Consider the following 112397-nt stretch of genomic DNA (forward strand, 5'->3'; position numbering starts at 1 on the left):
TTTGAATTGTAAACAGAAAATATAAGGGAAGCTTAATAAGGTCACATAGGGCACCTTGACCTTTAAACCATATCATGCATGGAAGTACCGAAGAGTTAAGAGGTGTAGCACCTTCTCATCCCACTGTTAGCCTCAGCTTCTATGGCACAGGTGCTCTAGCTCACGTATTGGAATAGCAGCCAAGTATTTTCCACGGCTGGATTCAGTTAAACATAGTTTAAATAGTGGTGGACATCTCCTCTGCTGTGATCCCGTGAAATATTATAGAGAGCAGATGTGTAAGTGAGCTAGAGACAGGGCAGAGGACTTAAAGGGAAACTGAAATCTGGAATGGATGGAAAACCCCCGACTCTTCCCATCACCTCCCTGGTTCTTCAGCCGGCGACTCCTCTGGCTGAGGCAGGCTCCCAAAGGACAGGCTCTTTGGACCAACCAGATGAGGAAGAGCATCAGGCTCACAAGAATGTCTGAAGGCTTGTTAGAAATTGCAAGTGTCATAAATATGAATTATAGTTGGAAGAAAGGAAATCGTAAGAATGTCCATGTGAAAATTAACTGGGACACTCATCTTCTAAAACCTGCAATCAGAAGGAGTTTTATTAACTCTGTTGTTTTTTTTTTAACCTGTGAAATGCATTTCTGATCAAATACTATGCTCAAAGTTGGATGCTGTCCGGACCTGTCCCAAGCTGACACCTTTTGTATTTTGAACTGCAGCACACCGTCGCTTTTCAGGGTCATGGCTGCGCTCAGACTGGATGTAGGGATTCAGGGACTCTTCTATTGGGGAAAACCTTGCTTCTCGATACCACACGGGATCCAGGCTTAGACTCTCCTTTGCTCTCACAGCTCAGGGAGAGCAGGAGAAGCAGCGGCTCCCAAGGAGAAGATGCTGCCTCGCTCAGGAGCAGTGGCTGGCAGCTCGGGAGAAGCCAGGAGACTGTTTCTAGCAGGAGCAAAGCACCGCTGCTCAGCTGGTTGGTGGTACCATGCCCTTTTCTCTGCGCTTGGCACCACAGCTCCTCACTTCCAAGCAACGTATCTCTGTATCTGTGTCTAAAAGAGGATCAACAGAATGCTTTCTGGAAATACCACGTACTTTCTATTTGCTTGTGTATCTCACAAAGGCAATCCCACAGGTAACAGGCACATGAGTGCTTTAATTAACCCCTCTTTGCTCTCCTTGCTCTTGCAGGCTGCACTTCTACAGCTTTGGAAAACACCTTTTGATTGCTCACAGTTTGCATCATTGGCCTTTGCTGAGTCAGGATTCATTCCTCAGACATGTTATTTGGAAAGGGAAAGAAAGTTAGTTGTTCTGTGAGGAAGCAGAGGAAGGGCTGTTCGTACCAAGGGGGCTCAGGGCCAAAGGAATAACTCATTTCAAAGTCCACCACAGACCGTATTTCAGATGCGTGTCCTACACACAGCCACAGCAGCACTGATCAAGGAGATAGAGCAAACGTGGCAAGGAACCGGGAGAATGAATCCGCCTGACCCAGCACCAGCTTCCTGGGAAGAGTGCAGCTGGCCAAAGGCTGCTGTACCTGAGGCTAAGAAAAACTAGTCTTCATTCAGGAGCCAGTGTAACTCCTGTCTAAGTCAATGTGTAGGTTCCTTCTGATATCAGTGGGGCTCTCCTTGAGCCTAACAGGAAGAAATTGTGTAGAAAAACATGGGTCTTACGTATGCGTAGGCATGTCTATGCATATATACTATATATATGTGTGTGTACATATGGATGTCCACTGTACTTAGTGGATATTAGACGGCAGGAATTTTGCCTCCGTTTTGCAGGACTTCAGTTGCCAGGTTTGTATTCTTCCCAACTGGAAAATGCAAGGAGCAGAACAAAGCCTGTATTTTTACTGCTGCCACATTTGCTTGTGGCCTTCAGATATCGGTTTGTCAGGCTTTGCCAGAGAGCTAATCATTTCTGTGAAATGGAGTTGGAGCCTAGTGATGAGCACATTTCAGACTGAAATGTCTGGTGCACAAGTAATTCTCATGGACGTGTGCTCGAGAGATCAGAGTTTGGGGACTCCGTGGGGCCAAGAAGAGGCGGCTTTGTCACCTTCACTGTTTGTCACTACCTGTTCGATGCAGCCCGGTCCTACGAGTTTCAAGGAATGGCTTGTCTTTGCGTTTTCTATTCGCTGTCTCTTGTTGCAGAACCGGAATTGGTTGCCCTGTGACTAATCTCGCTTGCTCTAGTCCAGTCTGCATTAAGCAATTGCAGAGTCCAGCTGCCAGCTCCTGTTCCAAGCAAGTCAAAAGTCCTAAACCACCTACTGAGTTCAGAAAAGGTTGTTAGGCTCATTAGCTTGAGTGCTGGGCACAGCAGGCCGCTAACAGAAATGGTGTTATCTGTAATGGGTTTTTTTAACAGCAGTCCTTAACGCAGAGACTAAACTGTGATTTGCAGCACATCTTGAGTGACTCGAAGCTGCATTTATTCCAGAGGACCAAAGCCACAAAGTTTGATTCAGAGATGACTTTGCATTTTTCTCAAAGCCAAGAGGTGTGGAAAAACATTTCCAGCCGAGACTGTGATTTCACCCCAGCAGACAATTTAGCTTCAAACTTAAACCTAGACTTCCCTGAAGTGCCAGATTCCTGGCCTGTTTAGGCCTTTTCCACATTAACTACTTTTGCAGTTTAAAAAATAATTTATCCATCATTCATTTCACCTCCTGAGGAATGCAGTGAATGCACAAAAATGGGTCATAAACCCCACGGAATCATAACGGACATAAAAGACTAAAGGCAGAATTACAGGGAACAAGTCGGGAAGGGCTTTGAGGGGCCGTGTAGCCCTCCCAAGGCAGGACCAACCCTGTACCTTTCCTAGCAGGTGTATTCCACCTTTTCTTAGCCATCCTCCCATAAGAAGGATTCTCAATTTTCTACAGCTTTGGAGTAAGTGAGAACTGAGCTCAAGCGTGGCAATGTGCTATTTTGCAGCTCAGTGTGGGCAAGGAGTGCCTGTTACCCAACACAGAACCAGAAGTCAGGTTCACTCAGATGAAGCCTGTATTAATACGACAGCCTGCGCTCCGGGGGGGTCTCACAGCAAGTTTGGGCTTACTTGGAGCAGGCACAATGATCTCTGCTGCTGCAGAAACCCTTCCAGACATGCCTGACATTGCCGGTAGGACTGGCAGGAGCTCACATGAAGCTGAGCTAACAAAATATGCTCAGAAGATGGAGTTCTTCCCCTCCAAGCCACTAAAAGCACCCGTTGATGTTGCTGCATCCTCACAGCACCCCCAAGGCTCCAGCCTTTGTTCAGGTCTTCAGTTGGAAAGGGAACATTTCTGTAAAGATCTGATGAGGATGCTCGGAACAAAAGCAACATTCTTGTACAAGGATGGACTGTGCATGAGCACAGCTAACCGTTCCCCAGGTAACCTCTGTTTCGATAAGTCACTTATTCTTCATGGTCCTTATTCTAACCATCTCACCAATCTCCAGCAGTTATGAGCAGACTGTCCTACAGGATCACTCCTGTGGTTTTTGCTACTTGCTTTGTCTCTAACTCCGACATGGCTCGTCAATATTTTAAAGTTACCGGGGAAGACTAGCTCATGATCTTGAGCAACGCTATTTACCCCAGTCTTCTGATGCCGGAGGCTCTTCCAGTATTGCTGTTGCACTACGTGAGCAGTGCTGTGCCCAGTGCACCTCCCCATGGCTCAGCCTGGGTCTCCTTTTCTTCCCTGTCACTGCTCTCTCTGGGTACGGCTCCCTTCACCCTGTAACCTCAGTTGCGCACTCACCAGTTGCATATATGCCAGCCTTGCTCTGCGTGGTGTGAGCTGCTTCTTGCCGGAGGCACCCTGCGTTCTGGGGAGGCAGCAGGGAGGTGCCCTGGCCCAAATCCTGCTTGGGCGCTCCTGCCCCTGCAGCCTTGCTCAGCCCCGGCCGGAGGATGGGTGACTGCCAGGCATGGCCTTCGGGAGCGTCGCAGCTGGGAAGGGGAGCACCAGCCCTGTGGATGTGAGCCAAGGGATGAATTAGCTCCGTCCTCTTCACTCCGAACTCTGCCCTGGCAAAATACAGGGGAGAAAAAAAATGCACAGCTAATACCATCATGTCAAAGAGCTTCCCCACTGCCCAAACTGCCCCGTCAGCCTCCCCCTCTGCATCTCCTTGCAGGGGGCGAGTCTGGGAAGTGGCTCAGGACGAGTGGTGGGAAACAGCAGAAGGTTCCCAAATGGTTTGGGGGGGGTGGGGGGGGTGGGGTGTCACTCTTGGGCAGAAGGGAAAGAGCCCCATCACCGACCCAGTCATGTACCACCAGCCTTTTTCTTATGCTCAGGGATGGACGCTCTGAGAATCAGAGCAAAGGGTTCTGTCTTTGATGTGCCAGTAACACATTTATTGTCTAATTTAGTGATTTTCCTTATTTAGCAGAAAGGCAAGGCTGTCATGAATACCATGTCGCTGGTATGGCATTGCCAGTGGTGGTGACGGCTTTTTCTGTAGAGACCAGAGGACATGCAAGGACAAAGAGCCGGGAAATCTCTGGGACATGCTGTTCGCAGGCTCTTTTACCAGCAGAACTTAGTTATTTGATTGGGAATCCCATTAGCCGCAAAGACATTTCTATCTCAGTAACCAAATTTGTGTTGATTTTTCTAGTCAATAAGAAATATCAGACTCTATAGTTAAAAAGATTTAAAGGCTTACATTAGATTTTTCCTTTTGATTGATATCTAGGATAAATTGCAGTAGTGAAAACAGAAAGGGTTCCCATCCCCTTCCATCTCTGCCTCGGTAAGGAGCAGCAAGTTCTTATGGAGTCGCATAAAACAGAAATCTTTGCTCTCAGGTGCTACATTTTCAGACCTCTGTAGCCACTTAGGGACTATTGTCACATCAGTTATTGATCCGTGCAAATTTATAAGCAAAGTCATATAAGGTAATTTGGACAGATTGTACACACCTTTTAGAGTCTAAGCCTGTGAATTCAATAACATACTATCCATGAATGAAACATAGCCTAAAATTAGCTACGGAATAACGTAACGTAACCTGCAGACTCAAATTTGAAAGGATATGTTTTAGGCTTCTTTTACTAACCCAACCTAGTGTTTCAGTAATGAAGGTATCGGCAGATTATTTTTTTTTTCTGTTCTCCTAATGGATAGCTGTTCTTGGTAATGAGCAGTACCCTGCTTCAGGACAGCCCTCCCTTCCCGGGAAGCTCTTAAGCATACGCGTAATTTCAGGCGTGCACAGAATCCCTGCTGAAGCTGAGTGCGTGCTTACAGCTGAGGATGTGCTTAAGAGCCTCCCTAAATGAGGGCCTTGATGTACAATTTAGAGGAAAGAATATGTGCTGCTCAGTAGTCAAAGCAATCCAATTTACATAAATATTTATTTGTTTTCCATTATATATCATTTTTATGCAGGTGCTTGTGGGATGGATAGACGTCAGAACACATACATAATGGAAAAAAGCTTCAAAGGTATGGTATCCAGTGCCTGCAGTCACCCTGGCAAAGAGTTTGAGGAGGGTGTCGTAGAAGAGGTGAGATAGGAGACCCGAGCACCCGGGAGAGTGGCCATGCAGAGACAGAAAGGGACAGAGCAATTACCTACCAAATACGCCTGCGTGGCTCAGCTGGCAGCACTCTTGACTCCGAGCCAGGTGTCTGGGGCCCATGAATTATGGATGCAAGTCTTCACAAGGCCGTAGGCTCCTGCCTCAGCAAAGCAGCATAAGACGAAAAGGGAGGGCTTTGCTGCAGGGACAGGAGGTGCAGGTGAAGCTGGCTGGCCAGGGGAAGCTCTTTTAGGAGCTATCAGCCATCCTACGAGGGCCTTCTGGTGGCAGTTGCTGATGATAGACTGCTGCGTTTCCCTGCCAAGTCACAGCTCCATAAGGCTTTTAGCTATCCTGAGCTTAAACAAAGCCACTAGAAAACAAGCTGCCCCTGCTATGTGGCCTTCGGTGAAAGATTTATAGCAGAGCTTGAGAAAAGACCTCACTCGGTACATTAACCAGTCACGCTGGCACGAAGCAATTAATGGGCATAGACTCCAGGGCACTTCTAAAAAGGGATTATAGATGAGTCATGAGCACGAGGCCCAGTGATTTTAGATTTCAGTTGTCCTCTAGGTTTACATTCAAAATATTCCAGTTATGCATGGACTACAAGACCGCTTGGCACAGTGGTCCCCACAAGCTCCCGACTGACTGGTCTGGGGTTTGGCACGCTGAACTTGTGGTCCAGAAGATGGAGCAAGGAGTCTGTCTCATTGCAAATAGGCAGATCTCAGGCGGAGGTCCTTGGTGGGAATTCAAGGCTGTTGTGTCTGTATACGCCAGCTGGGAATGTCCCTCCATCAGCCGAGGAGGACAGTACTGCACAGCCTCTTTCCGTAATGCCCTTGTGCTGGTATCGGCTGAGCAATGGGAAAAATGGTATCATTACGCAGAGTTGGTTTCAAGACACCCACTGGTCTGCTGTGGCCAAGGTGTTACAGAGCAAGACCTTTAGCTGAACTAACGTGGAATATTGAAAGCTAGTCCAGCTGATGGCCAGGCCTAGAGAATGCTAATCACTTCATAGCTGCTGTTTACAAAATAAAGTGGTATAATATTTGCTAAAACATCACATTACCACATAGAATCACCAAAGGAAACCAACAGTCCATGACCAAGTCTTTCTTGATAAAGCTAAATTTAAAATATTAAAAGGGTCGTGTTGTATACTTGACTCAATCCACTGGTTTTAGCTACTTCAATGATTCTCTTTTTCAGAAAAGAAATCTTATTATAGTATAGCTAATTGTTCTCTTTACGTGGAACCATTAATTTCAAGATTAGTTTAAACTAAATTACTGTGTTTACAAAGTTAAAAAGCTGCTTTGAACACACGCAGTAGGAATTCCCATCCATAGACAGAGTCCCACAGAGAGTGGGGTACCAGCGTGAACGAGAGAAAAAGAATTACAATAACAGCAAACTGTGAAATGTGTTTTCTGCTGCTACGTATTTTTTTTATTGTTTAGGATCTGAGTCATTTTCTTTACATGTTTATCTCCTTATGAATTGAAAAGATTAGGCCTAGAAGCCATGTCAGGAAAGTGGGTATGTTCTATGTGCCTGCTCAGCTGCCACAGACACGCGTGGCAGGCGCTGGCAAGGGCAAGGTGCCGGGGCCACAGAACAGCTCTGACTTCCCAGGGGGTTTCGGTAGCTAACCTGCAGGTAGTTAGCAGCTGAGGTTTCTCAGGAGCATCTGCCTTGGGATGGCTAAAGGTTTCTGACAGTCCAGTCTGAAGGTCAGTGTCTGGGTGCAGGCAGCCCCGGGACTCTGCCAGCAGCGTGGGCACTCTCGGTGCCAGCCGAGCCCTCTGCCAGAAGGAGCTGGGTGACCTGCCCGATGCTCAGTGCGCAGCTCTCCTCACCCTGCCAGGTCTTGTGTTGGCACTAACGAGCCACTTTCATTTCAAAGGTGGAGAGGAAGCATCTACTAAGCCGGGTCTTTCAGATAAAAGAAACTCCCAGTCCCAAACTATTGAATTCTGTCAGCAAAAAGACTTGGCAGGCGGGTGCTTTGTGTTTATATAATTTTACGCACTTTCGAGGTGATGTCTTTTCCCATCAGTATCTGTTAGGTCTGACTGGACAAAGCCTGCCCTGCAGCTGAAAATCGTGTTTGGTGCTCCTGACCCCAGCCCAGAGCGTTGCACGGGACGTGCTGGAAGTGGGCACGGGGATCCCATGGCTTGAGGTTGAGTTCAGGCTCTGGTGGACCTGGTCCACCACTCGCTTCCCCCAGTTCTCCTCTGAGGAGACCAGAGCCCGCAGCTCCGCCAACCCTGCTCCATGCTGGCCTGGCCAGAGGCTGTCCCCAGAGCAGGACAGCCGGGAGAGGGATGTCCCTTTTGCAACCTGCTGCTGGAAATGAGATGCCCGTGCTGCTAGTGGAGGCCCAGAGGGCTAGGCATGGCCAGTTTGTGTTTGCCAGGGTTCCCCACGGACAATCCCAGCTCACACCAGGGTGTCTGGCAGCTCCTTGCACTGGCAAAGCAGCAGGAACCCTGGTGGCAGCGAGGGGCTGGACGCCACAGTGCCAGCTCTGAGCCCCGTGGCATGTGGGGACAGTGGTTGAACAGTCACAAGGTGTTCAGAGGAGTTTCTTTCCTGTGCGTGGAGCTCAGTGATACCATTTCCAAGGTTTTCCTGGCAGACGAGTCCTTTTCTATTTTTTTAGGGTTTTTTTCTAATGGATGCTGATGCACTGGTGGAATAATATGACCTCAGGCGCTAATATTTTAAGGAAAAAATCACTATGCTTTGCACGATAGCCAGCAAAATCCCAGCAGTTAGAGACACTAATGCACTTACCACAGGGACCTGGGGCTTGGCGTAGTGCAGTTCGTTTATTTGTTGTACAGGAATGTGTCCCCACAACTGCGTGACACTCTGAAAAGCTGCAATAAGCTGTCGCTGTATTGCTGTCCCAGCAGCGGCGAAGGTTAGCCAGGTTAATGAAAGCAGGCAGAAAGGCACGCTGCACTGAACGTCATCCATAAATATGATTAAATAGTAGGAGAGCATGTTTTACCTGTGTACATCATATTTCCTTAGCACTTCAAACGTGGCAGTAGGCACTGAGGCTTGTCATTAGTATGCCAGAGGATATTTAGGGCAAAAGAGAGGAACCTGGTCTGTGGGAGGGACAAGTACATTCCCAGTCCCTGGGAGCAAAAATAAAACCTCCTTCAAAGGTCTGGTGATTGGTATCCAGGCAACACAGAAGACAGAGACTTCGAAATTAGAGCATATTCCCCATATTTCTCTAGCCTGTCCAGCTGCTCAAGTGCTTACAGCAGCAGTGCCACGGCCGGGCCGAGCTTTGCACCTCCAAGGAGAGCCCGACCCTGTGGGCACGCGGGAGGACGAGGAGGCGGCATCGCCAGAGCTCGCACATGGCCTGCAGGGCGAGTGGGCTGAGAATGTCTAAACACATTTGTTCTGGGTTAAATTAATTCATGAAATGAAATTTGACAATTGATGCCAGACTTTTTAATTATCCCCAAATTACCTTAATGACAAAGTAACTCAGACGATTCCACATCCTTTAGAGTTAAATTCTTTGCAATCTTGCGCATAATGTGTCTCGTGGGCTAATGACTCCCTGGTGTATAGCACGTTACCAAGCATACGCTCATGCTCCGTAAATTATATTGTATCTGGAGCGAAGGGTCTAATCCCTTGCTAGACACAGAGTTCCCGTTTACGTCAGCGGGAGTCGTGTCTTAGGCGTGCTGTTTCTCAATGTCTTCTGGGAAAAGGCAATTCCTGGGAGAGGCCAAGTGAGTTTGGATAGCCCCAGTGGTATTTCACTGGTCTTTCCTGAGATGGTCCTGGGAAGGGAAGGGCTGGTGCTGTGGCTACAGCCTAAGGGACACCTGCCTAGGGGGTAGTGTCAGCGCCAGCAGCAGTACGGGTGAATTTTAGCTTAGGAAGATAAAAGCAGCTGAGCTGGACTTAATGAAATACATGATGTGCTGGGATTTTTGCCTATGCCAGCTCCGATGGTGCCCACTTCCATAAACAAACCAGCCCTGACCCACGCAGCTGTTTACCCGTGTGCTACGCGCCGCACAGCAGGACTCCTCACTCTTCCCCCTTTTTCACAGTAGTAGCCAGCAGTCTTTTATAATCTACATTTTTATGAATCTAAACCCAGCTCTGTTTTGGTTTGTTCCCTCCCAGCCTCGCACAGGGAGTGCTTTGTGGTGGCCTCTCGGGGCACTGGCAGTCTCACGCCCGCACGTGGCGCTGCCTTTGCCCCCTTGTCCTCGCAGGGTCCGGCAGCCGCACGCACCTCTTCACGCTGCCCGCTTCCGTGAGCTCCCACCTTTCGCCCCGGCAGCATCTGCTCAGCAGCACAGCTTGAGGCAGAGGAGCAAGTTTGCGACAGTCCTCCTGTCCTCGCCCCAAAATTTAGAGCTGGTTTATTAAAGGCTTCCCAGGCTCTCCTAATGAGCACTGCGTACCCCTAGTAGCCACTAGAAGCTGTAACGGGTAGAGCTGAGCCTTTTTTTGGCTAGGAATTAAATAAAAGCCTCAGGGCTGAGTCTCTGCCCCTCACCGGGGCCATGTCCCTGGAGCGGTGGGTGCTCCTGCACCGGCGTCAGCTCAGGCAGCACCAGGAGCTTCCAGCTCCTTGCCCACATGAGACAGTTCATCCATGTGCAACCTTCCCGGTGACTGAAGAATGGGGCCCCGTCCATGTAGCACAGGTATTTTTAGCCTAAGGATTTTCATTTTATTGTAGGATTTGTTAGTCTTGGTCTGTTGTCTCCTCACCTTTAAACGCTAACAGATCCTAGACCTCAGGATCCGTTAGTGTTTAGACCTAGTGGGGACCTAGACCCCACCGCACCTTCATTTCAGTCATATACCCAGCAAAAGCTAGTAACATTGGGCTCACTCGGGTACAAAAGCCTTTGGTCCTGCGGGGTTGCAGGGACAACTTTTCACTGACTTTTCACTTTTCACTGACTCGCCTGGTCCGGGCTGGGGCTGGCAAAGCTGGAGCCGAGCCCTGCTGCCAGCAGCTGGGAATAGTCGTGTTGCTTTGGTTCCTGTCTCCTGCGATGTACCAAAACAGACGGGTTTTTGCTTTGAAGCAGAGGCATTGTTAAGCTCACCCAGGCTGAAGTCAGACGAGGAGTTTCTTAATTTTATTACTAAATAAACCTTGCACTGGTGCCAGGGCCTCTGCCAGCCCTCACGTCCCTGCCGGCCCCAGCGTGGTCCGGCTGGTTTGCTTTGCAGTAGCGCTTCCTACCAGGCCGGTGTCACCAGCCCTGAGAGCTGAGGACTCTCCAGAGTCGCTCGTATCACTGAGATCAGAGCACAGAAAGGCAATAGCTTGCTGCAGGCCGCGGGGCAGGACCCGACACCTTGCTCGGGACGCCTGCTCGGTGCTATCCCCCAGCTGAGCCGAGACGAAGGGCACCAGGCCCGGGGAGTGATGGACACACACAGAGACACGAGCCCAGAGCTGATGGAGGGAGCGTGGCACCGCAGAGTGAAGCAGACCCGACAAGTGAGTTAGCAGGAGGGGGCGGATAGGCACAGAGACGAGGTTTGTAAAGGAGAAGCGATATCTTGTTGTCTGTCTATTTCTTAACCTGAATTTCTCTTTTTGTCTCCCATACTAGATAGCGGGGGCAGCTGGGATTGCAGCTATTTTGCAAGTCCCGCTATTTCACCGGGAGTATTTCATATATACCAGGATCTGCCTTTGTACTGTAACCCAGCACAAGAAAATGCCTCATCTTTCATTGCATCGCTCTAATTCTAAATTAATGGCACTGCCCAGCAGGATGCACACAGCAGCAATGGCACGTTCTTGAATGTCAATGTTAAGACCTATTTATTCTCTCTTTTTTATTATTTTGTTTATTTTTAAAGCAAGACTGGCACTGTACCTTGCAGCAGGCTGGCGTACCCCAGCCAGGGTCACCGCCAGGGGAGACCGTGGTTACAGCTCTCACGCCAACCTTGTTCTCCCCATGTAGCGCCTCCTCCGTCACCATCTCCTGTTTTCTCCAGCCCAGAGGAGAGGAGCAGTAGATGTCTACAGCAATGGGGAAAGAATTAAAAAAGCAGAGCAAAAGCGAGGCTCAGCTGGAGGCTTGTCCCCCTGCGGAATCCCAGGCGTTCCCCACTCACAGGAGCAGCCTCCTCCCGGTCTTAATGGCAGAGGGAATATGAAGAAGTCGGTTTCTCCTGGTGCTGGGTAGCCCCAAAAACCGCAGTTCTCAGGGGACACACGCGCATACGCTGCCCTGATGCAGTTCTACGCCTGCTGGGAATTTTTTGCTTTCAAACATACGGCATTTGATGTTGACCAAAGCCCCCAGGACACTAACCCTGTAGCTGGCCCAGCAGGCCAAGTACCAGCAGAAGGTCCCGCCCGCAGAGCCACCGCTGCGTGCACGGGTCGGCAGGGCAGGATTGAAACGTAGCTCCTTAGGAATTGGGGGGGAGAAAGGGAAAGGATTGCCACCTCAAATTAAATATTGCAGTAAATGACAACTAGAACCTTTTACAGGAAAACCTTCGGTATCGAGCAGGATTTTCTTTCGTTCCTGCTAGTGAAGGTGTGGATGCAATGGCCTGGACACACCCAGCGCACAAGCATCGGGTGTCTGTGCTGGATGCTTCAAGGATCTTCCTTACCCCTGCCCCCTTGTCATTCCCCCCCCACTTCCTGCAGAGGTTCAGATGTAATTAACCTGAGCAAGCTGACCACTCTAACACACCCACTCCCCTCTTGTTTTGCAGATTATATGAAAGAATCTGTGTGCAGCTCCAGCACTTGTTCTCTGAACAGCAGTGAAAACCCATACGCCACCATTAAAGACCCCCCCATCTTAACATGCAAACACTCGGAGAGCAGCTACGTGGAAATGAAATCTCCTGGTCACAGAGATTCCCCATATTCAGAAATGCCAACTTCATCCACAGCCAATAAAAACATCTACGAAGTTGGTAAGTGGGGCGGGTGGCAGAAGGTCTGTTCCAACCCAGTTGGTGTTTTTATTGTAGATGCTGATTTTTCTTATTTAACTGACACAAGTAGCATGGACTTGGCGTGGTGCAGGAGGCGCTGGCTGGGAGAAGACCTGCGCACGAGCGTGTTGATTTGGGGAGCTACGTCCTAGGCAGGGGGAGGCTGCGCGGCGGCGGTGGGTGTGAGTGTGGTACAGCACCGAATTGCTCCTCCAGCCCCAGCGAAGGAGAGCTGCAGTTGACTATGGGTTTGTTTTAAACTGCTGCGAAGTCCAGCTGCAAGATTTTGAAAGTGTGGAAGTGTTGATCATTTGAAGACATTATCTGCAGGGCTTTGGGAACTACCTGTCCTTGGCGCGGTTTGGTGTTTTCCTCCCTGGTCTGCCCTGTGCCCCAGCCCGTGCGCTGCCAGTGAAGCTGCGTGGGGAAGAGATGGTTTGGGAAGCTGATGGTCAGCGCTTGTGACAAAATACAGGAGCAGAGTAACTAATTTTGGGAGCGCTGCTAGTTACCATAACCCAGTTTTCCTTGCTTCCCCAGAGCCCACTGTCAGCGTGGTCCAAGACGCCCGCGGTCGGAGTGCCAGTTACCTCCAAAATCCATACGACCTGCCTAGGAACAGCCACATTCCTAGTCACTACGACCTCCTCCCCGTAAGGCACAGCCCGACGCACGGGCCATCTTGGGACAAGCAGTCTTAAAGGGATGAACTTCACTGTGCTGCAAACACAAACTTTGAGGAAGCAAAAGAGAAGACAATCCTTTTCTGCGCTGCAGGATGCTGGTGGGACTTTCAGACTGTCTTACGCAAGGACCTAACGTAACACATCAGCTTGGGCCAACTGCTGCTGCATGATGTTATTTATAAAGACATTTTTATATGGGTAACAGGAACTAAGGAGAACCTCCACCATGCGTTACTGGAGTCCGTCACCCCAGGAAGGTGTCTGTATGCTCCAGGCAAAAACTCACCGTGGCGTGTATTCTAACCCTGGCTTTGCTGTAAAATAAAACACAAAAACATGCTAAGTAGAAGGACTTAGAGATGTACATTTCTACCAACTGCATCAAGAAACCTTTTACTGTTAGGAACAAGGTGACTAGGAATACACTGGACTATCTTTTACATCTTTGTCATGGAAATGGACATTTTTGTGAACGAAAGCAGGGAAACTTGTCATTTCACTGTCTGGAAACCTCATTTACTGCCATCACCATTGCAACCTGTGCGGATCATGCTTGGTAATTACCACCGAGATGTTCATCTTTATAGTCAGTCCCAGGGTATTTGAGTTGAGGAATATTAACACAGACACATTCTGTGCAGTTTTTAAAAGGTACCATCTTGGCAAATGGCCACTGATCTTTGCTTGAGTTTCAACAGAGCCTCACACTCAGCGTTACCACACTTTAACAAGCTATAAAATACTTCCATTGGCACAGATTGGCTTTCATTTTCCTTATACAGCTTCTATTTTATCAGATAAATCCACCAGCTTTGTCAGGCAGCGTAAACCAACGCACCTTCCTTTACTCCCCTGCGGCGCTGCAGATTTGCGGAGACTGACCCTGGTTTGGTTTCCTTCCCGAAAGCTGAGACACGTCGGCTTCTCTAGAGCATCTTTACAAACCATCTCATCATGATTCACTAAACAGCATGCCACTTATGACACCCTTTAATTTGATGTGCATTACCATGTAGTGCAGCTCTTTCCATTCATGATTCTACCTGAAATGTCATTAAATTGAGCTGAAACTGGGTTTTCCTTTTCAGCAGCTGTTTGCGAAGTCATTATCAAGGGGTTGTTGGCCCATGCTAAAGTTTTGGCCTAAGCCACCATGATTATTTTTATTTTGGTAATCTTTATTGACCTAGAAAGTAGAATACTTGCCGTTAAGCAGTTCCTTGTAGATTTTGAGCATGAAATAGTATTGATTCTAAGTATGTAATTTTATTAGGCAAACGTGGAAGTAGCAAGTTGATTGCCTCTTAAATATAAAAAAAAAAAAATAGTTCTGTTGCACATTCGCCAGTCTGATGGAAGTAGAAGAGACCAAAACCAGCACCAATCAGTTTGCTCAAAGCATGATCACTCGCGTAACCCGCTGGTCTAGGGGAGTGGTAAGAGGAGCCTTCCAGCTCGGTGGCAGCGGCTTGATCCCGGCGCCCAGTCAGACCAGGCGTCGGATCACCCAGAGCGCCCTGCTGGCGCCCAGCCCGTGTCCCCGCAGAGGTGCTCAGCGATCGCCTCGGGGATGGAAGCCCCTGGCACAGTGGTACCGAGCCGCTGGCAGCCCGCCGGCACCTCGGGCTCGCTGCTGCAACACGCTCGCACCAGGGTGTGGGGAGCGCCGGCGATGCGCTGCTGGAGGAGCCAGGACCCTGCCGGGGGGTCGGGTCGGTTCTGAACCCCTCCGTGCGAACCAAGCGTTTTGCGGCGAGACAGCTGAGCCCAGAGACCCCCCGGCCTCCAGAGCAGCGGAGTCTCATGGTGCAGGATGATGCCGTAGTAGCTACGTGAATGCTGCATGTGTGCATGGGGGCAATGACTGATCAGCAATAGCAATTTTATTTTCCAGGAAAGCCTTATTTGAGATGCAAGTAGGCAATTATTTTGTAGGGCCAGTAGGAATATATTTTACGTATATGAATAGAAAGACTTACCTCAAGAATATGAAGAGAAAGGCAGCTGGATAAGGAATACTCTTCTTAGAGACCTACCTTGACATCTAGCACAAGCTCGGCTGCCGGCCTGACCAACGGTTGTGTGTGTGTTGCTGTAAAGTTTGCGATGAGACTCCAGAGAGCGGAGACGTGCTCAGTTGTTTGTTTTGTTTTTTTCGAAGCTGGATTTTCAAACCAAATGCAAGGATGTGCATAGAGCTTAACAGGAAAAAAAGAAACACAAAAAGAAAACCAACAAAAAAAGTACCTTCTTGTATATTAGCATTATCTTAGGAAATAGGCACCAAAATGGCAATACTTTTTTAAGGCAAGACAGATTTGTAATATATTTGTTCACTGTGCAAAGGTATTCTACCTTGTACAAAATAAATTGAATTTCTCTCAGTGTGTACTTCTCAAACGTACTCATTTGCAGACTAAAAGTTCCAGCCCGTGTTCAGGTCCGTGTTCTCCAGGCGATGGGTCTGGTCGCGAAGGGGCTGTCCCCAGCAAGGAAAAAACCTGCCAGGCATCAGGCTCACAGGCCAGAAGTTGCAGAGTTTCTCAGAAAACACAAATCTGTACCTCAGACTGTAATTGGGAGTTCATTTCGAGCAAGGCCCAGCTTTAAAACAAAATATAACTGGCTCTGCACGGATCTTTCTCACAACTCCTCCGGTAGCTCTCGGCCCCCAGCAGTTGAACCTGAGCGGGTCTGAGCGAGAGACCCCGGCCACGCACAAAGGCAGCCGGACACGCTCCCGCACACCGACAAAGAGCAGCCTGGGGCGAGTGCCGACAGCAGGGCTCGCTCCCCTTTCCATGCGATGCATTTCAGCGCATTTCAGCATCGTGTCAGCGCTCCGTGCCACTCGCAGGCGGTTGTGCCTTGGGGCAGGCGCTGGAGGAGCTGGCCTGCACCTGGCAGCGATGAGGCAGGACACGCGGCAGCCACCTCGGCAGGTTCGACAGCGCTCCCAGGCAGCCTAATCAATAAAGCAGGAGCACAGCTTTGCAGCAGGAACACCTTCAGAATTAATGACCCCCAGGCAAGGCAGCGGACTGCTACATGTTGAAGGTTTTTTTCAATATTTGTGCTTCGTATTTCCAAAAATCTTGTTAACTAAAGCCCAGCATGTAATCTTCTTATTTGACAAGCCACACTCAATAAGCTATTTAAGGCTGGAAATTCATCAGGTTTGAACTGATAGAATAAGTAATTCTAGCTTAATAAAAATATCTTTAAATCAGAACAATTCCATGTCCTTTCTGCTTAGTCAGAACTTCAACTCCCATCAAACACAAGAACCACCGATGCTCGCTGAACAGCTTCATAATTGTTAAGGTTTTTTTCAAACGTGTAAATAATAGCAAAAGCTTTTGGCAAGTAAAGCCAGTTTTGAAGCATTATACAGAGTTCCCAGAAACTCAGAAAGCTCATTTCGGGGCCCAAAAGCAGTAGCTATTATCAGTTGTCTCCTATTAGCAGAGAAGAGACACTTCAGTCCAGAAGTAATGCCAACTACAGAAGAGAATGATTAATCGGCAGCTGAACAGGAAGAACGCCCCGCTGGGTCTGTGTTCAGACGGAATAATGTCTTGCATTGTCTCTCCCAAAGCACTTGGTGAAACACCTTCTTGTCCCAGGAGCGTCACCCAGCCCAGGGCCGGGCAGGATCGCTGCCGCAGCACCGCGGGGCTTAGGCAGGGAAAAGCAGCACAAAAGCCACAGGACACGAGGCAACGGCTTTATAGGTAAGAAGTGACATCTCTGTCCATACACCATTTGCTTTAGAAGTCGATAGCTTATGAAGGCTTCCCAAACTATTGCGTGAAAATTTTATGTTCCATGTTGCAGCAGTTCAGAAGTACAAAATCAGTTTTTGCACAGCATTTCTAAGGCCTGTTTTTTTACGATTGTTAAAGTTGGGGGGGGGGGGGGGAGGGGGAGAGGAAAAAAAAAAAAAAATCAGAGTTTTGACTTTGTCTAACAGCACACGCAGCCGCTTCGCAGCTGCCCAGGCCTCAAACACCGGTTGTTGCGAGGTGAAGGCAGAGGCACGAGCACACGCAGACTCTGCGTGGGGCAGGGGCGGCCTCAGCCCCCAGCAGCAGTTTGTGCTCTCGCAGCTCCGTCGCAGTTGTGTTCGCTGCAGAAGGAAACATCTTGCATAAAACCATGTGAAATCCAAACCTGACGTGGCAGCTGAGTCGAGCCGCCTGCTTACGTGAATCAGAAAAGGAAGTGAAGTGAAACTCATCCTGCATTGCCAGTTGACGAATTTAGAACTTGGCTGCCCCGGTAATTTGGTTAATTCCAAAATGTGCTCCAGTCCAGCTGGGAAAGCGCTGTGAGAACAGCTCCCACAGCACGCAAGGGCCCAGTCACACACCTCAGACTCTCCTGCAATGCTAAAAGGCCCTAAATTGCCTTTGTCCCCAGAGCCACCGGCGCTGCCCCACACGCTCTGGGGGTGACTGCTGCCTGCAGCAGGTGGCCAGGAGCTGCCAGGGCCACCACGCACCACACACGCTGACGTGTCTTCTTGCCAGTCTTCTGACAAGGACAGAAGACACATCTTCTGCAGGACACCAAAGTAGGATCAAAAAGTTTAAATCATTTGCTTTAGAAGGCAGTAGTTTGCTGTCCCACAGGATTTTCTTACTGGCAGCAATGTGGGAAAAAACCACCACATTTGTAAAAGCCATTCAGGGGTTTGACTCGAGACTTTTCAGAGCCTAAATCTTCCTGAAGCTGCCAAACTGTCATGGCAATGAATTGTGGCAGCCCCAAGAAGCTGCACGCCTGGGCTGAGTGAAGGCGGCAACTGTGTTACACGACCCTTTCAGTTCCTTTTCTGGGGGCACTTCCACTTCAGCGTCTTCTCACAACCTGTTCCAAGAAGCTCACTGGCTTCCAGTAAGTAAAAAACCTTCAGGTCAAATCCCAGATCTCCCAAAAAGTGCACCCAACACCACACTGAGTCGTCCCCTGTAATTCTTTATTAGAATCATGGATGAATATATTTTAAATCAATCTAAAAAAATAATGAATCAAGGTACAGTACATGCATAAAATACAAAGTAATTTACAAACAGATCAAAAAAGCATCTTCAGAACTAATACTAGGAGGAGAAATGGATTAAAAACAAGTGACCGACTACAGCAATGCCTTCCGTGTGCCTTACACATCATGAGCACCGCAAGACAGAAAGGTTGGGTACGAACGCAGCTGGTAGTGCCTACCCCGATTTGGATTTTCCAAGTGGGTCATATCAGAGTTTGAGAAACATCCCCTACAATCAGTTAATTCCCTCTAACTGTATAAATAACTGCAGGCATTTATACAACAAACGGTTCTTTTAAATACTGTAGAAACTCAGTGCCTAGAGCCTCCAAATCTCAATCCTAACGCCGTGTTGGGAATAGCACACACTGAGCGATACGCAGGGAGTGCAGCGACAGAAGGCACAGTTCATGTATCCCTGAACAAGCTGATCGAACGGGTGATTTGTACGGAGCGACAGGCCACAGAAGGAAGGCATCCCGTAAGAAAACTACTCCAGATGTTTTTGTTAAAGAACATATACCAAACCACTGGAATAACTTAAAAATACCAGATGAAACAGAACTGAAAACTAAGGCCAGGTGGTGGAAGTTGTTGATTCATCAACTCAAGCATTTGAATATATTAATATATATGGCAAGTATTAATAAATGTGATATGTAATATGTGACAACACCCTTCAAGTCTGTGTACCATGAAGGAAAGAAAGACACACTCAAATCCTGATACCACCAGCACTGTGGAGGCCAAGCCTCAGGCAGCACAAAAACATGCCGCAAGTTCCAGTGTTAGCGTGACCCTTCATTAGTTTCGCAGCTCGTGCTTTCGCTTTCTTCACTAGAGGCACCTCAAAGGGAGTCCCACCAGCGTCCCCCCGGCAGCCTCCCAGCAGCTCTGCCTCACATCACAACCTGCTCTGCAGCAGGGGCCAAACCACAAAAGCTCATTCACAGGTAGCGAGAACCCTGCCGCTTGTTCGCAAGAAATTCTCTTTTCTCCCCCATAATATTCTATTAAAAAAAAAAAATCCTTAACTTGACAATCTGAAGATGTAGCCAAAAACATTTAACTTACATTAAAATTGCACTTCAGAGCAACGGGCATTTCATCAAGCTTTAGATGCAGTATACAACACCTTAAGACAAGGAAATCCTGCCCAGAGATACTTTCCTAGTTAACCTGACGGTAATCATTTTGTCAGGAGCAGAATAACGTCTTCCAGTGCTCACTAAAGGTGTCTGTGCTCTGACTAGCGGGCATCATCTCGGAAAGAGATCAGTTCAGTTCCAAACAATTTACTGAACCAAAACCGACGAGTCGGTGTTGGGAAAATACTGCAGCCACACAGAAGCAATAGATTTATAAACACTGAAATCAAAGTGTTTAAGACATGGAGAAATTCAGAAGGAGTAAGCAGTAACTAAACACAAGAAAGTAACCACGAGAATTACAAATATATTTAAATCTTGGACCTGGGGAATATACACAGCCTTTCAGGAAAGAATGGACAATCCTATATATTCTGACAGCACTGCATCTTTGGTTTGTTTTCAGTGGTTGGAGGGACGTGAATGGGAACCACGTTGTTGCTTGGAGACATATCATTCTCACGTCTGTCGGACATTTGCTTCTGGGAAACAATACGATAGATCTCTGGAAGATGAGAAAGAGCTCGTCATTACACGTACACCGGCAATACACCATCAGAAAGTTAAGTCTGGGGGCAACCAAGCATAAAACGTACAAAGATTTCCCAACTTCCATGGAAATATATAGGTAGTGCGCAGAAGGGTTCACAAGAAGTTCAGCTGTGATGCTTTCTATATTCAGAACATAAAATATTTATATTTTTGCAAAAGAAATTAATTTTTAACAATTGTTTTAGTCCCCTTGAGATAAGGGTTAGTAAATGGACAGAATTCACCTTTTTTTTTTTTGCTAGGAATGAGAAAGTATGTGCCCCATCAGCTCCTTCTGACGGTTCCTAAGGCTCTGAGGACAGTGGTTGCATGTTTGCTGAGGTATCCACAGACAACAAAAAGACTAAGAACCACTCAAAATTTCTCTCTCTGATAGGACTGCAAGGGCAACTTCTTCTCCCTCAGCACGCACATCCCTTATGATACCTTGTCTATCGTCCAAGTGGTTTGAAATCTTCAGAAAAGGTTGAATATTGGGGCCAGAAGGGGAGACTTGGCCCCTTAAGCAGAGCACAAACCCTTTACAAAGTTTGCTGTGTCAGTGTAGCTGAACTTCCAAACTACAGAGAATATGGACTCCAGATGAAGAAATTCCAGCATAAATGAAGAGCATGGGTTAACCTCCTGTGCCTTTCCCAGCACGCTGCTGAGTGGGGGACACTGCACACCTGCACTGAAAGCCTTGCCCAGGTTCCTGGGATTTGTCAGGAGCCGATGGTGCGTGCTGTACATGAACTCAGAGTAGCTACAAGAGACCTTACTTCAGCTGCACAGAAGAAAGAGTACAGCATGTGTAGCACTTCACCCCCAGAAAGGAAATAAAGGATACCAAAAATAGAACATGGGGAACTCACTTGCAAATTCAAGTTTTAAACCTTTAAAGTTTAAAAAAAAAAAAAAAAAGCTTGCTAAACCTCAGTTTAACAAAAGTTTGAGTGTGTTTCAGCTTCAGCAAAAAGCCAACCCTGAACTGACAACACATCTTCTCCTTTGCCCAACGGAAAAGCCTGCTGGCAACAAACGCCCCAGCAGTGCCAAGCTGCAGAGCCCCTGAGAGAAGGAGCCCATCCCACACCCCATTTGCTCCCGCTCACTGCCCTGCCCCAGGGTTTCAGATAAGGGCAGGCTGCGAGGGTGTCCGCGCTCCCCGCCTCCGCGCAGCAAAGCTGGGGAGAGCACAGCTCACAAACAGCTTCTTTTGCAGGTCTGAAGTCTCTTATCAGCTGGATAATGACTGTCCAAGCACGCACCTCGCCTGACCCCAAACCAAGACACATCTTTTCCATCAGAAATTTGTCATTAGTGAGTAGCCTTTGTTAAGAATTTTAATGAGCTGCTGCTTAGGGCACATCCTGACATCATTTCAGTACTGGAAATCAAGCAACCTTGTGCAGAGAAGTCCTCTCTGCTGCCAAGGGCTGATCACACAGCGCCTGCTTTTACAACAATGGGAAGAGACGCCATTGAAGAGCTAAAAAGGGTCCCTGACAAACAAGGCTCGAAAACCTTGCCCTCAATGCAACAAGCCTGCACTGGTGTAAGCTGCCAACACAAACAGAGGCCAAGCGCTCCCCAGGACAAGTAAACGCAAGGCTGCACGCATCCATGGGACTGCTGGCAAAATAAAAACCTCTTACGTAGATACTCCACTCTATCTGTGGAATGTACAAGTAACGTTCACCTTTGCAAGTGGCACCTTGAAAGAATCTGCTTGTTGGGCCTCCAAACTGACAGCTCAAGACTCAGATAGGGACAAAGTGTTCAGAAAAAGGGATTTCACCTATGCAGTTAAAGATCATGTCACCGAGGCAACCAAAGAAGAGCTGCACACGTAAAAGGATTTTCCGATTTCTCCCTTCGAGTTCACTCTTTTTTCCAACAGTCTTACACGTAAGGAACTTCACAAGTTAAATGAATCCCCTGAAATCAGATCTTTAAAGCCACCAGCAACCCCACGTGGGAATCTGCAGCTAGAGATCAGCCTCGGCCCGCGGCAGGCCACTCAACCTTCAGCAGCACCGGAGTGCGGGTGGACGAGCAGAGCTGGAGGAGAGCTGCTCTGCGTTCTTCAGGACAAGTTTTCTGCTCCCTGCCGCAGCTCGCAGTAGACAGGCAGGTTACCTCAAGTGCAGAATGCTGCCCCTTCCTATTCAATAGGAGAAGGCTCTCGCCACCTTTGTTACTGGAAACTCTCTAGGAGTACCTTTGGCAGCAAAAATTCTCAGTTTTCCAAAGAACTTCCTGAACAAGTTCATATTAGTCCCTAACATGAGCTGTCACATACTTCCTTCACCAAGCAAGGACTGGCAACCAGGGTGTCCTCTGTGTAACACCCTCATCTTACAGCAAAGATCTCCAGCAAACAGCCCCGAAGCCTTAAAAACGATCTTAACAGTGTTGATTTCTCTGCTGATAGAGGGTCTATCTCTTCTGTCTCTGGGAATATATTTGAATGACTCCCACTCCCACGGCCTCCCCAGCAGTCCTGCAAGGACATTCAGCAGTTGTACTGCTTGAACCGACTTGCAGCAGCCAGGAATTTGTTGCTCACTGCCCCTTCTCCCTGCTCTGCAGTGCAACCCTTCACGCAGCCCCAGCATACTGCCCTAGGTGAAAGCCTCAATGGCTAAAACCTGCCTTTCCCTGGATCGGCTGCACACTTTCACCACACACAGCCGTGCTGGTGTGAAAGGGGAGGTGGGAACAGCTTAAACCTGCTCTCACTGGGGCAAAATGCCCAGCGGCAAAACCTGTGCTGAAACTGCTCTGCACCGAGGAATGCCAGGCTAATGAAGACATGCGCCTTTTAATGAAGACACTACACTTTATGCTCTGCTCAGTAACTGAATGAGACCTTATTAAGAGCACATTCAGCAGAATGCATCACTGCATAATTGCTAACTGTGCGAGACAGGCCTTGCACTGTAAGAGGGCTGGGAGAAAGTGACACTGCTGCCTCGGAGGAGCTTGTCCAGTCCTTGTCTGCTCAACCTGCACTAGTTTTCATTAATTTTCAGGTGTACAGAGCTAACAAAAGAGGAAATCCCTAGATTTTTTGACATTAGTGTTCTGTGATGTTGTTTCCTTGGAGATGGGATTCCTTAGAGATGAAACTGCAGCAGAATGCAGCATGGGAACAGAGACAGCACAGAGCCAGGCAGGGAACAGAGGCCCGCCAATTTACTTTAAGGATGCTTTATCCTGCTATGAATGCTCAGAGTGGCTCGGATTATAATACCAGTCTCTCCTATTTGCCAGATGATACAAAGCAGCTTTGTGCACACAACAATCAGCCCTTGAAGTCTAGACATCTTGCAACAGAAGAATTTGGATAGGGACCATTACTCTAAGCAAAAGAAGGAAAAGGTCCCCAAAACCTCATCTGGAATCCACAGCAGGACAGGAAGCCCGCTAGATTTAAGACGTACCCCCGCTCTAGAAGTCCTGTATAATATAGGGAAAGGAAAGAAAAGCTTCCTCCCCCTTCTTCCACCCGTAACAGCAGATCACATGCTCACTTAGGTGTGCTACCTATAATGGATTCCTATTTCCCATGCCCAAAGCCATCTATTCACAGTGGCTTAAGCTGAGAATCTAGGTGTGGTTAAGCTTAACACAGACCCTGCTACACCTCCAAGGAAACTACTCTTACACATTTCCATCACTGTCCCAACCAGACCAGCTTCAGCAGGGCTGGAGAAGAAAGGAGTTTTGCTACAGACCTTAGTTGTGACACCCTGTTCAGGAGAGATCTAAGAAGCTGTCTCAAAAGCATGGGGAGCGGCCTGGGATGTCTCTGCGGTGCAGTTCCCGGCACTGCAAATACCAGCAGAGCTGGTGCAGCAGCATGCCCTGCCCCTTCTGTCAGCCACCTCCGCTTGCAGCCTGTGGCAAAGCCTGTTGGCTTTACCAGCTTCCTTCTTCAAAGGACAGAGAGCATTCCACCCGCAGGCACTGAGCTTGGAGGCAGCCTTGCCAAATACAGACTATCCATGATTCTGCAGGGTCAGTCTGAAAACCACATTCCTCAGATGACTGCTCCCCTCTTTCCTTCAAAGCAAATCATTAACAGAAAAAGGCAGCTGGGTAGCGTTATCGAGAAGTTTATTGGCAGAACATACATCCTTAGCATGCCAGTCACAGCCGAGATGGAGCCAACCTGCTGCTAATGCATTATTTACTTCATCTTTATCTCCCTGAAACAGGAGCTCCTGTCTGGAGTGAGCCACATGCCCACTAATCAGCAGAAGTGTTTCTTCCAGCACAGTTGAACCAAGCCCTCCTGAACAAGGATCCTGTCCACAAGCCCAAGAGCTCTTTACCCAAAACACCATCAGAGCAACATGCAGGGAACACTGAAGTTCGTGGAAAAGCAACAGCTTCTGTCAGAGTCCACCAAGGGCAAGTTTTAATTGCTTGTTTTCCCATTACAGACTGCTCTCCCTTACAGAAAAATTAAACCAGTAAAAAAATTAAACCTCTGAGAATTAGAATCAAAAGTAACTTCTGGAATAACAGGTACTGTTGGAAGCATGAGAGGAGAGATAAAGAAACAACCTAGCCTGTGCCCAAGAGGTGAACTTCTTCCCCATGGCAACAGCAGTCTATTGTTTGAGCGTCACACAGCTCTGTGAAAATAAGGCAGCAGCCCAGGGCATGCAGGAAACTTTCCACCTCTTCAGCAGTCACTGTTAGAGAACAGAACGGTCCAACAGGACATGGGGGACAAATAGGTGACCAATTTATATTGGCTCTGACAGCCTGACAGCCACCTCGGGAGGGGATAAACAACGTCTGATATATTTCCAGTTCTGTTTTACTACTGGTGGTGCCGAACGAGTATGAAAGTTAATTAACTAACCTTCATCCGAGAGCCCTGATCTCCTCTGAAAAGTGAAAGCACAGGCAGCAAGGCTGTTCTACATTACACACAGCACGTTGGGCCCAAATCTGACCTCAAAGTTCAGTCTAGGTGCTCCTGAGAGGAGAGGGGCTACCAAGGACACATGCATAAAGGAAGAAGTTTCAGGTTTTAGCAGTTACAAGCATGCAATAAAAAAGTCTTTCTCCTGAAAATCCATGCCCAAATTCATGAGCATTTTTGACAGGACTGTCTTTAGATAGGTGAAGAAAACAGGAAATCCAGGAGGCATCCCAGATACCATCACATTCAGCCACTCCTTAGCCATCCACCCTCTGATGGCATTAGTAGTTAGTCACGTAGGAAGTACGTGTATAAGCTAACACAACTTCTCTCTTCTTTTTTTAATTTGTGCAAGGTTGAATTACAACCAAATGACTACACTGAAGTTAAAAGGGAACCACATGGCTCTGCTGAAGAGGAAACAAACTCATGTTCTAGTCCCAGCGCTGCATGAAGCAGCGAGAAGACAAGCATCCCCACGCACTGTTGATTCATCTAACGCTTACTTTTGTGCTAGTATATGGACAGGTGCACTACTGCTTAGGAACCCGCTGTAAAAACACACAACAGAACCAGAACCTATCAGAGGCCTCTTACAACTAAGGATAAGACAAGAAACACATGGACACAGGCAGATAATACTCCAGCAGGCTAAAAACTCTCTTCACTGCTACCATGTTCATAAAGCATTTCAAACAACTCAAGCAAATGCTACAGAATTTATACTTTTATTACAGTAAATAACTTCCTAGCTGCCTCCTCACCTGCATGTTCCAGTATGGCTAACAAGTCCGTTTTGGTGTGGTTTTAAAAGAATGACTAAATTAGCTGGCAAAGAGAAAAAAAATCCCAAACTAACTAGGTGCCAACATCACAGCAATGAGATCTGATTAGTAGACACACATAGTTTAGAAGTGGGGCCACTGCTTATGCCACGCAGATCATGTCGCCTGGCACATGCTACATTGGGAAGGAGGGAGTTTAAATTTGCAACAGGGCAAAATGTTGGACGCACGCAGTGAAAACGGAGAGACTGCCTGGCACAGCTAGAACAGAGACACGTACTGAAAGAGGAGTCTCTCAGATGTTTTGAAGACCCAGACCAGAGATTTGGAGAGGCATTTGCCACAGCTGGCAATGACAAAAGCTCAAAAATCACACATGCCACTGTTGTCCCACTATGCCCTGCCTACAGCTGATGGGATACACGGCAATACAAAAGCCCCATGAGGCAGCTAGTGATTTCCACACCAGTTTGTGAATTCCTACCCTGTCCTTCATAAGCCATGGTTACGTTATGGTTCCTCACATAGCTGTAGCTGAATATCTCAGACTCTTAACAAGTTTTTCTTATCTTAAAAAGGGTTTAAACAAAAAGGAAGTACTTTATCCACAGAGCATAAAAAAACACAGCGCTCACTGCCATCACATGTTATAGAGGCCAAAAGTTCAGCCAGGACTATTAAATGCAACAACAGTGACTACCCGGCAGCTCAGGAGTCACTACATCTCAGACTACCAGTATTGTTCAAAGGAAGGATCTTTACTCTTTCATCCCTTTTCCCCTGGCAACTGCTATGGTGACCATTTAAAGATGGAAACAAACTAGATTGACTTCTCCTCCGATAAACAACGGCTGTTTTCACTTGATGCTTGCATGAGACAATTTTCTCCCATAGACACTCCCTATACCATACACAAATGGGAACCTGAAATATAAACTAGGCTGACTAGAAACCTGGGGCAGATCAAAGTGAAGAAGGATTCATTCCTGAGTTCAAAGGCTGGCCTTTCAACTATGACACTTTGAAATTGGACTCCAAATCTTATGGCTGTGAAGAATGACTAAATAGCAAAATTTTAAACACTTTATAGGCAAAGAAATGCCTATTTGCATCATATCTGAGCAGCCTTCTGCCATTCCCCCTTGAAACACAAAGCACTAGATGACTCACCTGTCAGAATAGTCTGGAAAGCTGCTTCCACGTTTGTTGAGTCTAAAGCAGATGTCTCGATAAATGACAAACCATTCTTCTCTGTGTGGACAGGAATACTATAATTAGAGGGGTACCTCACATATCTGTCTCCCATCTGGAAGAACTACTCTACCAGATTCTATTTGTGCTGTTCCTGATGAGACACACAGGTATCAAAAAAAGTATAAAAAGCTGTGGGTTCTTCCCCCGCTTAGGTGATCTGAAAGCAAACCACCCAATACCAACATTAGAATTTACACTCATCCTGAAGCACAGGGATCAGGCCAGTGCTGTGTTACTTTGAGGCACATCTTCCTGCATCACCGAAAGTGAGAATTTGTTATACTTTCAAGAATTGTGTGAGGAAGCTTCCTGCATTTTCTTTAATGTCTTAAAGTTTCTCTACCTCCCACCTGCTGGTATGTCATGGCAGCTTATTTAACAGGGCTAGCCCTATCGGGGAATGACAGTCCTCCGCCTGCAGGCAGGGATCCTCACTGGCCATAAGTTCTGCAAATGCAGCTACACATAAGAAACCCAGCTACATTCCTGGATGAAAGAAATTTGGCCTAAAACAAGGCAAGATTTATAGAAATCAGTTATTTTTCACAGATCTTAATTATGCTACACGAGTCAGAAAGCCAGTTTAATGTAAGTCTGTTCAGCCACGGGCACCTGCGTAGTGCTCCAGATCACTTGGTACAAAGGCAGCAATAAACAGGTGCAAAGCTACCATCGTACAAGAAATGTAAACCTCAAGCCATAGGCACAGTTTCCGCAAGAAAAGCCATGCACAGGCAAGAGAATAAACCTGGTTTAAAATTTTCAAGTGCACCTGGCTCATTCTTGAAACCACATCAGCATGCGTGTTCTACAAGGCTTCCTTTTTCACTGAATTAAAAAGAGCGAAACACCAGTGTGTGACACTGAGGAACATCACCAGCAGCACTCTTTTTCCTCCTACCAGCACACTCACCTATCTAAGACCAGGTAGGCAGGTCCCCAGACAGTTAGCACTGGAAAATTATTTTGAGTTCACCAACCTGCAAAAGCTCTGGCCTCATCTGTAGGGACGGCTCTCAGGTGGCGCAAGTCACTCTTGTTTCCCACAAGCATGATTACAATATTGCTGTCAGCATGGTCTCGCAGCTCTTTCAACCATCGCTCTACATTCTCGTAAGTAAGGTGCTTAGCAATGTCATACACCAGTAATGCCCCTACAGCTCCACGATAGTACCTGTGGGTGAAGAGACATGTTAGAGAACCAGCAAGAAACACTATGATTAAAAGTGACAAGTTACTGTGCAATAATGGCAAATAGCTATTACTAAGACAGCTATACAAAAAGATATCCAGGAGCAGGCTACGTGGGACTTGAAGCAGTGAAGTCTAGTATCCAGACTAGCGTCATGCCACAGGACGACCAGAGCAGCCATGACAGCTCAGAGTGTAGGGGGTAAGCCAAGCCCCATGCTTTTTGGGAGAACGCTGCATCCCAAAAATTAAAGTTCTGGAATCTGTGGGGAGCTACTGTCACCTTCAACCTCTGATCCACTCCTAAAAAGTCTCCTCCACCCATCACTGTGGGTGCAGTACGGGCACAGCCCATAGTGATAGAGAGACTTTAGAATGACTCACTGGATCATAAAAACGTTGACCTGATCTATTCCCTATATCAAACGCCAGACCAGAGAGACCAGGTCTTTCAGACCAGAGAGGGGCACAGCAATTCACTCAAAAAGAAAGCGTCTGTGTTCTCCCACCCCACAACTTCCTCCAGCTTTACTTAAATCCAGCTTTTGCTATGCTATTTTTTTTCCATTTAAATAAACAAGCAAAGTGAGCAGTCTTTCTTTAGTGCTACAGGAGGGTTTCTGGTCTTAGGTTACCACTGATAAAACCTCCATGAACACTGATATTACTTTATCAATCGCTTGCATTGAAATGAGTCTCTTGAAGCTCTTGCGTTCCAGGCTTGAAATGCCTCCAGTTACACATCATGAAAGCACTGAGAAATAAATCAGTTTGTGCAGGGACACACTCTTATCAAGTTTCTGGACTGAATATTTAAGCTTCCTTCCCCCATAGGTTGTGGATATTACACGATAAAATATAAACACCCCCTGTTGCAGCTTCTGAGGAATCAGAAAGGCCCAAAATTATCCTCTTCAGCCACACAAGCTATCACTTACGCTGATGTTATAGCTCGGTATCGCTCCTGCCCTGCTGTGTCCCATATCTGAGCCTTTATTGTCTTCCCATCGACTTGGATGCTCCTTGTTGCAAACTCTACTCCAATGGTGCTTTTGCTTTCCAAGTTAAACTCATTGCGAGTGAATCGAGACAGAAGGTTACTCTTGCCTACTCCAGAGTCTCCAATAAGTACAACTACAAGACAAAAATGACATGAGAATCAGATTCCAGATGTAGATAATACATTGACAATCACCTGCAATAAACATTTATTTCCCAGAATGAAGCATGAAGGAAAAGAATGGCAAAACCACCACCCTCATCATGGGTCTACTGTCCAAGTGTTGATATTTCTAGAGAACCAGAGCTGCCACATTCACCAGCATTTTGAACAGACATTAGACTCAACTTTTACTTATTACGTTTCAGTCTCCTTTTCCCAGCATGGAAGAACATTCCTCCTACAGGAAGAATATACATGGCTGCCACTGCAAGTGTCGGGGACAGTTTGGATTTCACATCCTTGTAAGCTAGAACTAAAAAACACCACCACCACCAAAAAAAAAAACCAAACACACCACCCAACTGAAATCAGTTTTGCTGGAGAAGTCCAAAATGCAGGCCAGGCAGCAGACTGCCTGCATTTTGCACTCTTCATAGAAGAGAGGTTTCCCACTGGGCAGAAAAATTTGTGAATGAAAAAAAGAACCACCAACCCCCCCCAAAACCACCATCACCCTGATGGACAGTTTAAAAATGTTAACTGAGCCACAGCACTCTGCCGTTCCGCAGTCCTTCGCTGCTGCTGTGACCCCTGGACACTTTAGGCCAGAGCCTGAAACTGCTCTAAAATGCTGCCGGGGTATCGCTGGGCCTCAGAACTATAACCATCCACTCCCCCTTCCACAGCTCAGCTTGACTCATCACAGCACCAGTGCCAAGGAAGCTAACTGGAAGGATTCAGCTATGCTCGACAAGAGATTGACAGAGGGCTCAAAGTTCAGTTTCTACAGGAAGAAAAGTGTCACGAGGATTCACTGCAACATCCTGTAATGCTGAGTTGAAAGGTGCAAGTTGAACTGTAACTTAAAACTCACTACCAAGATGCAGGCCACTGGATGAAACACATTCACACCCCTGAGGCACACCAACAGGAGCCCCTCGGGATGATCTTATGCCCTTAACGAAGATAAGGTACTGAACTGGTAACAGAAGGAAATGGAGGAAAAAAGAGGACAAGTAAGATCCTTGAGAAGAATGACCCAGAACCTTAAAGTTCAGCAGTGAATCAAGGCCAGTCGAACCAAAAGAGCGTACGCTCAGGTGACAAAAAAAAAAAAAGTGTTGTTACTATGCTTATATGCTTGTTTTGAAAAAAACAAAGATACTTGCTCAGTAACATACATCATTTAACAGTTAAGACTGCAATACAGTGTTAAAAGATTCTGTGTGGTACAACAGAGGAATGAGTGCACCAAACACACTTCAATCACATGAGGAAACCCCCCACTGAGTCTTAGTCTCGCAGCGCAAATACGCCCATCTGCTGCTGCACCACACGGCAGCCCTCTGAACACCGTCTTCTATTTAAATAATGCAAAACAATTCTGACGAACAGAATTTGCTCTGACTGTAAGGGCAGAGAAACACCTTTTAAACACCCTCCATAAAATGAAAACTGCAGCAAATGCTAGCTTTAAACATGGCCTTGTAGAGAACACTTCGTCAAAATAAACATCTTTGCAGCTTCCTCTGCCAGCTGACTCAGCGCGCAGCCAGCCAAGCTACAGAAGTTGCATAAAGCACAGAGTGTCTGTTAACCACTTCTGTTTATGAAGACCACAAGTGCAGGTAAGGTGGCAAGCACATACGCTGACTGCAAACAGGGTTCTGCTTTCCTACGTGCCAGGTCAGCCCTGTTGGGTGTCAGCTGCCCTGACACAGCCGAACAGCTTTGCTGGCAGGGAAGGTGATGAAGTGTAATACATTTTGTGTGGGGGGACAGGGCATGTAATTGCATCATCACCACCTGGCAAACTGCCATGGCTTTCCTCCTTCATTGGCAAATAAGTTCTCCAATACTATTTTGGCAGGTTTAGGCCACAGTTTTAGATGACATCATATTTGTATACGCTGGGACGTGTTACAAAAAGTCCCTAGGAGGCAAAAGTTGTCTTCGCACCCCTCAGTCCTGCTATCACCCAGCATTAGCTTTGGCAGCGGCCAAAAACTTCTCTAAACAAGAAAAGCAATCTACACACATAATTTCCTTTTCGCAACAGGATGCACCATATACCTGTTAAGTATTCCCCTCAAACAGATTTTTGTTGTTCGGTGCATATTTCAAAGCACAGCTTAAAGTCATTTAACAATAGACTCATGATTTTAATTCCTCTGCCTCTTTTTTTCCTTACCTTGTCTGAATCCCATGCTGCTTATGTTCTGAATGGTTTCCAGCACCAGATTAATATGTCCCAATTAAAAGGGGAAAATATTAGACTTTCCTCCTTGAAGTCAGATATTTCCTCAACTTAACCGGGCTACTGCAGCTCCTCCTGAACACAGACACAAGAACCACTTGCAATGTCAGCAAGCGCCTGAGATTCCTCACACTTTCTGCATTTCTGTCCATCTGAGCAAGTATCACTCTTTGAATACAATTACAAACTGAAACAACTTTAGCAGCCTTATCAAACCACTTTGTTTTGATATTTTATACTACACAATGTTCCCATGTATTATATTCTTAGCATAGAAATAAAGTAGGAATGACTCTGGATGCCTGAGTCCCATTCTAACTATCCCAGGCAAACAGTTTCTGGGAGGGAAATGACACTATCTACTTCCATGTTAAAGCTAATTGTTCCTGCACACACGCTTTTATTGGGCTTTTCTTCCAGCAACTCACTCCTAATGGTTAGAAATTGCCTTCTAATTTCCAGAAGAAATTAGTGGTCAGCTGATGGTGGTGTTCATGTGCCAGCATTGTCCATTAGCTTATTAGTTTCTTCTCCCAGTGGTGTTTATGCTGGGGTATTTACAGAAAGCAACCGCATCTTCTCTCAGCTTTGTTCTGCTAGCTAAATAAGCCAACCTCTCAAATATTTCCTTACAAACAGACTGTCCATTTCCCCAAACATCTTCCCTGTGAGTTTTTAAATTTCTTTTCCATGCAGTGAGAAGAACCACGCACATCATTCTAGGTGAGATCTCCCTGTGATGTATACAGGGACTTTAATATTTCCATCTCTACTAGGCACACCTTGAGCTGGAATTATCTTTTCCTGACCTTGATGGCTCAGTCTGCCTGTGGTCAGACCTAATTGTTCTAGCTTTTAGTTGGCAAGCTCTTACTTTACCAAATTCCTATGAATCCCAGATGCAAAACCTTACATTCGGAAGAACACTCAGTTTGGAGGACTGCAGTCTTCATCAGCACACAGCCCTTCCAGTGCTGCGCTCCACCTTTCTCCTGTTCCACCCAACTTCACGTCAACAGCAAATTCCTTTACTACATCAGCACTGGAAGGAGGAATGACTGGAGGAAACGTTTACGCAAGTTCAGCCACAAGACCTATTCTTGAAAACCTCCATCAATATCCTCCTTCGGACCAGCAATTCCCTTACAAAAGCAGCACCTTAGAAAGCTTCGCAGTCATGGGAGATTTGTATTGGCACATCCTGAAAGTCATGAAAATGATCTCCCTGCCCCAGGTGACTACAACTAGGCAGGTCATTCTTACTGGTTTAGTGATGTGCCAGTTCAATACTTGCAGCCACATGCTTTAAATCAATGCATTTGAGCATCTACAGCACTACCACCCCAAAGATTTAAGACAAGCATCTGGGGGGAGGGAAGGGAAAAAGAAAAAAAAAAAAAAAGAAAGAAAAATGAGTTTGAAGTCCACACTACTGTATAAATTTCATTCTGTAATTCCAGTTTTATTTCTGTAGAAGACCAAAATAAGAATTCCATTTCCTAAGTTGTATGAAAAGCAATTTAGAGAACTACATCAAGAAAGGATTATTAATTTTTCACCAACATTACAGCTCACTCACCCAATTTTTATTCCTGTTAAACCTCTAACTTAGTTGAAATTTTCAGAAAATACTTTTAATTATCTCATGAAATCTGTTATTGACAACCTAATCAGGTTGAAAATAGGAAGTCCAGCACCCCTAGCTCGTATTGTCTATGGTAAAAATTACTACACAAGTTGCATGTTCCACAATCTAAAACAAGTAGACCAGCACTAAGGGATTACAGTGTCTGAAAACACTCGTCTCTGCATTGAGCTCTGCTATTAACAGACATATAACTAAAGAGCCTGGACACATCTTCATGAGTCCCAGAAGAACCTGCTGATCAACACCTCTGCCTGCCCACTTCAGTTGGAATTTAAAGAAAACATGAACAAGATGACCTGATTCTACACCTTGTAGGTAGCTGGTGATAAACTTAACACGATCATGTCTTATATGAATCTCCCTCCTCACCTGTGCCTGTTTTATTCACCCATTCCCCGTCACAAAGAGAGTGGGCATCTCAAAGGCACTTTGGGGTAGGGGTCATTCATTACCTGTACATATAACACGTAACGCAGAGCTGGGACTACAGACACCTCTGTAGTAAAATGGCTAAGCCAGCAGGTTTACTATAGCACCAAAGTGCCTCCACACCTAACGCAGGGAAGGCACAGGGCTTGCTGCTGTTATAAAAACCAAGAGGTGTCATGCGACCACTTTTCCTTACAAATTTCCCTACACAAAACACACAAGGAAAAAACGTGTTTTCTAAAACCCAAACCAACAAGTTTGTTCAGTTTCAGAGCATTTCACCAATGTCAAAGGGAGAAGTTGGAGAAATGAACATAATGCAAAGTAGGAAGCAGATAAATCAAACTGGAGTTTTTACTAACAATAAGCTGAATGTCACTACAAGACAGGTCCATGTTCAGAAATAAGAAGTCTGACCCCAAATCCAGAGTTCCAGATGGTCAAGGTGCAGACAATCCTCTTGAGCTTTGTCCATAGAAAACACAGAAAACATCTTCTGCAAGTGAGGGTTACTTTGATAACTACTTATCTATTGCAAGTACATTACTTCAATAAAAAAAGTTAAAAGTTCCTTCCTTTAAGCCAGGCTTAATTTATTAAGTAATAAAGTAATATCCTTATATCACCATTATTTCTTCCTCACATTAAAATCAGAGCAAGATTTCTACAAACTGGAATTCATAGGTCTTGCATATCCTCAAGTGCAGCACTGGGAACAGTAGGCACTGCTCTCAGCTAAACCCAAAAAGTACAAAAGAATACAAAGACACGGGTAGCTGGACAAGAAGAATTTACCAGAAAGCGTCTTTTTACAAGCTAGGCTTAGGCTCTAGCATATGCTGAAGTGTTGCAACAGAGTCAGGAGCCGGGTATTTTGTAACAGGTACTGTGATTTTATGGTAGGGCAGCATAGGTGGGCTCAGCTTACACCCACCAGCAGCCAGCCAGATTTTGATGTACAGCTGCCGTCAGTGGCTGACAGGACAAAACCAGAGGTCTCACGTGAACAGATGCGTGGCACTTCAACTCAAGAGCAGTAAAAGACAGCTAGACTACAGGACACCACCCAATTATTTTAAACCAAGTCAAACACTGAACTCAGTCCCACCAACCTAACATGTCCCTTCAAGTTCATAAACCCAGAACTGTCCTACTGGATTAAGTGTCTTCTAGACCAACACCCAGCCCGACTGTCAAAACTTGATGTCTGAGAAACACTATGTGCAACAGAACAAACAGGCTAATCTTTGTCCTAGCAAGCCCTTACCATCTTCAAACAAGCAATACCTTCAGACTTGCCATCGTAACCATCTCACTGAAACACCCCAACAGACATTCTTCTTCCTCTATAAATGCGTGCAGTTTTTCAAATGCATTTACAGTATGTATAGCAATGCACCACTGCAAAATTTGCATATACATCTGCAAGACTTTATGTCCTTTTGTTTTCGCCTACTGCTCAATAAAAGAAGCATTACAGATATCCAAAAAAATTATGAAACAGTAGATACTTTCCCTATTGGCCATTGTCACTCACTGTTTTAATTTTGATAAAGTTGTACATCACTTCAGTATAAGGGATATGAATCCATTAGGTGTCTCTTCCAATTATTTTGATGCCCTTCTCCATCTTTTTAATTCTACAATATCCCTTTCAAAATGGGTATGCCCGCCCTGCCTACATTTGCCCTCAAACCCTAAGATGCTCATGTCTCAGATTCAAACATCAGCTTAATGTTCCCTCTGAGTTCTCACTTGATTTTCCAAGAGTTTTTACCTACCTCTTGTCCTTTTGACCAGTGCCTGGTAAGGAGATATTAATTTCAGAGACCTACTCACAGTAATTTCAAGAGCATTCCGGAGCGGTGACAGCTTGTTTAGAAGCACCATCACCTTTGGGAAGTTACAAAAGTTTCCACAATTTGCATTACTCTGTATTTGTTATGTTATTTCAGCTGCCACATTAATCCCAGTTATGTGACATTGCATCAACTTCCTGCAGTCTACTTTAGCTTTGGAAAACCTGAATCACTCATCTTCACAATACCATTTCCATAGCATTCCCTGTGCTCCCAACAGCTTCTATAAACTAAACGGAAAAAGCTTTAGGAGGAACAATCAATTAAACTAGCTTTGAACTTTTCTATATAACTGGATCCTAACTGAATTATTTCCCAGTTATATAAGGAAGCAGGTCTAATAAAAGACAGGACCTCTCCCAACAAACTCTGCGTCACTGATATTCCCAGGCTTTCGCAGCTAAAACATTAATTATAAGCGCACTGACAGAATTGTATGAACACGTAAAAGTAGTGCAATGGTTTTGATAACTTGTACACATAAGTACCTACAGTAAGATTGCTTGATGCAATTAAACCAGTGGTCAGCAAGGCCCTTGCCAATGCCGCAAGCTGAGAAAAGAGGCCCTTCTTGGGACTTCCTGATTTGATTTTAACAGCAGTAGAGATGACTGATTTACAGTTAGAAATAATACCACTTTCCACATGGCAATTGGCTAAAACAGGCAACAAAAAAAATGCAATTCCTCAAAGTTATTACAGGAGCTTAAAGGTACAGGAAAAAAAAAAATCACTGATGTTTTCCTTTACCTAAATTTCATGATGACAAGCACTGGGTCTCTCATCATTACAATGTAACAAGCAATACTCTAAATCCCAAATTCAAATTTACAATACCATATTGCAATAAACAATACTTTTTACAATACTTTGCTTGCTTTCACTGTAGGATTTAAAAAAAACCCAGATAGTCAATTTCAAAACGTCAGCATTTCCGCAGATGTTTTACAGCATGCTTTATGAACCTTTACAACAGGCTGGTATTTTACTCTGCAGGGAGTGAAAACTCAGTAGTTAACTCCAACTGCAGCATTTTAACCCAACTTGCTGCTGTATGGCAGAGCAGAGGGGCACGGGTCCTGGAAAACAAGGTATTCCTGCCCTTCTCTGCCGGGTGCCGCAGGAGGTGCCAGGCCAGGGCCCGAGACAGCAGGTGTGAAACAGCAGTTACAGTCAGCCCTCTTGAAGGGCTCAGAATACAGAAGGCGGCAAATAAACCTACTTTATTAAATTAGCTGCATCGTCTACCAACACTAAGCATATAAGTCATTCACTTTACAGTCCTATTTAATAGCTGGAAAAGGAAGCCGTCCTTACCAACCCTGGGCATCCTGGCTGGTGATCTCTGCCCGCCGCCCAGCCTGGCATCGCCTCAGCCCCGTGGCGGAGCAGAAACCTCGGACAAGCCGCAGCCACGCCGGATCCCCGCGGAAACCAGCCCGAACCCGACGTTTCGGGGTGCGCGCTCCGGGGCAGGCAGCGAGGCCCGGCACACCCTCGGCCATCGAGCTCCAGAACCACCCGAGCAGGGCTCGGCCGGGCCCGCCGGAGCACTGACAAGGCCGGAGCACTGACAAGGCCCCCACCGCCTTAAGGGAGCGGCAACGGGAGCGGCAACGGGACCCGCCTGCGGGCCCAGGCACCTCTCGCCCTTCCCCGGCGCTGCGAGGGAAGCGGCGGCGAGGCGGGGGCCGGCTGAGGCGGCGGGGAGCGGCCCCCGCCCCGCCGTGGGGAGGCCGCTCCCCGCCCCGCCGTGGCCAGGACCCCCTCCAGAAGGTGACCCCTCCGGTTGCCATGGGGAGGAGCCGGCGCGGCCCTTACCTTTGAAGAGATAGTCGTACTCGTCGTCGCGGGTGCCCATGGCGGGGTGGGCCGAAGCGCGGCGCAGGCCGAGGACTGGGAGCGGGAGCGGCAGCCGGACCCTCCCTGCAGCCGCCGCGGCGCTTCCGCCCTCCGCGCTCTGCCCGCCCACCGACAGGTGCTTCCGGGGCAGCGCCGCCGCAGCACAAACTGATTCCGGGGTAAAGCCGCCCGCTCCCGCCCACACTGGCCGTAAAGGGACGGTGCCGGCAGAGCGGGTGGTCCCGCAGACCCGCCCGCAGACCCGCCCGGACAACACCGGTCGCCCACCCACCCGGCGGCTACGGCCCGGAAACGGCTGCGGCGGGAGCGCGGGGGACGGCGGCAAAGGGACTAGTGGCGGCTGAGAGAAAAAGTAAGTGAGTGGTTCCATGGTGTAATGGTTAGCACTCTGGACTCTGAATCCAGCGATCCGAGTTCAAATCTCGGTGGAACCTGATGCTTTTTGCCAGCCTTCTCCTTTTTTTTTTCTTTTGATCTCCTTTGACCAAATTACGGCCGGACACGCTCCTCGCATCCCCCCGGGTTCCTTCACATACAGAGCTGTCCCCGCCGCACCTCACCTCTTGGCTGGCGCCCACCAGCCCTATCTATCCCCAGCAAGGGTGTGGATGCCCTCCTAGCTATGCAGGCAGGCGATGGCTCCCACCCCGGGGCTGCCCGGGACCCCACTGCGGTTTGGGTTGGGTTAGTGGGAAGCCCCCCCAGGTGTCACAGATCCGTCCTGCATAGTGGGCCGTGAGCAGCGTGTGAAGCCCACAGAGCTCATGGTGGAGCTGAGAAGCTCACGAGGTGCAAAGAGGCTGCGAGCGTGAGCCCCTTCCCCACCGTCACACTGCTGCACACCCCGCTTCTCCCTTCCCAAAAGCCAGTCACTCGCCTGCCCCTGTGCTGGGGGAGACACCAGCTTTGTCATCAGCTTCCCTTGGCACAGGCCTGAGTCTTAAACAGAAAAGGATAAAAACTGTGTTTGTGTCAAGATGATTAAACCAAAGCTCTTGAAACTGCTCTTTTTCCACCAGCTTGCCCTTAGCAGCAGCAGTACGTCGCCATCTCTGCAGTCAGGGGCCGTGTTATCATTCCTGTGCATGGCGAGGAACCCCCAGGCATCGGCGTCAGCGCTGCGCATCAGTTACCGTCTGCTGGAACGATAATGAGCCATAACGTGATCCTCTGTGCTTAAGCATAAATAGTTCACGCTGCCTCAGAGCTTCTAAGCGGAGAAAACAGAGCACTAACAACACAGGCACGCGACGTGTGACCAGGATGTGTGACCAGGATGTGTGACCACGCTGCCGGCGGAGGCTCCCCGGGAGCACACGGGTGAGGTCAGAGATAGGGGTCTGGGCTCACTGCATGTCCTGCCACCAGCCTACGGCGTGTCCTGGCAGAACGTGTGCCTCCAGCCTCTCGCAGGTGCACAAACCCCCCTGAGCATTCGAGGCATCACGTCCTCGGGACACCATTCCCATGTCCCATGGGAATAATTGCGTGTGCCTGTTCCATAAGGGCATTGCAAGGCCAGACCCCACAGGAGCAGAGAGCACTCTGGTAGTGTAGCGGTGAGGTCTGTAGGAGTCTGCTTCGTCTCTGAATTCATCCTTTTTATCTCCAGACGAACCAAGAACACCCAAAATCTTGAGACTGAAAATGCTCGTCATGCTCCTGCCACCCTTCTCAGAAGTTATCCTACTGCATCGAGTAGCGCATTAAAATTGGTAATGGATACTTGTATGTGTAGAGGCTGGGGCGTATTTATAACTCTGTAGCTAAGGTTTCCTTCTTACATCCTATTTGCCATTCTCCATTGAACTTTGTTGTCAAAACACTATTCATATAATCATAGAATGGTTTGGGCTAAAAGGGACCTTAAAGATCATCTAGTTCCAGCTCCCCTGCCACGGGCAGGGACACCTCCCACTAGACCAGGTTGCTATTAATTTTCACTTGACGTTTCTCAGGCCTGGTTTCATCCTCCAGAAATGCTATTAGTTCTAAAAAAATCAAAATAACACAGATGAAGTATTTTTAGTCATCCTCTGGTAAGAGCTGTTCTCCTTTTTGTGTTTTGGATTTTGTTTGTGAGCCTGGAAACACCCTTTATTTACATTTTTCATATGCGTAAGCGTTACTTCCGCTTGCATCAAATTGCAGATGTTCCTCATCTGGAACTGGCTCGCCCTACGCAAGACTTTAGGGAACAAAGTGAGGACAATGCCTTTTCTGGCTGAGCTAAAAATCACAGCCCCTACACTGCTGTACCGCTGTCACGTGTTGAACTTACGAAGCAGAGGCATTTTTACCAATCACACATTGTAACATGAAAATTGCAGCAGATTGCCATGTATATGAGCAGCAGCAGGGGTTATTTCTAGCCAAGCCCGTTTAAATGCATTTGATGGTTTATAATCAGGTTCTTCATGGTGCAGAGAGGCAAAACTGAACCAGCAGAAAGAACTTTGCATCTTAACAGGAGTCAACTTACAGCAGGGCACGAGGATAGCGCTGGACTAGCCAGGAGCTCCAGAAATTGAAGTCTTACATTCTGTTCAGTCCTGGGTTAATTTTGTTGCTGATCAGGTAAGCCCCACATGAGAATATACAAGCCCTCAGGAAGTGTCGCTCTCAGCACAGGCTGTTTTTGGCTGCTCTGCTCTTTCTCTGTGCCCCCTCCTGGAGTGTGCTGCAATAGTTAGGGGGTGCCCTGGGACACCTCCCGTGCATATGAAACATGGCCAAAAAGCAGAGGTCGGGCCTGAAATAACAGAGGACTGTGAGCTCTTCGACTGACAGTTTTTAATGTGAGAACAGCCATTCAGCACTGGCATTTCTGCTGCGTTAATTGCCATTAGTGTCATCCTTGCGGGAACACTAAATTCATTGCAAACCCTGAATTAGCGCGCTCTCGTAATTCTTCAGTTTGTACTTAGGCACAACCATTTGCGGAGGCAGCACGTTCCAAGCAACTGGAGCAGAGACAAGGAATGATCCTCAGCTGGCCCTTGGATGTTCAATTTAGCGAAGAAAAGAAGCAGAGGTCACACTCATAACTGCGTATTTATGGTTCTGTTCTGGAAATTCGTACAGCAGCTGCCAAAAAGGCCCCAGCTTTTGTCTCAGCAGCACCATTAACGTGCAGATGTGCGTCAGGGCTATCAGCTCCGAGCTGCTCAGCCCCAGGCGCTGGGCATCAGGCTCTCCCCACGCCTGATTCTCCCTTCATTCTCCCACTTCCCTCCTGCCACTGGCTCCCGAGACCCTGAGAGAAATCCTGGCCTAATTAAGGGGAAAATTTACCACCATCTTTCATGGTTGTAGCGATCCCACAACAAGGTCAAGGTCTCTTTGCAGAACACACCAGTGGTATTTGACATGGAAATAGAAGAATGTGAAACAGGGGTGGCCAGTATTTGCTGCTGGTCCTGGTTTTTCTGGCTCTGAAATCCCTGCTCGCACTTTGCAAAGCCCATCGCTTTGTGAAGCTCAAGGAAAGATTTGGCACTGGAAGCCGCAATAATTCAAAATTGTCCTCGAATGGCTGTTGACCCAAATTCCCGTTTCCCAGATGAAAGGAGCCACTGGCTTCCCCAGGGCAGAAGGCAGGAAGGACAAAAGCGAAGGCCCAGAACTTACTCTGTTTTATCAGAGGAGAAATATTTCCTAAGGGGGAAACCCAATCAATACTTTGCAATTTTCTAACAATCCATGAATCATTGCAATTATGCAGAGATAATTCAAGCTTTCCAATCCAGCTGCTAAATTAGAGAAAAGCATACTCTTAGCACTCACTACCCCCAGCTTGACATGTCAGTCAGAAAAAAATCCTTCAAATATAAAATCTGTCCACTGAAATTATAAAACCCCTCTCCTTTTAAAACCCTGGACCAAACTAAAGGGTCTACGATGTAGGAGTAATTCCATGACAGAGATAGCAGTAATGAAAATGCATGGAGTTGACAGGAATTCTTCTGTTAATAACTTGAATTCCAGCATGCTCTGTATTCTTTTTCTAGCTCTAAGAAAAGAATATATAAGAAGACATGGACCCAATCAAAATTACTTTCGACATCAGCCTTTTCTTTCCTACCCCTGGCGCTGGAATAAAAAAGGACCTGGATCTGAATGGGGACCTGTTCAAAATCAAACCTCACCCTGGTTTTGCCGTTCTCTAGGGATCTCTGCGGCACTGAAGAAAAAGTGGGAAGGGAGCAGCGCTATTAAAATTAACCATCTTCTGGAGATGCTCTTTCGCTAGGACAATATTACAGTAAGCAGAAAGGAAGGGAAGTTTGCAGAATGCTTTGGGAACAGGAATCGAATGCAACAGAGTCGATGACTTGGTGTTTCTTGTGATGACTGTCAAAATGAAGTCATCAGTTTCCTGCATCCATTTTGGACTCAACACGCATCTCCTTGTCTGTGTCTGCTGCCTCCAGAGACACATTAGCAAGATAATACTGGCAGCTCCAGGATAGTTGCTGGCCAAGATATAATTTCTGAGACATGGCTCAAAATCTTCTTCCTCTTACTACACCCTGCCACAGGGTTTTATTTCCTATCTGGGGTCAAATTCTGCTTGATGTTGGTGTCGCTACCAGACAAATACAATGTCAATGACAGCAGTGCAAGCATTATCACGCATCCCATCATCTTCTAATTTGGATTCAAGAGATCAGCCCAGGGGAATTAAGAAGGCAGTTTTATTTCTGTGGCCAATTCGTTCGCTGCTGAAACAACCAACAGAGCTGGCTGGCTGTGCTCAGCATGGCCGTGCTTGTTGTGAAGCTGTACAATTATCCGGGAAGCCAGGCTGAGACTATACAACTTTGCTCATTAAGATCATTAGAGAGCTGTCAGATGGAACAACTGGGATGGCTTTGATCTGGCAGAATACCCTTCCTCCTGCTCCCAGGCCTTGGGAACCATCCAGTTCCCCATAATTATTTTTTTTTCAAGTCATTCAAACAATACTCATTGGTTTTTTATAGGGTGCAATAACTTCTTCAGGCAAACTAGAGGCTGTAACAGCTATAACGAGATTAATTTATTAAATAGAAACCCTGATATTTCAATGATTCCTCTATAAATATGTTCATAGTTGGATTTGCCAAGAAAATGACAAAATGTTGCTCATAATCCCAAAGGTATTCCCTATAAATCCACTAGGTGTCCTACTGTTTTCAAGCAATTAGGCTCAAGGTTTGTTTGGGTTTTTTCCCTAGTTTTGCCAGAGAGGAATTAGTTTGAGCCTTTAGTGGAATTAGGTCTGGATTTGCAGGTTGAAGGTACACGTACATATGGTTTGTGCGACACAGCAGGACATCTGGCTCACAGTAGCAGCTCTTTTGGCAAATGCCACTAATGTTTCCCACAGAGACCGACCCAAGGTTAGAGGCTTGGAAGAGAAAAAGGGAAAAAAATCTGCCTTCCTCTCTTGGGAATGCTAAACGAGATCCATCAAAGCCAAATCCTCTTCTCGGTCAACCTTGAGCATCTATTTATAGGGCTGCTAAAGTGAGCCCGATGCTGACCTCAAAGGTGGTGGCAACACGCGTTAACCTTCATCAGCGCCGCTCTACACAGGCTGCAGTTTTGACATTCCTGGTCACTGCTCCAGTCCCTGGCGGGCGTCCCGCTGCCTGCCAGCGCTCCCGCCCCTCCGCAAAGGCCAGCGCGGCACCCGCTGACGAGGTGCCCTGTCACTCCAAACACAGAGGGCATATCAAATGCATACTAAGAAAAGCAGGCTGAAAAATAGCCAAAGGATAATTTTCTCATCCCAGAAAATACTTGGGGTGGAGCGTGGCCATCGGAAAGTGGCCGGCTGTTCCTTCCCGGTGCAACCCAGGGCACACACGCGGTATCAAGCTGTGCTATTTGGGACAGATCCCGCCTTGGGATCTGTTACTTGCATTAAGTCCCAGCATGGCAGTCTGGACTTCTCTGAAACAGTCATTTCCCAGGTATCTAAAAACCATCTTTCATTATTTCAGTGTCTTTCAGCGCTCAGAAATGGGTATTTGCAATATACTGGTGCAGGATGACCATGGGGTGATTTTTATGGTCTTGTCACTGAAGCACAGCTCACACTGTCCAAACCCAACAGCCTTACCCTCTGCCAAGCGCGATAGTTGCATTTGCAAACTCCCCTCTCATCCACACTAATTTCACAGGGGTGCCACATCTTGAATTTACCCCAGATCTACGTGAGGAGAAAATGAGGTTTGTTTTCTATTTTAAAAATGCCAGAGGCAAAGATGGTCTCAAACAATGAGTTTATCTCCTTTTCTGCAGGTGCTTCGTGGCAGAATTCCTGCCCATAGCTACGGCCGTGCAAATAGGCTCCGGGCAAGGTGTCAGCACCAGCTTAATCACAAGCTGTAAGGAGAAGTCAGAGGGGGAACAAGAGCCTCCTGTCCCTGTCCCATCAGGATTCCTTGCCATCAGGCATGGCGCATCACGGGACGTGCCTAGCATCTGTCCTGTGCCATGTGTTACTGTGCTGCCTCTATTTCTTGCTATTTGTGTTGAAGGTATGACAGTCATTTTCCTGACAGCCCGCAAGAAGAAAAGATACTCCAATCTTCCGGCTGTATGTATATATAGGTACCTGCTGTAGCACCATCCATATGCAGTACGCACCATATGCTAACTGTGAAAGCGTTTAACCTGGTCCAGCGCATGTGTTTGCTGTTATACATAACAAATACCTCAAGCCTTGCCATGATTCAGTGCATTATGCGTGGGAGCCATCTGGTCCCGTAGCTTAAGCAGCAAACTGAAAATCTGATAAAAGCACAAACAGTCACAATGAGAGAGACGGAAAAGATGTGTTGATATTCCAAGCAGGAGTCTCCTTCCGTGGGGGCTAATCTCATCACCCATTGCCTCTTTCCTGCTCCTTTCCCTGGAAAGCTGCTGTTGGACAGGTTGCACTCTCAGCTCCAGGAGTACACACACCTTTGGGATGCTAAAAATGAATTCCGTGTGCTTGAGCAAACCTTCTGGGAAGAGATTTTTCTCAGTAGCCAGCTGTGCAGTGAGCAAGATGTGCAAGATGTTTGCGGCACAGCACATGTTATGGAGCTTGGATTGATCAAGAAACCTCCATATGGTTTAAAATGCACTGTCGATTGTGATTAGTCATTAATATTGTCTCACCACTGTGCAGAATTACGGCTTATGGCTTTGACAGACTGAAAGGGGGTCCACCTCAGCTTGCCTGGGTGTTCTCTGCCCTGGAGTAGAGATGTATTTCGGAGGGACTGGAGCACCAGGGGAGCAACAATGAACGGGACGGGGTAGACAGGGTAGAGTTTGGGATGGCTTGGAGTTGGCCAAGAGTTTGTGTATAACTCGGCCAGGATACTGGGTTACTAAAACTGGCTTAATTAGATTTTGGAGACGGACCGTGTTTCCCCCATTCTGACCCTGGTTTCTGTTGTTTGGAGGGCACAGGGAAGGAAGGCAGACAGAAGATGCCTATTTTAGTAAGCCTCTGCAGGGAACACACACGCAGCAGACAGGTACACATTTGTTTCCTCTGACACCAAATTAATGGGAATTGATGTATTGATTCTGCAGCTCTGCTAAAGATTGCTTCAGGTTTTGGCCCGTTTCCAGCTGGTTAGATGCAATGTGCGCACAGTTCAAGGCAGATATTTAATTATTCTAATATGAATACAGTTTAAAAAAATCAGTTCCCTGTGAAATCCAGAAGATAATAGCATTATGATCGTGGAAATAATACAGTTATTCCTACTTTAAATAGCCTATTTTCATGCCCAGCTACTCCTTTTGGCTTAGTACAGCCAAGCTCCTCCAAAGTCACAGAATTATTAAGATATTTGCCACTAGAACAAATTCATTCTGTATTTTTCTTTTTTTGTTTTTCTTACCTGTTTGGGAGCACACTGTTCAGAGCAAATGCAATCTGCACTTCTGTGTTTGTAGAGAGTATTGAGGACTATGGTAGGGCTCTACTAAAATGAATATATTAACGCCATCACTATTATTATTGCTGTTAATAACAGTAATATTAAAAAATAATAACCTGAGTCAGGCATTTGCCAGTCCCAAGGGTTAAAATTGACTGTCTTTGTGGATATTCCCATGTTTAACTAATTAAATACTGCCGAAGTATCCACCTCATATACTTTATTTGTAGACTATAGGAACATCTCTGTGCCACATTAGCTCCTGGTCCTGCACAGAGAAAGCATCTTGCATTAGGGATGGAGTACGAGTCTTGTATTTTCTTACTTTGATCACCGTGTCTCTGCTTTTATGATCTCACCAGGAAAGTTACTTGATGTTTTGTTATTTTGAGCGTCAGCAAGGCTCCTGCAAATGTTTGAAGTCATCTTTGTATTTAATTTATTTTCTGGCAAAACAGCATCCATCTGCAGTTTAAGAATAGAACATATAAAAAACTGCATATGACTCTGAAGCACAGAACATAGAATTTCTGGGCAAAATGCTCTTCTCAGTTACACTTACATAACTCTGGAGTAGTCTCTTCATCTTTCTCATTGTTACCCCGAAACCCATTTTCACTTCATTGTGTCAAACCCAAAGGATCTACCATATACGGCTAAATACGATTTCATCACAACTGTTGTAATTATTTCCTAGGTGAACTTACAATCTGCGAGGAAGTACGTAAAGATGCATTTACAGTATATGGGCCTCAATACTCTAAGAAATATGCTGCTGTCGCTTGCTCTCCATTAGGATTTTTCCATGCAAATAAAAATATGGTGTAGGCGGAGAACTGCTGAACTGTCTGGAGCAGAGATTTCCTCCGTATGGAAAAGTAGAGAATCTACACTGTATGGCTGAGCTCGTTTTTAAAACATCATGTTCAACAGCTCTTTCTTTAAACAAAGGAAGAGTTTGCTTTAAATTGTTTGATATTTATTTTGTGTAACTCTGTTCCTTGGCTGTCCATGCTACAGAAATGCCGTTATGCTACAAGAAGACAGATTGCCTGGACTGGAACCCCAGCCCTGATTCAGGGAAGCACATGGTTTCCTCACAATGATTATGATGATTATAATTACTATTCAGTATATGGTGCAATTGTTTTTGGTGTTTAAAACAGAACAAAACAAAACAAAACAAAGCTGTTTTGGAAAGGAAAACACAGCATTAGAAAAAAAATAATTGTAAAATAGGAAGTGGTTGACCTTCAGGAGATAACTCCATCCGCGGTGTCTGCTATCCAGTGTTTCTAGTGATCAGAAAATGGAAAGAAAGGATCCCATTAAATATCCCAATACTGCTTTAGAAAATAATGCACCTCCTTTTCTGTAGGTATAACATTTTATACGTCCTGTTGAACAGCTGCTAGTGTCAAAGGCCGAGCAAGCAGTACGTGGAATGCAGAGCCTGAAGTTTTTCAGCGGTCGCTGAAGGCAAAACCATCTAAAGCTGTAGCAGATGTTCGCTTGCTTCCTGTCTGCTTATCAGCCCCGCAAAGACACTTCATTTTTGTACTTGTTATGCCAAGTGTAACTATGGAGATCTAATACAAGCTGCGCAATAGCGATACGGTGAATAGTTCTTTTACATATTTGGTTATGAATGATCAAGCAAAATATTATGGTTTCTAAGAACTCTCTCAAATTTTTCCATATGTACATTAGTCATTCCCCTTGCACGGCAAGAAAATGACAGTGTACAAAATAATTTAATAAATACTGCATTACTGCAGCTCTATAAAGATGAATTTATACATCATTAAGAAATTGTTGCTCCTTGGACCTTCCATAGGATCCTTTCCAGTCTGACCTGCCCTTTCAGGGGCAGTTGTCAGAGAGGAGTCCATGCAATGCGTTTATGTTACAGCAACTGAACGACAGTTACGTGCTGTGCTGGATGTTAGTTGTAGGTCTTAGGTTAAAAAAACAAACAAACAAAAAAAAGTGAATTAGCACCTGCTGGGTTACATTTCTGTGGTGAAATTCTTCACTGACTTCCGTTCACATCCCGTTGTACAATGGGCAGAGGGAAGATGTTAGTTTGGCCTCAGTGTGTTCACATTTTACATGTTGTGTCTAATACATCACAAAATAAGGAGTGGTATATCCCAACCGACTGTATTCCTCCGAGGCCTTGAATATGCTACAGAAGAGAGTTCTTAACTGCCAGTTGAAAAATCAGTTACGCTAAAGACTTTTTGCTGAGTAATCCAGGTGCATCTCAGCTGTTTTAATTCTGGTTTATATTCATCACGAGCTCCTGTAAATTATAACTTTAATATGAATAACTACACGCAAGTGTTAAAACGGTATTCTGTCTATTTTAGGGCTTTGAGCTGGTTTAATGAGACTGATTTTTACACTGATGCACTTAAATTGATATGCATTCCCAGTACAGGCAAGACGCAGGGCAATTAAGTTTATCGCTTAATAGACAGGAGTTCTTTTTCCTCCGTGAATTAGAAGAAATAAAGGAAATTACATAAATCCTAGCACAGATGGTTTTGCTTTAAGTTTTCAACAGTACAGAAAAGGATGGGTTTGGAATGGTTCCTCTGCCCATCTTGAAACCGGAAACCAAAAGTGAGAGCTTTGGCCTATCACTGGTAGGCATGTTAGAGATATTCCCGTGGGAAACAAAAGGTTTCAGAGCAACAGTGGCTCTGCTGGTGTTTGACATATTTCATATAACACTATCAAGGAAAAAGAGCGGTAGGTCACCATCATTGCCACTTTTAAAAAGCTGGTAGCATTGCAAATCTGTGTTGACCTAGAAAAGGCAAATAGTGGGCACAGTGGTCCCTTGAGTAGTCCTTCTGCGGGTGATAATCTGTTGTATTACAGCACTTCCTCGAAGGAAATGAAGCACTTTGGGACAACTGGTTCCAGGGGAAGTAGGTATGGATATTCCTTTGAGAAAATGAGCTTCCAAAATGAAATGCTGTGGACCTAAAATTCAATCACGTTCCTTTCTCCAAAGGCAAGCAATGATAAGGCAGCGCATGAAGCAAAAGCAAAATGTTGTTGAAAATGAAGATATGAGGGACTTTATGCAAAAGACAGATTTGCAGGGAAAAGATGGATCTGATGAATGCAGTGATGGAAATTGCCTGAACCATCTGCAAAAACACCACAAGAAATAAAAAGCTGAAGGAGGAAAAGGGGAAAAAAGAGGACCCGGGGGTTAAACTTGTATGAGTTGCGAATGTGGAGATGAGTTCCTGGAAGGGATGCAGTAAATATATTAAAAAAGTAACATACTGGTACTATGACTAGGCAAGGGATTTTTCAGTTGAAGTATTTGAAAACAGAGGTCAGTATTTAGAGTTAGACTGTAAGGGGTAGCACAGTAGGAAGTAGGATGGATGAGATGGCTTAACAGGGCTTTATTGTAGTCAAATTAATTCAGTTTAAATAATTAATTCTCTTTTAAATTGACTCTACTCTGCACACTTGACATTTTGGAAAAGCTGCTATTGCTTGGCCTTCTGGTAAATGCTTTTGCATCTGTTTTCCATTGTTTCCTTCTTGAAAAAAATGCTTGTCACTAACAGGAACCATCAGCAGCATGGAACAAATTGACTTGCCAAGGACATTTCCTCCAATCTCATTATTGACACTGGGAGTATTGCTTTTTGTATTAAGAGTCAGACTGTGATTTTAAAAAATTGCCATGTATTAAGATAGTTTTGTACTGTCGTTATGAGTCAAATTCAAACTTCGTTACGTGAATTACTTCCATTGCATCAACATTTAGTCATATTTTTTTCAAGGGGGTGATCAAGCAGTTTAATTAATCCACAGTTCTCTCTGCCTACCTCGTTATATAGAGCTCCTTACTGTTGCAGCAGAGGGCCTCCCCCAGATCAGATATGATACATCACTCTCCCTCTTCTGCACATTTGAGTTTTAAGTGGATGAGATTGAGCAGATCCATAGTATTATTTGGGGCAGGTTGGGCTAAACAAATAGGTTTTGTATGTTGCTCTCACGGTGCTTTGGTTTGTGTTCACCCTCATCTCCTTTGTCAGCTCCAGGTTGTGGACCAGTTGCTAAGGAAGCGTTCATCTCTAAACTCCCATGCCGAAGTGGCAGTGCTATTACGGCAAAGGAATACGAATGTAAGTTTGAGTTCTGACTGCACGAGGTGTCTGTTAAAGGCTCCTTCGGGTACGCCGGACCAAATCCTCAGATTGCTCAGGAAAGGGTAAAAGCTTGGTCTGACCTATATTCACGGTGACTCACTGGTGAGATTTAATGTTGTTCCTTTGTTTTGCCTCTGTTTCTCAGCAGTTGCTCGCATTTTAAACAAGTACACTCCTACCTAACCGAATCGATAGATGAGTATAATTAGGACCCAATATAATAAGGCCAGTAGGTGTAATAATACAAGGGAACATTCCACAGCAGTTACAGAAGAAAAGAATTTCAGATAATTAGGAAAGGAGTTGGGCAGTGGTACAGATTTAAAAGTACCCAAGATAAAATAACAGATACTAAAAATATCTATATTGCGATGAAATCCTCGTGGCTCTGTACTTGAGCCAACCTCCATTCTTTAGGAATTAGGAAGAAAATCGCCCAAACAGGGTAGACTGTGGTGTATCGCCTTACCCTGGTGGGCTTACACTCACACTTCAAAGAATTATCTCACACTGAAAAAGGACAGGCACGGGTTTCACTTAACAGGGAAACTGCAATGGTTTTTTGAATATGTTCTGTAGCTGTAGCTCTTAAAAAATCGGTGGTTTTATTTCTATGTAGAAAAAAATCTGACAATGAACACTCTGGATCTTGAATGGCAAAAGCACTGACAGCAGGGCCCGAGATGCATTCTTTTAGTCAACCGGGACATATTTTTAAATACCTGTGACTCTCGAGCTAACAACTGAGGAGTGATGACTCTAGCTTGCAAACAGAAACACTGAAGTGCCCTTTTTTCCTTCTTTTTCTTTTCTGTGTAACGTGTTTTCTGAGTAGATGCCAAATTTTGAAAGCATTGAAGTACCGTAAGTATTGCAAGTATTTTGAAAGAAAGGAGTATTTTGAAAAGTATTTTGAAATGCTGTAGAGTTTCAGAAAAGCAGAAAAGCTGCGTTATGAGAACATCAACTATAATCTGGGTCAGATTTTCAGGGCAGATGTTTCAGAGGCATCTTCTTGGAAACCCTCCATGACAGTTAGTGAGAAGAGTGACCCAATGTTTTCTCACCGTCCAAAATAACTGTTCTGTTGGGTGATGTCATGTGGATGAGGCACTGCCTGTATTTCCAAAGCGATGTCATGTTTAAGCTTGTTCAGGAGCAGAGATTTTTTTCCCAGAACAGTTTCAAACAGGGAGTCTAGCAAACCTCTTTGGTAAATCTTGACTGATCGCAATCTGGCTTGTCAGTTTTCTGAATTTTAATGATCTGGGTTTTTTTGCCAGATAATGACTATTTATGTAAATGAGATGCCTTATAAATAAATCTGGAAATTATTCCATAATATTAATTACAGGCTTTATGGTTCAAATACTTGAAATATTAAAGGCGCATGGTGATGTAGATTGCCTTTGAGTTTATTCATTTAGTTATTTTCGTAGTTTGTTTTATTTTAACCTGACTTATACATGTTGGACAGTGTTTGCTGAACTAAAGCAAGCTATGTTATGTGCCCGGATATATCAAAGGATGTTGAAGGACAATAAAAATCAAAATGCATCATACAGTGGTAGTAGTAAATGGAACCCCAGATTTCTGAATGTTTTTGTCTAAGAATCAAATGAATTAGTTTTACTTGGAGAATCTTACCTTAAGTGTTGTTAGCCATTTACTCAAAAATTAGGTAGTTTTAAATTAATTATAATCCTTTGCACTTAAATATCTGCTTATGAATCTCAATAGTGTTCTACAAATATTAATTAAGCCTAATAGTACTCCTGAGAAGTGGTTAACTGATAGATATACTTCACTTAAGCCGTCATGATAAAAGTCATATCTAGAACAAAATTCAAAAACTTTAAACACCAGGACTACACAAGAGTTTAGAGCCTGAAGTATCTTCGCCAGACAAAACTGTGGGGAACGTTTAGGAATGTGGAATGCAATTAATTGGCCTAGGCATGATTTGGAAGTAAATAAAAATTCAAATAATAAGGAGCTGAGATCTCTAGTGAAGGAAAGCGGTTTTATATCTGAGGTGAGAGAAGATACCCACAGCATCACAGTATGACGTGGCGTGACTCTGGATGATGAACGAGACTGATTCAGAGAACAGACTCCTATTTGCAGAAATCGCCTCCAGATGGGCCAAAGAGCGTGAGTCCAAATTGAACCTTTAAGGCTGCTGCATGAACAGTTACAGCAGTTAAGTCCTTTCTCTCACTCCTGAGGGTACAGGAGCTGCTGAAAATAGCAGCAAAGCAGCAGTATCAGTGTGTACATCCACCACACGCATCAGTCTGTACAACAGCCCGAGACTGTTATTTTTGCTGGCGAATCTGCATGCATAATTTCCTTCCTGATATTACTCCACAAAGAGAAGCTTTTGTTTTCTTGCTTTACTGACGAGAGCAATACTTAAAACGGGTTAGTGCTGGAACAAACAACAGGTTAGGTTTGGTACATGCATTAGCACTTGGACCATCCTCAAGCAACCCTTCTGCTGTCCCATTCCCCAAAAATCTGCTGCAAATATTTGCTTCAGAGCTTCCAGTGTCTACAGGAAGAGCCATTCTAGAAATATGCTCCAGCTGTACATACTTATTTGCCTACTAACAACAGGAGAAGAGGTACGGCATCACTTGCTTGATACCCCTTCCCACAGCGATGCGGTGTTGAGTGTTTTTTCACCAATTAATGCCAATGGCCAACCAGTGGGTCTCCTATCGTTTGATATTTGGTAGTTGCTGCAATGCCTTGGGAATAGTTTCACCATTTGCTGAGGGAAACTTTACGATGCACAGTCTAAATTCTCCGATGCACACTCTGAAATCCTGAGGAAGCAATTCAGCACTGAAAAGTGAAATGATAATGAGTTTGCATCAGATTTTTATTTATAGAAATGACTTGGAAACATCTGGGTTTGGTCTTTGGATACATTTTCTTTCCTTTTTGTTTCCCGGCATTTCTGTGCTTTTGGGACTACAAACTCTCACAAAAATATTGGCAATAAATCCTTGCTGAGAAAGTCTACCTGCTGGAGAAAAATCTGCTCATTTTATCCAGGTGGAATGCCTAGACACCGCAATTAGACTTCATCTTTACTCATATAAAATAAAATTCTTTATTTGCATTTGTGAATTGTAATTCATGACATACATGACTCTGACACCTAACGAACCCCCCTGCAGTGCGTCTGCTGAGTTCACTGGCTTTTGGATCAGGCCCTGTGTTCACTTCATTTCCCTGTATTTTTAGCTGCTTCAGTAAGTTCTTTATCTAAAGAAGGGTCTGAAACTTCTTTTTTTTTTTTTTTTTTTTTTTTTGCATACATGCATGATATTGTAGTGCCCCTTTTATAATTTATAATCAGTAGTTTCCCTGGAGTGCAAAAGCTTTTCAGAAATACTATTCTTGAAGCAGTAAAAGGAAGGGTAACTGCACTGTTGTACTGCTGCATCAAAATATTTACATACTTTATTATTTCATTATAAAATGAAATAATGTCCTAGAATCTGTCCAAATGTCTTCATGTCCTAGAATTTAATTATTCCAAGCAGGGACGGTCTCTTTATGTCAAAAGAGGTAAGTTCCAGATTTTCAAATATGCATATATAAAAAAGCCCACAAAGATGTCGCTTCATTTCCAGTGTGATTCCAGCTTGCCAAAGGCTCCATCTCACTGCATAACCGCCCGGCTGGTGATCCATTACTGCACCCTGAAGTGGATAACTGCACAGGGTAAGGCAATCCATCCTCTGAAACGCAGAGTGTTGTTTTGCCAGCTACATGGTTTATAATTATCCATTATCGTTATCTTTATAGTTATTTTTACCAAGGTTACAGATAGGTCATGTCTCTCTGAAAGATGTTCTGTTGGGTCCTTTTGGAGCCTCATTCTTCCCCCCTGCAGACCTAAATGAGCAGTGAACGTAGCACAGCCAAGAGTTCAAAAGGAATAAAACTGGTAAGAAAGTGAAAAGATCAAACCCCAGATTGCGTACTTAAGAAATTGGAATAGTTTTGCCTATGGAAGCCAGTCTCTGACAGGAATTACTGTGAACAGCAATAGCTTCTTTCTTTTTTTTTTCTTTTTTTTTTGAGCACTGCTGAACCCTTATGAATTATAAGCAGTTGAATCTCACAATCCTGGGACAAAGTCTGTTAAAATCCTGTCCTGGGACAGGGAAGTTCTCTGTTCTCTTCCTGGCTCTGTCACTGACCATCTGCCACTTTTTCTCTGCCTGGCTTGAGTTTACCCATGTGTAAAACGCACTTAAAATAAGCTAAACCATACTTTGAAAATTACTTCGGTGCCACCAGCTAGAAATTTGGGGTTGCAACATGGGAAAAAAATGGTTCTGTGGTTGCCAGTCCATAGAAACGCTGCGCGTCTCCCCAGCCACGCTCCCGGGGAGGCTAAATCTGGCTGAGAGCGCTCCACCCTGCACTTGCGAGGCAGCAGAACACCACATTAAGCATGCTTGATGCCTGCCCACCTGCAGTTGTTAACTTGTTTAATTAACCTACTACGCACAACAAGAATCTGATCCAGCACCAAATGGAATTAGTAGGAAGACTTCTGTCGACTTAATGATCTTGGGGTCGGTCTCCAGATGTGTGCAGAGACCACTGCCTAGAGATCTCCAACGTCCCCGCAAAGGGAAAGGCTTTGTTTGACCGATACATGGACGCATTTCCGTGCAATGCGCCTGCAAGAGCTGGGCACACAGCAAATCCGCCTCTGCCTGTACAGTAACACTATTCACTGATGCTGCTCTTTATTCAGAAATAAATACAGCACTGTAGTTATTATTTTTCATAGACCCTTTTGCGCGTGGCAAAGCTTTAATGTGGAAAATTGACGCCAAGCTATGCAGGAGAGCTTTGTGGTTGGATATAAGTTAGGAAAGGTGACTTGATAGAGGTGGTGACAAGCTAATAATGAAATGGGACATTGCAATTAAATGTGCCGGTGGGGAAGAAAGTGTGCCACAGCCAAGAGAGCAAGCGAGCAGCAGGTTGGTCATGGAGAGAAAGCAGAGGAAGCTTGATGGAACAGGGTGGGAAGGAGGGGGAGATGTAAGAACAAGAAAGACAGGATAAGCACTGTATTAGCTACGATGGTAGGATTGGGCAGAAGCTATTTTGTTTGGTGTTTGTATCAGGCCTTGCACGGCGAGATCCAGGTCCTTGGCTGCGCTTTGTTGGCATTGACACAATATGTAATTAAATGCAGATAAGTCCTAGAAGGACAGAAACAGTGGAAGGAAATAAACAGGTCAGGCTATAAATTAACAGCAAATCACAGACGTCTACACAAAATTTTAGCTATGACATGAGCTGAAAAGTATGAAAACTGCCACAGAATGTTTAAAAATTAAAGTTTCCATTAGAAATACTCAAGAATATTTTAATGGTTATGAACCTAAACTCTGAGAGGTGAACTATTCATACATCAGTGCGGTGATTTTGCCTCAGTTCACAGGCAGCTGAAACAATACTTTCAGAAGTAGGAACGGACCCATTAATCTTGGATGTTAACGCTGACGCCTAAAAATTATCCCTACATGAAAAACAAGCAAGGGCAGAGAGCACAGAATAGTTTGCATATCAAAATTGCTAACACAAGCCAGAAGATGGACTTCATTATTGCTATTTATTTGGAAAACATTTCCAGGATTAAAACATACCAGAAACTGTCACAGGATTTAGAAAAATTTCTACAGCACACCAAATAATTTAAGGACTCTACAGAACGCAGACCAGCTTGCTGCAAAAAGTACTGAGGTTCTGGATTCTTGATCTCTCACTCACTCCACTGTATATTGCTGAGAGAGAAAACATCTTTATGGGTGTGGCTAGAAATGCATTTTACATAAAAATACAAGGAACGGGCAATGTTGTTCTTGCAGTCCCTGCCTGGGATAAGGGTTTGACACATTCCTTAGTCTGCTGAGAAAAGAAAAAAAAAAAAAAAAAGAGTCAGACTCAGCTTGCAAATATCAAACCTGGCAGCGCAAAGCTGTGCGTGTGCGGGCTTGCACATGGGCGCTTCTGCCTGGGTAGAGACTGGCTTCTGTCAGCCCCTCCGTCTCCACGCCAGGGATAGGAGGAGGAGTGGCATTTCTGCCAGAAACAGTCATATTAATAAAAGCACGTGTGTGTGTGTGGGGGGAAATGTCTTATTTTGTAATTTTATATCCTCCTATTTGATCAGATTTTTTTCAGAGGCAATGAGGTAAACCAATACAGTAGGTTTGAACACACGTAAACATTTACAGTCTGAATTCAGAACTTTTGTATGCATTTTCTGTTTTTATAACCAGCCACATCTAAACCCTCGAGCCAAACGTCCGGAACTGAGGCAAGCTTGAATTCAAAGCCAAAATTGTATGGTTGGAGCCTATCCCTAAACATCACTTCAAAAATAGCACACTGGTATAAAATCTTGAAAGCCGGGGTTGCCGTACACAAAGTGCCAGAAAAGTCATATTTCTGCGTGTCGGTAGGAGCAGGAGGACTCGTTTTGTTGTCCTCAGCAACATCTTGACATGCTGCACTAATCTCAGCCGCACGCTCTTAAAAGATTATTTTTGTCTCGGGTTCTTTGCTAGCCTCGGATGCAACCACCCGGTGCGGGTTACATCAAGCCTGCAGAAAATCCCTCGTTTTCTCTCCCCTTGATTTCCAGACAGCCGGCACCTCCTCCGGGTCCTGCCGACGGGCGCCGCAGGTGAGGGAAAGACTGGCAGATTTGGGCCGGAGATTAATTTCTGTTTAAATTTAAGGTGCTGCCGGTGTAGGGGGGAGAAGTAGAGTCGAGCCCGTGGTCCGCTTGTCGTGTTTTAGGCTGTGCTGAGGGGTTTTCGCTGAGGGCGTCCCGCTCCCCCCTCAGGGTTCACAGCCGCTGGCGCCCCGCCGCTCCCTGAGGGGAAAAGGGGGGAGGCGGGGACCGCCGGACCGAAGCCCCCAGCCGCCGGGCCCGCCCCGTCAGAAGGAGTCCTCAGCGGCGACCTGGGCGCCGGGGCGGCCGCTCAGGGCCGTTAGGTAGCGCGATGGCGGCGGGCCCGCCTCAGGCGCAGGACCCGGCGAGCGCCCTCCCGCCGCGATCACGAGTCGGCGCCCGCCTTCCCCCGCCTCTTCTTCCCCCCCTCCTCCCCCCTCCCTCCCCATGACAGCCAAGATGGCGGCGAGAGGAGGCGGCGCGGAGGGGAGGGGGGATCCCGCCTGAGACGCCCACACGGCGGGGAGGTGGCGAAGGCGAGTCGGGCTCCGCTAGGATGAGATAAGGGCGCGGGGACCGAGCGCGCTTTTCCCCCTTCCCCTACCCCCCCCTTCACCCTCCCGCTCCTCGGCGCCGGGGGCAGGAGGCGTCGGCGGCCGTTCCCCCTGCCCCGGGGAGCGCGGCCCCCGCCTGAGGTGAGGGCAGCGGGGGAGCGCGCCGGGCTGTCACTGCAGTGTTGGGGCGGCGGGGGGTGGGGGGTGGAGAGAGATTCTCCGAGGGATATCGGGGGGAAGGGGCGCTATCGCGATCCTGGGCCGGCGGGGAAGAGGCGCCCGCCCGCGGCGCGCTGGGCTGTCGGCAGCGGGCGGGGGCTCGGTGGGAGGCCGGGCGAGGGGCTGAGGGGAGCCCGGCGGGGATGGTAACTTTCCGCTGGGCCGCGGTGGGGTGGCGGTGGGGGAAACTTTCTCCTTTTCCCCGCTTCCCGCCAGCCCCTCGCCACGGCCGTGGCCGGGCCGGGCCGGAGGAGCGCACCCCCGGCCCCTCAGGGCGGAGAGCTGCCCGCGCCTCGGCCGAGCTCTCCCCGCTGACCTGCCATGTTAGAAAGGCCGGGCGGGAGCGGGCTGGGAGAGAAACCGGCCGAGGTGCGTGTGTGTGCGCGTTCCCCAGATAAAGGTGCGATATTTTCCATGCCGCCGTGCGCTGCGTCAGCTGGAGTCGCACAGGTAGCGCTCAGCCTTGTGCATGCGTATTTTTTATTACGACTTTCCCCTTGGCTCCCACCGCCCGGGTTACTGTACACCTGGATTAGTGCGGCACGGTGGTAAAAATTAGTTCTGATATTTTTATCTTTGTTCCGTCATGATGTCTGCATGTAGCATAAGTTGCTGGCCAGGGGGTGATAATGTTTAATAACTTCCTAGCGATGGTTGTTATTTTGGAATAATTTCAAACGGGCTGCATTTAAAAATATGCCGCCTCTGAGAATGTTGATTTGCTAAAAATGATGTCTTGACTTGGCACTTAGTTCTGGAGTTTAATTTTTTTGAATTACCTGAGTAGAAGCATGGTGTTGTGGACAGGTTTTTACTTCATTTCACAATTTTTTCTGGAACTGTTGCTCAACTAGAGGTTTCCGTAAAAACTGTAACATTTCCGTAAATAATCTTTCACTTTCTGAATGATTAAACACAAATATTTAATCTTGGCAAGTATCTGTGGTAGTTTAAGAAAACTAATTGAGTTAGCCTAGCCAAGGAAGGTCAAGGGGCAATAAATGGATTATTTCTGGTTTGTGTGTCTAGCATACAAATCTTACTTTGTAAGAGTCTCCCCTTTCTCTTTTCTCTTTTAAAAATTGATATATCTAGAGTATTGGTGAAACACAGTCTTGCTTTTAAAGTATTGAGGAGTCTGTAAGCATGTTTAAAATGAATGTTAAAGTGGAACTAAGTCTCTGGTAAATTAAGCTAAGTTTTCTAGGGGTAGTTGTGACTTGGCATTGAAATTGTTTAATTATCAAAAATAGAGCGTTAGAGATTTTTTTTTGGTTAGCTTTTGGGGAAGGTGAAAATTGCGCAGAGCCTTAAAGACAGAACAAAAAAGATTAAGCTTCTCTACAGCCTTAAGAGCTTGTGTGATGTACATGTTTTCCTTATTCTAGAAACATTAGGGTCCAGCTGGGATGAAGTACTTTCCTCAACTTTATGAGCAACTTATGCTCCTTGGAACAGGCTTTACCCAATGGCCTCTTCTAAAGAATGAATTTACTAGAAACTAGCACAAAAGATAAGATCTGTTTCTGTAAGCAGTAAGCCAAAAGGCACTAGGACCATTTTTAAAAATACAGGCTTACTTGGAAATGTTTTTCCAGTATTAAGGATGTTCATACACATGAGTTTTCATACTTTTTGTAGCAGTATGGTTGCAGGTCCGCATTTCTGGTGAATGGCTTGTTCTATATGCTTTACTTGGATACAACACCGATATGGTGCTTAATGGAATTTCTATATGCTTTAATGGCAATATTAGCCATTTTGTAGTTACGTAGCCAGAGTTAATTATTGATTAGTAAAAGCATAAACATTGACATAGCCTGGCACATACTATAGGGCTCAGGTGAGTGTTGCTGGTTCAGGTCAAGCATTAGGAACAATGTAAATAACCTGTTCCTGTTTAAGATATGTGCTTGAAAGGGAAAGTAGCAAGGTGGAGAGTAGAGCCCAGCTAGTGTTGTGTTAACTACACTAGAGAGAACGAGGTTGTCTCTGGAAGATGTCTAACTAATGCTACTGTTCTGTGCCACTTTTATGAAGGAATTGTGGGTGCTGCTGTTTAGAATCCAGCATGGCAATTTTTAATCTACAGGATTTTGCATTGAAGGGTTTATTAATTTCTAGGTAAGTTCCTCCAGTAGTGTGTGGTAGCTAGAGAAAACTGTCTTTTGACTCTTCAATAAGGGAGGAAATATCTAGACCAAGCTGAATAATGATAATGGGATTTGTTAATCTTGAGATTTTAAAACTGCAGAAAGAAATTTGCAGCATCACTTAAATATTCAACATCCCTTTTAGATTTCCATCATACTCCCTAGCAACTGAGCTGGAGTTTTGCAAGTCATAGTAGATGGAAATGCTTTTTATAACAGTGGCAGTAGAAACAGTTGCACTCATGATCAAACACCAGCAGGTTGTGGAAAGGGAATAGTACAATAGCTACTGAGTCAAAACTTTTCTCAATCTTAAATATCTCCTTACATGAAGACTTGTAGGAAGTCTGCTTTCCGTTCATTGTCCTTTACTCAACTTTGACCGTAGTTTTTAAATATGGTGTTGGCGTAACCAAAAAGCTGAACGTTAAAACATTGCACAATTGATATTGGATTAAAAAAAAAAAAAAGAAAAAAGGTTGATGTAACCTTGCTCAAACATAATGTTTGAGGTATTGGTGATTTCCAAGTATCTTGTTGTCTGACAGAGGGTTCCAGTAGCTCAGATTTTGATACATCTGTAGCTGTGAATTTAAGGTAGTTGTGCTGAAGTTTCCTGGAAAGACCTGTAATACTTCCTAAAAGTATTACAGTATAAAAGGGGGAAAAGACAAAGATACCAAAATAATTTCTATTTAAGTGCCTTAACAAAACATTATGCAATTAATGTGGATTGGTGTATTTCCAGTATGATTCTCTTGTTTATTAAAGAGACAGTAGTTAAATCAGGTTTCTCTGTCATGTACTGAAATTTTGTATTTTTTTTCCTATGCTGACTCAAAAAAAACACCCCCACAACAACAAACTCAAACAAAACCCAAACCAACCAGCCCCCCCCCCCTTCCCATTTCTCCACCAAAACCAAACCCTGTAAAGATTTAGCAGTTTTGAAGAAAGTTTAGGTTGAGCTTGCACAAAAAGCAAGGGGAGAGGTGTGGTTTAGAGGGCTGAGTTGTACTTGTCCCTCATCTTTGTGCTGTAGCCTTGCTGGGTGGTCTTGGGCAAGAGTACAGAAAAGGCCCTGTGTCTGTTCCCTTACATATCAATTCTGTATATAAATAATATTTGCTACTGCCGGCACAAATCGTGATAGAAATTTTATGCCATACTAAGAGCAGCAAATCCTTGCAAATCCTCTGCAAGCTAAATCCAGTTATGCCTTGCTTTAATTGAGGATAGCTAACAGGTAGGAAACGAATATGTATAAACGGTGAATGCATAACCACTGTTCAACTGTTTAAAACCAGCTATTTTTAACAGTGGGACTGACCAAGTAATTACTTAAAGTGACCGAGGTTCTTTGCTGTATTGCATAATAAGCCTTAGATGTTTTCTGCTGTCTTTTGGTTCAGGCTTAGTCTATGCCTAGTCTGGAAGCTGGGTCTATGACTGACCTGGAAATACTCCGCTGATGTATGTCTGCTTATAAACTGCCTGCCTCGGCCTATAGGGTCAAAAATCCAAACGTTCAGTGAAGGCTCTGTGAGGCAGTGATGCTAAGAGGTTTGATCTGTAGCAGTCTATGATGCAGAAATAGTCATTGACAGTTCCCTAAAGAGCTCAGAAGCAGTACCAGGAGGAAATTGTGAAGTGGAAAAGAAAGGCTTCAGAAAGTGTTTGCCGTACTCTTTTAAATGGCATATTTTTACCTTTTCAAAGTGTACTTTCATGTATTAGATACAGGGTTACTGTAGAGGCTGAAATGGAGTGAAATGATAGTAAACAATAGTTTGGGGAGGTGAAAGAAGAAGGAACTATGGTATAAAAATAGAGTGCGAAGAGTAAGGAGGAGTGTTAGAAGTAAGCTAGCCAATTATAGCTTCGCTATTTAATTTTTACTTTAAGATTTGACTTTTTTATTTTGGGTCAGAAAAAATAATTGATACTACTTAATCAAATTATTTCTATTTAGCCATCTGAAATAAAAGTGGACAGATAGTGTGTTGTATGTACTGTATGTACCTACAGGTTGTATGTACGTATATGCAAATGAAAAAGTCCCAAGAGGAAACCCCCACTTTTTTTGTATACAAGCGTCACGCAAACAAAGAGAAGGGGACTGTGGGCTGGACTTGAGTTTTGGTTTTATCTTGAGCTTCAGAAGAAACATGTGGGCTTAAGGAATTGTTCTCAGTTCTGCAATTGAGACCAGGATCTGGTCCAGCGCCGGTAGCTTCTGTATGTCAGCAAGTTTGTCTGCATGATATTTTGACAATAAAATTACAGTGAAAGAGGCAATGCTGTTCAGATCCTGCAAGTGCAAAAGTAATCAGGATCAGCACAGTGCTTGTCAGTTAAATCCTGATACAGGAGCAGTGTTCTAATAAATTATAAAACTTCGTAGTTACCTTGTATGCTGAACTGCTATTCAGGACAGTGAAGAATTCATTATATAGAGCGCCAGGGACAAACCTTGCTGTGAGTACTGTTCTCATAATATTTAGCACAAAAGGTGACTGTCCCTGACTTAGTACACTTCAGCCTTTCTTTTAAGGGTGTCGTTACTTAATAATTTTGGCCCGAAAGGTGGGGAAGGGGTTTTAAAGTCTGTCTGCTCTGTTACCAAAAGGTATTTTGAGCTAGTTTTAGAATCCTGAAGCAATAGTTACATTAGTATATCATTGCACTACAGCTAATTAGCTGGGATTGTTGGGAGGCAGCACTACCCTGATGTTGCTTTATATTGCTTTGCTACCTTACCTAGCTAGGAAACTGTCACAGTGATATGGGTGTTTTGGTAGATATATTTGTAGCTGAACTGGTAGCAGTACATTAGCACTTACTTTTCTGTGGGGTAGAAGATGACTGCTTTGCTAACTGGATGTAGAGATTTACTAGATGAGGGTGGTATTAGTCAGTGTTATCTCACCATTAAACCTTTCCCGTGTGGGGTAGGTCATCTGCAAATGGCAGTTACAGCTCTTCAGTTGCAGTCTATGCGTGTCATCCACTCGGTGTCTATAATTTGCAGTGTGGCTGGGTCCAGTTTTCTTACTTTATAGGACATTTTTTCTGGCCAGAGAAAATAGAATGTCAAATGTTCTAAGTCACAGTGTATTTTAAAATGTAGCAAAAATGTTAGAAACAACTCCCACCTGTTTTTTCCCCCCACCATGCCATGAATTAAAGAATTTTTTTGGGGTAGATAATGGCTTCAAAACTGAACTCTGGGTGGCATGTGAATTCAAACATGCCTGGGTGAAAGCAGGCCACTTCTGTCACTGTTGCATTCTGTTGATGCACTTTGGCATTTTCAGTGACAGATTCTGGGTTTGAAGCTTAATATTGCAAGACTTGCTGCTTTCATTTGCCTTTATCTACTGTGCCAAGATAAACAAAACATTCTGTTTGGGGGACTTCTCCTTTTAAAAAGTTGTATAAATAGTTGTACAAAAAAACATGGACTAGCTGCCCTCCTGAACTGTGTTTTGGATGAAGTAATATTTACATTTTATAGTGCTTACCTTGGCTTCACTCCCCCTCACTTGCTGTGAATTGTTTTCTGCATCTCTCCCTACAAACACGGTTGTACTTCAGAAATTGTTTCCATTCTTTGGTTGTGCTTTTTAGCCATAGATAGTGTAATCTAGAAAAAAAGTGCAAGTTTTAAAACCAGCCTTGTTATGATTTGTCTCTGTCATGACTCTCATGGGACAGTTCAACATCACTTTTCTTGAATTTTTGCAGTCAGGTTTGAGTAGAGTGGGATTTTGCTGTGGCACATCTGTAATGAACACAGCCTGTGCCTTCTTAGACCCTCTTAGTAAATAGTTTGATTTTATTGAGGCTAAAAACAGCAATGAAGAACAGACAAGTGGAAGACTTGGTGGGTGATGGTGGAGAGTATAGAAGATGTAGAAAAAGCCTGATCTCTCCAAGGTGAAGTCTGTTCCTTCCTGCCATCTCTCTGCCAGTTATTCTGCTTCCTCCTCTAAGCTCTGATACTCTAGATGGCTAGTTCTTGCTGACTGACTGCAGTGATCCCACTGAATCTAGATTAGCCTTTGAATTTAACCCTAATTTCTCTCTCTTCCTAGGCATTGCTGAACAAATCTGCCTGTCCGTCAGCTCTTGGCCTGCACTTCTATTTTCTGCTCCCAAACTTGTAGTGTTCTGTCCTGGCCCTGTGCTCTTATCCAGCACTTTTGTTCCCCAGGCACCTCTTCGAGATCCTTTGTTGCCAAGTGTTCTGAGCTCTCTTGATTATCTCCTTGGCTGTTTGGATCAGAGTATGTTAACCATGAGTTGGTACAGATGATTGTGAATGGGCCTGCAAAAAACATCATAGCAATTCTGGCCCACGGGTGTAGGCGTAGAGCAATGTTGGTTTTTTCTGTTTTGTTTTGTTTTTTTTTTTTTATGTACCAGTATGTTTTTTAGCACTTACTGTTGATGCAGCACCAAAGGGAACTTAGTGGAGGCGAGTGGCTTCTTGTTAATTACTGTGTTGTCTAACATCATTGAATGCAGATGCATGCAATAGGGTCTAAAAAGTAATGCTATTGATCAGTTTAACCCTGTTTGTTAGTAACTTTCTCTGCTGCTGTCATTTGTTTAACTGTAGTAGTAGGGAATGTGAAGGGGGGAAAAAAAGTATTGGCGATGTCCTACTGAAAAATAAAAATGCTACAGGAAGTCCTGGTTGTATTGGTGTAATAGTGTAGGTCCTTTGCACCTTGTTTCTTGAACAAGTAGATCTTTTACTTGATAGATGGAGGACTGTAAACTAGTTGTAAATACATTCTACAAGCTGCAAGTACTACAAAATAGAGCTGTGAGTACTCTGGCAGTAGTTCTTACTGTGTTCCTTGTGATGCTTAAAAGTATATTTTTCTTTTCTTTAACTCCCCTCATTGGCTTTACAGATAGTTGAATAGGAAAGATGGTTTTTTGAAGCATAATTCATGTGTTAATGCAGCTTATTTCTTAGACTTTTTGCAGCTGTGCTTGAGGTCTGCAGGTGATCCCTAAAATTCTAATTTGTGACACTCCTGGAAACTTTATATTGCAGATTAGGTCATTAGACAAAAATATGTAGTGCTACTGCCGCATGTTCTCTTACTTTGTAGTCATGTGTATAAAAAAAAAAAAAAAAAATGGGGAGTAACTGACTGTAACTAGTAGTAGTCCGTAGTGCTGTATGGATTAGAAAGACTTGCACCAGGGGCTGGGTTTGCCTTCTAGGCTGTTGCCTCCCCACTCCTTGCTGTAGGAGTAATGAACTAACAGTGCTGATTGCTTCTGCGCGATCTGAAATAAGTTGCCTTGTACTTTGGGGTTATGAACAGAACCTTAAACTCTGTGCTCCCAAAAATATAATTCTGATAATCTACTGTAGGGTTTTTTCCCCCCCAATTTTTTACTTCACGAATGGAAGCAAATCTTTCATGATTTGCATAAACCCCTCTGAGAGGTGTTTGTTCCCAGCCTTGCTTGTTACGCTTTGTTTTCTGAAGTCTTCTTGCAGTAGTCTTCTAAGGGTATTCTCCAAGTCTTGGCAAATAGAAGCCTTGTTTAGGCAAAGTTTATTTTTGACTACAGTCTTGCTGATGCTAATGAGTCATTCTGGGAGACTGAAGTCTGAGATTGTCTCCAGTGAGGTATTCTCCTCAATCCCATGGTGGAAAGCTGTTGCTTCAAAATGCTTAACTGTAGCACAGGCTGCCTGGCTTGCCCATGCCTCAGTGTAAAGCACAAGCTCAAGCTGTCTGTGGTCATACCAATGTTTAAAAGTGGTTGTACTGGTGTTTACCATATCCGAAGAAAAACAGTGAGTTGTGACAGTCAATGGCAAGAATAGGGAATTGGAATAAGGCGGTTAGATGGAAAAGTTCATGTGTATTGCTGTTTAGTGGAATAAGAGGGATCTGCTTAAATATCAGAATCTTGCAGAAAGATCTGTTGTTCATTTTAGTGGCCAGCCCAGCCCAAACAATGACAAAAGGTTGTTGAGCAAAAAGAGTGCTTTCATAGCTGGCTAACACCTGTGAATCGGCATGGAAGGTCTTTATCATCAGAAAATAGTAGAAGAGTTGAAATAATTTGAAGTGGCCGGCTCAACTGTTCTTTGGTTTATTTTGTGCCTTTTTTTTTTTAAGCATTAAATGTTATTTACATTCTTCAAGTATTGATGCAGCATAAAACTTTGTATTTTGTTTTGTAAGTTTAAAAATCTGGTTTCATATACTTTTCTAATAGGTAAGTGACATGTAACCTTGCCTTAGAAAGTGAGTCCTACAGCAGTTCACAGTGTTCATTTAATGTGACTGGTGCAGTGGAGTGTGCAGTGAGTGTAAGTTTCAACAAATGTGTACACTGTGTAATTTTTGTTTTTACTGTTTGTATAGGGAATGAAACTTTAACAAGAAGTCTATGTTAAAGCCTGCCTGACAGCAAGAGAGGCAAAGTGTAGAAGCAATGCCCTGATGAAAAGGTAGGGAACACATTGGTAGAATTTTCAAAAGGCTTGTGTTCTGACTTGAGAGAATTCCTGTGATATTTGAGGTGCTTCTGCTTTGTTTCCAGGATTGCTTGTTTGATATGAAGAAAATACTGGGGGGAAAAAAGGCTTCTCTGCCACTTTTGCCAGGCAACTTTGGAAGTACGGGATGGGGTGAAAGTTTTTTCGCTGGGTAACTGCAGTTATTCACACATTCTCTAGATGTTGAGCTCTTGTGCAGTGTCATGGCTGAGAAATGGTTCTGAGTAGCCATAGCATGACTGACTGATCCAGTGAACTTCATTTTGCTCTTGCATGACTAGCCACCACATTTCTGTGTGTTGGCAGCATACTTCAGCAGGATAATGCAGCAGTACACGTATGAGACTGAAATGCTAGGGGCTGTTAGAACTTAATTAGCAACTTTTAAAAATTGGTCACTGATTTGTCTGTTCATCTAATCTATGTGTGCCTTAAAGGAAGGAAGTTCTTGGAACATGATTATATGATGAATGCTTTAAAAAAAAAAAAAAAAACCCAAAACATTTTTAATAAAGCTTTGAACTCTTTTAAAAAAGGTGTGTTGTGGAGCCCTGCACAGGTTTCCAACCTATATTAGGAGACATTCGTTCCTTGTTTACAAATGGAACATCTCTTTGGAGTCAGGCTAACAAAGTAAAATGTCACATGCTTTAGACAGCAAATGGACCTAATAAGGAACTCAAATTAATAAGTGATTTAATAATCTCAAAGGAAAATGCAGGAAGGAATGGGAATGAAGACAAGGAACATTAAAAGATTACAAGGCAGTTCTTGTATTTGTGTCTGCCACAGGTGGACTGTCGAAACTGTTCTAATGGAATCAGATGGTCCTTACTGCTGTCTTTCACAAGTCATGTATCTTTTGCACTTGCAAAAGCATACAAGTAAACCCTTTTTGCTATCTGGGAAAGCTGGCTCCTGGAAAGAAGCTGGCACTGCTAGAGCAGTTCTTCTGGTCTGCAGCCCACTTAAGAGTTACCTCTACAAGTGTCTGTGGGTAGGAGCTGGTTGTATGGATTATGTCAGTATTTATTTCCTTGGAAATGGTATAGTGCATCTATAGTAAACTCTGCTTCATGAAGCGTCACATTTGTTGATGCTGCACAGATGGAATATATGGCACATCTGCATTAGTTCTGGTCATGCAATGGAGGGGAAAGCTGATACATACTTCCCTCTTCTAGTATTTGAATTAAAAATGTGGTCTGTTCAAAAAGCTTGGGCACAGATTTAGTTGTTTTATCTGAAAATATGCAAGGTGATATGAAATTATGCCTTTCAATTTTTGTTTGCTTTCTATATGAGAGCTTATAGCAAACTAGAAAAACTTTGTTGGAAACAAAATTAGTTAGCTTATGTGCTCTGCTTTCTGACTTTAGGGTTAGATCTAAGTCCCACTGATATTTTATCACAAAAGAGTGAGCCATGTGGAACTCCTGTAAAACTCCTGATCATCTTTTCTGTAACAGCAGATTGTTTTGCACTTTGCAGCAGATTATATCTCTTAATACTAACAATAGATCTATAGTGTTAGATCACAAAGCTAATTTTTCAGATTAATCTCTTTTACACGGTTGCTAAAATGCCAGCACCTATGAGTTACAGCAGAGTGCGAAAATTATTAATCAGTATTTCCTAAATGTTTCCTGTGAAGAAATATGATGATATTAAAAAATTGCGTAAACAATGAAACTGAGTTTACCCTTTGTCTTTCAGCAAAGTAATCAAGCTAATAGTTTGTGGCTGTGTGGCAGGATTATCTGATTGGTTCCCTGTTCCCATCTTTTTAGAAATGGCAAAACCACCACTTTTCTCCCACTTTTACACAGTCATGATCTGCAAAGTCTGTGTGTGTTTTTTAATATGTTCTTACAAGTCAGTTTGCTATTTGCAGGGATATTTTGTTTCTTATTGGTGTTTATAATGTTTCATTTATAGTGGTATTCATTATATGCAGTTCATTAAAAATGGTAGTCATGACATGGCTCAAAGACCATATATTCCACTTGTTTCCAGGGACTTCTAAAAGGTTATGTTTATGATCCCATGGCATTGCCTTCAAAGCGCAGCCTTTTGTCCCCAGGTGACTGAAGTGTAGGGAAGCAATAGTAGCTGTTTCTCAGTGTTGCTCCATTAAAGTTGTTGAATTTCACCTGGGACCCACTGCTTCAAGCAACACTTGTGCAGTGTGACTTTATTTCTATTGTGGTTTTGTTTGTTGTTTTTTTTTTCCTGGAAGTTGACTTGCAGTACTGTGTGATGTATATAATTACAACATGCTTTGGAATACCATAATGGTAAGAGCTTCTACAGAAATTATTCAAATTTGTCAGTTTATGTTTCACAGAATGATTATTTGTCACTGACTTAGCTCACATTATATACCTTCTTTGTGGGGTCTGTTACCATAAAGTTTGCATAAATCTGCTCTCACAGTAAACAGATGTTGAAAATTTGAGTAGCTCTAGTAAAGTCTAAGTCAGCTTGAATAAAATACCGCTGATTTGTTTTGGTATCTTCTGTGCTTTATCCCATTTTTAGCTGCAAGCCTTTGTATCAGAACGCAAAGATCTGAAGGGATGATGCATCATCAGCTGCGCTTTACCCCCCCCCCCGCCCTTCTGTAAAAGCTGCATTAAATTATGAAAGTCTTGCTGACTTGCCTGTTACTTGCTATAACCTTAGGAAGCAAATTTGTGTGATAGCAGGTGTTTGTGTGTAGGGGATTCTAATTTTAACTGGCTCTAAATGAGGAGAGCTTGTCCCAGTTTTTCTTGAAAGTGCTTTTGGGAATAAATGGATGTTTGAATTTAAGAATTTTTGGTATAAACTTAATATGAAATAATTAATAGTGAGGCTGAAATTGTGACATAGCTATGATTCTTCAGAGTAATGTATATATATCTTTATTTGTAATGTTGTCTTGGCTAATTAAGCTGGAATAGTGTACTGCTAATACACTGAAGCTATAAGGCTTACTTGCAGTTTTAACAATTGTAGTTTGTATAATTTTTTGATCGCTAAAATACTGTTTTCTTTTTAACTTAAAAAGCATTGCGAAGCACTCCAGAAATCGGTGTAGTTTTGTGAAATAATGCTCATGAGAAAAGGAATAGAACAAAATAAAAATTAATATTTTTCTAACTCAGAATTCTTAAGGCAAAGTTTAGTTTGGTTAGAGACATTTTTTTAGTGTTTCTGCTGCTTTGTACTGAGCCTGTGGTTAAAAGCGTTTTTCATCCACAGCAGTGCAAGACCTAGCTAGCTTCAGTCCACCTTTTTGCAATCTTTTAATGGAAAACTTCTTTTTCACCAGAGCTCATGGTGGGTAAGCACTGAGTTTAAATTGCTCGGTTGGTAGCTTTTACTTAGCCAGCCCTTTCTTCCTCAGCAGTTCTTGAGGAGTGTTTTGGGGTGTGTGCGTGTATATAGATACATCTCCCCCTCTGTCTTCTGAGCAGTCTTTGACCGTAGCTCTTTTTTGATTTATATTATGGGGTATTCATTTTTTTTCTTTCTGCATTTTCAAATGATACAACTTTTTAAAAGCAACTGCCTATGCTCTGATACATTTATTTTTTTTTAAGTTTGGGGTATTTTTTTTTTTTAATTTATAAGCAAGTGCTCGCTCAGTGTATTGTAGCTTTAAAAAAACTATTACAGCTTATCCATAGGTTTAAAGTGAGCGTTGGCTGATAAAGACAGGAAGTGTTCATGACAAAATGTGGTATACCATAATTAAGTTTCACAGAGAATTGTTAATGTTACAAAATATTTAGAACTGAAGTCGTGTTAGCTAAAAGATGTTAGTGTTTGGTCTTGTGTTAGAGTTTAAAGATGCTTTATGAAACTTCTTTATCTCTCTGTGCATTTGTTGCTAGCCTGTTCTGGATTTGCTGAAGCCAGATGTACAATGAAATAATAGGCATATGCAATGGTTGAATCTGTGTGTCTTTGGCTATATCACTCGAAGAAGTTTGAGTTTGTAGTTATTACTCTCATATACTGCTGATTGAATAACATATTCTAGATGTTTTTGAAATAACTGAATTTAGGTTAAATTAATCTTAGTGTTGTGTCTCTCTCTTTTTTTGTATTCTTCTATTGTGTTTTCATTTATATTATTGCAAATTTTCCGGTTTTAAAAATAAATATAACTTTATTATTTCTGATATCTTATCACTATTTTTTGAAGGAAATTATATGTTTTTCTTTCTTGCCAGTTACAACGTCTTGTAATGGAAGATGGAAGACAAAGGGGCTCGTGTTGCTGACTACTTTGTTGTCGCAGGATTAACAGATATTTCAAAACCACTAGAGGAAGAAATCCACTTCAATGATGCTTGCCATAAAATCGCTAAACCAAAAGAACCTATTACAGATGTAACAGTAATTAATAAATCCCTGGGGGAGGAAGTTCCCCAGGGATATAAATGCATAGATGTTACTCCCTCGGGACTGTCTGCAGATCTCAATAATGGCAGTCTTGTGGGACCACAAATATATCTTTGTTATCGCCGAGGAAGGGATAAGCCCCCACTTACTGATCTGGGGTGAGTGACTTTCTGTTCCAGTACATGACTTTGGCAGTTTTATTTGACTAGTGAGCAAATAAATCAGGTTTATTTGAGTATCATACTTTTTAAATACAAGGCAAAACTCTGACCAGGAAGATATTTGTTGACTTGAGCATACTGTAACCCAGTATGGTAGGAAAAATGCATGCTGAATGGATTTTAGTGACAACTGTAATCCTTTGCATTTGGAGTTTTCAAAGGCATTTATAATTTTCAGTGTATATATTTTGATTGAGATGAGATGCTTAACCTATTTAATACAGATTGAAAAGAGGTGAGTTGTATGGCATTCTTAGGATCAGGCAATGAATCTGTAATAGAATTGAAATTAACGCTATTTGCCGTATACAAGACACTTAAAAGCATTTATGTGTGAGGGAAAACTAGTATAGTTTCATCATGAAGCTTTTCTGTTATAATGCAGTTTGATATAATGTGACCTGAACTTGACAGTAAAAACATTGTGTTCAGAGATGAGACAAGAGCTGCTGTTAAACTAGTACTATTTAGTTATAATTCTTAGTATAGTATTAGTATAATTCTTAGTATAGTATTAGTATTCAAAGTGTTGAAAAAAAATTATGTGCCTTCTGACTTTTGTTCATCCCATTTTAACTAGGGTTTTATATGATGGGAAAGAAAGAGTAAAGCAAGGCTGTGAAATAATTCAAACTACTCCATATGGTCGGCCTGCTAATATTAGTGGCAGTGCCTCATCACAAAGAGTGTACATCACTTACCGAAGAGCATCCGAAAACATGACACAAAACACGTTGGCTGTTACGGATATATGTATAATCATACCAAGTAAAGGAGAAACCCCTCCACATACATTCTGCAAGGTTGACAAGAATCTTAATAATAGTATGGTAAGATTGAAAATCTGGATTTTGAACACTTGATATTCAGTGGTGTAATGTTTGTGGAGTATTTGTTACAGTTCTCAGAGTACCTAGTGAAAAATTTTGATAAGCGCTCTCCAAAGATAAATCGAGTCTTGGAAGTATTGGAGGATTATAGCTCTTTGCTTCTGCTTGGAACAAATTCTTTTTGGAAGTCTTGGAGCAAATATTCTTTTTAGTGCTGACTTAGAAATGCTGACTTCAGCAGCTTTGGATTAGTCCTTAGTACTTGTTGTGTCACCATGTGCATAACTGGAGGTTTTACAGACTTGGCTGTTTCTGACACTGATTTTACTGTTGTGATGGGAATACTATATCGAACAACCGCCTTCTATTTTGGTTTTAAACTCTCTCATTACTTACAGTGCTACTTTGTAAGTGTCATTCTCCTCAGTAGTTTCACAAACTTGTTCTCTGAAGAAAGCTGCATGTGCACACCATTGGATGCCCTTGACTGTAAGCCTGTTTAAATGCTTAATATGGTTCCAAAGCTAGACCTGCTAAAATACACAGGCATCACAGCACTTTGTGTTGCAGAACGTAGTATTTAAGTGTCTCCTAGTTGTATCTGCAGGCCTATATGCTGGCTTTCATAAGGCCCTCAAAAGTTAGCATGCTGATAAGGATGCTGGCTGCATATATGAGTAGCGTCATGCAAAAAAGATCATGGAAATTGATCTGTACACGTTTTTAAATAAATGCCTGTAGACACTGAGTGGATTTTTCAGTTCTACCAGGCCCTGTATTAACTGAGTTATGGGAGTGCTGTCTTATGGAAGTTGTTATATCATTCTCCCATCTACAGAAGCTTTTGTGTGCCCTTAAAGAGTGCTGTTTTTTTCCATTCTGTGGCTTTCCATGTTCTTTATTCTCATGTCCAGAAATTGAGAACTTCAAAAATATTTAGAAACATTTACAGTAGCAGAAAGGAAATTTTTGTTTAGAAGCTGCAAAAACTATGATGTTATGCTGCAGTGTTTGACAGACTATGAAATCACAGATAGAATAAGGAATTGGGTTTAAAGACTAGAACAATTACAATCAAAATGCAGGCACAAAAGAAAATTGTTAAGTATTAATTTAAAGTAATAAGCAAATGTAGTTAAAAGAGAAATGTTGTGCTCTGTGTGTATATGTAAAAATGTGCGTGTATGTCTATATACACATTTAAGCCGGAAGTTTAACAAAATGGATGAAGGTTTAAATATTTATATGGATGACAATTGTGCTTATAATTCTGTACTTGCAATAACAAATGTTTTGGAGAGGAATTTATAGATCTCATGCTTCAGTCTGTAAACCAGTTATGGCTTAGAGGTCAGGCTGACGCCTGCCATGGGTTGGTTAGCTCAGAGCTAACGCATCTGTTTGTGGCCATTGTCAGAAAGGATAGTGTAGCAAGCCCTGAATTCCCGTATCTTAATGTTCTGTATTTTTGCATATAAATTATGGTCCTTTGTAAACAAGGAAGAGGAGGCTTTCCTCCACTCTTTTCTGTTACATCCTTTTGTTATACTTCATCACGTAATGCAGTAATTTTTTTTGTCTTACAGTGGGGCTCAGCAGTATATTTATGTTATAAAAAGTCTGTGGCAAAAACCAACACCATATCATATAAAGCTGGTATGTAGCTACTATTTAGCGTTTTTTTATCTTCAATTCAGGATGTACAGGCTTGTTTGTAATGTACTACATTTTTCATCAAAGAACTATTTGACAAAGACACTGTCTTGGTATTATCCAAAAAGGAATCTTTCCCTGAAGAATTCTTTTAAAATAATGTCCTAAAATGAGCCTTAGAATTACGTATCATGACCCTTTTGTTTTAAGTATTGCATTTAATTGGAAGTTCAGTTATGTTTTGTTAAGTTTCTACAAGCTTGTGTGTCTCCCACCTCTGGTTTTTTTGCTGATAACTGTGTCTTAAGGGTATGTGTATATATATATGCAGAGACAACATCACAAATATTATTTAATGCATTTTCATGATCACTTTATTTAAGAAACATTTTGAAGAATACTGCAGACTTCCACGCTGCCCTGAACATCAGTGGCGTTGGGCTCTTTAAGTATTTTTGGATCGTGTGTCATTGTTATTTTGTTGTTTTATTTATAAGACAGAATTAGATTTGCTATGGCTCTGATGCAATGTGTTGCATTTTCTTTATTTTTAAACCCATGATTTTGTTTGTGTGCGAGTCACGAGCATGATTCAGACTTAAGCTTTAATGCACTTATATCCCTTTGAGATGCTGCTCCCTGCAAACAATAGTAGTTTAGGACTAACTAAAAGGTGGAAAATAAATTTGTAAATAAATAAAAATTTTAAAAGGCTCCACATCTGGTAGTATCTTGCCCAAAATTTTGCTTCTTGGGGAGGAAAAAACCCACTGCCCTTCTTGATTACCAGTTTTTATTGCTTATTAATATTTCACTGTATATTAGAAAAGAATGTCTAGTGATTGTATTCTCTAATGCAGAGAAATCCTAAATCCCTTTACGCAATATTCATTCTTAGTTTGGAGTCCCCTGGGTTGGCAATGAGCAAGGATAGATTACTACAGCTGTATGATGTAATTCAAGACCTGTCTGTTAAGAGCCTTGGCTTCAGGACTTCATGGTTTATGGCTATGTTTAAAATTAAGTCTAAACACATTAGTGTGATAGCACATTAGCTGAATCTTCTGCTGAGGTGTATTGGTGTAATTAATTGGTTTGATTCTATTGAAGTTAAAAAAATAATATCTAATATATCAGATTTTTGAGGAGACTTTTGGCAAGAATTAATTGCTTTCATAATTGAAAACATCAGTCTTGTTTCTTGATTCTTCAGGTTACCATTTTTTTAACTAAATTTTAAATCTTCACTCAGACTAGTGATGAATGTGAACTATTATAGTAATAGCTGAGATGCATACAACCTGCAAACTGAAAAAGATAAATCGGTTATGAATAGTTCCTAGAACAGTAAGTAGGACTTCAGTGCAATGTTTTAGTCAGGTGATTTCTCCTTAGGCCTTGGAAGCGTGCTGCCCCTTCCAGGCTGTTTGCTATACCAGATTATTTACAACTTTCCTTTACTCATCTTCTGAAGTTAGTGTATAGTCATATATTATTTTTCTGGGCATGTTTTTACGGAATGATCTATTACAAATATGTTTCTGCTATTCCTTACATAACAGCCTCTTTACAAATTGCCTTTATAGGTTTAATATGCAGATATCCTGAAGAAGATTATGAATCATTCCCATTACCAGAATCCGTGCCTCTTTTTTGTCTACCTATGGGTGCAACAATTGAATGTTGGCCATCTAACAGTAAATACCCTCTCCCAGTTTTTTCTACATTTGTACTAACTGGAGCTTCTGCAGAAAAGGTATTTTGAAAGCTTAAAAAAAAAATCATTATTAATAATTTAAGTTTAATATTTGGCTGTTTATCCTTTCAGGATGATGATAATGCATGTTTTCACAGGCAAACTTGAATCTATTTATTTGGACTTAATTCAAAGGCTACTTCAAAGAGTGACTTGCATTTCTTTCACTGCTGGACTGTTGATGATGTGAACCTGGACTCCTTTGCTTTCCAGTCATGTTAGCCTTTGAAACTACAGAGCTGTAAAAATTCTGACTGCATATACATACAAGTTACTATTTTTATTGCAAGCATGGAAACAACCTGGCATGTATTTACTTGTTCTAAAAAGTAAATTGGATGTCAGAGGAGTACTGCTCGGAGTTGCTTATAAAGAATTCCTAAAATGGCTTTAACAGCAATTTTAGGAGCTGTTGGCTGTAGTTGTTCTCTGTATAATCATTATTTTTCTCTCACTTTACTCGTTTCATAAATTACTTTCTCATATGATATTAAGAGTTCCAAGTAATAAACAGTTGGATTTTCACATAGACTTGATTTTCCTTGCATGTTTGGGGTTTGTTAGATTGGTTTTAAGATTGAGACAGATTTATTGACTTCAAATCAACTATGTTGTTTGCAGGTATATGGTGCTGCTATTCAGTTTTATGAACTGTATCCTGAAGAGAATCTCACAGAGAAACAAAGATCTCAACTGGGATTAGCAGCTGCTGTTGAGGGAAAGTCAGACACATGCAGAACAGTTCAAACAAATAAATGCATCTGTCTCCTCTCTCACTGGCCTTTCTTTGATGCGTTCAAGAAGTTTCTTACCTTTCTCTATCGTTACTCCATTTCTGGTCCACATGTCCTACCCATTGAGAAGTAAGTAATTTAAAAAATTCATTACAGTAATTTCACTTGATGAGAGCTCTTTTTTTACTTCTAAGTTTCCTATAATATCCTTTTGACTTTAGTCATCAAACATTAAATATAACGGTTACACTAGATTAAGCACTTTTTACCATTGATTAAATGTGTCTTTACATACTTCCTCAAAAAGCCTAGATTTTTATTTGTGATTTAAGTGCCTGCAAAGGTATCTCTGGAAGCCATTTTTAGTTAGCTTTGCACCCTTTAGCATAGCGATTAGGAGAAGCAAGATTATAAATCCTTTCTTAATGTTGCGTACATTGAGTTAGGAGAACAAAATACCTAGTTTTGCGTTTTTTCAAATGCCTATTTGTTGGGTAATGAGAGATAATAAAGCAGATTTAACTTTTGCATTAGTAATCCTCCTCTATTTGTGATAAATAAACTTAATTTCTTTCTTAGGTAAAGGATTTCACATTTTAAAATGCAGAGGAAATCCTAATATCCAAGGAGTGGTTCATATCTGTAATTGATATGTAATACTGTTTAACATTTCTAGGTTAACATAATTTTTTAATGCATCAGATTTCAAATGCAGTATTTGCTTTTTTGTTTTCTTACACATCAGTCTTTTTTCTGATTAAACTTCAATATTAACTTTTGTGAGACTTTGACTTTGTGGATTAAGCATTTTTTGTTATTGTTTATCCACTTCATTATTCCACTTTGTATCTACTAAACTTCTTTTAAAATTCTGATCGTGTAAACTTCCAATAATGAAAAGACTTTTATTTTTTTTTAAGCTGAGAACTATTTTGTTTTTTGAGTATTGTGAATGAATAAAATGAGAAGTAAATATGATAAATTTTTAAATATTTTTAATTTTACAGATTCATTTGCATATTCTGATTTCGCTGATTCATAAACTGGTCAATTTCCTGTGGATAACTTAAATATAGCTACACTGAAATTAGCATGAAATTAATATAGCATCTAGCCTAGTTTCTTTGGCTATTTTAATGATGATGAAGGTTGTCTGTGCCATACATGTGTATTTGAACATTTTCAGTCAGCCCTGCTTCTGCAAGTGGCAGGCCTTTGTTTTGCTGTATGTTTGTGTGTATGTTTGTTTGCTGTATGCTCCTTATTTCTGCCACCATCTTCATATACCAATTAAAAAAGACAAAACTCCAAATCCATTGTCAGCCTGATTCCTTTCCTGTTCTCCTTTGCCATGTGGCTGTGAGGACATTGATGCTGACACAAGGGAGGGCAATTGAGGAGTGGTGAAGAGGAGGCACAAGACTGCTTCTTCTGCCAGTGGTTCTGGTTAATGCCAGTTACGTGATTATGGAACTGCAACAAAAAGTTAAGCCTAGCACAAGTACACAAAATTAAAAACACAGAAAAATGAGGGGTTTTTGCATACATCTAATGGCATAATATACAGCTCCATTGAAATACATGTCTGAAATAGATAGCTTTGATTCAGAACCATGTAAGTCTTCTGTATAAGCCAATGCTTATTTGTGGGTTTCTCTGAATGTCTTCAAAATTTGGTTTGTTGTCAGCATTATAATAATGGTAAGAGTTGCAGAAATCACAGTAAAGTATGTGCTGTAATGTGCAGTTTATGATGGATTACCTGTTTCTTCCTGAGTTTCTACTGGTTGCATGTGTTTTCTTTTAATGTGAAAGTGTGTATTGTGTAGAACTCCTACACTTTTAGAACTTTTGTAAGTTTAATCAAATTATAAATATAGCAATTTATGAATATAAAAAAACCTGGGAACTCCTTCAAATTTAAAAAACGTTTTTCTGTGTTTGCAGTATATGAAAAAAAACTTTTAACACTTTTTTTCATCATAAGTCTTACATAATATTTTGTATATGGAAGTGAAGAAAATGGATGAACTTAATGACTCTCCTTGGTACTCAGCTGTGAATATTTTTTTTTTTTTTGCAAATACCCAGTGCTAGTCTCTGAGATATAGTGCTATTTCAAGCCAGTCTCAGAAGCATGAGTATAAAAAGGTATTGTGATACTCAAACATCAGTATTTCTACTTTACAAATTCTAATTTTTTCTTTAAAAAAAGCTCCTTGTACTTTTTCAGTCTCGCAAACCAAGCTTGTAGTCTGAAAGATAATCTGGCCTGGTTGTCTCTAGTAGAAAAATAGGTTTTCAAGGTCAGACTATCTCTGTAGAACTTGGGGGCTGGGTTTTTTTTTGCTGTCTTCTGAATAAGAATGTGCCATTTTTATATAATAATTTCTCTTACTGGCAATAATTTCGTCTTGAGGTGAAGCAGTTTAAGCTTATAACTTCTACTAAATCAATATTTTTCTTTTCCTCTAGACACATTTCCCATTTCATGCATAAAGTTCCTTTTCCATCCCCTCAGAGGCCAAGAATTCTAGTTCAGGTAAGTGTAAATTTCTTCTTAATAGCTATGTCTTAAGCGAAGACAAAACAACTGTTGAAAAGGTTAATAAATGGAAAACGTAATTTTTATGTTCAATTCTTTTTTTTGTTCAAGATTTTTTCCCCTAAATTCATACACTTAATTTTTACAGATTTCTCACTATTCTGTTTCCAGTTTAGTTACGGACTTTAATGAGATATTACAAGATACTGTTTAGTGAGACTAGAACTTAATTTTATTTTTTTTTTCCAGAGTATATGGAAATTAATGAAAAAACTTCGCAAACTCAGCATCTGGCTTGATTTTTTGCATTAACTTTTGAACTGTTTTCTTGCTACTGTGTGAAGGCTGAGTGTAAAATAAATAAATAAAATTAAAACCAGATGTGATTCATGATTACCTGTTTCCGCAAAGGGCTTCATGCTGTCCTCTACATAATGGATAGCTCCTACTGAAAACTGCAGGAGCTGTGCACATTCAACAGAGGCACACTTTCTCAAATATGACCCTTATTCTCTCCTACCTGCAAGACCTAGCATATTTTACTGTGTGTGAGTGAAATGGTATAATTGCTAGAATTAGGTTACCTGTTATTTATGAAATTTCACCCATGTCACTGCTGGTAGGAGAGAGGAAATCCCTATCTCAAAGACTTCTTACGTGAAGTGTTATTAAATCTTTTTTTTTTTTCCCTCCTAAGACACAAAATGGGTAGAGGCATGTTAAAACTTTATTGCTGAGAAAAGACAGCTCTCTTCTGGCTGTAGTTATTCTACCAGTCCTGTGGTTTTGAGCAAGTTGTTACAAAATGATGTTACTCTCTGTTACTACTTGTATGAAATAAAATATGGAGAGCCCTGTGCAGTTTTCAGTCTCAATGTAGTAGCCCTTATGCTAGTGAAGTATTTCAGAGTAAATATAATCTTGGGCTATGTCTCTATAGAATGTATTGAATATTAAAGATCCTCCTTAGTGTACTTGGATATTCTAAAGAAGTGACATTTATTACTGTTACTGAAAAGGGGTTGGAGAACAGTTAAACTGAAACTGTGTCTGACACTTCTGTCACTCTTACGATTTTAAGGTTCAGTTTAAAACCTAGTATTTTTACATCTTGGGGTTTTTTTTTTTATTCACCTTCAATAAAATATTTGTGCTGGGGAACACTCAACACATTTACAGAGATGCGAGTTTAGAGAAAAACATTTAATTTTTTTAGTGTGAACTTTTAGGGAATTCTGTCAAAGTATACACAGGTGTATATCCCGGAACAAAATCTGAGAAACCTAGTTGTAAGTGATGTGCAATTATGTCTGTTACACCTTATTTTCAAAATACTGTATGTGTCAAGTTAGTACAGCTTCGGAGAACGCACTGCTTTTAAAGTAGGCAGTGGTAGTTGAGGTCTACAAATAAGTACTTCCACCTGCTTTCAGGGACTTCCGAGTTGTGTTTGATACTGCACTGAATAAAATCACAGGTGACTGTATGTAAGATGTTTTCCCAAAAATAGTGTGGGAAATGCCTGTATTCTTGACAATTACAAGCTTTTAGGATTCCATTTCATGAAGAAATAGTAATTTCTTTCTGAAGCTTGTTAATTTAAAACATGGTAGTCTTTTGCTAAATAATTAGTATCATAAATCCTTCTGAATATATGTTGCTGTAGAATCTCATAGGTGCCTATATGCTTCCTGAAAATGAGACCAGATATATTTTAGTACCTGGATGAATGCCAGTCTGGACGTGTAACCCAGTCTTAGGTCCTTCTTAGCATCTGTTACGAGTGAGAGAGAACATGGCATGTGTCTGACTTAAGTTTCGAAGAAATTATAGCCATTCGTAATGGAATGTTCCCGATTGCCAATTTCCAGCTGCCATTCTTGATAGGTTGTTTCTGATTTGAAATCTGCTGGACGCTGTTCTCCATGTCCTACATCCCCTTATTACTCATCTGTTCCTCGTTCTAATGATGTATTCACAACCTGCAGATGTCCAAGAGTACATTGAGTAATATGTTTCTCCCTCTGAGGAATGGGGACAGTAAGTGCCCCTTCTGCCTAAGGGGAACATGCACTCGGAATAGATGCTTGATTTTGTTTATCTGCTTTTGCTGAAACATAAGTCATAGGACATTAGGCCGATGCTCCCTTCTGAGAAGGGGAGGTTTATGAAGGTTACCTCAGGCTGAAAAAATGAGGTCTTTGAATTCTTTCACTGAACAGACTAATGGTGGTTGTTGTCACAAGGTGACTTACTTGAAGACAAATCTAGCATGTAGAGTGGCGTGGCCTTCCTCATTTGTCATTGAAGCGAAATGTAGCATCAGCCTTCAAAAGCTGTTATATGAAATATGGAAGGAAGCAGTACTGCACAGACGCTTGTTAATGGCGTGTGTTTTGCGTGTCTGTCCAGGAACAGTGGTAGGTGACTTAGTGCTTCAGCATTTGTGCTACTAATTCATCTGGTCTTCTGACTTCTGTTGGCTGGTCATCTGCAGTGGGGTCTAAGATGAAACATACTCAAAAATGAAATGTTACTAAAAGTTGTCTGAACTTGCAGCTTAGTTGTAAAAGTTATTGTGACTTACTGAATTACTACTGCTGCTTGTATGTGTGCTTTTATACAATAGACAGAAAATGCATGAGCACTTAGCAGGGAGGATTAAGCTAACCGGTATCTCGTTGTTTTGGGTTTACTATGGCTGAAAATGGCAGTTGAGCTTTGATAAATTGATTGTGTATCTCTGTTCTTGTACTCATTTGAACCCTCCGGTTTATGCTGAGTATATGAATGATTTCTCTTGATGTCTTATCACTGTAAGAAAGAAATGTGAATTAATAAGATCTTTGTCTTGGATCTTCAACTAATGCAAATTTTAACGATTCTATCAAAGCTGAGCTGAGCTGTTTCTACCAGCTAAGAGCCTAATTCTCATGTCTTCCGAAGAAAGTATTACTTTACATTATGATCTGCCTTCTCTCCTCTTCATGCATTTTATCCATCTCTTTCCCCGTAAATCCAAAAAAAATACCACCCTGGGACGTATGAATTGTGCGTGAACTATGGGTCTTCACTTCCCTTAAAATACAGAAGGCTTCATTTTTGAGCAGTTAATATATTCATTTTTTTGCAGTATTAGCTAGTTTGCATATTCATAAGGAGGAATTTAATGTATTCTGTTCTGACTAGGAAAGGAAGAGCATGCTTTGCCTGGTTTTTGCTAAAAGATACTGATGCATAGCATTGTGCGCCACTTCTTACACTACTATACGAATGCACTGTATAAGGTTCGGCTTAGTTTATTTTTAGGTGCTCTTTGTTATGGAAATTGTAATTTCTAATAAATATTTCCAAAGCTCAGAATAAAAAGAATGTATTTTAAAATCTTTTTCCAGTTATCGCCACATGACAGCCTGATTCTTAGCCAACCTGTGTCATCACCCCTTCCACTGAGGCAAGTGGCAGTATCTTCTGTTTGATTTACATTGCGGAAAAGACTTGGTACTTTGAGTTATAATTGTGCAAATTAACCCACCTTGTCCGGTGCCTTTTGTAGTTTATTTATGTGATTTAGACCTGCACTCTGACAAGGATACATACTTAATGAACAATGTCTGTATTTTTTTGAATAATTTTAGTGGTTCTTGAGGCAGAATATAGTGTGTTAGATCCCCTTTCTAAGAGTTGGTACATGGGCTCCCAAGATAGTGCAGCTTTTGTATTGCAAGGTAATCGAAGGAGTTCTGTGCCTGTCTCCACTTCCGTGTCTCTGTGTAGGAGAACAATTAAAGAAATGCATATTGTCTCCCTGTAAGTTGCTTCCCAAATAGAAAAAATTATCATGCATGTGTCCTGAAAATAGTCTAGACTGATTGAAGAGTCTCAAGAAATCATGGTTACTATTGGGGAGTAACCATTCTTCACTAAACAGTGATGCGTACCAAGTAGTCTGCCTTACAAGTGTCTTTAAAAGAAAGATTTGCAAATTTAAGTTCATAAAACCCTACTCTAATGCCTTGTTTTCTATTTTGTTATTGAACATTTCTGTCTTTTTATGGTGCCTTGTAGCTCACCAGTGTGTTTATATTCTCTTAACAGCGGGGGCAAGTTTTCTACACTACTTCAGAATTTAGGACCTGAAAATGCAGTAACTCTACTTGTATTTGCTGTGACAGAGCATAAAATTCTCATCCATTCATTGCGACCTTCTGTCCTTACTAGTGTGACAGAGGCATTAGTCTCTGTAAGTAACGTTCTTTTAATTATGCACCTGTAAGTGGAATAAAGAATCCTTTTTAGATAAAATCTAAAATTAGTAGGAGTATGTTAGGCTTAAAGGCTACTTAAAAGTAAGAATAAAAATAAAGATCATTAGAGAGAAAAATTCATGTTGCTAATGATATCGCACAAAGACAGAAGAGAAAGAGTAACTGCTTTTGGTTCTTCGTGTGTAAATATTGTAAATAAGCATGTTGTTTGGTCATCACAATGAACTGAATATGTGTTCTTGATTTTTCCCAAATAGCACTGTATTGTCTCTTGCAAGAAGAATTTTAAATGCATGTTATTTTCCTGTGTGTCTTCACTAAGCATTGTTTTGCTACCTTTACTATATACAGTTGATTATACTGATGAGCTTTTTTCCTACAAATTAAACAGATTGAACTTTAGAGAAATGAGTGCATTTTTTTATTTAATAATCTGCAGCTAGATTTGCAGTAATAATCTGCCATGTTAAATAATTCTGAGCTAGCAGTTAGTGAAGCGTGGTTTATACTTGCATAGACTGTGTTATTGTACATGTTTAACCTATGTTTTTGTCTCTGCATATATTCAAAGATGATATTTCCCTTCCACTGGCCTTGCCCATATATTCCTCTCTGTCCCTTGGCACTGGCAGATGTGTTAAGTGCACCATGCCCATTCATAGTGGGAATTGATTCAAGATACTTTGACCTCTATGACCCTCCACCAGATGTTAGCTGTGTTGACCTAGATACCAATACAATTTCTCAGTAAGTATTTAGTATTTCTTCTGTGTTGTTTTTTTTTTCCTTCCTGTTTTCAAAGGCAAAAACTAGCTTTTTGGCAAAACCTCGGGGTTTTTTGTTTGTTTTAAACCTCTGAAGTTCCTAATATGTTCCTCTTGAAATGAGGATGCTTTAAATGGTATCTCCTCTTCAACACAGCAGAGTGCAGGTACAATCCTCGTGGAACATTATTGCCTTTTATTCTATTACATTAAAATCTTACTGCACGCATTGGCATGTTTCCTTGATTAACCATATTGTGTCTCATGTCATTGTTCCTGGAGGAGAATAGTCATTTTCAGTTTTCATTATCAGCTTTTTTAGTGTTGAAGAAATTCTAGTGTCTTCGTATGGGCACCTGCTTAACAATTATAGCAATTAAATCGTACTCTGTGTCAATATGAAGTATAGGAACTTCACGTTGAAAATGAGAGATGTGAACTTTCATGGGTGAGAGAGTCTCAGTTAGGGCTCAGAATCATGCTATTGTTAACAAACTGAAATAACAGTATTATAATATTTCTCATTCATAATTGTGTAGAGTACTACAGTTTTCTGTAACACTAATTATCTAATATCTAAAATACTAGTATGGGATAGCAGTGCACTGTTAAAACCACTGGAAAATAGTCCATATTGTTATGATAGTCAAAACAAAGAAAAACCAAATAATTATTTATTTCCTTGTCATGATGTTACAAAAATAGACAGCAGAGCATAAGGCTTCTAATTCAAGATTCTAAAACACTCAAAACTAATTAAACTTGTATTTCAGAATTAAACTTTTATTTCAGTATAATTTTTAATATACTTAGCGTAACTTTTAAAAGTCTTTGGTCAGTGTTCTTTTGTTATCATCATCCTGTTGGTAGCAGTCTTTCAGCATTACTGTATCTGACTAAAACCTTTTTTCTTTCTAAATTTTCTTATTTGTGAGTTTATTTTTGCTTCAGTAATTGTGTGTGGATTTAGAGAAGGTTGCATATATTCACTATTTGTAAATAGAAATTTTTGTTGAGGATTTTATGCTGATACAGAATTTGTATAGCAATTCTGCTCTGAAGTTTTTAGGAACTAGTTCAAACTAGACTGCAGTAACTTCAGTTTTGGGTTTGTTACCTTTTAAATAAAAGGAACATATTTGTGCATTTCTTCTAGTATTAACTGCATATTCATTAATGGAAAAGTTATTTCTGTTTTCATTCTACTTTTAGGTGATCTTCTATGCGTTTTCTTAGAACAGATTAATTCCACTTCATTGTATGGAAAAAGTGTCAAACAAATGCTTACAGTTTCTGCAACTCTGACCAATACAGTCTTGAGGCTTGCTGGTGCCCTCTGTTGACAAAGAACGCTGTAATTTTTTTTTCATCGTGATAATGATATAATGAAGTACAAATCTATATGTAATAAACACAAAGCAGTTGTCATATCCAATTGATTTCAGGTTACTATGAGCATTCTAGTTATTATCTCCGTCCTAGTTTAAATAATTACAGCTCAGAACATAGCGTGTGTGGTGGCTGCTTGTTCAATGTCAGGTGCTTAATACTATTAACTCATCTCTCGAGTTCTAGTGGATTGATTTCAGTGCTAAAGAGGGTGGCTGCATAATCATCATCCTGAAAAATGGGGCATTGGTTGGATGGCTGGGATCAAATCTCCATATCCATCAAGTTTGCCTTGGTTGTCAGTCCTGCTGAGTCCTGTTTTAATGGAGCCAATTGTATATGTTATGCCATTTCTCTGGTGGGGTAGAAAAATCCTTTGAATACAGTCCTATACACACACATATTCCACTGTGTACTCATACTTCTTTTTTTTTTTTTTTTTTTCCTTCTAGAACTGGAGATAAGAAAGCTATCGCATGGAAGATCTTACCAAAGAAACCCTGTAAAAATCTGATGAACACTTTAAGTAATTTATATCAGCAACTAGCAGAATGTGAGTGGGAAATTACATAGTAAGATTTACGTGGGATATAGTGTGCCACATTAACAGATAAATATAGCTAACGAAATATGTTCTTAAGTCACCCCTTACACTAAACATAATGCTTTCATACAGAACGGGAATATCTGTACTTTAAGTCCAGAGACTAGAACCCGCATAGGGGCTTTGAGGGGTGGAGGAGACTTCCATATATAAGGCAGTGCTCAGTGGATATCCCTTTGTATTGATGTTGTCCTTGTACCAAAAAAATTCACAGCTTTTATAAGAAAGGAATAGTAAAGCAAAGAGGAGGCCAGGACCTAATAAAGACCTTTGTTTTGTCTTCAAAGCCTGCTCAAGTCTCCTGTTGTCTTGACAATTGAGATAACTTTGATGCTCAAGCTGATAGTACTTTACTTAAAATTTAAGATGGAAGTAACAAATGTTTTATAAACATTGTGTTTTTAAATGTATGCACAATTACTGGACACTTCAAGAAAAAATTGGTTGTTGATAGAATCCTCAAATATTATGGAGCAAGGTATATTGAACCTTGATGTGAGAAAGCAGAAAAATGGATAGGAATAGCGAAATTCTTTGAAATAATTCTTTGAAATAAAACATTTGGGAATATAAATGTAGTCAGGGCCAGCTGATGTGCTTGGGTGTCATAGCTAACAGGCTTTGTGGAGTGGGAAGGAAGTCCATCAGCACTCTGATATTACCTGTCTGCTTAGAAGATAATTTCCATAGATGCTGGAGGAAGCCTTAAGGAGCAATAATGCGATTGTAAAATCAGATTGCTGTGTTAGAAACAGCAAGTGGTTAAGACTTAAATCAGAGTGTGAAAAAGGATGGGGTTGATCAATGCTGCGTGCTTGAGAAATACATACCTGGAAAGCTTATTGCGTGAGATCTTTCTAATTATCACCTGGATTTACAGCACTTTTTTTTAAAGGCTGTTTACACCTGCTCGGCTCTTGAGGTCAGTAGAATTTAATTGTGTCCCAGTTAGAACGTACAGAAGCAGAAGTTTATTGGTGCGTGCTGCATAAAAAAAAGTCTATAGTTGATAGGTGATAAAAATTATCTGTTGCTTCAAAATTTTATTATATTTTACTGTGGATTTCTTTAGAAAAAAATTTAAAGCTCTATACTTTATAAATAGTGGTACTGATCCTTAAACAATTTAGTCTGTAATAAGAATTTAACATGATATCAATATGAAGTTAGCTCTAATTATATATCTGGAAAGACAGTAATGAAACCATCCTTTCACTCGTTTGAGACGTTATTAGAATGTTACCATACTTTGTGTGTGTAGCAGTGAACTACAGTTAACTACAGTTCTGATGGCTTTAAAATGTTGATACAAGTATCTAAAAATAGGACTTTTGATAGATCTTTTTAAAAAAATGCCTGCTTTCTCTCTGTATCAGCACTCTGTATTGTGTTGTGTTTTGATCACTCCACTTTGTATCTGAGTGGTGTTTTTCTGTGTGCATAGGTACTGATTAATATGTATAGTCCGCTTTTTGTGAACGCTTTGAAAGGCACTGTAAAAAAAAAAAAAAAAGTAATACACACATCCCATCTATGTGTTTGTCCCTAAAATATGCTTCTTTAATCAACTCTTGTATAAATTTTCACAGGTTTTTATAAACAGCTTTCCTTCAGTTTGGTTTTTTTTTTTAAGCTCTGTCCATACTGGTTCTCTGTTGTAGTAATTAATGTGCTGAAAAGATAAATGTATCTTGCTTTTGGCGTTATCCAGAGATACATGAGTTGTATAAGGTCAAGCTGAATCCATTGTGGCATGTTGTGATGGATTTAATCCTATATATTTTAATCTGTTCCAAACTTAATTGAGCTCAGGAATCAGTAAATCAGTAGGATAAATAGATTTTTTTTTTCTTACCAATATTGTGAGGGAAAAAAAGAAAAAGGTGAAATGTTATAATGTTTGGTTTTTTTTTTTTTTTTTCACAGTGCAACAGAGACCAAGAGAAGATGCGTTAATGGAGTTGGCAATGAATGACTATGACTTTAATTCTGGGAAGAAATTGCATCTGCTAGATTTGGAGATCCAGGAAGCATTCCTGTGTTTCATGGCCTCCATACTAAAAGGTTACAGATCTTATCTCAGGCCAATAACAGAGGCACCCTCTGAAACAGCCACAGATGCAAGTTCTCTCTTTGAACTACAAGGTGAAGAGTCATAAACTTGTTTTATATATACTAAGTTATTATTTTAGATTCTGTCTTATTTAAAGAATAAAAACTTTTGCAGTATTAGTGTTGTGAATGATGGTAGAAATGCAAGCGCTGAAAAAATTGCATAGTAGTGGCAAAGATTACAGAAAGGTTGTTGCTCATTAGCAGAATGTACGCTGACTTTTGGTGAGGGCTTTTTTGTTTTAAACATTCTTACATACTTCTGATTTCACTTTATAGGTTTCCTCAAAAGTCGAGATCGTTCGCATCAGAAGTTTTACACACTGATGACCAAAACTCAAATGTTCATTCGCTTCATTGAAGAGTGTTCTTTTGTCAGTGACAAGGATGCAAGCCTTGCATTTTTTGATGACTGCGTAGATAAAGTAAGCATGTCTTCATATGCATATAGTTTAACTTCTGCTGTTTATTACATTATCTGATATAGTACAAGCGGAATATATTTGTAGTGCAAGTTTATTTCTATTTTTTCCTTTACTTCCTTTTTTCTAGCCACTGGAGCTTTCAGTTTTTCTTTTTTCTTGGGCTTTGTTTCATTTTCTGCTTCAAATTCTTGAAAGTGTAAATATAATATTATGAGAACAAATTAGAAGTGCTAATTTTCATAAGCTTCTGAAATACTGGCCCATAGTAGGAAGTGTAATATTCTGACTGTAAAGTAGCAACTTTGAGCTTCTTCACCAGAGAATTAAATTCCTTAGATAAAACTACAAGCATTTTTGTAGATATTGTAATATTTCATGCAGCCATTTAGGAATGGGGTTGATGAGCAGCACGCGAAAATATATAACGTGGTCTCACTATTTTTTAGTCATTATAAACAGAAGATTCTTTGACCTGTTTTTAAGCAATGTGCTGGCCAGTTCTTTCTAGTAGTAATTCTCCTTTCCTTCATACTGCTGTTGCTTGCTTCCCCCAATTCAAAGCCAGCTTGCTGATGTAAATATTTTAAATACAGTGCTTGTATTGATAGTCTTGGATAATAGTATTTTCTGATAACCTTGTTATCAAATATTGATGGATATGAAATGTATGGGTTTGTTAAAGTAAGCAAAATTTATTATGGTGTGTCACATAAGCTTTGCAGAAACTGACACTTTTTTGTGTGTTCTGTTACTCTGCTGTTGTGTTTGTGTTGCAGTAAAGGAATACCTTGCTATCTGTTGCTACGCTGTTCTGGTTTGTAACTAGAAGGAAAGGCAATTGTTAAAGATTATGCGACAAGGAGTGTGAAAGTGCAACATAATCACAATTGGTGTTTTTCTTGAAATAAGCTTAGAACTTCTGCTGGACTAGAGCTCACAGAATGTTGGATTTACCAGTTCAAAGTGGATTTCTTTTTCAGCCTTCTGTTGAAGTATCATTCAGACTTTTAAAAATCCTGAGATGTTTATAAGGAAGGTCTACATTAGTATAGCGCTGAACACTGCAAAGAACTAATTTCCTAAAAAGTACAGTTATTTTAGTTTTTGAAAATTCGTTATATTTCCAAAGAGGGTTTACAAGACAGTTCTGAGGGTGCTTGAAATTTTTTTTGCATTACTTTTTGTTTTCAGAAGAACTGAACTGAAACCCACAGTCATATCCCTGTCTGCGTCTATTGTAACATGAAAGAAATTTTTATGAATGTTGTAAGAAATTCCACACCTACTTGTCGTCTTACTGGCTACCTATAACACTCTATTCTGGAACACTGATGTTTAAGTAATGCACATGTTGTCTAGGATTTCAGGTAAAGTAGGTCACCTGCTGTTTGTTCCACAGGAATTAATACTGAAGACTATGAAAACTGATATTTACAGTTCCTATTTACGGCTATTTCTGCTATAAGAGCGCAGAAGAGCTAAAAGGAGTTGTTTTGAAATCAAATCTGAAAGCAGTTAAGTTTGAGAGAAATATAAAAGCATGGTCTAATGGCATTTAATGCTCTTTATAGCTTTTGCTAGTCTCAATATTTTATTTGTAGTAGTTCTCAAAAGTGTGCCTCACAGTTCTACAGCATGAGTGGTAGGTATTTGTGGATTGTAAATTGATTAAATTACAAACATTTCTGTAATGTTCATCTGATTATCCTATAGTTCAGTTAAAAAGCCTTCAACACGTAGCGCTTGCTTTGCTGTATGCCAGTTAGTGTTTAAAAATGTGAGGTCTTGTAGACAGGAATATACCCCAGTGATTAAACGCTATTGAGTGGTGCTTAGTTTCCATTGTGTTGCAGGTTAGTTCTCTGACTGATGTGAAATAGGATTTTTATTCAGAATGCGATGACTATGTAAGTGTCAAATTCCATCTGTTCTTTCTCATTTTATAGAATGGCTTATAAGGGCACTGAAGTTGATGCCCTGGCAAAAGTTATCTTGCCTGGGAATTCAAGCAGTTCTTCTGAAATTGTAATACTTCTAATATGGTTTAGTGGTGGTTTTTGTCAGTGTTAGGTTGATGGTTGGACTAGATAATCTGAAAAGGTCCCTTCCAACCTAGGCAGTTCTGTGATTCTACTTAGGTTGGTGATGCCACTGTGAGACTGCACGTAATCTGTGGAGCTGTTGGAGCTTTCACCTTTTTAAAAGATTAAATAGCAACTTGTACAGCTGGAGCATTAGAACAGAATCTGTTCTAATGCCAGTTATTTTGCTAGTTGATTCCGTGAGCAGCTTCTTTCCACTATAACAAAGCACTCCTGACAGTGCCATGAGAACAAATTTTACAGGAAATGCTTGTACTTCTCCAGCTTCTATTTCTGACAGTGAAGATTTCATTCAGTTTTATTAATGGGACAACTACTTCTATGCCGGTGGTAATTTTGGGGAAACTGAGGTGCTGGAGTTACTATGCATTTAGGACTTGCTATGGCTTTAGAATTGCTTGTGAAACTAGGTTTTCATTGATATGAAGCACTGGGTTCCCATGTAGGATTTCTTTGAACAATGATATATTTGCCTCATCTTCTCTTTCCTGCTTCTGGTTCTTGATTTCTCTTTTTTTTTTTACTGTGCTTAACAGTAACATACAAAGTCAAAATATTGGAAGTATACCAAGGACTGCTATACGAACTAGCACTTTGGCCACAATGCTCTACTTTGACCAGATATCAAACTTGATGATTCCAATGAAGTGAATATTTATTTATATATTAACGTCTTTCACACACACCCTTTCAGCTACTAGTTAACCTAGTGAAAGAGTGATGTCATGAATTGAAAGATGATACAACACTTTCCTATGAGTACTTACAGGCCACTGGGTTGAGACAAATTCTATGTACTGTGAAATTAGTTATCTATAAAATAAAATCTAAGCCCTGCCTCAAATAATATGTAAGAATAGTTTAAGCTGAAGAGTAATCACTTCTACGTGTTATTTCATCCTAGACACCAGCAGCAGAGACTGTAATTGATTTTCCATTTTGTCTACTGAAAGATGTGGCGTAATTGTGTCACCAGTTTTCATTTTTCCAGCAATTCAAAAATTATCTCAATTCAGTACATATTTAAGCTACTGGCTTTATTGTATTTCACTGGTAAAACTTGTTAACTGTGGTATCTTTACATCCTTAGAAGTATTTAAATTGCCAAGTAAGGTTTCATTTATTTCTACTTTTCAGGAGCCATATGTTCTTGCTACTTGGCTGGTTTGATTTGCTAGTACTTTCCATCTGTCTCATTCAGTAAAATGTGTAATTAAGAACACCTCTCTCTGTGTTTATCAAACTTTAAATATTCAAGAATTCTACTGAAACTACTCGATATATTTCCACCTCGCTAGAGGGAGAGAACTGTGGATTATGCTTCTTTTTATACATTAATTCTCTGTTGCTAAACTCTTAAGGCATGAAGAACATGCATCCTTGTGTTCCACAGGTTGCTTATTCATTTCTTTGAAATAATGTACCATTTGGCTGTAATTTAGTTGCCATTTAAACTACTTAATGGCTATAAATGTAAACTGTAACAGTATTTGAACTGAACACTAGGGCACTAGGGCTATCAATAAGCGACTAAAAAGCATGTTCTGTGCACTGTGAAGTAAACAGGTTTTGATATTGCCAACTCTGAGATGGAGATGCGTCTCATCCCGCAAGCAGAAGCAGCGCTTCTGAGGTATTGGAGGAGACACAATTGGTGACAGGAGATCAGAGACAAAGCAATAGAAATACCAGGACAAATATCAAGTTAAAGGCTCTTGGGTGGAAATTAATACATGTTGTGTTTGCTCTGTTCCTAGTGGTTTCTGTAATGGGAACAGTAGCAGCAGGAAGCTTGTAGTGTTCTTAAAGACTTGTCTGTTCTTTTTCTGGGAACGGTTCATAGTCTCCCAAAATCTTCTTTGGGGTGGTTGAGTTTTGCTTTGGTTCCTTATTTTTGTCTTAAGCAATGTAACGAAATTCTTTCAGTAAAATTGTTGGATGGTTTTCTCCCACTTGATCTTGCAGTTTTGTGCTTTTAAATTTGCCTGGAGCCTTGGAGTATGTCTCTGCTGCTGTATTTAAAGAAGGGGCATTAATTTGGGAAGTGCAAACTTCTCTGTGACAGCCAGCCTAGCTGAGCAAAGATGTATGGTTGAATTGCCCAGTTACAAAGCTGAAAACAAAACAAGTGCAGACGTAATTTATGCTTAAGGATAGTATTATTACAAGTTGCTTTTGTTATCCATGAACTGAATTTCTGTCTTCGTTATGAGAGGTCGGGACCACCCAATATGTGCAAATATTTTCACACATACAGCTGAGTTACCTGAAAGAGAAAAAAAATCATTGTTACCCTTCACCTTTCTGATTAAATATTTTTAGAAAAACAAAGTTGCTTCTATCACCTTAATTTTTGTAAGGTCACACACATAGTTATTCCATTATCTCTTTGAATGCATGTATATTTCTGCAATCACTGCAAACTAACTTAATGACTATGTAAGTGACTGAAATTGCTAGATAGCGTTGTTTGTAGATTCTGTATACATCAGACAGTTGGATAAAGTTTGTTATTGTTTTCAGTGGTTAAAATAGAGGGGGGAAAAACAGCTCTTATTTTCATATTTAAACATCGATTTTAAGTTACTGCTGCAATTGGAAACAGTTCTAGAAATTATTGTATTCAGGAAGATTAACCTCTTTGTACAACTACTTATAATATTTAACTGAAAACAGTCAATTCAGAGTGTATTGTTAAACACTGATTATTGTTTTGGGGTCAAGTTTACAAAAATGATGCAATACCTTACTATTCTCATTATAACTTTGCAAGGCATTCTATACTTTTAAGATGCAATCCTTTGATGCTGATACAGACTTTGCCCTGCTTGACCATATAGCTTTAACAGCTGAAAATACAATAACGGTAGTAACTACTCTTTATTTTAACATAACTTCTGCAGGTAGATATGGACAAAACTGGGGAAACACGACTAATAGAGCTGGATGAGTCATACAAGAGTGAGCATACAGTTTTCATAACACCACCCGAGATCCCTCATCTGCCAAATGGTGAGGAGCATCCTCTACAATACAGGTAACCTAAGGACACAGGATTTTGGCTAGCATCCTACTAACAACTCCTCTTGGAGAGTTTAGTTTCTAGGTTCTTGCGATAGCCACGAAGTACAGATTTTTCCTGTCCCTTTATGTTGTGCCATTAAAAATGTGTATGTAAAATGTGTAGTGTGACAGCTCTTTTGAAGTTTTAATGATTTTCTGTGTTGTGTACGCATAGATGAAATAATACTAAATAAAGCTGGCTGTGTGTTCACATTACGTTGTGCTAGCTATTGACACATTTTAAGGTTAAAATTGAAATTAATGGACCCAGTTTGTTGGCCTGCTGCTACTACTGATAATGATACAAGATGCAGATACTCTTTGGAAAGAGATAGTACATTTCAAAGAATCACTGGAAACTGGTGTTACTAATTTAGTAATTATGTCAAATGAGTTTGTCTGTTGGTTTCTTCATTATTTCTGAGAAACATTTTTAAATCTAATTTAATCTTTTAGGTAGTTTGATATTGTCCATATCGATTTTTATAAGCCTCTGTCATGTGATGCTCACTAGGGACTATGCCACACATTTATTTTTTTTATTTTATTAACTAGAATCAATACTAATGCATTTGACGCATTAATTAAAGAAAATGCTATGAAAGCAAATGTATTTATCAATTTAAGTTGCTTGCACTGAAATAACAGGTTAAGAGACTGTTTGTGCAGGCTTATGAAATCACGCAGATGGATTAGTAAAGCACTTTGCAACTGTGTCTTTAAAGGTTTATTTTTGTGTTTTCTTTTTCCTCTGTAGCTTCTAGTGCAACTGTGTAATTGACTTCATTTGCTATTGTGTGACGTCTTTACTTTGGAACTGCCTTACAGGAGCTAAGTGATGCATTTCTTTTACAGCTATAATGGATTTCCAGTATTAAAACTAGATCTGTTTGAGCGACCTGAAGGATTTCTCACAGCACCAAATAATAAACTGTCCTCGAAAGCCAGTAGTCCCAACAGTCCGTCGCCAATGTTCAGAAGAACTAAGCAGGTACTTGGAGGCATTCTTGAAGCATGAGGCATTTTGAAAAGTGGCAGCTTGCTGCCTTCAGCTTGAGTTTGTCTTTAAAGACTGACTGGCAGTGACTGCAGCCTAATTAATGGTTCTTCGCTGATACGATGACTACAGGGTAGCCGTGCTAATTGTTCTTTGGATGTTTACCTGTGCTTCTTGCCTACACCGTATCGTACAAGGCCCCTGTGCGCAGATTGTTGTTTGCTGTGCTGTCCCTATGCCTTCCATGTTCTTCACACTATTCTCTGTGAGCATAAACTGTTGGGCTTCCACATCCACTTTTTGATTGCTTTTACTGTCCAGGACTTTGAGGGGCTCTAATTTTCAAATGTTTCTTATGAAAAATGCAGACCAGAAAGTAACAGACAAAAATTTAAAGAAATGCAAGTTTTTAGGAGGGAAATACTGCACAGCAACTGTTTTTGGTGTCACTCACTCTGCTTTCATTTTCTTTCCCACTTTGAGTGTGTTGTTCATATTAATGTTGCAGTTTCTGTAGGTAAAATGATACGTTTAGTTTTTAACATGTAGGTTTGCGTAATGTGTATGTAAATATACACAAATGATCTTTATGATTCTTTGCAGGAAATTAAATCTGCGCATAAAATTGCTAAGAAGTACTCATCCATACCCCAGATGTGGTCCAGGTGTTTGTTACGTCACTGCTATGGTCTTTGGTTTATCTGCCTTCCTGCCTATGTGAAAGTGTGCCATTCAAAAGTCAGGGCTCTGAGAACCGCATATGATGTGCTACAGAAAATGCATACCAAAAAAATAGATCCCCCCGATGAGGTAAAATAAGTCAACCCCAGAATTCCAGTAATAGCCCATGGGTTTATTGAATGGAGTACGTGTTTGACTATAGAAGTACAATACTAACTTGTGCGTATTTTCAGGTATGCTACCGAGTACTCATGCAACTGTGTGGACAGTATGGTCAGCCTGTGCTAGCAGTGAGAGTGCTTTTTGAAATGCAGAAAGCTGGTATTGACCCTAATGCCATTACTTATGGCTACTACAATAAGGTAAGTATTTTGGAGAGAGGAGGGCTTAAAAAAAAAAAAAAAGCTTTTTTTATTCAGGCAAATAAAAGCAAGCAAAATAAGGGAGCAATTCAGATGTAATTCTGTCACTTTTAGTAACTGGAAGAAGTACAAGACTACTTTGTAACTGCCAGTGTAACTCAACTTGAAATTTAAGTTAATGATTTCACACCTTACTGTTCCTTAGGATGACTTTGTTTGACTTTGATGTTTCCGAATTAGGCTGTTTTGGAAAGTACCTGGCCTTCAAGCAATCGAGGTGGCTATTTCCTATGGATGAAAATACGAAATGTTGTTTTAGGAATAGCACAGTTTAAAAAAGCATTGAAAAAGCAACCAGCAAGCACTTCACATACAGCCATTCCTGGTAGCGTATTCGCATCTGTTTCTTTTTTATTTTCATGCTGATAAGAAAATGATTTCAAAAAGCTTTCTTGAATCCAAAATAATCTGCTCTTTATTTATTGTATCAGTTCTTCACAGAGACAAAATATGAACCTGAAATTGATGTGATATTTATCCTCGGTCATACAATAGCCAGTCTCATAACTGGTAGAAACTTCTGTCCAGCCATGCCTTTTTTTTTGTTTCCCTCTTTTTTGATGTTAGTCAAGAGGCAACTAGAACTAGTCCTTGAGTTTGTAGTGCTGTTTGCAGGTTCTGCATGCCAACTGAAATTATCATATTAATTTTTATCTAGAATGTAAGTACAGTATTTGAGGCTGTAAGCTTTGGTTTCCTTTCCTTTTCTTTCCAGAAAGATTGATGTGATGTTCAAATTGCCATATTACCATTCTGGTGATTACCTGTAGTTTGTATGTTTCGTAGATACTACTTTCCACAATATTTATAACTTACTGCTAGTAAAGCAAGATAGTGCATTTTAAACTACCGGCAATATAGTTAGTTTAGTTGTAGTTGACCTTGGAAGACCTTTACGATATACATGTATAAATATATGAAGATCATCTGAATCATCTTTCGAGGTCCCTTCCAACCCGGGCTATTCTGATTGCAAATACATACAAATAAGTCTCTGCCCTGACATACCGAATAGATATGATGGCCCTTAGGGCTAGAGTATTTCTCCTAGACTCAGGACACTACAGTCCTTCTGGCCCTAGCACTACCCTTCTGGTTGACCTTGAACAAATTTACTTTATTTCTACCTGTTCTTTATGAAGCTGACCTTCCTGATATACCACCTTTTTGAAGCCCATCTGTGCAAAGCACTATATAAGCTTAGTGATGTTGGTTGCAACTCAGACCACGTAAACTGAAGTGTAATTAGTCCTTTACTAAGTAACGGTCACTTATCTATTTAATGGTACTTGCTTTTGGCATCAACTGATTTATCGAGATTTCTTTGCGTGAAATCACATAGCTAGAATGCATGCGGAATCTTCAGTCAATCCCAAAAACTTTTCCATAAATGCCAGAACATTTTGTTATCTTTACAATAGCAACAAGGTTTTTATCTTGTCTGTAGAAATTCAATGCAGCATATTTAGGGAGAAGAGGGAAGGAAGCTGACTTTCAGCTGTATTGTACCCTCTTAATCCTGGATAGGTGCTTACTGTTATCTTCTAAACTGTATGAGAGTAAACCCCCTAAAGGTGCTGTGGGACTGCTGGGGACTTCAGGTTGTCCTGGGCAAAGGGCATGGAATGTGTTTGACTTGAAGTGCTCACTAGTATTTGTAGTAAACAGAAACTTTCTTGTCTTCTTTGTTAATTTGTTTTATTTTGGTGCTAATGCTTTATAACAACCCGGAAGAGGAACAACCATGTTAGTGCTAAGTAAATTTTGTTCTTGAAATCAGTCAGTCAGACTGTAGTAGTTATACTTGGGGCAGTATCTTATCTTAAGAATGACCAGACAGTGGCTTGAATGCTTGCGGGGGGGGATGGGGGGTGGGGGGTTGGGTGGTGTTGGTTATTTTTATTTTAATTATAATCTTATTTTGTAAACAAACTCATGGTTGCTGCTGCATTGTTTCAATTTTTTTACTTTCTAGAGTAAAACCATGAGAATTACATTCATTAACTCTGAGAAACATACAACGCTAAAATGAAACCATGTTTAGATGCCTCCTAGAGTTCTTGAAAAGATGTGACATTTTGATCAAATAAACCAGGCAACAGAATCAAAGACAAGCAGTGCTTTAGTACAGTATTTAAAATGAAATGTTGCAAATTATCCCCTTAATTTCATCCTGTAGAGCATCACTTCAATGTTTATACTGTAAAAGTAAGCCAAACATTTTTGTCACTTTTTTGTGGTAAAATGTTCACTGTTAATTGGAATATACTTGATAAGAGGCCTTTTAATTACTCTGGATATTCAATTTATTCTGTTTTGCACACTATTAAATACCATAATTGTCTTTTTCTGTCATTGTCCTGTTGTGATAGGGGGACTTTCAGACTTCGGCAATAACACATCATTCAAAGAAGAAGCCAGGCAAGGGAAAACTTGCCTTCAAGATATACAAGAACAAAAAGAGGACAAGAGAGAGAGTGACTCCAGTTCTCGTATGTATCTTGTGAATACAGATATCTAGTTCATTGTGGATAAATAGGGATTTCAGCAAAAGCTAAGTGGGGCAGCTGATTTTTTTTTTTTACAGTGAGCGTATGTGATAATGCCAGTCTGTGCCCGTGCTGTAAGTTCTTTTCTCTAAATATCATTTTCTGGATGGCTAATAGTTTAACTCTTAAAATTACAATTCTTTTTTCCTTCCTCTGTTTCAAATAAGTGATAATGGTAATACAAAGGCTTAATGATAATTACAGCTTAATGTTTTTGTGTTTTTAAAAAAATTAAATTGCTTTATAGGCATAATCTACAGGAAAGCCTTTTCTACCAGTCTGTTTTCTTTATAAATCCCATAAGAGGAGAAGAGCTGAATATTCTCAGGTCTGTGAGAGAAGTCTAAATTACTCAGCTCCCTGGAATTCTCAAAATTTAGGAGGTGCATCAGAAATGAGAACGGCTTTGGATTGTCTGAGGACCTTTTTTTTTTTTATCAGGTTTTACATCTGCTGCTCATGATTCCCTTAGCTGTTGTTGAGCAGCATGGACTTTATGGAAGCATATAGCAGATCAGATTGTGTAGTAAAAAAGTATAAGTACTATAGATTCCCATATACATTCATTGAAAACACTCTTCATAATAAATGTTCTCCTAATAATATCATTATTTAAATTCTTCAGTGTGCTTCTCCCTAGTATTTGAGTTAACTATCCCCTTGTCAATTGGAAGTGGTATAAAAGTATGAGAAAACATGGAAACAGAAGAGTTACTTCAATGCTTTCTTTTCATCACAGTCTTCCTTCCAGCATTAGTATTTTCTCTTCAGTTTGCTTGAAAACTTGTGTAAGTGTTACCCATGGTGATAAGAACATACCTGTAAGATGGCAGGCAGGTTACTTAGGTTTAATGAAACTTTTGAGGACACAGAAAACGTGAATTCTGCTGAAAGCTTCTATTATTTTTAGGCATAATTAAGACAAGTTTGTGGGTCTCTATAGTAATATTATGTGCTGAAAGTGTTCTGCACTTTTTAATACAACTTGAGAATATTAACTTGCTTGAATTCCTTTAGAGAAGTAATTGTCTGTTCCGGGTAGCTACCTGACAACAGAATTTGTCTCTCATATCTAAAAGAGGTGAATATAAATACTGCAACATGTGCTTGATTTCTCTTGTGTGGTTGTGGGGGTGATGAGATCTGTACAAAGGCAGGATCATTGGCCCCGAGCTCTTGCAAAGGCAGGAGAAAATACTCTTATGTCTGTTCTTTGCAATTGAACAAGGGTGCTCCTAGTCTCCACAACCACCACAAATTTTGGTACACAAGTACTGGTTACTTGGACTCTGTGTACAGGAGCTTATGGAACTTCCAGTTATAAAAGTAATTCTGGGAATTAAATATCCATAGTGCAGTTCTTCCAGCTTGGAAAACCTCTGTCCAAGTAGATATCAGCCTATGCATCGTGGGATATGTACAACATGCTGCCACTTAATCCTGCATAAAGCATGTAATAGGTAATGGAAACTTGAGATTTAAATGAAGTTGCTTTGATTCTAAAGAGCTGTCTGTCCTTTTCTATGTACAGTGTCTGAAGTGGAGAGCACAAAAGGGAGCGGTGACTGCCTACCTAAACTAAATTATCAGAACGCAAGTAATGAGAAAGCCACTTCGAGCATAGTGCGGCTCAATGGTACAGTTGACAGTACCGTAGCAGAAGCTAGCACGGGTGAGTGGAAGAGAGATTAGATTTTGATTCTTGTGCAGTTTATCTATGTATATTCCATTTCTAATAAAAGCTCTAAGTAGTGTGCCTGAGTTCTGTTGTCCACAAAACATATGGTATTTTAGTATTTTATTGGTGTAATGGCAGTGGCCAATGAAATTTGTGGGGACAACTGTGGGAGTGAGTTTGAGTTAAAGGCTGCATGTGCTGTGTCAGGGAGATGCACCTGAATATTCTGCGTTTCCAGGTTTTTTTCTTGTTTGCTTTTTTTTGCTATGGTTAACATCTGCTTACAAAAACCCAGGTCTTGTTTTTTTCTTATGACCTCCAGTAACTAAAATTCCTTCAGGTTTCTATGCAATACTACTAAAATAAACTTTCAGGCATTTTCACAACTCTTTAGTAATGTCAAATAACTCTTTGGTTATTACAGTACTGTCAGTTGTGCTTGAAATACTGTAATATCATACTTTAAGGTCTACATCTTTATGTTCTGTCAAAACAATGCAGATTTCACTGACAATAACTCATTTTGTTGGCTCTATTTCTAATTCATCGGGTTAGAAAAGATTGCTCTTTCTTGCCATTCCCTAGATACCTTTGCTGCCCCGAGCTTTCAAACCTCTTAATAATGGAGTATGTCTCCAAAGAAGAAATCTAAATGCATCTGAGACTTTTCCTGATGGTGTCTGTCAAAGTACTTTTGAGTTGTGCGACTTGACTACCTTTTAAATATTTTGTTGTCTGACTCTTCCTAAAAGTTAATGACCATGGTCAGCTCAACTTTTCAACCAATAGCACAATACATAGTGAATTCCATCTCCGTGTTGCAAACTGTTTGAAAGATGAGACAAACTTGCATTGTTTCGTAATTTTGTGTAGTTTTCTTGCATAGCAAGAAATAAAGCACCTTGTTTCATCTGTTTTTCAGAGAGTTCTGTAGGATTGCTGTTTACATCATCTTTTGAGGGTACCAGTGAAGCGGAAGTTATAAAAAGTAAATCCTTAAGAAAGAGACATAAAAGCGCAGTAGAACCTGCCGTAAGGGAGATATCATGGGAAAGCAGGAACCGTAATCTGAGTGGCGATGGCTTAGTAGGACTCATGATAAATAGAATAAATCAGGAAGCAAACCCTGGAGAAATTGTTGAAAAACTAGGAGCTGATGCCAAAATCCTATCGAGCGCATTGCAGAAAAGCATGAGGCCAAAAACTCTTAATATCAGAAATTCCTCTTTAGAATCTAAGAGAGAAAGCCTGGAGAAAGAATCTAGTGATGAAGATGCAGCTTTTGATTGCAGTTTTACAGATAAAACAGAGTCTCCTGTTATTTTTGATCTGGAAGACTTGGATGCGGAACCTGAAACATCTACAGCAGTGAAACCCTCCAGTGAAAAATCTAGAAGGCTGCAAAGAAAGAGCAGCTTTCCAGTAAAGCCAGTTGAAAAGACAGATGTTGAAACTGGATTTGATCCATTGTCTCTGCTGGTTGCCGAGACAGAACAGCAGAAAGAGGATGAGGACGATGATGATGATAGAAGTGTCTCTACTCCGTCTGCAAGACGAGATTTAGCTGAAGAAATAGTCATGTACATGAACAATATGAGCAGCCCTTTGTCAAGTCGTGCCCCAAGCATTGAGTTGCAAAAACCCTGGGATGACAGAAACGCTAATAAAAAGAGCCCAACAGTAATCCAACCTTGTAGGAGGTCCAGCCTTCCTCCAAACTCCCCAAGGCCATTGAGTCTTACCAAATCCAAGAGTTATCACGCAAAAAATGAAGAAAGGCCAAGAGACAGGCTTTGGTCCTCCCCAGCTTATTCCCCACACAGTCCAGCAAAGGAACAGCCACAGGATGCAACTAGTGCATTAACACTTGTGTCTTCACCGTCATTCAACTTGGATACTCTGCTAACACCTAAATTTGATGTTCTAAAAAGCAGCATGTTTTCTGCTGGAAAGGGGGTTGCAGAGAAAGCTAGCAAATGGTACTCAAAATTTACAATGTATGCTGCATCCTCAAAGGTAAACTTTTAGAATTCTTTTTTTTTCCCCCCCTCACATAAAACCCGAGTTCCTAAAAATTAAGGAAAAAGCTTTATAAAGATTTAATCGCTGACTCCTATGTGATGAATCCCCCATTTGAATGACGTGCATCATGGTAGACTATGTGCATTAAGTTGCTTTAATCATGTTTGAGTTGCTAGGACCCTAATTTTATTGTCCTGAATCAAACAAAATTTTGGTCTAGCATGAGTTCAGAGTGTATTTAATGGGAAGACCTAAGTATACTGTAGTGTGTTGACAGGGTAGAGAAGACTGCTCTGCCTCCCCTAAAGAAAAAATACTTAAATAATAATGTTTTTAAGTCTTTACTGCTTTTATGAAAAAAGGAAAGTCTGCTTATATTGATTACCAAAATGATTTAGAGCTAACTTTGAACTAAGGTCATTTGGTTATAATGTTCTTTGTTGCTACCGATTCCACCCAAAACTCATTTCATTCCCACTCCTTGGGAATGAAAGTAGACACAATTAGTCTAGTATTGGTTTTAAGTACATTAGGACAATACACCAACAACAAATTAACTAAAGCATTAATGATGCCTTACCTATCCCAATGTATTCTTATGGCTGATGATATATGGCAATGGTGGGAAAAAGCTATAGGATTAAAATGTTTAAGTTTTCATTTATATGTTATTAGAAGAATCTTTAAAAAGAATCCCCATGTGGGTGTTTAACCCTGAGAGAAGCTTGCCTTGTTTCACATCGGTTCTGAATACGGATCTGAGCCAAATGATTTTCCAAGGAGGGAGGGTCCTGCCTTGAATTTACTGAGACAAAGGTGGCTGCCTCTTATTTTGAGAAATACTTTTCGTTTTCTTTTCTCAGTGGAATTTGTTTTCTTCTCTCAGGATCAAAATTCAGACCGAGCAAGTGTTTCATCTCTTGGAGCTCTGGACTCAGAATCTACTTCTCTAACTGATGAAGATGTCTGCAATGATTTTGAAAGTGCTTCTCCTCAGGAGAATACTGCATCAGAAATTAAGGGAATTGGCCTCAGCAGGACAAGCCTAGAAAGCTCAGCTTCCCACGATGGCTCAGCAAAACATTTTGACCAGTGTGGTAAGAGGCAGCTTTTGCATTTCATTCATCAATCGGAACACAAATATTCTAGTTCTAAAAGTAGTTCTTCTATAATTCTCAGTTTGGGATCATCCTAGGCATTAGTCTTTTTTGCGGAACAACTAAATTTTTCTTTTCCTACCTGCAAACTATAACTCATACAGATATGCCTGTACCTGTAGACAGTTTTATTGTAGACCCTTGTTTTGGGTGTTCGTTCTTGTGGAATAACTTGCATTGTAACATCCTGTCCCTGAATGTGTTTCTGGATGCTGCAGCTATGCAAATAAGAGACCCTTTGGGTCCTTCAGTATTCATGTCATCATCTTATTTGTCTAAGCTGTACAGCTCCAGAAAACATCTGTAAAAACTTTCAAATGGTAACTTTATTAGTCTAGTTCTGTTTTCTAAAAGTAGTAAATATCCTTTTTTGAAAATTGTTATAATTTTCTATAAGCCACTGTTGAAGCTGATTACTAGACACTTTGTACTATTTTTTTTCCTAACCTGTGCTGGATAATTGATAGTGACCATTACATCGATTTCTGTACCATTGCCATTGTGAGCACAGGTTGTTAAGCTGAATCAGGATGAAAGGAAGATCTGTCTACTTAGATCCCTCCACTTAGCACCTAGAAGAGCAAGCCCAGATTTGGCTCCCCAGTTTGTGGGATGTGGAGGAACTGGAGAGGGGCAGTGTAGGAGATTGGGGCATCCTAAGGCTGAGGGGGAGCCTCAGGGTTTAGTGTGGCGAAGAGAAGGGTCAGAGATACCTGCAGCCACAAGCAGCAGCTCTTATCCTTCCTACTTTTTATCTGGACAGAAAGTGTGGGTATGAATTACTTAATCTGTGAAATTTGTTTCCAAGCTACCAACTGTTGTAAAAGAAGAAAACTGAACATATGGAAATTCTATGTTGGTAGATTTTATTTTTGCCGTTGTTGGTGCTGGGCAGATGGTAGCCTCACACTCCATCTTCACGTTCCATTCTGTCTTGAGTGTATCTGATCACACATGATATAACTGCAGTATTGGTTGACCGAAAAACAGTTTATTAAAAGCGCATATTCTGAATAATGCTTTGGGTTTCTTCTGTTAATAGGTTCTCTTTCCAAGTTCCCTTTACCTGACAAATCAGAGTTGATATCTTCTTGCAGTACAAGTAGTACCAGTGTGTTTCAGAACTACGCTATGGAGGTACAGTATGATTTATTGATTTTAATTGATACACTAAAAGCATATGTCTTTAAATATAAATGCTATCTGAATCTCTGTTTAAAGTTCAAAGCTTAAAACTAATCCACTGAAGACAGATAAATATTTCTCTGACAGAGTAGGTTTCTTTTCAGATCCTGCTTTAGAAGTGTCCTTATTGCAGTCACATCTTTTGGCCCTTAAGACTGCAATTCTCAAGATTTTGATAACAGGATGCCATTGATTTCTGGCATCTGAATCCCTTGCACAGCTAAATTTGTTTAAAGTGAAAATACCAAGTCTTAAATTGCACTGTGCATTTAAATATACAGAATAGATAACTAGCTATTTCTTGTTGTAGCCTCTCGTAAAATTATTTTGCGTTTTACTCTTAGACGGGTTTTGGGTATGTGGCTGAACTCTGTGCAAGTGGTGAGCAATATTCATCTAAGGGCAAAGATTTTGGCTGTAGTTTTAACTGCTTTGTAGAAGAAGAATAGTTTTGGGAATGTAATAGCCGGGTTCTGTTATCTGCTGTATGCAGGTCCTCATCTCAAGCTGTTCACGATGTCGAACTTGTGACTGTTTAGTTCATGATGAAGAAATCATGGCAGGTTGGACAGCAGATGATTCAAATCTCAATACCACATGTCCATTCTGTGGAAATTTATTTCTGCCTTTTTTAAGCATAGAAATCCGAGATCTTCGGCGACCTGGACGGTAATAACATTATTTAAATTTTCCTCAATTTTGAATGGTCATAATTGTGAAGTAGTTTTTGTTTGTGTTTAGATAATATGAAGCTTTTGCTTTCCCTGCAGTTATTTCCTGAAGTCCAGCCCTTCTACAGAAAACATGCAGTTCCCATCACTTTTTTCAAATCAGAGCGGGAAGTCCGGTAACACCACAGCTACGGTCGGCCTTACTACGTCTCTAATGTCCGTTCAAGAGGATTTAAATTCAAATAGGTAAACCTGCATTTTCTGCACAGAAAGAAATTACTTGGGTTCTCTGAGGATGTGCATGTATTCCTCACCAACAGAAATAAATTTCATAAGATACTGTCTGAAGGGGAGGAATTGATTTGAGAGAGGATCTCCTTGCTGCATCTCCCTTATCTCTGGGTTGGCCACGTCATGCGTTTTCAGCGTGATGTTTACTGTTTCATCCCTAATATAAAAATTCACGTAGGCATCTGTAATTCTGCAAATTCTGTGAACTCTTGGGATGTTTGCGTTCATTATCAGTGCAAGGGGGAATAAAACTTGCACTGTGGCATGAATGAGTGTGGTGGCTGACAACTAGAATTTGAGGTGTCGGGTAGATTATTTCCAGTTTATTTCTGTCTGCGTGTGTACAGGTTTGCACAATCAGAGTAAAACAAAAAGCTGAGATTCTTAACTTTTTTTTTTCTTCCCCCTCCCTAGCAAATCTAAGCAGCATGACAATATTTGTGCCAGAAGTATCCAGATCCCCTCAGGAAGAAGACAAAATACCTGTGGGTCAGAATGTACAAGTCACCCTGTAGCAAGGAGTATCAGTACTTTTGGTCCGTTGGAAGAAGACGAGAAGGAAAACCAGAAGATCAGCCATATCATTCCTACTGGTAGCCTACCTGCTACTTTGCAAGGACCAACAGTGTGTATTTTTTCTACCTTAAATATTGTTTTAAGTGAGTGATAGATGAGAGAAATGTGAAACAGCATTAATTAGGAGAACAGAACTAACCATCCCAAATGACAAGGAATACTAGGTTTTATTATTGAAAACTAATATTAGTTGTAGCTTTTAGGTGGTGTTGTGTCTCATAGGGAACCAAAAGCATTCATAAGACTTTGAAAATAGTTACATTCCAACTAATGGTTGGTTTTGGTTTTTTACCCCAGGATTCCTTGGGCCTGGAATGGCGCTTACCTAGTCCTGATCCTATAACAGTTCCTTATCTCAGTCCTCTGGTGGTGTGGAAAGAGCTTGAGAGCTTACTTGAAAACGAAGGGGATCATGCAATAACAGTGGCTGACTTTGTAGATCATCATCCTATTGTGTTCTGGAATTTGGTGTGGTATTTCAGACGCTTGGACTTGCCCAGCAACTTACCAGGATTAATCCTTTCTTCTGAGCACTGTAATAAAAACTCCAAGGTATGGAATCAGATAAGAAATACTGATATGTGAGGAATGCTTGCTTTTCCATATAGGAAATCATTAGATAATTCAGTAACTCCTAGAAATGTGTCTTATAATACAGTGGGCCCAGTCCTGAATTGGTAAAGAATGTGTCAACTGAAGGAAAATATGCATAACTCCGGAACTTGGGCTCAGCGGTACTTGTGTGGGATAAGTGTTTACCTCTTACTAGTCATGCTGTAATTTGTGATGCTCAGTTACAAAGAAGATAAGTTCTAGTTGGTTTTATTGCAGTTTGATGACTTGTTAAGCAGTAGAAGGAGGAAGTTATGATTTAGCACTGTAGGAAGATAAGCGAAATACTCATTTGCTATGTCACTGACATCCTGTTCAGATTTAGCTTTCCCTGGTTTTGCAGCAGTTTTAATATTAAAGCTTTTTACCATGAGGCCTATAGATTTAAAGATATGTTTTTAATTTTACTTTTAATGTTCTCTGTCATGGCTTTGTGATAAAATATTTTTGTATGCATTCTCCTGTTCAGATTCCACGAAATTGTATGTCAGAGGACAGTAAATATGTTCTTATTCAGATGCTGTGGGACAATATGAAATTGCATCAGGATCCAAGGCAGCCTCTGTATATTTTGTGGAATGCTCAGAGTAAGCTTTGTTTCTTGTGCTTTTTGGTGTGTGATTGTGTTGTGTTTTGTTTTTAAACAGTTTTAATTTTGAGCAACTGTGTTTTGAAAAAAGATGTCTTTGTGGATAGTTCACACAAGATACATAAATGATTTTTGATCATACTGCTTTTTGTCTTGCAGGTCAAAATCGCACTCTTTTGTTTGAGAGTGAGTGTTAAGTTTGGTGTTGCTATTTTAAGTTTGTGTGACTTGTTTTGGGAGGGAGGGTGGTTGTATGCTTAGCAGTAAAATGCTTGAACAAGTTTAGTTTTCCAGCATATCTGTTTCAAATCATTGAACAGTGGCTTTTTCTTCATTGGGAAGGGAGGAATAAGAGGGAATGTGTTTCAGTGGTACACTGAACTTACATTAACAGTTCATCCACTTAGTTTGTTTTCTTATTTTTAGAATTTGCTTACTAAGAATTTTGTTGCCAGTGTTGGATCATATGCCTGAAAATACCTCATGACCCATTACAGTTGTTTTCTCCTACGTGCTTTTTGTGTTTCTTACATTGATATTATTTTGAGTTCATGTTTATTGTTCTTCCTTCACTACATATATGTCAATGTTTTCAGTTTGTGTAGCCTCCCACCTTTTTTTAAGAACTTTCTACTTGCTACACAAAGAATATGTTTATTCTTACAGCACTTCTAATGTTTTTCAGCCCAGAAGTACCCAATGGTTCATTTATTGCAAAAAGATGATGACTCTTTTAATCAGGAGCTCTTGAGAAGTATGGTGAAAAGCATTAAGATGAATGATGTGTACGGACCAATGAGTCAAATATTGGAGAGACTGAACAAATGGCCACATATTAAAAGACAGCGGTAAGATTACAAACGTGCCTAACTGGAGCAAAGTTGGACAACAGTAAGGCTATTGTAATATGAATTATATTTTCATAGTGTGTTCTTTAAAAAAAGAAAAGCACTATTTTTCAGCAGCGTTCTCAAGTTTATCATTCAGTCCGGTAAATATTCTTCTTTTTTGTGATAACTTCTGCAAACTTTTTTTAGGAAAAGAACTGGAGAAACTATTTTTCAGGTTTCCTCTCCCTCTTACAGCCACCTCTTTTCTTACCTCTGAAATCAAGTAGGGAGTATGTATATGTGTGCATATTTTGTTATTAAGTGTTATTTATATATTAGCGGGGTTTTTTTAAAATAAAAAAAAAAAACCTTACACTTGTTCCTAGGGTGCATGGGTGGGTTTTTTTGTTTGTTTATAAGTTTCCAGTAGAGAACAGAAAAGGAGCTAAGAGAGGTTAAGTCTCATATATAGGAAGGGGTTTTTGCCATTAGCAGTTGACTCAGTGAAAATTATTTCCTATGGATTTATATTTCTTGCCTGGATTTTACTGATGATTTTTTTTTTTTATTTATAATGGGATATATAACAATCTTCTCAACAGCTGGAGCATTGACAAGGTGTTTATTTGCTTGGCTGCCTACTTTTTCAAGATAATGTAGAAGTGCAGAAGAGCAAGCTCCTTACCTGTTTGTCACATTTGGTGGGATTTGATTGAGTGCCTCAAGCGTGTGCACTTGGTGCAACTTCTGCACATCAGTGGGCGTCTTAAGGACCTACCGCGAGTGATGTCCCTATGGGGGGAGTCCAGGGCATTCTCCAGAGGTCGGAAGTGATGTTTTGGAGGTGGCAATCAGGAGCTATGTTCAGAATTCCACTTTTCTTCAGTCTGTTTTTAATTTAGATTGTTTTGTGGTATATTATTGCAGTACATAAACTGACATTTCTTTTTACAATTTCAGGAGCCTTTACAGAGAAATACTGTTTCTTTCGCTTGTTGCCCTAGGAAGAGATAACATTGATATAGGTAGGTTTTATCAATTAATCAAATAAGCATAGATGATGAATATACGCAAACTAATTTTTCAGCTTTCAAAAAAAAATAATTTGTAGATTAGATGCATGCCGTTCTATGGTAAGAGCTGAATAAAAAGGACTTTACAGTTATTTTCTAGTATGCTGATAAGGATACTAGCTGTCATTATATTTGGGTTGTGGTTTTGAGCATGGCAAATTGAAGTTGGTTTTTCTATTTCTGCAGATGCTTTTGACAGAGAGTACAAACTGGCCTATGATCGTCTCACCGCCAATCAAGTGAAAAATACTCATAATTGTGATAGACCACCAAGTACTGGAGTGATGGAATGCAGAAAGATTTTTGGAGAACCGTATCTTTAAAAATGCCTAGATTAAGAGGTGAAATCTGTGATGTGTACCTGTGTAAAGTAACCACTTCAGTCACAAGGAACATCTCAGTCTTCAGCGTTCAAAAACGTATGGACGAAGGTACCGTGGCAGAAGGCCTTGGAAAAATTAGGCCTATCTGCAGCTGTGGAAAAGGACAGAGTGAAAAATGGGCCAAATATTATTTCCCTGTCCCTTATCCTTTCTGCAAATCAACGTGTAGAAAGGAAGATTCTAAATGAAATCAGTTCTTTAACTTGGGACAAGGTATTACAGCTCCCTTCTTAAAAAAAAAAAAAAAAAAAAAAGAGAGAGAGAAAGAAAAAGAAAAAAGCCAAAACAAAACCAGGTGGACAGAAACAATGCACTGAAACTAATGTGAGCGAAGTAAATTCTTCAAAATCTATTGTTTACATAGAATATTCATGATGTTATGAAGAGCATACAAAGTTGTATTATACATATTTTAAATTGTTTATAGTAAGTTGATATTTTTTTAATTTTTTTAAATTACTGGAGTGAATTTTAAATGGACTTGCTGCATAAGCAATACAGTACTTATTTTTTTGCAGTACACTGCTATTTATAGTAACTTGTCCAGTTACTTTTTGAAGAGTGATTTGTTTTTAAAGCAGAATAGAAAATGTTAACCTTCACCTCGGCAGTGCTTTAGATTCAGGATTTCTCTCATGCACACATGGAAAACATGTTACCGCAGCAATCAGAAGGAAGGTATGGGTAAACTTCTGTACATCACTACTAACGAACGCTGATGTCTCTGTAAAACACTTCCGTAGAATTCTCCTTCTCTTCTTCTCCTCTTCACTCCCCGCTCCCTGGTAAAGAGAAAGCACATTGAAGAGTCCTACAGGTTCTGCTGTGGAATCAGTCCGTCTCAGCTGTTGGCGTTTGTTAATGTAACCTCATTACAGATGTGATATCAAGCAAATGACAGCCTGCAAGAAGTTCCTCATAAACATGCGGTGTTCAGAGTCTCGGTGGTCGTGTTTGAAACACACTAAATATGACACGTACATAATGCTAATCCAAAGCTTCTAACTAAAGTAGATACAGCAAACTTGCTACAGGGAATATATAGGGAGTGTAACTTATTGGGGCATATTGTGCATAGTTAAATGTACTTGGAATGTCTGGTCTCTATTTCACAGGCTAAACAACCTTTTTTCTTTTTTTTTTTTTCTGTGAAGAAAAACTCTATGTCAGTCCTTGTGGTGGAGTCATGGCTTTTGACTCATGTTTTCTTCTTCTAGAGATTTAAAAAAAAATGTTCTGTGCTCTCAGTCACATAGCAACTCCTCACCAGAAGGTAGGCTACAGAGAAAATATCAGAAGTCTTGTATGGAGGTGGCAAAACAGACACTGAATTGTATAAAACCCCCTAAACAAATTAAACCACGCTTTAACAAATAGCTCCATTTTAAGTAATCTCAATGGAGTTTCCAATTCTAATTTCTTTTAGTTGTTACTGTTATAATACTTCTAAATATTCAGCTGTTACATTAGATTTTATATTTCGGTCTGCTTACCAGCAGGTATTTTTTAAAATCTCTTTAGTTTGCAAGTGTAGTAATACAGCAGTATTTAGTTGGGCAGAAAGGAGATAAACTTTAAAGCTCACATTTACTTTACTAAATTAAATAGGGTGAGCCTCTTTGGAGGCTTAAATGAGAAGTGATGCTGCTATAAAGCTCTACATAACCTCCTCCCAGACCTCTGGAAAGTAGGAAGGAGATGCTGCCCTAAGGAGAAAGGATTTAAAATCTGTAGAGCTGCAGGTATATGCTGATGATAATTGCAAGATGCAGTCTTGTTGGGTGCAGCTTTCATTGGGTAATACCTCTTCTCTAATTTGCTGCTAATTATGTAGCTGACCTTTTTGAAAGTATCCCCCCACCCTGAGGTGGAGCTAGCAATGCTACACTTACCAACAGTTTTCACAATTTATTTTAACAATTTGTGATATTCTCTTTTGTACTGCCACGCTTGTAAAGTATTCCTCACGCATGAAATACAGCTACTGTTTTCACCCAGGTACATGGTAAGGAGAGTATCAGCGTTGGGTGGATACGTACCCCCTCATTCTTCTGAACTCTTGTGAAAAGCATCAGGTTATTTTTTAACATTCACTGTAAGTACCTGTTAGTGTGCATGTGTGCTCTGCTCTGTACAGTAGGTGCACTGTATTTACCAAGTAAAAGTTGCATACGGTAGTTGCCGTGTATATAAACTCCTACATGTTTGTGCCGTGTTTAAGGTAGTGTTCCTGGCTCTTTGCAGTTCTGTTTCCCATGTCATTTACCCCTCGGGGCAGCCACTGTTCTGTAGGACCTTCAAGCCATGAAGGAGGGCGAGTGCTTTTTCCAGAGCTGCGTGGTGTGTTAGAGGTACTGAGCTATGAAGCAAGCTTCACGCTTCCTATTTTAGTCTGGCAGAAGCAACTGAGCTCGCTCTCTAACCACCTCCCACTTACTAGGACGTAACTGCGACTGTGTGTGCTGGCACAGGAATAGATGCAACACTTGGAATACGTGGCCCGCTCTCTCCATTCTAGTCCCAGCTTAGTTGTAAGTACTTCCAACTGTCTTCAGACTTGTAAAGCCAACAAGTTTGCCACTTCACTCAAATATCAACAGTCCTGCCAGTATTATCAGAAAAGTATATACTGTACCATGAAAAGGATTGTATATGCATCCTTCAGACAAACAATCTTCCTTTCGTCTGGCATCCTCAGAGTGGCACTCCCAAAGCATTGCTAATGTTTATTTGGGTGTGCTTTTAAATTACTATATCATGTTAGTAGTTCATCAAGTGAAATCATTATACGTAATGAATTCTTTTATAAAGTCTGTTGCAAGTCAGTCCACTGTAGAAATAATATAATAAAATATAGTTGGAATAGTGATATACTTTAAGTGGGATATTTTCCTCATTCAAGTCATAATGTTCAAAATGTAGCTCCTGAGGTGGATAATTTCTAAGCCTCATACAATTCAGTGTTGAAACAGTTTTCAAGTCTCACTGTCCTTTATTAGAAAAGCAATTTGAGTATATTTTCCAATACTGCAAAGATGGATAAATAAAATATTTGAGACATATTTTCAATTTAAAATTTTGTATGAACTGAATTTTCTCCTTTTGTGTACTAAATAATGCTTATGTCAAAAACCTTCAACAAAGGTTTTACATTTGCAGTGCAATATATATTTTGCTTTACTTATGGTTCCACTGGAATAACTATTGGAGATGAAATATTGAAATATGAATAGAAATTGTGCTGTTTCTCTGACACTGCTAACTGTTTCCCGTTTTGAAAAGGTTTGCTGTTGGTACAGTTACAGCCTGATGAATTCGACTTTCATTGGCGAATGAAATGATTTTGCACCCCAAGAAAGAGAAAATTCCTGCATGTAACATCCTTGTTATACAAATGGGAGATGCAAATAGGAATAATAGAGAGGGGTATTTCTGGATATTATCTCACTGGGATTTAAAAGCGGTACTTTGTTAGTCTGCAAGCAGCACTTTTTAAATGAATGGTTGTAGATTTGTAAATATGTAATGTTTAAATTTTATTTACCGAAACCCAGTATGTTGGATGTTTGTTTTGGTTTGTAGTTCCTTTAAAATATGCAAGTCAGTGTTCACAATGTTAAGTTTTTTTTCTGTCTCATCCAAAAAAAGAAGTTTTACAGTGAGTCAATAAAAAGCTTAAAATCTTTCTGGTTATTTTCATTAACCTTTTATTAGATGGATTAGAATGACGGAAATGTCTGCAACTCTTAACTACATTGTTTGCTCACGTGAGGCATTGTTAACAATAAACCTTTCGGGTTTGTTGATAGCTGATGTCAGTGGCGTTTTTTCATAGTGGTTATGTAGAAGACAGCACTAACAAGAATTAGTGCTGGATACAGTCATCTGTAAATTTCAGAGATTAGTGTCAGGATGAAGACAAAACTTAAGCAGTTCAACTTCTTGTTGTAGTATTTCTGATTCCTGGTTTTAGTTTTTATTTGTGGTAATACGATGTTCTAACCCCAGACTGTGTTGCAAGATCAGATACAGAGTGAAAGGGAGCCATATGGATAGCTTTCAGGATAGCTCTGCAACTCTCAAATCCCGTGTTCTTCTGCGGAGAGAAATAATCCTTCCTGCTTTGCTTTTTCCTTGAAAACCTTGG

General features: G+C 41.4%; 3 protein-coding genes and 1 non-coding gene across 16 annotated transcripts in view; 3 read left to right on the plus strand and 1 right to left on the minus strand.

Moving 5' to 3' along the window:
- Window positions 1-16282, plus strand: part of MEGF11 (multiple EGF like domains 11) — a 292780-nt gene extending 276498 nt beyond the window's left edge. For 2 of the 4 annotated variants that reach the window (XM_074600944.1, XM_074600943.1), the window contains 3 exons: window positions 5418-5474; window positions 12326-12532; window positions 13094-16282. In XM_074600944.1, the coding sequence (XP_074457045.1) occupies window positions 5418-5474; window positions 12326-12532; window positions 13094-13254 (425 nt within the window). In that variant the 3' untranslated portion in view covers window positions 13255-16282. Of the gene's footprint in view, window positions 1-5417; window positions 5475-12325; window positions 12733-13093 lie in introns of those variants that run through there. The other 2 variants (XM_074600942.1, XM_074600941.1) reach the window with 1 other exon arrangement.
- A 1917-nt stretch (window positions 16283-18199) lies between these two features.
- Window positions 18200-37618, minus strand: RAB11A (RAB11A, member RAS oncogene family). Its single transcript, XM_074600016.1, has 5 exons — window positions 37317-37618; window positions 29079-29274; window positions 27930-28123; window positions 26866-26946; window positions 18200-19939 (listed from the first exon to the last, which is right to left on the minus strand). Exons 1-5 carry the CDS (start codon window positions 37354-37356, stop codon window positions 19800-19802), a joined length of 651 nt encoding a protein of 216 aa, XP_074456117.1. The 5' UTR covers window positions 37357-37618; the 3' UTR covers window positions 18200-19799.
- A 102-nt stretch (window positions 37619-37720) lies between these two features.
- Window positions 37721-37792, plus strand: TRNAQ-CUG (transfer RNA glutamine (anticodon CUG)). Its single transcript has one exon. It is a non-coding gene; the product is annotated as a tRNA-Gln (tRNA).
- An 18820-nt stretch (window positions 37793-56612) lies between these two features.
- DENND4A (DENN domain containing 4A) lies at window positions 56613-108482 on the plus strand. 10 transcript variants are annotated; one of them, XM_074601362.1, is made up of 35 exons: window positions 56613-56742; window positions 65540-65625; window positions 69897-70226; window positions 70870-71119; window positions 72706-72775; window positions 74359-74528; window positions 75150-75391; window positions 77738-77804; window positions 80030-80227; window positions 81203-81261; window positions 81906-82050; window positions 82647-82822; window positions 84681-84781; window positions 86759-86977; window positions 87224-87369; window positions 92375-92508; window positions 93390-93525; window positions 94135-94341; window positions 94446-94574; window positions 94815-94959; window positions 97007-97126; window positions 97222-97257; window positions 98715-98855; window positions 99784-100877; window positions 101770-101980; window positions 103083-103177; window positions 103719-103894; window positions 103996-104142; window positions 104602-104812; window positions 105061-105315; window positions 105845-105962; window positions 106124-106150; window positions 106650-106812; window positions 107755-107819; window positions 108054-108482. In XM_074601362.1, exons 3-35 carry the CDS (start codon window positions 69919-69921, stop codon window positions 108188-108190), a joined length of 5898 nt encoding a protein of 1965 aa, XP_074457463.1. In that variant the 5' UTR covers window positions 56613-56742; window positions 65540-65625; window positions 69897-69918; the 3' UTR covers window positions 108191-108482. The 10 variants fall into 10 exon arrangements, with proteins under 10 accessions (XP_074457463.1, XP_074457470.1, XP_074457471.1 ...); XM_074601361.1 differs by having other exon boundaries at window positions 56654-56901; XM_074601369.1 differs by lacking the exon at window positions 80030-80227 and having other exon boundaries at window positions 56614-56742.
- Window positions 108483-112397: the final 3915 nt, after the last annotated feature.

This window comes from Larus michahellis, chromosome 9, assembly GCF_964199755.1.
Source record: "Larus michahellis chromosome 9, bLarMic1.1, whole genome shotgun sequence".
NCBI classification, from domain to species: domain Eukaryota; kingdom Metazoa; phylum Chordata; class Aves; order Charadriiformes; family Laridae; genus Larus; species Larus michahellis.

Coding starts and splice junctions, on each gene's coding strand:
- RAB11A (XM_074600016.1), bottom strand. CDS start 37,356: ATGGGCACCCGCGACGACGAGTACGACTATCTCTTCAAAG. Junction 29,275..37,316: donor GTACGACTATCTCTTCAAAG/GTAAGGGCCGCG, acceptor TTTGTCTTGTAG/TTGTACTTATTGGAGACTCT. Junction 26,947..27,929: donor TGAGGCCAGAGCTTTTGCAG/GTTGGTGAACTC, acceptor CTGTCCACACAG/AGAAGAATGGTTTGTCATTT.
- DENND4A (XM_074601362.1), top strand. CDS start 69,919: ATGGAAGACAAAGGGGCTCGTGTTGCTGACTACTTTGTTGTCGCAGGA. Junction 70,227..70,869: donor CCCCCACTTACTGATCTGGG/GTGAGTGACTTT, acceptor CATTTTAACTAG/GGTTTTATATGATGGGAAAG. Junction 94,342..94,445: donor AAATAGATCCCCCCGATGAG/GTAAAATAAGTC, acceptor GCGTATTTTCAG/GTATGCTACCGAGTACTCAT.